The sequence below is a fragment of the Marmota flaviventris genome, chromosome 6, assembly GCF_047511675.1.
Source record: "Marmota flaviventris isolate mMarFla1 chromosome 6, mMarFla1.hap1, whole genome shotgun sequence".
Lineage (NCBI taxonomy): Eukaryota > Metazoa > Chordata > Mammalia > Rodentia > Sciuridae > Marmota > Marmota flaviventris.
The window spans coordinates 20,118,268-20,262,446 of record NC_092503.1 but is presented as its reverse complement, the minus strand read 5'-3'; the positions used below and the strand labels follow the sequence as shown (position 1 = coordinate 20,262,446).

General features: G+C 36.6%; 1 protein-coding gene across 5 annotated transcripts; it reads right to left on the bottom strand.

Moving 5' to 3' along the window:
- Window positions 1-45,988: 45,988 nt before the first annotated feature.
- On the bottom strand, window positions 45,989-129,183 carry Epm2a (EPM2A glucan phosphatase, laforin). Of its 5 annotated transcripts, none has more exons than XM_027938525.2 (4): window positions 128,657-129,183; window positions 93,678-93,852; window positions 55,646-55,887; window positions 45,989-48,419 (listed from the first exon to the last, which is right to left on the bottom strand). In XM_027938525.2, the coding sequence occupies exons 1-4, from the start codon at window positions 128,961-128,963 to the stop codon at window positions 48,142-48,144; spliced, it is 1,002 nt and encodes a 333-aa protein (XP_027794326.2). In that variant the 5' UTR covers window positions 128,964-129,183; the 3' UTR covers window positions 45,989-48,141. The 5 variants fall into 5 exon arrangements, with proteins under 5 accessions (XP_027794326.2, XP_071469045.1, XP_071469044.1 ...); XM_071612944.1 differs by lacking the exon at window positions 128,657-129,183 and adding an exon at window positions 115,780-115,832; XM_071612943.1 differs by lacking the exon at window positions 128,657-129,183 and adding an exon at window positions 111,266-111,320.
- Between the last annotated feature and the right edge of the window lie 14,996 nt (window positions 129,184-144,179).

Here is a 144,179-nt window from a genome sequence, read left to right as displayed (position 1 = left end):
CTCTAACTGGTATAATATAGGAAATTGTTAGCAACCACTATATGAAACTAGCATAACAGATTAGAACCAACCCCACAGAAAGGGTTTTTAGCAATGTGAACCCTGAAAAGGGGGTTTTAGCAATGAGGACACTGGACAGGTAAGTTTTAAGGAATAGATGGATTTGAAAGAATCTCAGTAGATAGAGTGGGACAGAGGTGGGTGCAGTCCCAAGGAAGGAGGAAGTCAACCAATCTCTGAAAAATCACACAAATTCTGACCAGTTTTTACTGTGTAGATAGATACACACACACACACACACACACACACATACTTTGATCTTTAGTAATTTAATTTGTTCACTTACCAAATTAATAACTTCAGCATTCATTAAAATTTTGTTTTAGCAGTGGCTCAAAGCAACAACATTAGAAATTATTTTTATGATTTACAATTAATTATTTTCTTACCTTAGAGTTGTTTAAACCTGTGATCTTTCTTCTCTCCACTAAGAATTCTTTAATGAACTTAAGAAATGAAAATATATAAAAATGTATATATAATTGAGCAGTAAATTAAGAGCATTTTATATATACTCATGTATAATATATAAACTATATAAATTCATAATATATACATACACATATACATAGATATGCATGTGTATGTATGTGTGCATATGCACATTAAAGATAAAACCTTATAAAGTAATATTTACAAAGTTTATTTGATCATTGAAAGATTCATGAATCAGGGAGCACCCTGAACCAAAAATGGTTCAGAGAGCTCCAAACAGCAGCACAAGTAGCAAATTTTTATAGATTGAACCCAGAAGCCAAGTGAAGAAATCATCTCATTGGTGATAGTGAGGTGTTTGTTTAATTTGGGCATGGAGTGTGATAATGTATCTGCCTTTTGCAGAGCATGCATGGTCTGATCAATTGGTTGCCGGTAACTATTTGAAGTTCCGCTGTAACATGGTTATTCGTTACAAAACATAGAAAGCTAAGTGGGTTTCAGATTGTTAATTTACTCAGTTAGATTGAAGTTTGTTAGTAAGAAACTCCAAATATGGAGACAGCCTCAGGCTAAAAGCCTCCTATTTATTTAATTTTATATATACATACATATGTAAATGCACACCCCCAAGCTGTGTGTGTGTGCCCACGCCCACGTGTGTGTGTTTGGAAGAGGTTTTGAGGGGACCTTAAAAGTTCTGTAGGAGACAAAAAAAAAAATATATCTAACAAAAGAATCAGGGCCTCCATCCACTTGGGAGGTGGCCCAGCTAACCTTAGCTCTTGGAAGCTCATTTCTGTATTTGCAACCCTGATCTGTACTATGGGCCTTAAGCAGCTTTCAGCCCTGTCCTCTGCCAGTGCGCACCTCTGTCTGGAGAGATGCTTATGCAGCACTGATGAAGGTGAAGCTTGCAGGTGACTTTGTTATCTTCTTCCTTCTCTGTCTAGTCTGAATTTTGTCCCACAGCCTCACACATACTTTGTGGATTGTGTCCTCTTTCTCAGCTTAGCATCCTCAGACTGACAATCATTTCCATAGAATGCTCATTTATGGTCCCCAAAAGTAAGGCCCAGGGTTTTTGCGCTTACCTGCTGTTTGACTCTGCCTTCAATATGTCACATTCCCAGCACTCAGCACTAACAACTGGTGCTCCTGGCAGCATGACTTCCTGTGGTGTGCAGGTGCAAATGAGAGATCACAGCAGGGCACACTAGCAGCTGCCACCTCATCTGTCCTCACAGATGAGGTAGCTATTTATGAAGCAATGGGAAGACAATCCCTTAGGTAAGAAAAAACATGAACTAAACTTTAGATTCCAAGTAGAACTCTGGAAAACCATAATCTTAAAACTTGTGCCTGGTCCTCCACTCTCACCTCTCCAGTCTACCTACCAACCTCCTTGCCAAGCCTAGACCAAGAGGATGCATGGGGCTCTATACTTTGTTCTCTAATCTGGATAGAAGCCAGGACCCAAGAAGAAACGTACTAGGTGAGAATGAGAGCACCACTTTCCCTGGAAAGATCTGGGTCCTCTGAGACTCACAAAGACCTGGAAGAAGGGTGGGATCACTGCACTTTTCATCTTCCTTGCCTCTGAGGAGCAGTGGAAGAACAGGACAGTGAGCTGAGCCCTCTGTTAGCAAGGAGAGCAGCATTAATCGTGGCACCTAAGGAAACAAATCAGGAAGAGAGACAAGACACAGATCATTGCTGCTGAAGATATGAGCCCCTTCAAACATCCATGTGCCTAACGAGGAAATGTACTCACCTAAGGAAATGTCTGAGTCAGTGAACTCTATTTCCAGGTAAGAATAGAAGTTCCTTAAAGTGATGAAAAACATGAATCAGCGAATGAATGAATGCTATAGTAATTCCAAAACCTGAGGCTATCCTCTCTTAAGTGGATGAGTTTTACAAATATCTGCATAGTCCATCACCAAGAAACACACTAGTAGTGCAATACAAAAGGCTATCATTAGAAATTAGGAGGCTCCAGTGTCAGTCCTAAATTTGCCTTAACTCAATCATATTAGGCAAACCTCTTCACATCTTTACCAATTTTCAAATTGAAAATTTTTGACTAAATAAGCTGTGAGCTTCTTCTGCTACTATCGTCCTGTGCCATTCCTTTCTGAAGAGTTATTTTGTTTAAAATTTAGAAAGCTGAGCACCTCTCTATACAGCTTATTCAGATGCATCATTTTCACAAACCACATATTAGCTGGAAATTCCTTTAATATGCTGCTCCCAGGCTGGTCTCTCATCCATATAATGCTCCTAACACTTTGTTTAGGGTGAGAGAAAAAGTCACGATTGTCTACTGAGTAGTGATCCCTCTGAGGACTATGCAACTTCTTTCTTGAGCATTAACCAGTGAAGTTTATTGAAGATGAGATGTTTTCCTGTAGCATGAGATTAAGAGAACAACAACAATAACAAAAAAAAAAAATTACCAATACCCTAAAGAGCAAAGAACATCTAAAAGAAACTGAAGGCCACTTCCAAATGTTACTAAATCTTTGTTTTAACAGGGGTCAAAAGAACTTTCTGAAGTTTTACTTTTTTAAAAGATAGGCTACCTTGAGGTTTCCACTAAAGGATTTAGGCTGTTGCCTGGCAACAACCCCAAAGGCAAGAGTAGCTTATGGCCTGGAGAAATCCAGTAAATTAGGAAAGAAAATTGCCTGGTGCTTGTGTCAAAGTCATTTCTGGTTTAGTAGTCCTATAAAAGGACAGTGAAAATCCAATACACTTATTGTATTTTCTTCTTTCGAAATCACAAAATAAGTTGACTTTGGTAAAGGAGAAATATGCTTGGTACTTTTCCCTTAAGCCCATCATTCATGAGTTAACTACAATTGTGCAGCATTTGGTCTCCCAGTAATCAGGCAAAGAAAGGGCAGGATGCAGAACCTCAGTGGCCCTTTCACAGTATCCCTTCCTTGCAAGTTCATTGAACACTGTGATGACCTCCAGAGCTCACTCTCTCAGGGGATGGATGGATTTTTTTTTTTTTTAACCATCCTATTTTTGAAGTTCTGTTAAAATGTTCTTCCTTAAGAACTGGAATTTTCTCTAGATAACTTTCAACACAGTTCCTCGCTCATTCATGAATTTTACCCTATCTTAACCGGGACAGCTAACATTCACATTGGCATAGACAAACCCCAAACTTTGTTTTAACAAAGTTTGGGTGCCCTAAACAACAAAGGTTTAGCTCTTGCTCAGGTGAAGTCCAGGGCAGGTTGAGCATCTTGGAATGACACCATCTGGAACCATGGCAAGATGGAAGAAACTTGGTGAGGCAGACTGGCTCTCATTGCCTCCATCCATGAGCAGCTCTAACACACCTGCTTCTAGCTCACTGGCGAGAACTAGCCACACAGTCCCAACTTAACTTCAGGGGATTCTGGGAAGTGTAGGGAAAGGCATTGAATTTAGGGGATGCTAGTTGTGACTGCCATATCCTAAGAAAACACACTGACTAAAGAATGGTACAAGTACTAAGATTTGATAGATCAGATTGATATTGAATACTGAAGCCAGATCATGCCAAAGGACTAAGGAACTTCTCTGATTATGCAGAGGCCACTGGTCAGTCTCCCAGCATCTGCCATCTGGCCTTGCTCTGTCTCTGAGTAGTGCCCAAAATATCATGGGCAGCAGAGCACCTGTATACCCCTTATCATTCCTTATTTCTTTTTCCAGTACAAACTGAGTGTTTGACGGATCTTATGGTACACAGTCCAGATATTATCCTTGTTGTTGTCTAGAAGCACAGCATCTTTACATCTCCAGACATAGAGATCAACAATTTGATAGCATGAAGGAAGGATGTCGTGAAGTTAATGTCACTTATGTTAATGAAAATTGAGTTAATTAAAGGTGTTATTATAGCTCTAAAATAAGTATACCTGTTCCATATTTCAGATATTCCCAAGAGGCTCAGCGATACCTTGGAAATGGATGTCAGATTTCTCCAACAGACAAAAACTCTTGTTTTGTTAACCACATTTCAAATGGAAAACTGAGACACAGAAAGACTGATATGTGTTTGCCTGACTTGTAAATGGCAAAGCCAGAACAAGAACCCAGAATCAGAGGCTTCCAATCCAGGGCAAAGTTCGTGGTGAAGAGAATGCCCAGAACCAGATCCCACTCTCCTCTGCACTCTTTTCAAATGTTAGAATGCCAACCTGACTCTGCAGGAAAGAAGAAGATAGGCAGTCACGCCTACTCTGATAAAGGCACCTGTGGTGTTAGCACCAGGCAAATAATAGGCAATGGCAAGGGCACATTTAAATCACGCAGAAATTAGGGGTACAATGAGGACCATGAGGACCCACTGATGGAATAATTGCTCCCCTACAGGGTGTGCAAGTGGCTCTGGTTTGCTGGTGCCCTGACTATGAATGAGTCAACACTGGAGGTGTCACTGCCGCTAATATAGAAGGGAAGGAGGCGGCCCCAGAATGGCATTTTCAAAACCAAATAAGAGATGAATTGTTGAAATGCTGTGCAGAAAAATTTACACCTCTTTAAAAGAGAAAGAAAAATTCAAAGTAGCACTACAGCATGAACTCTTCCCAGAATTCTGCAAGGTGGGAATAGTCCATGCACAGTTTTTGTAATAACAGACTAGACAGGTATTTTTTTAAAGTCCTTGTTAAGCCACCATGATTTTTGCAAACGTTTTACTCTTTGGTACTTGAATCCCTCTTGCTAGCCTCTGGGCAGTCTATGTTGTGGAGTACCATCATTGAGGGGCCAATGCATTCATGAGAGCACTTTCAGGGGACCTCACTGCCCCTGCCCCCAGTATACTATCCTGTGGCAGAATCAAACATCAAATTATGGAAAACTCTTGATGAAAATGGTAAATTCACAAGGCCTTATTGGGGATGGAAATGTTCTGTAGAAAAACACCAATGGCAATTGCCCGGAGCTCTTCAGTCTCAAAGTTTCAGGACCAGAAGGAAAAGCAGTCTCATTTATCCCGATTTGAAAGTATAATATTCAAATGCATTGTTTAAAAGCCCCCTTGGATTTACATCATCCATGTTTCTATGCAGAGTAATGACTGTTTATATTTGGTAGAGTTCTTACACTTATACAGCTGGTCCCTGGTTTATAATGGTTCAAAGCTCAATTTTTCAACTTTACAATGGTGTGAAAGTCATTCAGTAGAAACCATACTTACAGTTTTGATTTTTTGTCTTTTCCCAGGCTATCGGTATCTGGAATGTCTTTCAATGTCTGGCGGCAGCTCCCAGTCTACCAGGGGACCACAAGGGAAACAACCAAGACTCTACAGTGTACTGTATGGCTAAGTTTTGACCGTCCGTCAGTAGGTTAGATGTATTCAAAACACTTTCAGCTTATGATATTTTCTATTTATGATGGCTTTATCTGGATGCAATCTAATCATAAATTTAGGAACACTTGAGATAGGAATGTCCTAAAATAGTCTTTCTTAGTCTTTATAAACCTTTCTCTCTTTGATAATCATAAAAGTTCAGAGCCTTCTTTTAAAGTTATTTTAAAATCTAAAAAAAGTAATTATCATAACAAGAAAATAAATGAAAAGGAGGACATAGACCCACTTTATTTTTAAACCATAACCATCATCCCACATTGCAAAGAATTTCATACATTCCTACTCCACCCCTCCCTCTCTCTTTCACCCTACAATTCCAGTTCAGGAAGATGCCCCAGGCTGGTTAAAACTACAATTCTAGAACTCTCCAAGCAATGCTGGATTCATCCTGACGATCAAGGATTTCTGGGAAATGCTGCCCTCCGCTGTTCTGCAATTCCTTTGTTTCCTTGTCCAAACAAGGGAAATCTGGGATTGAGTCTCAGATCATATTTCAGGAACTCACAATTTCCTCATCAGGACCTAACAGCAACTGGGACCAGTTTACTTTGATGTAAGTAATATTCCAAAATACAGATTTTACTGTTTAAAAATTAATGAACAGGAATAAGTAACTCTAAAAAAAAAAAAAAAAAACCTCATTGAGTTATAATTAAAAGTGGTCAGACTGATAGGTTTTGATAATAGGTAAACTCCATGAAACCATCACCCCAATTAAGCTAGCAAATACATCCATTACCCCCACAAGCTTCCTCATTTCTCTTTATGCTCTCTCCCTCCTGCTCCTTGTCCCCAGCTTTAGGCAATAACTCCTCTGATTTCCATTTGCATTTTCTAGAGTTTAATACAAATGGAATACATCATGGATTACATACTTTGGGAAGGGTGTCTGGCTACATTCACTGAGCATGATTTTTCTAAGTTGTTAACCCATATTTTGTTCTATTGGTGAAGTAGAATTCCATTGTATGGATGTGCCATAGTTTATCCATTCACCTATTGATGGACATTTGGGTTATTTCCAGTTTGACACTATTTCTTTTCTTTTTTTAATTTTTTTTTTTTGTAGTTGTAGATGGAGAACATGGTGTATTGTATTTGTTTATTTTTATGGTGCTAAGGATCGAACCCACTGCCTCACCATGCTAGGCAAATGCTCTACCACTGAGCTACAGCCCCAGCCCTTATTACTGAGTGTTGAGTTTTCTCTATGTATTTTAGGTAAAAGTTCTTTCTCACATACATCGTATCTTATTCTGTGACTTGTCTTTTCATTCTCTTAATAGTGTGTTTCAAAGAGCATAGTTTTAAATTTTGATGAATTCTGACTTCTTTTTACGATGAATCATGCATTTAGTTTTGTATCTAAGCAATCTGTTTACATCAACATTACAAATATTTTCTCCTATATTTTCTTCTAGGAATTTTTACTTTTAGGATTTACTCTTTGGTCTATTACTTATTTAAAGTTAATTCCTTGGATAGTGTAAGATACAGATCATTGAAATTTTGGTTTTCCCTTTACCTACAGATAGCCAATTGTTCCATCACCACTTTTTGAAAAGATTAGATTTTCTCCACTGAATTTACATTTGTATCTTGTCGAAAATTGGTTGTCATTCTATGTCTATGTCTATAGTCTCTCTCTAGATTCACTAGTCCAATTTTTCTATGTAGTCCAAAACTACATTGTCTTGATAACTAACTTTAATAAACACTCATGTTGAGTTATCCTAGTTTTCCAAATTTGTTCTTGTTTTTCAAAACTATTCTGGCTCTTCTACACCTTTTGCATTTCCATATAAATTTTGGAACCACATTACCAATTTCTACAAACAAAAAATAAATGATATGATGAGACTTTTAAAGAGAATAGCTTGAGTCTATAAACCAATATGAAGAAAGTTGATATTTTGATGATCTTGACATTTCTAGTCACAAAATTCAGTGTATCACTGCATTATTGTACTTTCTCCCAACAGTTTTATAATTTTCAGGTACAGGTTTTTTATGTGTAGATACATTCATCATTATTTAATTTTTTGATGCTGTCAATGAGATATTTTCTAATTTTAATTTTCAATTGTTCAGTCTAGTGAAGACAAATATAATTTAGTTTTGTATATTGATTTTGTATACTATAATCTTGCTATATTTACTTTGTTACTTCTTGAGACACCTTTTGGTAGAAACCATCAGATAGTCCACAGAGATGACCATGTTGTCTACAAATATCAAACTTTTACTTCTTCCTTTCCAGTCTATATTTTCCTCAAGTGTTTTATTTTAAATATTTACTTTATTGCACTAAAACTTTCAGCACAATGATAATAAAAATGATGAAAGTAGATATTCTTTTTTTGTTCCTTAGTACAGATGGAAAGCATTCCATTATTCAGCAGAAGGTATGAAGGCCTAGGTTTTTGTAATTGCCCTATCTCAGATTGAGGGGTTCTTTTCTATGCCAAATGTGCTGAGAGTTTTTATCAGAAATGGATGTCAGATTTTGTTAAATACATATTCCTCATCATTGAAATAATCATATCAGTTTACTTTTTGTTTGCTAATATGAAATTGCCTTGCCTTCTGAATGTTGAATGAAACTGGAATAAACCCTACCTGGTCATGATTTTTTATTTATTTTATATATTGTTTTATGCAATTTGTTAAAATTTTGATTAGAAATTTTGCATCTATGTTCATGAGGAATACTGGACAATAGTTTTATTTTTTCTTGTTTTGTGTCTGGTTTGTTATCCAGCATTTGGCAATGGTGGCTTTCATAGAATGAATTGAAAAGTATTCTTTCCTTTATCTTTTGCAAAATATCCCAGGAATGAGAATTATTTCTTAAATTTTTTTTGTAGAAAACAATGCTAAAGTCATCTGGTCCTGGAACTTTCTTCCTAGGAAAATTTTTACCTGTTAAAATTAACTTTGTTAATTGAGAACTCTTCAAATTCTTTTTGTATGAGCTTTGTTAGTCTGCTTCTTTTAAGTTCTCTCCATTTTATTTAGGTTGTCAACTGTGTTGCCATAAGTTGTTCATATAGTTCTTTCTTATCTTTGTAAGGTGCGTAGAATTCCTAGCTGTGGCATTACTCTCATGCAAGCTCTGGATTATTTGTTTCCTCCTTTTTTGTTGATTCCATTGATCTCTAAGAAACAATTTTTATTTCATTGATTTTTTGCTTTGAATTTCTGTTTTCTATTACATTGATTTCCACTCTGTTACAATTATTTCCTTTTTTCTGTTTAAGTTCAATTGCCTCTTATTTTTCTATTTTCTCAGGGTGGAAGTAAAGGATATACATAAATATATCTGTATATCATATATATGTGTGTGTGTATATATATATATATATATCTGTATATATGTATGTATGTAATATCTGACATATGATAGATTTTCTCTTATATATATTTTGTTATATTTATACCTAAGTGTCTCAGTCCTTTGCATGTTTATGGCATTGTATTTTAATTTCAAATTCTACCTGTGCATTATTGGAATATAGAAAAATGATTGACTTTTATATAGTAATCTTGTATTCTTCTACCTGACTATAATTGCTTATTGTTTCCATGAACTTTTGTTGATTTCTTCAGATTCTCTGCAAAGACAGTTGTTATCTGCAAGGAAAGGCAGTTTTATTTTTTCTTTCCAATTGTTATATTTTTATATCCTTTTCTTATTTTATCTCCTTAGCTAGGAGATAAATCCCAAAGCAGTGGTGAGGAGAACAACCTTGCCTTGTTTCTGATCATAGTGGGAAAACTTCCAATTTTTCATTATTAAGTATGATGTTAGCTATAGGTTTTTCTTTATTAAGTTGATGTTTCCTTCTATTTCTAGTTTACTGAGAGTTTTATCATAAATAAGTGTTAGTTTTGGGGGTTTTTGCATCTATTGATATAGTCATGTAACTTTTCTTCTTTAGTCAGTTAATAGTCTGTATTAATTGATTTTCAAATATCAAATCATTTTTACATACTATATATGCCTGGAATATGTCCATTTGGTCATGTTATATAATTCTTGTTATGCATTGTTAAATTTGATTTGCAAATATTTTTGAGGATTTTTGCGTCTATGTTCATGAGATAGCAAACAGTAGTTTTTTTGTTTTTCTTGCAACATCTTTATCTGATTTGGGTATCAAGGTAATACTGATAATCATAGAATAAGCTTAAATAAGCTTAAAATCATCCCCTGAGACTCTATATTCTAAAAATATTGTACAGAAGTGGTATAATTCTATGTGCATGCTTGGCATAATTCACCAGTTAATCTATGTGGGCCTCATGCCTTCTGTTTGAGGTTACTAATTATCTATTCCATTTCTTTAATAGACATAAGCTTAATCATATTGACAATTTCCTTTTTTGTGAGTTTTGACAGTTTGTGTCTTTCAAGAAATTGGTCCATTTCATCTAGGGTATTACATTTACGGGCTTAGAATTATATATAATATTCTTTTTTTATTCTTTTAATGTCTGTGAAATCCATAATAATCTTTCATTTCTGATATTAGCATTTTTTTGTCTTTACCCCTTTTATTAATTAATCTAACTAGAGATGTCTCAATTTTATTTATTTCTTTTTTAATCTTTTGATTTTGTTGGTTTTTTCACATTGATTTATATTTTCCATTTATTAATTTATGCTATTATTATTATTTATTTCTTCTTTTAACTTTGAATTTCATGCTATTTTTCTTTCTAGTTTCCTAATCTGTAAACTTAGATTGTTGACTTTTGATGTTACTTCTTTTCTAATAAATGTGTGCAATGTTTTAAATTTCCATAGAACCACTGCTTTTGCTACATTCCACATATTTCTGTAAGTTCTGTTTTTATTTTCATTTAGTTCAAATTATTTTTAAATTCCTCCTGAGATTTCCTTGTTGATTCATGTTATTTAGAAACATGTTTAGTCTCCAAGTATCTTTCTGATATTGATTTCTAGTTTCATTCCATTATAGTCTGACAATAATAGACTTATACGATTCTTATTCTTTTAAATTTGCTAAGGCATACTTTATTGTCCAGAATGTAAACTGTCTTGGTGAATATTCCTTATGAGCTCAAGAATAATGTGTATACTGCTATTCTTGGATAAAATAGTCTACAGTTGTCAACCAATTCCAATTAATTGGTGATGCTGTCGAGTTCAGCTCTGTCATAACTGATTTTCTGCCTACTGGATCTATCCATTTCTGATAGAGGAGTGTTAAAGTCTCCAAATATAATAGTGATTTATTTGTTTGTTTGTTTGTTTGTTTGCAATTCTATCAGCTTTGGCCTCATGTATTTTGATGCTGTGTTTTTAGCTGGGTATTAGTCAAGGTTTTCAAAGAGATAAACTGGAGATAGATGGATAGGAGGTGATTTATTGGGAGATTGGCCCATATTATTATAGAGGCTGAGGAGTCTCACAGTAGGTTGTATCTGTAGGCTGAGGAAACAGGGAAGCTGATAGCACACCTCAGATTGCTTTATTTCTCTCTGCATTTCATTTTAGATTGTTCTATTGATACATATTCAAGTATATTCACATTCACTAGTCTTTTCTTTTGCATGTATAATCCCATTAATGGTATTTTTCATCTCACACATTATAATTTTCATCTCTAGAAGCCCAGCTTGAGTCTTTTTGTCTTCCTTCCCCCTATTTACATTTTTAAATAAGTGAAACACATCTATAATAAGCCTTTCAAAAGTTTTTGTTTCCTAAATATAATATTAATGGGTCCTTTTTGGTTAATTGGTTTTTTCTACTCATCATGGGCTAGATTTTCCTGTTTCTTTGATAATTTTCAATTTCAAGATCTGATGGTTTTCAATTTTCTCCAAGATATTTTAAATTTTATCTTGTTGAGTGGTGATATTTTTATATTTGGTATCTATGAGTATTTTTGAGTTTTGTTTTGGTACACAAAGTTTCTTGGAAGTAGTATGATGTTTTAATGTGTTGTGTTTAAATATATCAAGCAGGTTCAGAGCAGCCTTTAGTCTAATTTTGCCTTGCTGCTGATGCAAGGTCCTTCTATGTACTGACTCAATTTTCCATGAATTATTAGGTTTTCCAGTCTGATTAGTAGGAACAAGCTCTAATTCATGATTGGAAATTTTCACATTTAGCCTTTTAAGTCTCTGTGCAGCTGTTGCCCCTCCAGTCCTCCATTCCATAACCTCTAGTCACTTTGGCCAACCTCAGCTCCATCTCTCCAACCCTTCTGGGCTTCCCCTGGGTTCTGTTTCCTGGCCCACAGCCTGGAAACTCTGGGGCAATCACTAGGGCTCAAGTCATTTGTTTCTCATCACCCAGGGATCATTGTCCTCCACTGTCTTATGTATAGTGTTTTGAAACCATTTTTTCATATATTTGTCTAGCGTTTTGCTTATGTAATACAGGAGGGTAAATCTTTCTCATCTTCACAGTTCTATTTTTAAAATAATGTTAAAGTCCTTTATGATCATTACATCAGCAGCCTTATTTTTTCTATTTGTCTGAGATATGCTTTGGTGCTAAAATGTGGCCTTGCCCTCAGGAAGAGGCAAGTAAGCAGCATGCAGGTGTAACAGCAGGGTGCTGCCAATATCACAATATCCTTTAGAACTGCTTGGGCTTTGATGTCATATTATCTCCCTGCATCACTGAGTCCATAGCAGAGGTGTCTACGTTTTGAGCTCCATCAAGATGAAAGAAAGAACAGCAAACGCCACTATATTTGAAGGAAAAGTGATAAAGTAAGTTAGACAAGATGCATACTTAAACTATATGTTTTATTTAGATCTTTATATAACATGTATATATTTACGTCTGCCCCAGAAAGATCTTTCCTATTTAGTTAGTAGTAATAATTTCTGAGCACCCTCTAAAATCCTAACTTAATCTCCAAAAAGGTAACTTTGAAAATTACCATAATATGTATTGTTCCAGATACTCCCAATCCAAAGAAATGCATACTGCTTACTGTACTCAAAACTACAAAGGAATTCTGTCGGTCCTTACTGCTAATCTTCTTGCAGGAATAATGGATAATCAATCCTCATCTTCTACAGTGTAGTTCCTAACCAGATAGTAGTGCTACCAAAAACCTCCTGACTGCCAAATCTGATTACACTTATTGGTTCTTTTTTGTTTGTTTGTTTGCTCATTTCCTTTTATGTATGACCTCTGTGAAGTATTTGAAATCCTTGAAAACTCTCATCTTCTTGAAATGCTCTTATTCCAATTATTGCCTCTCTGGTTCACTCTTCTATCTCACCTAGACCACTGCAATAGCCAGGTAACTATGGAAGGCATGTGGCAACTGGTAATAGCATAATACAGCAGAACACAGACATGGGCAAATCAGAAATGATTCATTAGAGAGAAATATTCCTATCTTGATATGTTATTCTTATGATTAATGAGAAAAGTAAACCCGAACCATGTTCCCATTTTGTACTCATTCTACTCAATAAAGAACTGTGTTGCACATTGCTCAGAATATATGAATTACTAATATGCCTTGAAGTGTTATTGCTCATGCAGGGAGAGGAAGAGTGATTGCCTGATGTTTACTCTCACACGCACACTTTATAATCCACAACAGAGGACAAAATATTGAGAAACAAGTTGCACAAGAGTGAAAAATATCCCAGGCCCAGACTGCTGTGTTTATTCTCCTGCTGTGATCCATTAGTAAACAGCTGTTCCTTGGCTTCTGAAGATAAGAATTCTCTGAGTACAGCAAGTTGGAGAGAGAAGAGACTCATTTTTTTTTTTTTCTGAACAGGTGAAGCTACAGCCAGAACATGATTTATGATTCCTTTCAATGTTTCACACAAATTTGACACCCAATTCGTGTATAATTTTCATTACTGAACAGAATTCTCACTTAATACAACTTTTTTTTAAATCAAACCCAGGAGGGGAAAAAAGTAAGAAGCTGAGTAAAAGGATCCTTTAGTGAGTTACAAAATATTTTAGATAACAAAATATATAAAACTTTGAAGTGCATACCACTTTTCTTTTATAAATCCATCCTATTCTCTAGAACACAATTTCTCAAGAGATTTGGAAATGAAAATTTCATGTTGGTGAAAATTTCATGTTGGTAAAAATCTCATGAACAAAATGTCTGAATCCATTTGTTGTACATGCAGCAAGTCAGAGGGCACAGTGCTCGGAAAACCACCCACAAGTTCAGCAGTTATGTATTGTCTTGCAATACTAAGGACATGCTTACCAGTGGTTGACAATGAATACCAAAACCCTCGGTATAGGTTTCTTGATAAGCCATAATGAATTACACAGATGACTGGGATGCTTTATAATGTTTTTTCATTGCCAAAGACAATTTTTAGACCTAAATGAGTATGATATTGATATGTTTATCTTCTGGGAAAAATATAATCTCATAGTTTATTATTCTTAAATATTAGAAAGAATCTAATAGAAGCCATGAGTATTGTGGGGAAATAAATTAGTTTTACGTTAGAGGACTATTTATTCTTCACTTAACAAGAATGGACAAATCATGCCATTCGTGGATTCATTACTTGGAGAACAGAATTAAAAAGTCTTCATGTGGAACATGTTTAACTTGGAGAATTGAGGCATTATTTTTAGCAATGTCCTTCAGGAGACTTCATTCCAATTTTCATTGCTAATCCTAAAGTTAACGCTAAATTGATTGAAATTTGAGAAAAGTGTTAAGGAGCATTGAAAAGTATGAACATTTCCAAAAAAGCACATTAATTAGCACTGATTGTTCTATGCTGTTTTTTGTTTGTTTTATACAAGCACATAAACACTTCCATTTTTTAAATTTTAAAAAATTACCATTCTTCACTCATTTGTTCAAACAATTTTTTTTTGCCAATTCAAAAAATATTTATAGATATATACCATGAGTTATCTTAGATTCCCTGTTGTAGTTCCAATAATTTTGGCATGTTTTACAAGTAATATATTGACAGTAATATTAAAAGGACAAATTTCTGTGTTTTCCTTCTTCAGTAAGTGAGAGCACATGTATTTTAATCACAGTGACTCACAATTTAGCATATTCACTTGAGTAAGAGGAAAACAGTGTAATTATGTCTACTACTCATTAATTTCCAACGACACCTGAGTGTTCCTTTACCTGTCTCAATGTATCAAGTAGGAAGAGAAGCATTGCTTGGAAAGATATGAAGATAGTAACTCTTCCTGAGAGGATTCTGCCCCTCTGCCTTCTTCCAGAACTCTGAACTCTCTTTTTTTTATTTGTTATTTTTAGATATACATGACAGTAAAATTTATTTTGATATATTATACATACATGGAGTATAACTTATTCTAATTAGGATCCCATTCTTATGGTTGTACATGATGTGGAGTTTCAATAGTCATGTATTCATATGTGAACACTGGAAAGTTATATCTGATTCATTCCACTGTCTTTCCTATTCCCATTCCCTCTTCCTTCTCTTCATTCCCCTTTGTCTAATCCAATGAACTTCTTTTCTTCTGTTTCTCCCCCAACACATACTTATTGTGTGTTAGCATCCACATATCCGAGAAAACATCCAGCCTTTGTTTTTTTAGGATTGGCTTGTTTCACTTAGCATGATAGACTCCAGTTCCGTCTGTTTATCAGCAAATGCCATAATTTCATTCTTCTATATGGCTGAGTAATATTCCATTGTGTATATATACCACATTTTCTTTATCCATTCATCTGTTGAAGGGCATCTAGGTTGGTTCCATAGCTTAGCTATTGTGAATTAAGCTGCTATAAATATTGATGTGGCTGCATCAGTATAATATACTGATTTTAAGTTCTTGGGTATATGCTGAGGAGTGGGATAACTGGGTCAAATGGTTCCATTCCAAGTTTTCTGAGGAATCTCTTTACTTTTTTCCATAGTGGTTGCACCAATTTTTAGTCCCACCAGCAATGGATGAGTGTACCTTTTCTCCCACATCCTCACCAACATTTATTGTTATGTTTTTCTTGATAATAGCCATTCTGACTGGAGTGAGATGAAATCTCAGTGTAGTTTTAATTTGCATTTATCTAATTGCTAGAGATGTGGAACATTATTTCACATATTTGTTGACCATTCATATTTCTTTATCTGTGAAGTGATATTCAAACTATTTTTGAGCTCTTTTTACATGCCAGGAATAGTGTAAGATATTAAAAATTAAATGATGACTACAATATAGCCTATGACTTAGACCTGGTAGTCTACAAGCTTCAGTTATCAATAAAAAAGGGAAAAACAGAGATGAAGGAAGACTGAAGAAAAACATGCAGTGACAAAGGAATCATATCCATCAAGATACAGAAATTTGACTCCATGTTTCCATTTGCTGTTAGTTAAGTACTAAAGGGATGGAAGAGTATTCTAAGAGGTCCAGAATTGGCACAAGATCAAAAGAAGCTGGTATCTTTAGGCTGAAAAACAGCAGAAAATAAGAGACCTAATGATCAGAGAGACCCTATTCTCAACCAAGTCTGGGATCTAGACCTCCTCAAATAGATTTGTCTATGACAGGCTTTGCCCTAAGGCTGTGTCTATACATTTTAAATTTGACTTAAGAGTTTCTCCATTCTTAGCAAACTTTAACCTAACTCGATGCATAAACAGATTGTAACCTACTTTTGTACCAAGTAACTGAGTCTCAGCCTGCCATGAGCAACCAAATGTTCAAACCATGATCAACGAAGAAGTCAAACTGAGCTGTAACCTACCCAACTACCTCTGTTCCTGGCCTCACTTTTCTGTATGCCACTTCTGTTCCTCTGACTATAAAGTTTATGTGATGGAGTGGTGCATTCTGAATGATTTGAGTTCTGGACTGCCACCCAAGTCTAGAACTGCACGTGAAGACAGTTAAGAGATGAAAAAGTAGGATGGTTGTAATTTTGTCTTTAGCCATAGAAAAAGCCAAAGGTGCTGGATACCCGGGTAGTCTAGGATTGGTTCACAGAAGCAGTCAAAGGGGGTACATTGATTATAGCTACTTGGAAGTGGTTGATGGTGAGGAAAGTATGACCTGGGGTACACATGGACAGAGCATTTCATTATTTCACTTTTCCCTTACAAATGTGCTGATCCTTGAAAAATAATGGGGACATTATTTATAAAATGCAACTTTTATTGGAGAAATGGGAGCTGAGCACCCTTGCAGGGGAGATGTGCACAGTGCACAGAAGACAGTGAAGGGGTATCTGAAGTGGCAATTGGAGGACTTTATAAAAGATGTGTCTGATGGGGATTTACTAAGGACAAGACAATGCCCTTATAAATCTTAAATAAGGAATAAAAATAAAAGAAGGATGATGTAACAGGAATGATGGTACAAGTAGAACTGGATTGCAAGCAAAAGCTAGGGAAGGGTAAGAATGCCGCCTAATGATTGACCAAAAGAGGATCACCTGTGTGGATAAAATCACTAACATCTGGGTTACTCAGCACATACATGGTCACAACACATTTCAAATTTTGTTCCAGATAGCCATGTCCTGAGCAGTTTTCCTCTTCTACACCCTTCTGCCATGTTGTTCTGCCTCACCTCGGACCCAGAGCAATGAAACTGGCCCACCATGAACTAAACCTCTGACACTATGAGTCAAAGTAAAGTTTACTGTTAAATTAACAATTGAACAACTTATTTGTTCAAAATTATATTGTTCTTGTTGGGGATTTTGGTCACAGTGAGAAAAAGCTGACTAATATACATGCCTTCAGATTTCTTTATCCTTTTAGATTAAATGCAAAAATCATTTAATTAAGCCCTCAGAAAAGAGTTTTATATTGATTTCTTTTAAATTGGATTTCAATTTAGAGAGAATCAATGTCTTTAAATATGTACTCTTGACAGCCTACAGAAGAAGAGAAAAATCTCTGCCAGCTACTCCTCCAACATAGAATTAATAGCCAGAATATATAAAAAGACTCAAAAAAGCTTAACACACACACACTCAAAAAAACACACACACACAAAAAAAAACCCCAACCTCCAAACAACCTAATCAATAAGTGGGCAAGCAGTTGAATAGATGCTTCTCAAGAAGTACAAATGGTCAAGAATTATATGAAAAAAAAAAAATGTTCAACATCTTTCACCAGTGGGGCAATGCAAATCAAAACTACACTGAGACTTACCTCATCCCAGTCAGAAAGGGTATCACCAATATCACAAATAACAATAAATGCTGATGAAAGTGTGGAAAAAACATGACCTTTATACATTGTTGGTGGGAAAGTAAAATAGTACAGCCACTATGGAAATCAGAATGTTTCCTCAAAAGACTGAAAATAGCTCTACCATATAATTTAGCAATCTCACTCCTATGTACATATACCAAGAAAGCAAAGGCCGCATACTATCGAGACACCTACACACCCATGCTTATTATGGCCTAATTCACAATAGTCAAGTCATGGAATCAACGTAGGTACCTGTCAATAGATGAATAGATAAAGAAACTGAAGTATATATACAGAATGGAGTACGTTTTGGTCATAAAGAAGAATAAAACCACCACTTCGACAGGGTTCTAAAATAATGGTAATAAATGCAAAATATCTCAAAGAGCTGCAAGGCACAGACTCAATTTGAGGAGATAATCTTGGGGAATAACACCAAAGACAACACAGGAGAGCAGACCAATGACACTGAAAGAATTTGAAGCCACTGTCATATGCAGGAAAATATATGGTACTAGGGATAATAATATTAAGCAAAATTAGACCCAGAAAGACAAGTATCACATTTTTTTCCCTAATATGTGAAACCTAGGAGAAAATTAAGGACAGTATGAAAATAACAGGAAAACTATTAGAGAAAAGGAAGGGGATTTGAAAAGGGGGAGTGGGGACTAAATGAGGAAGATAGATATAATCAAAAATGTTATTTGCATGCACAAATATGCCACAATAAAACCATTTTTATATCATTAAAATTCACTAATAAAATACATTCTTTCCACAGACTATGTCTCTTTATTTGTTCAAATATACAAAATGTAATATGTGCATCTTAGGTAATTTTATTTCACAGTTTTCTTGCTTTTTAAAATAATAAACATTTAAATTTTTACTTGCTAGTCACTTATTATTCTCAGTAGAAAATGAATCTATTTGTTGATTCATATTGATTTTAAAACCAGTCACGTTTCAACTCATTATTTTCCAGAGATTTGTTTAAATTAGCTATATTATGGGATATAAAAATGATTTTTACAGAGGTTTCTATACCTTTTCTTCTTGTTTTCTTATCTTTAATGCCTGGACTAGCACTCCCAGAACAACGTGGCGATAACAGTTATAATCCTGTCCATCCTCTGCAGCATTCTAAGCTCACACTGTGAATAGCAACACTGGCTGCTGTTACCTGTTTTTTCCTGGATAATATAAAACTAGACATTAACAAGAAAAAACTAACCCAAATAATAACAACACTGAAAACTGAAAATTACCGGACAACTAATAATTTTGTTTAAAAGTCAAAGAAATAATTTTCCCAGACTCTGTAAATATCATATTGGTAATAGATGTTGTGATTCATGAAATATGTTTTTTATTAATGTTTATAGATATTGACAAATAAGGTTTCTCCTTTGATGATTGCATATTCTGGCATGATTGGGGATTATGCAATTTGTGATTTAATAGCCCTTTTATATATTGCTAAATAAAATTTGCTGATCTTTTTTTAGAATCTGAATCTACATCCACAAGTAAAACAAAATTGGTCCACATGATTTGCATATGTGTGTATGTGTGCCCACACTTTCCATTTTAGTATTATTGCTTTATAGAAAACTTTCCAATTCTTTTTATAAAATAGTTCCAATGATGCAAAAATATCCATCTCTTCAAAGTTCCTAGAACTCCATGTAATGTAAATCTATAGTGTATTTTAAAAATGTGTGTGTTGGAGGATTAGTTTTGAACACATTTCTTTCTTTTCAAGGTTACTTTTTTCTTCACCAATTTTTTATAATTTCAATTTTACTAAGAAAATCATATTTCCTTAAAATTTTCAAATGTATTCGCATAATATGTGTACAATCTTATCACTTCTTAAAAAATTCTCTTCTTGCTCTGTGCCCTACATGTTCTGTTTATTTTTATAATTGTTTTTATTAGAGTAATATAACAATAGTTCTTTGCTTCAGGTAGTGCTATTTCCTTTCAGAGAGCTTTAGCAAAAGTATAGGAGCATTTAGATTTCTCACAATGATCAGGAGGTACTATTAGCATTAGATTTTCAGTCATTTGTTGTGCATGTATGTGTCCCACCTCCCAACATGCCAATAGTGACCCTGTGGGGAAACACTGCACTACATGCAGTATACCACAAACGCAACCATGACCTCCAAACCTCACCCATCACCTCTCCCACAAGCAATCACTCTCTACTGTTTTGGCCATTGCTTTTAAGACTTCTTCTTTCCATATCTATATTTCTAAACAATATACACTTAATGCACAGTCAATAATGTTAGTCTTCTTATTGATCATTCCCTTAGATGAAAGCTTCTTAGATTTCCTTGTCCCATTTTCCTAATATTTATATAACAAGTTTTGTAATGTATTTGAATATTTGTGTTATTATAACTAGGTGGATATATTTATACTAAAGTATATATTACAATTTTATTTCCCTGCTAGTACACCATTTGGTTCTTTTGCAGTTATTTTGAAGACCCTCTTTCATTGCTTTCTTTTATTTAAATCTATGGATGGGACCCTTTGCTCTCTAATTTTGTAAAAGAATATCTCATAACATAATTTTCTAAATGTCACACTGATAATTTATTCTGTTGCTGGGCCAGAGACACATACCCCCACTCTCCTGTATCTGTCTGACCTCCTGATACCCTTTGCACTTGATTCTCTCACTTCAACAAGCTGTCACCTCTGAGCTTCTCTTGGTTTCTTCTTTGTTGTGTCTCTGTCTCTGGAATCTATGTCTTCCTCATTCTTGGTTTATTCACCTGTTTTGATGAAGAATATTCTTCAATAGGTTCCCAAGAAATATTTCTCAAATTTACAGAGCCTGAAAATGTCTTATTCTACACTTGCATTGATTATTAATTTAGCTGGGCATAGAATTATTTTCCCAGTAGAAGACTGGCTGCCCATTGTTTTCCAGATTCCACTGTTGATTTGAAGATATGATTCTTAGTTTAGAACCTTCGTATGTGACCTGTTTATTTTGTTCTTTGATAGATTTTAAGTTCTCCTAAAATGTCAAAATATTAAAATATCATGATTAAATCTCAATATGGTTCTTTTTAATTTCTTATGCTGTATGCCCAATAGATTTGTTTCAATCTATAAATTTGTATCTCTCTGTTTGGGAGATTTTCCCAGGACAATACCCCAGCATATGCCTTCTCAAGAAGACCAAGCATCTTTCCATGGAAGGTTTCCCTTATCCCCAGGAGGTGGAGTACTCTGACAGCAGTCTATCAATACCACCTAGACCTTTGTGGCTGCATGCTCTCCAGTAGGCTCTGAATCTCATCCATGGCTGGGAGCAAGGATGATGGGATTTGTTCCTTTCTTGGATGCTGTGCCTCAGAGATAGAAGTAGGAGCTATTTTCCATGTCTGTTATTCCTATATTCCTTAGAATTTTCTTTATTCCTTATTGTAACTAATGCTTCTGTATATGGAACTTCCCCTGTTTGTATTGCTGCACAGGATTTCTGTCTTATGATTGACCTCTGATTAAAGACGTGATATGACTTTATATCCCATATCTGTGAATCTATGTTGACCACATCTCTCAAAATAGACCACACCTGTTTTTCTCCTTTTTATGTATGTCTTTTTGGTCAGGTGTTCTGTAGGACTCTTCTAAATATATAAATAAGGTGACAGTGATAATGGTAGTGCAGTGGGATTTTAATGTTCAAACAGAATTGAATGAATTCAATCAAGGAACAATATTGGGAATCTACTCCTATGGAAGAGCTAACATTATGTCTTAAAAGATGGCCAGATGATCTAAGTGAGTGAGTGAGTTTGTGGTGTGTGTGGGGGGGGGTGGAGAGAGAGAGAGAGAGAGAGAGAGAGAGAGAGAAAGCAAAATGCTTTAGAATACTTCCTGTTCCCCTGGCCTCCATTAATTGGCAATCTTTAAAGCATAATATCAACTTACGGGCACCCTTTTTAAGAAAAATAATACAACATTTAAAATAAAAATAATTTACAAAAAATATATTTATTTAGAATGGGAAAAGAAATCACCATAAATTTCAAATTTGCAAAAATTGACAAATTTCTAATAACAAAGTCTAGAAAAATAACACGATTTTTTGGTTAAATGATTTTTAGTCACATACATATAATGTTTCCTTTTCCACATGTTAGATGAATTCTCTTTGTTTCTTCATATGAACATAATTATTTTATAATATTTATTAGGAACATAAAAAGGTTTTAGTTTTAACACTGATAGAATTCATTAATATTTCTTATTTCTTTATAATAAGGATATGTAGATTATGTCATATCACCTATAAATGTGCTTGCTATTTGTAGTTCTACTATAGATTTGTGCCTTCTTATGAAATAATCTTAATAAATTCTAGTATATAGTGTCCATCAAAATATAAAGATATTTGGTACATTGATAATTATATATACCACATTATAAAATATGCACCTAACTAGGGAGAACTTTCCTTTTGGTTTGCTATCAATGACAACCAAATCATTTGTCTACAATATTACAGATGGGTAACTGGAAGGATATAACCCAGAATAGTCTCTGATTGTGCATTTGAAACTTGTTTCTCCTTTGAACACACACATATGGTGTTGGTCACTGCAAGATATTCATACTATAAGGCAACATCTGGCCCTGTACCTTTGCATCATAATGCCAGATGATACAGCATAGTGGGCAACAGGAGTATTTCTGGAAGTTTATCTCTGCCCCTAGTATCTTGTAAAGTACATATCCCATTGATGCAAATTAAATACCCCAATTACATTTTCTCTTAGATGGATCCCCAAACTTCCTGGAACCACTATGTGACACAGGAAGGAGTGTATTGAGAGAGGAAATACTAGTGAAAAAAGAAAAAAAGAAAAGTCTTAACTTACCAAAACCAAAATACTGACTTTTACAAATTTTACAAAATTATATCTTAATAAAATAAATACCCAGCTCCATACCCAGGATTTTGGAAAAGACCCATTCAATTGAGGGTTCCTAAGCTTAAGCTTCTGTGGCTTCATGCCAATTCTGACATTGTTCATGAGATTTCAATTTTGCTTTTGGCAGCTGTGTGAAGAAGTGGGCTCCTCCCAGTTTCATTCCAGTGGAGTGGCCAGAGGCATCCCAGGACCCGAATCAGAAGGACAAGTGTCTTCATGCTGGCAGCAGCACTTGTGCCAGCAGGACACTGTCCATGGTCTTTAATTGGCAGTGGGGATCACAGCCTCTTATGAAGTACCCTAGAGGTGCAATTTGGGTGTAATTTCCAGCTGTGAAACCCAAATCTATGAAATTGTTTCTGCACTAACTAGATTATCTAGAAAAGACTATTATTTCTTTCTCTCTCTTTTTTTTTTTTTTTTTTTTTTGCTTTCATCTCTCTTTTTTTTAAATTTTTATTGTTGGTTGTTCAAAACATTACATAGTTCTTGATATATCATATTTCACACTTTGATTCAAGTGGGTTATGAACTCCCATTTTTACCCCGTATATATTATTTCTAAACTTAAAAAAGAAGTACTTAGCCATTTAGTTAGTGAGCCTGATCCCTTCAACCCAAGGGTTGTCAAAGTAATTAGCCAAGCAAGAAGATTTTCCTGAACTTGGATCCCACAAGATATTTTTTTTGTGCCATTTATCTGCATTCTTTTTGGGGGGGTGGCAGGGGGAAGAGGTACCGGGGATTAAACTCAGAGCCATCTGACCACTGAGCCACATCCCCAGCTCTATTTTGTATTTTATTTAGAGATAAGAGTCTCACTGAGTTACTACTCAGAGGTTGGCTTTGAACTCATGAACCTCTTACCTCATCCTCTGAAGCCACTGGGATTACAAGCATGAGCCACTGTGCCCAGCCTTGATCTGCACTCTTCCTTTCAAAATACTTATTTCATTTGTAACTGTACATTTTATTTGATTAATTAATTGACATCTATTTCCCAAAAGACTAACAATCCTGTGTTCAAGAATTATGTCTATTTTAGTTACCAGTACTTACCACCTGGCAAGTAGTAGGTGCACAATAAATGTTATTTGAAGAAAAATAAAAGCATTTATTAAATGAATCTTTTCTCTTTTATATTTTTATCTCATCATTATTATCATATTTAATACATTCTATTGAAATTTTCTGGGTATCCATCCATAAGCCTTATTAGATCATAAGCTCCTAAAAGGCTGGCATTCTTTCTCAATTATCTGAATAATCAGCAAATGTTTGTTGAATTTATCTATAGCATGAACTTGGAATTGGTACATCTAACATGCATCTCAGATGGTTTACTTCACTTCTGTGAGTTTTTTGGTTTGGTTTTTTTTTAATCTATCAAGTGAAAGATAACTAGAGATAACTTTGGTAAGGATACCTTCCAGGAAAAAAAAAAAAAAAAAAAACATTGAAAGTTATGTGATTCTAAACACAAAATACATTTTCCTACCTCAAAACACTTAACACTATTTTCTACAGTTTAAATGGCAATGAGAACCTTCAGGGTAAATTTAAACATGTAGGGAGACATTTCATTAAAATACATAGGAAGGAAATTTGTTGACTATTTTATTTTTACCCGATAGAATTAGAAGCAATAAAATTGTCTATTCATGGAAGCCAAATTGGATAACCATAAAAAGTTTATGCTCTTTTGGGGCCATAATAAAAATCCCAAAAATGCATGTGTGCATTTTTTAAAAAGTATTATGTTAAGAAATAAAATAGTCTGTATATCCTGGGAATTTGACATTGTTGTTATGCCTACTGAATAATATTACCCAATACAAAGATTTGGTGGCTTCCTGTAGAAATTTACTATCATACTGAAGAAAAATATTTTAGACAGTTGGGCACAATGGACCATTTAAGATAACTCATTTTGACCAACTTTGATTTCTGGTAAAGAATCTGTACATATTTGAATGAGTCTGTCTTAACTTTCACCTAACTCTTATGGATGTAAATTTTATATTGAATCTGCAAGATACAATTACCAGAAGTTCTAATCCAGACACAAGAGATTATCTTCAAATACTCTAATACAGTTTTTCTCATGAAGAAGCCTTCCCTCATTCGGTTGTATTGTAATTTTCAAATTAAATAATTAACGAACATAGTTCACTGAAAATTGTACAGCATTCAGTGCTCTAGAGCCCAAGAATAATTTTACAAGTCAAATAATTTATAAGGACATTTCAAAGGAACAGAAGAGAAAAAGAATATAATTTGAGTAGATGTTATATTTCTCCTCATACCCTCATGCATAAAACTGTCCCTTAGCTATCGAAGTTGTCAGAATCAACATTAAGTCTCTTGTGTCAAACCCTAACAAAAGTCAATCAAGCCAGAGGAAAGAAGGAGAGACTCTCATGCGCAGGTGCCTACGATAAGAACTATTGCAAAGACACAAGGGCTGTAACCCAACCTTTTGCTGAGGACTTTTCAAACTGCAGCAGGCCACATGAGTCACAAGGACAGTGAGAAGAAGCACAAGGTCACTTCCCTGATACACTGCCTCCACTAATGAACTGATATTGACTCCCTAAAACCAATGTCCTCTTTGTTTCAAAACAAATTACAGGTACTTCTCTCTCTCTTTTTTTTTTTCCCTTAACAGTCTCCCATGACCCCAGCCTTACTGGGTATGTCCTGAGTCCCCCAAGGCACTATGTCACACATTGAAGTGCTTCTGCGTATTTCTGAATACTCTCATTATCAGGAAAAATGAGATCAGAGAACTCTGTTGTTAAAGACATTGACATGTCAACATTATTTCTTTTTGGAAAAACAGAATAAAGTATATTACCTCTACCTCCTTGCAATTTCATCTTCAGGGATACAGCAATTGTTAAACATAAGTACATAAATGGTTTGAGGAAAAGATCTAAGTTTGAAAAACACTAACGAGGAAAACTGGCATCTAAAGATCGACTCACCTGTACTAAGGGAGGACTGAACATTTCTCCACTTGAAATTCGTTCTTCAGAGCTTTTCTTGGTATGGAAGCAGTTCTCTCTTTTGGTTTCTAACTTTGGGGAGAGCATTAATAGAGCAAACTCTTATAATCCAATCCTGTTTCACCTAGAACTCACAATATGGTCAATTGTCCAATCATGAAAATAAGTCACAAGCAAGAAGAAACATCAGTTAGATTAAGAGGAGTGGACAGAGGATCTGTAACTTAGAAGAGCAGGCCTGAGGGTCTAAGGGTTAGAGGGTGGGAATTACCTCTTACATTCAGGTTTGGTTGGTTACCATCACTGGAGGTGGAGAGAGTACAGGAAAAAATAAAGAAGTATAATAGTTGCTAAATGGGACAGCAAGATAGTGGCACAAATTTAATTTATGATTTTAATAGAAAAAGATTGTATATTTTATAGTCTACTTATTTTAGAAAAGTTATTCCCAAAAGTCAGAAAATGGTTTTCAGTGCCAATTTGTACTTTACTTACTTCTGAGAAACAGCTCAGAATGTCCACAAACAGCAGCAAAACATATGAATACATAATGTTCTGCTAAGTACTATATAAATGCATCCATTGATGAGTCCTCTCAAAATCTGTGAACTCTGAACACACACACACACACACAAAAAAAAAAAAAAAAACCCAAAAAACAAAAAACAAACCACCTCAACAGAGTGCCCTGTACAGAATTCTTTGGTAAACTGATACAAACATGGATATGCTATCAAACAGACACAGAGACACAGAGGGTTTTAAAGATGGCAGAATAGAAAAGTTCCCTTTCCTGGCTGCTACATGACATGAAACCAAGAAAGCAGACAGACAGCTTCTCAGCAAAGTAGGTGAACAAAAAAAGGGGGAAGACTTTACTGGAATTTAATACTGGACATTCAAAGCAGAAAGGGGACTTGGGAATTTGGATATAATAAAATAAGGAAGAAATCCCCAGCACCACAGATGCTTCTGCAGCCAGAAACACCAGAGTGGTCAGCTTCCACAAAAGTGGAAGGATAAGGGAATTTTTAAAAATCTGCATTTTTAGGAGGACTGAAGCATGTCTGGGTATGAAGAGTTTAGAGATCAAAGACACTGCCCTTCTAAACTGAAAGGTGTGCTGTACAATATCCTTGTGCAGGATGAGTCCCATCTTTCCTGGCTGCATGCAGAGGACAGAGGAAGGAACCATTTTGCAGTTGTAGTGGGGGTGGGGGGCAGCAGCTGAGAAGCTAATTCCTGGAACACTTGAGTTTGGCCTGAAATAAAGGCCTGAAAAACCTACACTGTACAACATAGAGTGTACCTAAGTGACCAGGAGAAAATAAAAAATGGAGAGAGTTTTAGGTAGGGAACAACTAGTCATGGAAACCAACCTGGGTTTCTACCATCCAATCTGGCTGCTTGAAGGATCAGCTGGGAGAGAGGTATCTAGCTGGGAATTTGAAAGGGTGGGGGCAGGAGAGATTGAGTTTGGAGACTGAATCTGAGATCAGGAAATGTGGGGTCTGCAGATTATGTATGGGACTAAGAATTGGCTCCTCTACCAAGATTTATTGGGATAGAGGAAGGCTTAAACATATCAAAAAAATGCAAAATATTTTCAATGAAATAACATCAGAAAATTTCCCAAAACTAAAAAATGAAATGGAAAATCAAATACAGGAGGCTTACAGGGCCTCAAATATACAAAATTAAAACAGACTCACACCCAAGGCACATTATGTAAAAGTGCTTAACATAAAGAACAAGGATAAAATTTTAAAGGCTGCCAGAGAAAAATGACAGGTCACATTAAGATAAAAAACAATCTAGATCTACACTGATTTCTCAGTCCAGACCCTCAAAGCTAGAATGTCTTGAAATAATATATACCAATCTCTGAAATAAAATGGATGCCAGCCAAAAATACTGTGCCCAGCAAAATTAAGCTTCAGAATTGACAATGAAATAAAAAATTTGCATGATAAATAAAATAATTCACAACTAGATCAACAAAATATTTCATGAAGAATAAATGAAAAATAAAAATAAAAACCAGCAAAGAGAGGAACTATAATCGAAAAATAGTCAATCAAAGGAGAAACTAATTCAAAATAAAAACCAGAAATAAATCAAAAATGATAAGAAATAAAAATCATATCTCAATAACTAAATTAAATGTAAATGGCCTAAACTCGTCAATCAAAAGACACAGACTGGCAAATTGGTTTTTTTTTATTTTTTAAAAAAGACCCCCCCCCCAAAAAAAAATGCTGTTTCTAAGAGTCTCGCCTCATAAACAAAGACATCTACAGATTCAAGGCAAAGGATGGGAAAAAAAAAAAAAAACATTCATATGGAGCTCATAAATAAGTAAGGGTTTCTCTCCTCAGATCAAGTGGACTTCAAGCCACAGTGAATCAGAAGTGACAAAAAAGGACACTTCATACTGCTTAAGGGAAACATACATCAACAAGATAATATAATCATAAATCTTTATGCCCAAAACAGTGGAGCATCTACGAACATCAAACAAACCCTCTTAATTTCAAGAATCAAATAGAACACAACACAATAATACTGGGTGATCTTAACATAACTCTGTCACCACTGGATAGATCCTCCAAAGAAAAATGAAAGAAAGTAGCTATAGAACTAAAAAGTACAATTAATAATTTAGATTTAACAGACATTTATAGAATATTTCATCTATTGATGATTGAATACACACCTTCTTCTCAGCAACACATGGATCCTTCTCTAAAATAGAAAATATTTTCGGCCACAAAGCAACTCTTAGTAAATACAAAAAATAGAGATAATACCTTGCATTCTATCAGATCATAATTGAATGAAGTTAGAAATTAAAAAATAAAATGAAAGATAGAAGTTACTCTAACACCTGGAGACTAAATGAATATGCTATTAAATGACCAATGAACAGCAGACAAAATCAGGGACAAAAATTAGAAATTACTTAGAGATAAAAGAGAATAGTGATACAACAAATCAAAAATCTCTGGAACACTCTGAAGTCAGTTCTAAAAGGAAAGTTCATTGCATTGAGCTCATTCATTAAAAGAATAGAAAGTAAACAAATAAATAACCTATATATCAAAACACTAGAAAAAGAAGAATAAAACAACACCAAAAGCAGTAGAAAATAGAAAATAATTAAAGTCAGAACTGAAATCAATGAAATTGAAACAAAAAACTTTGAAAAAATTGATGAAATGAAAAAGTTAGTTCTTTGAAAATATATAGATAATTGATAAACCCTTAGCCAAGCTAATGAAGAGAAAGAGAGAAAAAAACTCAAATTACTAAAATTTGCAATGAAAAAGCAAATGTCACAATGAAAACTTCTGAAATACAGACAATAATCAGAAACTATTTAAAAATTTATATTCTAGTGAAATAGAAAACCTTGAAGATATCAGCAAATTTGTAGACACATATGATGTACCCAAATTGAATCAGGAGGACATAAAAAATCTATACAGATCAATTTTAAACAATGAAATTGAAGACACCATCAAAACCTACCAACCAAGAAAAGCCCAGGACCAGACGGATACACAGCTGAGTTCTGTAAGACCTTCAAAGAAGAACTAATACCAATACTCCTTAAATTATTCCATGAAATAGAAAAAGAGGGTACACTTCCAAACTCATTATATGAAGCTAGTATCACCATGACATCCAAACCAGACAAAGACGCATCAAGGAAAGAAAACTTCGGACAATATCAAACATAGATGCAAAAATTCTTAATAAAATGCTGGCAAATCACATTCAAAAACATATTAAAAATATAGTGCACCACAATCAAGTGGGGTTCATCCCAGTGATGTAAGTTTGGTTCAACATATGGATATCAATAAATATAATTCATCACATCAATAGATTTAAAGATAAGAATTGCATGATTATCTTTATAGATGCAGAAAAAAAGCATTAGGCAAAATACAGTATCCATTCTTGTTCAAAAAAAAAAAAAACTAGGGATAGTAGGAAGATACCTCAACATTGTAAAAGTTATGTATGCTAAACCCAAGGCAAACATTATTCTAAATGGGAAAAAATTAAAAGCATTCCCTCTAAAGTCTGGAACAAGACAGAGATGCCCTCTTTCACCACTTCTAATCAACATAGTCATGGAATCTCTAGCCAGATAAATTAGGAAGAAGAAAGAAATTAAAGGGATATGAATAGGAAAAGGAGAAATCAAACTATTCCTATTTGGCAATGACATGATTCTATATTTAGAAAACCAAAAAAGCTCCACCAGAAAACTTCAAGAAGTCATAAATGAATTCAGCAAAGTATCAAGATATAAAATTAACACCCATAAATCAACTGCATTCCTATACATTAGTGATGAATTACCTGAAAGAGAAACTTTTTTAAAAAAACTAACCCATTCACAATAGTATCAAAGAAAATAAAATATTTTGGAATCAATCTAACAAAAAAAGGTGAAAACCTTCTATATTGAAAACTACAGAATACTGAAGAAAAAAATTAAAGAAGACCTTAGAAGATGGAAATATCTCCTATGCTCTTGCAGAGACAGAATTAATATTGTCAAAATGGCCATATTACAAAAAGTGTTATGTTGTTTAAAGCAATTCCTATTAAAACTCCAATGATGTTCTTCATAGAAATAGATAAAGCAGTCATGAAATTCATTTGGAAAAATAAGAGGTCCAGAATAGCCAAAGCAATCCTAAGTGACAAAAGTGAAGCCTGCGACATCACAATACCAGACCTTAAATTATACTATACAGCTATAATTACAAAAAGCAGCATGGTATTGGCAACAAAACAGACAAGATCAATGGTACAGAATCAAAGACACAGAGACAAACCCACATAAATAGTTACTTTATACTAGACAAAGGCAATTATCAAGAATACAACTAACAATAAATGTTGGTGAGGATGTGGGGGAAAGATAGCCTCTTCAAAAATGGAGCTGGGAAAACTGTAAATCCATATATACCAAAATGAAATTAAACTTCTATCTCTCACCCTGCACAAAACTCAACTCAAAGTGGATAAAGAACCAAGGTATTAGGCCTTGCACCTACTAGAAGAAAAAGTAAGCCTAAATCTCCATCATGTCATCTTAGTAACCAAATTCCTCAATAAGACCTCTAAAGCACAAGAAGTAAAATCAAGAATAGTAAATTGGATGGTACCAAGATAAAAAGGTTTTTCTCAGCAAAGGAAACAATCAAGAATGTGAAGAGAGCTTACAGAATGGGAGAAAATATTTGCCATCTGCACTTCAAATAGAGCATTAATCTCCAGGACATATAAAGAACTCAAAAAAAACTTAACACCAAAAAAACAAATAACCCAATCAATAAATGGGCAAAGTAACTGAGGAGACACTTCATAGAAGAAGAAATACAATTGGTTACCAAATACATTTTTAAAAATTCAACATCTCTAGCAATTAGACAAATTCAAATTAAAACCACACTAAGATTTCATCTCACTCCAGTCAGAATGGCAATTATCAAAAATACACCTAACAATAAATGTTGGTGAGGATGTGGGGGAAAAGTACACTCATACATTGCTGGTGGGACTGCAAATTGGTACAACAGCTGTGGAAAGCAATATAGAGATTCCTCAGAAAACTGAGGATGGAACCACCATTTGACCCAGTTATCCCACTCCTCCCATATACCCAGAGAACTCAAAACCAGCATACTATAGTGACATGGCCACATCAATATTTATAGTGGCTCAATTCACAATAGCTAAGCTATGGAACAAACCTAGGTGCCCTTCAACAGATGAATGGATAAAGAAAATGTGGTACATATACACCAATGTAATATTACTCAGCCATAAAGAAGAATGAAATTATTTCATTTGCCAGTAAAGGGGTGGAACTGGAGACTATCATGCTAAATGAAATAACAGTCCCCCAAAAAACAAAGGCCTAATGTTTTCTCTGACATGCAGATGCTAACACACAATGGAAGGGAGGAAGAATAGAAGTTCATTAGATTAGACAAAAGGAAATGAAGGGAAGGGAAGGGGTGGGAATAGGAAAGACAATAGAATGAATTGGACATAACTTTCCTATATTCATGTATATATGAACACATGACCAGTCATACACAACCACAGGAATGGGAAGTTATACTCCATGTATGTATAATATAAAGTCAAAATACATCCTACTGTCATGTATAAATAAAAAGAACAAATAAAAGTTTATTTAAATCCCAATAGGATATTTTGCTGGAATAGCGGTAGGAGTGTCTGGGAATCCCATATGCACTCAGTTAAGTTCAGGTCCCCTCTGGTTACCCCAGAAAGGCTTCTTGAAAGAGCAAAGGCTTTGGTGACAGTTTAATGACAGGAGTTTTGTTGATTGATTTTGTTAAAATCAATTAAAATGGCACCCATTCCTGGACAATCCCTGAGCAGCAAGCCAGTTAGCCTTAATCTGCTTGATTTATACACGTAAGTGAAGGTTAACTTGAACTAATTCTTGTAAATGCTGACGTTAGAGAAAAATGAAACGTAAGGCTAACAAACTGGAAGCCATCAGCTAACCTGTAGTCACATAACTAGACACTTTCTAGCAACATAGACAAATAAGACAGTATATAACTATAACCAGATATCGTCTTTTGTTTTACTTCTGGTTTTACCCTCACAATATCCTTCCCTTTGTGCTACCTCAATGGAGCCTATGAAGCTGTTGGTTTGGAGCTACCCAAATAAAGTCCTAAAAAAGTTATTATGCCTCAGTTTACCTTTCAGTGGCTTTTAGAGAAATAAATCGAGGCTCATCGGGCTGTTTTCTTAAAGGCTTGACATGTGGACACAAGTGACCATCATTTGTATTTGGGACAGGTTTCTCTAACATGACTGAAGATCAAGAACCAAAAAAGCAGAAACCAAGGACAGAGCTCAGGGCTTGTTCCTTCAGGCTCTGAGGTACGGGACGTGGCTCTCGGGTTCTGGAGAACAGTTAGCCATGAGGCACTGGACAGCTTTGAGGGCAAATAGTAACAAAGGCGCTGGGAAGAACTTTAAGGAACAAAAAGGTGGTGGAGTAAATAATATGGAGTCCAGTAAAACTGGGAGAGATATGAGGGGAAAAGAGGAAGTTTAGTGGAAAAAAATCCATGTATAGAATGAAGATTACAGAGGAGGTAAAAATGACACTCACTAGGGGTTTAAAGTGGCTGTAGGAAGATGACAGGGCAGCTCTGGTTGACAGGAGAGCAGGGCAGAGGACCTGGATCAGAGGTATACCACCGTTCCTCTCATCCTCAGTGCCCTGGGGTCTCCATCCCAGCTAGTTCTATAAACAGGGTTATGTCGTACACCAACTGGGAGAGTATAAAAGGAATAGTACACTTGTACCTTGAAACCCTGCTCTCAGGGGAGGTCAGCACTCACAGCACTGGCCCTCTGCTGCTCCCTTTTGTCCTTTATATTTGGTCCCTCCTGATTGCCCAGAGGTGAGTCACCTGGACAGTTGTTTCTAAGTGCAGAGGGAGTCCATACATAGGACTCAAACACAGTGTGCTGTGTACACACATTCGAGTATAGCATGGCATAAACACCTTCACAAGCTAGAAATTAAACTTTATGAACTCTTTCCTTCAGGCCCTTTTCATGCATGTTATTTTGTTTTTGTAAAATACACTTTTCTTTCTGCACTTCATCGTATGGAAAAGTTCTTACATCTGTTTTACACATATTATCTCATAAACTGTCCAAGATCTTGATAAATGGGAAGAAATGTTCATATTTCCTTCTTCGTTCCCTCTTCTCAGAACAATCGTTTCAACACATCTTTACACAACAGACAGTGAAAATAAGTGCTGCTTTGGGGGCCCATTTAAGTTTGATGTACTCTCAGAGAGCCATAAGGAGTACTGAGTAGACAGAATTGCAAGTGTGTAGTGTGGAAAATAATAAAGCCAAGAGTTAATCTCAGAATGAGCACCTAAGAGCAAGCTCCCAACATTGAATTTTGTGCATCCACTTTTGTACAGACAATAAATATGTAATTAACACAGATATATAATTGCCATAATCTGACAGGCTCCAAATTACTTAAAGGGGAAGACATTAAATATAAGTGGAAATGGGGAGAAAAATATTCAGGAGATCATTTTATAAATGTGATCATAAGCACAAATGTAATTTTCTTTAATGTACTTGGTTAGGACATTATCTTAGCAAATGGTAAAAGGAATCAAATTTTTCCATGAGAGAGAATTAGTAAAATCTTGGCACATCTAATAGGCTTGCCTTACTTACATAGTGCTCTGGATCAATTCATTTGATCTGATTCCATGCTTAGCTCAAAGTTAAAATAAAAAATAAACAAGGGAACAAGTGGTAACTAGCCAATATACCTACTATAACTTGGTCCATAGAATTAAGTCAGACAGTGAACCAGAATCAGTCTAGGGATGATCAAATTTAAATTTGTTTTATTATCACCAGATTGGATTTTCATCAGATTTGTTTTTTAAGGAATTATTTTCACGTAGAATTCTGAATGAAAATGTTACATGGAAACACCCTGAAGATAATGATTTGTCCTCAATCAACACAGTTATGTCGACAGCAAATGGTTTTGGGGACTGATCATTGTGACTGTCTCTTGGGTTCTATAGGTGGTGACCCTCTTTCTCTTAAAGTTCTTATTGGGCAAGATATGACTCGTTCCATTTGGCTCCAGATAAATTACTTCACAATTCCCTACACATGCAATATAAACCCCTGCACAGATAGAGAAGGACTGCCCTATTCTGACTGTACATCTTCTTTACCTTCTCCAACATGATCAAGAGCCATCAGAGCATTCTGTTTTCTCTTAGAACACTGCAGACTTTTGTACTCTTTTTCAATGTGCCTTAGATGGGTTGGTAAATGCTAATACGAAGTTTTAATGTTCAGGCCAGTGAAGAGGGAGGAAGTTGATATTAATCAATAATTTTTAAAGTTGATATTAATCAATAACTAGAAGCATAGACTGTTAACTGTGGAAGAGATCTAGTAAGTCACGTGAAGAAATCTTTCATTCACTAATCGATCTTTAGTATATTTTCTGAAGAGAAAACTTTCAACTTCAGATTTAAATATATTTACTGGTAGGAATCTTTTTATATCACAATGCAATGTATTTTATTATTTTCCATTTCTACCTAGAAAGTTCCTTTTTTAAAAAATAGTTTACAGCTACTAACTCATAGCCACAAATCTTAATTCTGTTCTCTGGTGCAAGGTAATTGCCTTATTTATATACCAGTCCATCAAAATATTTAAAGAGTATTATTGCTTTCATAGTCTTATTTTCTCCATGCCATTCTATGTATTTTGATACTTGCACCCACTTAACAAAGCCTATAGTGAGTACCTAGTAAAAGCCTTCCACAGTACATGGAAGGTACTAGGTATTTTCACAATTGGTCAGAAGATGAAATTACTAGGACAGAAAGAGCTCTGGGTTTTGATTTCTCTACCTATATTTCTGAAAATATCAGAAATATCTTTGGAGCACTAATTTAATATCAATATTCTCCTCAAACTTGTTGAACAGATTGAATGTGATTTATTGGATAGTACCCAGAACTGAAGTTCTGTGCTGTATTTTTTGTGATCAAATTATGTGTGTAATAAATGAGTTTATCATTTTACTAGTCTTTTTAGCAGCAACAGCAAGTGGCTTGCTCATTTAAATGCCCTAGATTTTTCTCACTTGAGCTATTACTAAGCCCAGTTTCCTCCTTTTTTATTTTTGCAAAATATTTTATAACATTTCTATAATGAGCTGTGAATGGGAAAATTGATTCATAATGAAAATGTAGATTTAGTTTATATATCCTCCATTGCTGTACTTAAAAGCAATTGGTAATTGAAAATTATGTCATAAGTCAAAGAGTTCTCTTTGGTTTGAAAAAATCAGGCCACTGAGGGATAAAATATATTTTAGTGAGAACATTTATTTTTGTGAAAGTAATTGCTGGGAAAAAAAATTGGCAAACACCTCAAAGTAAACTAAGACATTTGCTTATTAAGACTTTAAAATCATCATGCAAATAGACTTATTTTGATTCATGTCAGTTATTATTCTTCATGTAGATCCAAAGTATTAAATACCTAAATAGTTAAATAATTTTTCTTCACACAGCTCCAATAACTACTGGCCCTTAATTTTACACATGGATCTTTTACCCAGTTGCTTTGCATATATAATGACCTAACAACTTCCAAAGAGTGCCTCTTCCATTTTGTAATTGTTTTAATCAGCTTTTTCACTGCTGCAACTAAAAGACCCAACCAGCACAATTGTAAAGGAGGAAGTTTGTTTGAGGGCTCTGTTTCAGAGGTCTTAGTCCCTAGAAGCCTGGCTCCATTCCTCGAAGCTTGAGTTGAGGCAGAACATCAGGGCGTATGAATGTGGCAGAGGGAAGCAGCTCCCGTGATAATCAGAAAGCAGGGAGACAGCTCCACTTGCCAGTGCCACAATGCCACACCTCCTCCAGCCATACCCCACCTGCCTTCAGGTACCACTCAGTTAATCCCTATCAGGGGATTAATTCACTAATTGGGTTAAGGCTCTCACAACCCAATCATTTCTCCTTTGAACCTTCTTGTTTTGTCCCACAGTGAGCTTTTGGGGGACACCTCACATGCAAACCACAACAGTAATCATCAACCTAATGTAGTAATAATACTCCAAAATTTCCTACATGTTCAGGAATAGAAATCTTTTCAAGTAATGAATTACCAAATTTCTTTACCTTGGAGGAAACAATATAATATTAAATCTTGGTGTTAACTTCAAGAAGGAGTTCTGCCAAGATAGTCATAATTAATACTATCAAGTCTGCAATTTTCTCTGTTAGAAATGATTCCATTCTTCACACATCAAAAATGTCACTAGGTTTGCTGACTCTTTTGGCTGAGTTTTATTTATGACTTTCCAAAACCTGCCAATGTTTATGTATCACAACAGAATCAATAGAGGGAGATCTGGTTATTTGTTCTTTTGATTTTAAGATAAATTATGGAGAAAGTATGATGAGGTAAACTGAGTTAGTCAGAAGAAAAGGGATACACATTCCTCTACCTGTAAAGTCTCTAGTCAGGATGAAACTTGGGACGATGGCCTGAATTCTAGCTCTTCCTTGCTAATTGCATCTTTCAATCAAATCAACACACAGGTCTGAGGCAATTCTGCACCTCTGAAACAGGTTACTGATATTTGTGTCTATACAGCAAAGGATAAAGAACAATTCTATTTTTAGACCATCTGCATGAAAATATGGAATTTTATCCTAAAACATATACGACATCCCATGACATTCCATTTTTTCAACATTTATCCCAATAATATGTTATGTCAGCCTCTATTGTACAAGTTCTTCAACATGGCAATATTTTAGGCACATAATTATTTATATCTTTTTATTTCAAATTGGTCAAATATAATATTTTATATCTAGACACATGACAGAATGGAAATAAAATTTAAAATAAGTAAGAAATATGAGTTAAAGGGGTAAAATGAGTCAAAATATAAGGGAGAACAAGAAGTAAAGTCAGTTCAAGAAATATGTACTCAAAATCTTAATTATTATGAAGAGCAGGAAAACAATTATTTCTAAGCTTTATAATCACATAAAGTATTCCTTTATAGCTCAAGAATTACAGCTGTGCTTTATTCTTAGCCAAAAGGAAATATCATCCATGAAATCACTCACTGAGAGAATACTGTTTGATATAATATAATCCACAATATATTTATAACACATTGACCATTCTTTTCTAAAGGACATCAGTATTAGCCTGTGATGGCAAGCTAAAAAGGGATTAAGTAAACGCAATTTTCAGGGAGAAGATCTGTTGAAAATGTAATGAAACAGTTTATAGGGACCATGGTTATGTTGACATCTGATTCTTGCCATGAAAATATCATTAAATGCAGATTGTATATTTCAAAAGAAATAGTTATTAAAAGGCTTTAAACAAAAAGAGAATAAACAGAAGGGATTTGATAGTACTTCCATTGAATAAATTACTCCAAATATGGAAAAAACACCCACTAGGTCTGAGCACAGAATCCAAAAAACATACTTGGCCTAAACACCAGAGAATATGCCAAAGTCTGTGTTTACTAAGCATTCTTAAAATTCCTTCCTATTGGGGTCACATGTAGTGTATCAGAGTGCAGCACCTTAAGATGGATCTTGTGAAAATGCCTGGAGGGATCAACTCTCCAGTAAGTGTCAACATGAGGCATTGCCTGGTAGACCAGGTCATAAAGTGCCCGCTATGTCCCATTAAGGACTTCTTACTTTTTGCTGAGAACAAGGAGGAGTCATTGAGGAGTACTGAGCAAGAAAGAGATAGTAGCATGTTTGAAATTCAGGAAGGTTTCTCTGTAGCAGTATAACCAGTGGTCCAGAGAGGGGAAAAAAGAGCAATAGGAAGATAAGTCAGGAAGCTTTTTCAAAATCTCTCTTTATTGAAGTGGTATTTTACTTCCTGTATTTTCTCTCTGATTTCACTCCTTACATCGTCCCTTTCCTTGCTGATCAGGTTAGCCATGAACATTCTAAACTCCTTCTCTGACATTTCTCCCACTGTGGTGTCTGTCAATGGATTCTGTTATTGGAGTATCCTGGTTTGTTTGGGGTGATTTGTTCCCTTGCTTTTTCATGTTGTTTGTGCGTCTACCCATCTAACACTATGGATCTGAAGCAGCAGACTCTATAGACTTATATTGTCCCTGAAGGTGTCTAGTGCCTCACCAAATTTGGGGGAGACAAATAATAACAACCAATGCAAATAATATACAGCATTAAAACAAATAGTTCTCACTATGACGTCTACAATGTTAATTGTCACAATAAACAGAAATTATATGATCAATTGCCTATAATAAACAGGGTTTACTAAATGAACAGGGAGAGAACAGAAGTGATATAGGGTGAGATGATTATGAGGGAGGAGGAGGGAAGACAGACGTAAAAACTTAAAGGAAGAATGAATGAGAGAACAGTAATGATTGGCTATTAGTGGAAGAAAAGAGAAAGAGAAGGGAAACAGATGAGAGAAAAAATTTAGATATAAAGTAAATATTTTAAAAATTAAAAATAAAAGAATAAAAAACAAAACTGAAATATACTATTCAAATATCCAATTCCCCAAAAAATGGATCCATGAGAAAACAACTGGCTTCCAAAATGTTAGAAATGACAAAAACAATCCCCACAAATACGAATATGTATAAGTGTCCATGAGCCATTAAGATCATAATTGAACAGAAAATAGAAAAAGAGAGAAAAAAGTCTCAATGAAAAGTTAGAGAATTGTTTCCATTGGAGGTCAAAAGATTCTCAGCTTCTCTTCTGAGCATTGCTAGGTGAGCTGTCTGGAGCGTGTTGTTTGCTCCACTCTCAGGGTGGGGTTGCTGTAGGAGTGAGAGAGATAATCCTGCAGGGAGAATGCCTGAGGTGGGGTTGAAGCATAGGTAGGCTCCAGGGAGTTCCCTGGTGTGGAAATTTTAAATCAGCACCTCCAGGTCCCAGCAATTCCTGGTCCATGCTAGAAGACTGCACCCCAGCATCTCCCCTGGGTTCCACTCTTTTGAAGGAGAAACCAATTCTTAGTCCACTGTGTCACCTGCAGACCCCACATTTCCTGGTCTCAGGTTCAGTCTCCAAACTTAATCTCTCCTTCTCCCACCCTTTCAAACTCCCAGCCAGGTATCTCTCTCCCAGCAGGTCCTACCAGCGGCCAGATTGGAGGGGGGAGGGTAGAGCCAGGTGGGTTTCCAAAGCAAGTTCTCCCCTGTGTAAACATCTTTCTGTTTGATTTTCTCCTGGTCACTGAGGCACACTCTATGTCATGCAGTGTGGGTTTGCCAAACCTGTATTTTGGGCCAGACTCAGCTTTGCCAGGAATTAGCTCCCTCAGCTGCTGGCCCCCACACACTGGCTGCAAAATGGTTCCTTTCTCTGTCCTCTGCAAGCAGCAGGGAGAGATTCAGCTTCTTTCCTGCACAAGGATATTGTGCAGCGTGCCTTTTGGTTTAGTAGGGCAGTGTCTTTGATTTCTAAACTCTCCATACCCAAACACGCCTCAGGCCTAGTCAGGAAACTTTAGTAGAGGAGAGACAACATAGGTAAGAGGTATTTAGGTGTAATTGAAAGGACTTACAGAGGAGTGAGGAGGATGATAAACACAAGGCAGGTGGCAAAAATAACATTCAAGTTTCATTCAGGTTTCCAGCTGGGGAAACTAGGGAGGGAGAAAGGTTGCCGCTGCGTGACCAACAGAAAAAGTATGAGAGGTTTGACCAAAGGAAGAGAACTTTAGTTTGTGGAATATTGAGGTTGAGAGATGGTCTGAGAGCTGTTCAGGGGGGAAAATTTTTTTTTCTTTTGATATATGAGCCTGGCACTCAGAAAAGAAATTAGAATGAGGATTGAGATTTGGATGTCATTGGTATAGATGATGATTGAGAAAATTCTGGTTTAAAATGGCAACCACACCATTCCTCCTGACATATGAATAAAAATGATGATATAAAATTTGAAGATAGAAATTCACCTGCAACGATGAAGAGACGGTAAAGAAGGATTACCAGAAGATAAGATATTTCAGCATGATTGTGTTTTGGGAAATGTGTTGATAGATGAACACTATCATATATGGCTCAGCATATCTCACCAGAGATACAGGACTGCAGGGGAGCTGGGCATTAATGCACTCACTGAAACCTTGAGAAATACCAGGTTAAATTTCTCAGTAATGATGGAAACTGAGAGAGAGAAGAAAGTGAGAAATGGGGCAGGGTGGTAATTGTAGGTCCAGCAATGAGGATTTGGTCCCTACCAACATTTTCTTCGCCTTCCCTAACAACTTTAGAAAAAAGATCCTGAGCACAGTGGCGCATACCTGTGATCCCACTCATTCTAAAGGCTGAGGCAGGAGGATTACAAGCTCTAGGCCAGCCTGAGCTAAGAGCAACACCCTGTGTCAGAAATAAACAAAATAAAAAATGCTGGGGATGTAGCTCAGTGGTACAGTACCTGCCTAGCATGCACAAGACCCTCGGTTTGATCCCAAGTATTTAAAAAAATAGGATCACAAAAAGAAAAAGAGAAAATAAATGACAAATGTGAAAAACTAAGTCATGCAATAATATCAGTATGAAGAAGGTGTAAAAGCCAGTGGACATACAGTCACTATTATTTTTGTTATGAGGGAGAAGCTATAATAATCAAAAATAAAAGCAAGAAACCAAGAAATCAAAATAGTTTTTTCTAAATAAAAACTAAATAAATGCAAACAAGTCGAAATGTAACAGAAGTTACTTCTATTTTTTTTTGTAATAGCCATCTATTACATGGGGTGATCTATTACTGTGATTTTAATTTGCACTTCCTTGGTGATTAATAGTGTGGAGCACCTTCTTGTATACCTGTTGGCTATTCATACGTCTTTAGAGATGTCTTTTCAGGTTGTTTGTCCATTTTTAATTGAGTTATTTGTCTTTTTGCTTCTGATTTGAGTTCCTTATATATTTTGGATATTAATCCCTTATTAGACATAGTCTTCACAAATATTTTTTTCTACTCTGCAAGTTGACTTTTTTCTTTTAGCTGTGAAAACGCTTTTTAGTTTGATGCTTGTTTCTGTCTGTGTTGTTTGTAATTTCAGTATCCAAAAAAATCGTAACTGAAACCAATGTCAGGGAGCTTTTTCTTATGCTTTCTTCTCGTTTTATGGTTTCAGACTTTATGCTTCAGTCCTTAATCCACTTTGGTTTTCAAGGAAAGCAATATTTTTCACTGACCTAAGTCTTTCCTTTAATAATATTGGTATATTACCTAATATAATTACAGTACAGGAATTCATCTTCTTTTATTTGAACAGTTCCAATTTTCCATCTCTCTTTGACTACTTTTCAGTAGTACTCTTTTACAAAATAAACCTATGAAAATTGGAAATATCCCATTCTACTTGCTTCTTTCTTTCAAATTTCCACTCCTTCCAATCTGCCTGGTTTTCTTTCCCAGTGTCCATGACTTTAAGTAGTTTTCTATAACATATGTTGAAGTCATAACCTCATTACTTCAGAATGGGACCATGCTTGAACATAAGTCATTGCAGATGTAATCAGTTAAGATGATGTCATATTGGAAAAGAGAAACCCTAATCAGGTGTGACTTGTCAGTATCATTATAAAAACCAGAAAAGGACACAGACTCCTACACCGGGAGAACTCTGAAGACGAAGACCACAGTGATGTTTCTGCAGATCAAGAAATGCCAAAGATGGCTGGAAATGAAAGAGGCAAGAAACAGATTCCCTCCCATAGTTCTCAGAAGGAACCAGCCCTGCTGACACTTTGAACTTCTAGACTCTAGAACTATCAGAGGATAAATTCTGTTTTTTAAGCCATTATGTCTGTAGTGCACTATTACTCCTGACCTAGAGAACTAATATATTTAAAATGCTCAGTGTTTATAAAAAGTGGTTGATTAGAAACTTAAACTACCAAACCAGGAATGAAACTGTCTTATTTGCCTGGGAATAATTTCACATTCTCTCTATATCTCTAGTTTTCTTATCTATAAAATAAAAATAATAATATCTCACAACATTGTTGGAGGGGTTAAATAAGCTTACATATGTAAAATCATATATAAATGTATATATAAGCACATATATACACACATATGTATATAGATTGAGAGAGAAAGAGATGAAGAACAATACCTTTAACATTGTATGTTAACAGTAGCTATTAGCTATTCTTGTGCTTCACTCATTTAACTACATGCTATATACCAGGCTCTTCTACAGACACTACAGGTACATCACCAATCAAAACATAAATACCCAACTCTATGAGGTTCACATTGTAGTGACAGGATGCAGACAATGAAATGAATAAGCAAAATATGTAATACTTTGGCCAGTGTTAAGTCCTGTGAAGAGAAATAAAGCAGAGACTATGGATAGGAAGGAACAGTATAGGGTCAGACAGTTTTTAATAGGGTAAATTAGGGAAGTATCATTGAGGGAATAAGCTTTGAGCTTCCTAAGAAAAGAGCATTACAGGTTTTACCAACAAATTGCCTGACACTAGACACTTTATAAATAAAAGGGATTTAATTAGCTCTCAGTGTGAGAAGCTGAAAGTTCAAGATCAAACAGTTCCCCAGGTTTAGCCTCTGGTGAGGACACCTTTGATTGTGTCACAACATGGTAGAAAAGAAGTAGAGAAATGCCTATGTGCCAAAGAGGCCAAGTGCATGGGTTGGACCCACCTTAGAGCACACTTCCATGAAAACTAACCAGGGTCCCACAAGAGCTTCATTAGTCCTTTCTGAAGAGATGCCTCAATGACCTAACTTCCTCCCGCTAGGCTCCGCCTCTTCAAGTTCCACTCGACAGCTCCATATCAGGGACCAGGCTTCCAACACATGAACAAAAGCACAGTACAGGCAGAAATAACCGCAAGCACAACTGCCCTGAGATCAAAGCCTGCAATGTTCAAAGGACATCAAGAAGCCCTGCATGGGTGGAGAAGAATGGATGACATGGAAGGCAATAGATGAAGCCCAAGGAGTAATATGGTAGCAGACTGTTTATGTCCTTGAAAGGCTTTGACCTCTGCCCTGAGTGACATGGGAGGTCTCTGGAAGTTTTGAGCACAAGAGTGACATGGTCTGGGGTACATTTTTATAGGACCATCCCTGCCATTATGTGGTTTTAGATTTGATAGTGGTAGGAACTAGAAAAGAAGGAAGAACAAGAACAGAAATCCTAGGCTGGAATCTACTTCTAAAATTCAGTTTTGTGATCATGATGACTCTAACTAGTTATTTGATACAGGAGGAAAAGCATAGAGACTATACATATAAAAGGCTTTCCTGATGGATCAAATGTGGTATTTGAAAGAAGGAGAGGAGTCATGGATGACTCTAAGGATTAAGACCTGCTATGGTTTGAGTGTGAAAGTTCATGTGTTGTGACCTTAATTCCTCAATGCATCAGAATTGGGGTGGTGGTGGTGCGGTGGGGTTTGGTAAGAGATGTTTGGGTCATGGGGATAAAGCCCTCATGGGTGGGGTAATGCCTCTCTTGTAGGAATTGGTTAAGCTGTCATGGAAGTTTGGCCCCCTTCCCCCTCTTTCACATGTTCTGCTTGCCCTTCTGCTTTCTGCCATGTATTGAAGCAGCCTGAGGCCTCACTAGAAGCCAACCCAATTCTAGAACCATAGTTTTAAACTTCCCAGTCTACACAATTATGATTCAAAATGAACTTCCTTTCTTTATGGATTACCAAGTCTAATCTCAGGTGTTCTGTTATAGCAACAACAACAACAACAAAAATAGACTAAGACAATAACTGAGCAAACTGGAAGTACATTTCCATCAACTATATTGGGGAAGACTTTTGGAATAATGGCTTAGGGAAGGAAACAACAAAGTTGTACTATTGTTGCTCCCCTTTCTTTTACTGTATTATAGTCATTATTGCTACAAGGAGAGGTAGCATCCTCAGTTGGTTTTTTTTCCTTTATTCTTAGCTCTGTCACCCATCAGATTTTCCTTCATCTCCTGCAAAGTAATAAACCTCCATACACCCACACTCCATGGCCAGCACTACATCTAGTCGGTCCTTCTTTCGAATGTAATCTAGTCCCTCAGAGAAATAGGAGTATGCTCAGCATGCCTACCAAGAACAAATCACCCAATGCTCCCCTTCTGCCTTCATAGTCAGGCCTCTCTCTCAAACTCCCCAGAAGCCATATTTGTTCTCTTTTTTGGAAATGTTCTTTGCTTTTTCTCATTTTAGTCATTTTTCTTCTACTTACCCCAATTTCCACCTATCAATTCTTCCCCACGAATACTATCTGACCTCATTCCCACCACTTCTAGGATTCCTCAATACCACAATAAATCTCCTGACCTATCCCTGGGGTACCCTCTACTTCTGAATTGTGTACCTGGGTACCCTCTTCCTCTGACTTGTGTACCTGGGGTATCCTCTTTCTCTGGAGTACAATTCTTTGCTACAGAAAACTGAGTTAATATCTCTGGGCCTTTGGCTCTTCTGTAAAATAATTACATTATCCAGTGATAGTTTATAAATCTTTAAGATAATTTCAGTTTTAACTTCTAATCTGACTCCATGTTTAGCTATTCAGTGTTTTTCTTTTCACCTGTGGCAAGTTTTCATTTCTTTTCTAACACATTTGCAAATCTCTCTTTCCATTACCTCCTTATATTTTCAAAATCCTAACCACATTTTAAAATCATTATTTCTTAGGCCCAACCCAGTGGTTTTCACCTACACCTTAATGTTGGCCGGAAGAGAGTGTGTATTCTTTCAGATTTCTTTGTCTATAAAATAAAAGAAGGATAATGTTAAAAGTCTGAAAGCAGACAACCCTACTTGGATATTTCTTTACCATAATACAATTTTCTTTGAGAAGTCTGTGATTGAAGTTTGTTGGGCTGGGGTGTAACTCAGTGGTAGGATGAGTGCTTAATATGTGGAAGGCCCTCGGTTCAATCCCCAGCACCCTCCCCCACAAAATTTAGTTAATACCAATGACAAGCAGCTAAGGACACCATATGTGATATGATTTTTGTCAGACCCATTCTAACAAGTTTTCATCACTTCTTTGTGGTGGCCCTGCTGTTGACTTCCTCTATCATTTAACTGCCAATTTTCCTAGGTTAATGACAGAGTAAGGACAACAAAGAAAGAACAATTTAGCTCAGCTCACTGCCCCCTTTAAAAAAAAAAAAAAAAAAACCCAGTTGATTTCTCTAGATTCCAGACTAAGTTGATAACATTAAAACAATTCCAGAGACAAAGGTCTTTTTCTAATGCTTTTATTTAACCAAAAATCCTGGTGATTTCAAAATATATTAGACATTCCATTCACTGAGGACAAAAGAGGTTATTCTAAAACATTCTGTAATAGTCTTAAACTGGTTTTATCAGAGCAAAAAAAGGAAAAAAGGGAGAAATCTATCCCAAAAGGCCATTATAAAGTAGAAATTATACAGCTGGATTTCTTGGGCATTAAGGAAATTTACACACACACACACACACACACACATACACACACACCACTTATGTATATTAGTTTAAAATATTCCATTTTTAAGATTAAATTTTATATAACACACATGACTATAAATGGGTTCCTGAATACAATGACTATTTCTAATTATTTTTAGCAAGAGAACTGAACTTCCCACCATCCAGTGCTGGTTTATAAATTGAATTTTGTAAACCTGTTAGAAAAAAAAAATGTTTCCTATCTAGCCTCCTCTGCCCAAAGCAAATATCAAAATGTCACCTCTCCCGCAGTGTCATGGTTATAAGACATCTCCCTCTCTTCTAAGGTCTACTGGAACTCACCCTGGGTCCTTCTTATCCCCTTTTATACCTCCTGAATGAGAATCTCTCTTATCTATCAATACATGTTTGTGGAAGAAAGAAGAAACAGAAAAATAAATAAGCATTATAGTTTAAGTTTTTAAAGCGTGAACTGTGAGTCAAACAAATCTAGTTTTGTTTCTCACTGCATTTACTCAGCATGTGGCAACTGACACTGATTTAACCTCTCTTAGCTTTTGCTTCTTCATTTAAATAATAGAGAAAATGAAGCCTCTCTCATGGTGTACTATGAAGGTGCAACTGAATAAAACGGTAGACACACCACATCCAGGCACTCAATTGAAAGGTATTTCTCTTCCTGTATTCTTACCTCGCGAGCACAACTCAATTTTGTATTATGGTTGGTTGAACACAGGTCAAGGTCTAGGGTATTGAACGCAGGTCTATTTCCAAGGTGAACACTTTTGAAGGCAACATCTTGCTCATCTTTTTTTTCCTGTAGAACTTAGTGGAATGAATTGAGTGTTCTGGAGGCACAGTAACTGTGTGTTGCACTAAACTGGTGGTTGAGCCAGAATCAGACTCAAGCTTTGAAACAATGACCTATAGATTTTGGCTCTTTGGGCTTTTTTGGTAATACAGTTCCTCTCATATAGTTCTTTTTTGTGATACAGTTCCTGAGCTAAGGCTCAAGCCTTGAGACAGTCCACCATGTCTTAAATTAGGTTGTACAAAATAGAAATACTTACCTAAATTCTGTGGTAATTGATTAGAACACTGTTGCATTTCTCACTATAGAAATTTCTGCAGGGGATCAACCTTATTCTGAGAGGAACAAAACTGAAGTCACTACTCTATGATGGAAAACAAATTGGATGGAAAATAGCACTGAGTCACATAAACATGAGCTACAAACTCCAGCTCCTCCCTGACTGGTTGTGAGACTTTAGGAAAACGCATTAAAACTCAACTAAAACAAATAGAGAGCTTAGTCTACCTTGGTTATCACATGGGGTCTTCGGGTACATAGGGAAGGAGATGCCTATGGGTACACTATACCACTACAAAACAGGACACAAAAACCAAGAAAATCACTGCTTTCCATCTATATGAGCTCTTCTTTTGTCATAGTTCAGTTTCTACCCTTATTCCCTCCTTTGGCAAATGACCATAATGTTAGTTCAGTTCAGTAGAAAAGCTGTGTGTGTGTACGCATGTGCAAACACACGCATATAATAGTCTAGTGATGAGATCCACATAACCTGCGATCTTTAATTTTGCATGTCAAAGAATCACAATGCAAGGAGAAACTGCCCTTACGAATCTATGCTACAGCCCACGCAGTACCTGTGAAGCAAAGGACTCTTCTGCCCCGAGGCAGCTGCGACTGCATGCACTCTTTTCGTGTCTGATGCTAGAACAACATTGCACAACCCAGCTGCTTTCGGCCTTTCTCCGGTGTCAATCACAGCTTCCTTTGTAAAGTACAGCCCAAGGCCTGATGGAAAACCACTCCCAGCAGCACAGGAGCAGCTTGGAGGAGGAGCACACACCACAGTCCTCCCAGTTCGAGTGGGGCTTTTGTTTCTAGGTCATTTTACTAACATCACTCCAGGATCCTTAAAAAAAAAAACTGGGAGGAAGGGGAGGCAGCTTGGCCAGCTACAGACTACACACTGAAGAATGAATCTTCCCAAATTTCTGGAAAAAGTCCTCTTGTGCCCGGGCCAAGGCGTCTTCATCAATGAACACAGCTGGCCTCTTGGCCATGACAAAGTACTGCACCTTCCTCAGATTCCAGCCCAGCACGTACTGGAGCCAGCCGCAGACCGCAGCGGTGGAGCGGCCCACCCCCGCGTTGCAGTGAACGTACACGGTGTGTCCATTCTCCAGAAGCGCGTGCAGGAGACACACTGCCTGCGGGAGCATCTGCACTCGGCCTGATGGAGAGAGCACAGCACACACAAGTGAACATGAGACCTCCTCCGGCACACCGCCACATCACAGGGCCAGGCAGAGTGAGGCAGGGCCATGAGCACTGGCTCTGCTTCGAAGGCAGAGGTGAGGCGAGCTTAGAAAAAAGTGGAAAGAGCATTCCAGAGACAACGGCTGGGTCCCTCTGAACCTTCACTGAATGTCGCTGCTCCTCTGAGTGGCTTTACCATCAATGCAAATTTCCCTCCAAAGTAAACTGTCATCCGTAGTGGAAATAGATATTTACATCTCTTACAAGGGCTCACAGAGATTGGTCAGTGGTTTTGGAAGATTTCAAAGAAAGCATGTTATATTCTGTCACCTGAATTTCATTTAACATAAAATGTTCTTCCATATAAATGTAAAACACTGAACTGGTCCACATTGGTTAAAGAATCAATCTTTTTCATTAATTAGATAGATGAAACCTGAACTAGAATTTAATGTTAATTTTCACTTGTCAAACGGAATGGCTAACTTATAATTGATATATGTGGAACAACCAATCATTTACTTCACCATGATGCAGTGAATACTAAAACTGATTCAATTTCTATGTTATTGGGCAATTATGATTATAGCTATTACCACTTTATGCTGCTATTTCAATTATTAGGTTATCCAAATGTCTTCTCCTTCTGAGAGAAGATGTTCTATGCCCTGCTGAGTGCTGAGAGACTCCCTCCTCTTATCCTGCAAAGCAGAGGCGCCCCCTACAACCATCCTAGAGTTCCTGGATGCTTTCTGCTCACAGCTTCTCACTAGAGAGATTTTAACAGTGAGTTGAAGTTTTTTAGTAAATGAAATCAAGAAGAAATAAAACAGAGAAACCATACAGAGCCCGGATTATAGATGGATAATTATACCTCAGTGTTCTCTAGGTGCTCTCTGTCCTCCACAGAAGGACATAATGGCCCCAGAAGGATCCTCTCAGGATCACACGGAGGAGCTCTGCCCGCCTACATTTTGCCATCCCACTGAATGACTGAAGTAGTGGTAAGCCCCTCCCTCACCTGCTGACCTGCCCCAAGGTCTAAAATCCCCAGGAAATGCAGTCAAGTCTCCCTCTTTAGATGCCCTCTTGAAACACAAGTGCCCTGAAGAAGCTAACACAACACAATGAAATTGGACACACACACACACACACCCCATCTTGAAGGTCCTCTCAGTCACCTGTCTACCTCAGCTTCACACCCACCACACTGAGACAGGAGTGGGAGACTGCAGAGAAGCCAGGATAACAGTCTAGCCTAGCCACCGTGTTCTGTGAGTCTCCCTAATGAAGAGATTCAAAGCTACAGGCACCAGCCAGCAGTTTAGAACGTGTCAGAAAGGAATGTGTTGGTGCCTTAGGCCACATCACTCTCTCCCTAGGGCCTGTTGCCCTGACTCATGCTCTATCTTGATCCCTGTGTCCAAACTGAGCCATGAATTTTAACTCATGAAATGCTGCAGGCCTGATTTCAGGTGTTCTGAGGTGGAGCTGGGCGGGGCTGCCATAGTTCCTTGTGGTCCCCTCCCAGAGGTACTAAATGTCCTGGAGATGCAGCAAGGTGTGGAGAGCATCTGATGAGCCAGTGAGGCGCCTCACTGCGGTCTTAGGAAAAGCACTGTGTGGTGGATTCACCATCTGAGTCAGGGGATCAGAGGTGGCAAAGCCTCCTAGGTTAGTTTGGTTGATCTTGCTGAGACGTGTGTCCTGCTTAACTGCAGGGCTTGTGTCCTACTCAGGGTTGGAAGGAGGTTTGCTCTAAGAAACTCTGGGTGGGTGGGAATGGAATCCCACTTGTAGTTCCTACCCCCATTCCACTAGCATCAGGTGACAAGTTCTTTGCTATGGCTGCTTCTCCAGACACTATGTTCTTTGGCAGGAAATAAAAAAGAATGTTGTTAATTTAGTTTTTGTTTTTGTTTTTGTTTTGCTTTGTCAATTGCCCAATCTATAAATAGACTACAGTGGCCATTTGCAGTAGAAGGTGCTGAACCCAAGAGTCCAGCCCCAGTGCTGGCCAGTGTGGCCAGCCTGCCAAACCAAGTCTTCAACAGACCCAGTCAGGATCTCTTCCCTCGGTCTACTCAGAGGTTCCCCAAGGACAGGTCTGCTCCAAAGAGCCCAACTGATGTAATACCGTCCCCTTCCTTTTTATCTGTAAAAAGCATGTGCTTTTTATTAAGAAGCATGTGCTCTGTTCAGAAGTTAAAAAGGGATACTGTTAGTTTGAGGCTCTCTCATTTCAGACCCATCCTTCTGAGGGGTGTGTGTCAGCTGCCATGTGCACCAAAGGTGCCCAGCTTCACAGGGGCTTCACCAACATGGGGTAACGGTCACCGGAAGCCTTCTTCCAGAATCACTGAAAAATCCCGCTTAAGATCTATCAAATATTTAAGTAACAAACATAAATCACTGGAAGCGGCTCAGAGAAGTAGCCAGTTCAGAGTGCTCTCCCATCCTAACCTGGCCTCAGCCAGAGCCCTACTTCAGTTTGATCTTTAGAGACTGCACCCTGCCCTGACTAATTATAGATAATATATACTGAGCCCTTTTTACCTGGCAAGCATTCTGCACTAAATATTCTGTGTGATACTGCTCATTTATAACCACCTCTTACCAACTATGAGGCCACTTCCATTTCTATCCTTAATTTTTAGATGAAGGAACAGAGTCACAGAAGGTTGCCCTAAGTTATTCCCTAAGTGGCTACTCCAGCCAAGACAGTTCAAAGCCTCTGATCTTAACAACTGAGGTCCTTCTCTAACTGACCTGGTTTCTGATACTTTCCTCCCCGCATCTTGTGAGTCTGAATTCCCACCCTACTTACCCAGTCATGATGCTGTCTTTACCCCGTTGAAGAGCAGCCTCCTCCGTGGGCTGTAACAACTCTGCCCCACCCTAGAGAAACTCTCAGCACCCAACAGGTCCATCTCCCTTCTTGAAAACCCATCCAAGGGAGCCCAGAGTAATACAAAACCCACCATGGAACAAAAAGAAGATGGATAAGATCAGGGCTCACCGTAATATACCCTAAACAATTTAGAGTTGATATCAATCAGAGTCGATAAATTTTAAGTTTCCTATATATAATCTCCATGCAGAACTTAATCTGATAAGGAGTTTCCATTCTTAAAGACAGTAATACCTCGTGATAAGGCAAAATTCCAGATCTTTTCATTTAAAATGTTCCATATTTTAAGTGTTGGCAACAAAGTTGAAAAACTGTAAACCCTGTGTAGGTCAAACAAAACACACTACCATCTGTGTTTCTCACTTTGGAATTTAAAACAAGCCTTGGGTCTCAGTAGATGCTCAATAAACATTCATTAAATCATGAACAAAAATGAAACAACAGAAGAAGACAGAAGTACCTATTTGATCTGAGACAGAGCTAGATCCTTCTCTCCCAACTGTAACCTACACCTGCTCCAGACTAACCCAATCCTAAAATGATTAAAATAGCATCCTGAGAGCACCACTGAGTGAGGCAAGGTTGTGAGAATGAGGAGAGAGAGGGAATTTGGGCAGGTAATGTGGGGCATTAGGGTCTGAGATAAGGGAGGGTCTCGAACCCCAAAGGCATGCTTTACCTGAGGTTGACCTGAAGAGTTTATTCATGGCACACTGTTCAGCCTTCCTCAATCACACAAACACTTTTTTTTTGTCTTAGAGTTTCTACTGTTTCCTTTCTTACTCCAGAGACAGACACATAAAATTTCATTATTTTATTGTGCACATCTTCTCTTCCACCTTTGGATTATAAGGTTCAGCTCGTCTAGAACATTCTTTGGTAGAAACTTACAACTATGCACTAATCATATGATCACAACTTGTTGACTTTCAAAGCCCTTTCATATCACTCATCTTATTCTATTGTTACCCTCCAGTAAGGCAGAAATTACTATTCCCCTTTCCCAATGCAGGAACTAACCTGCCAGCATCACAAGCCACACAGAGGTCTGAGGCTGGCCGCCAGATGTTCTGGCTCCAAAGTCAGCATCTTCCCACAATGGCAGAGCCGAATGCAGTCTGCTGAGTGAAAAGAACTCAGGCTGTAAGAAATAACAGGGGGGTTGCTGAGGACTCCGGGGAGCACATTAACTCATCTGGGAGGCAAGGGGAGACCATTTGTCATTCGCAGAACTGAAGGAACAGAGGTCAAGACTCAACCTGAATTCTTTCTATATGGGGGACATTTTAATGAGTAGATTTGGTTTGTTTTGTACAAGTGGGTGTTGGATGCGGGGCGGGGGGGCTTTTCATTTCTCAAGTGAAAGACGCAAACTACATTTTAAAAAATATGAAAAAGAAATCTAAACGACCCCTCCACATGTGACAAAGCATGCCAGAGTAAGATCAATAGCGCAATTGATTGTAACAGGTGTGTGACAACCAGTAGTGACAGGACAGCCTAACAGCCTGTCTCCCTTCTCAGACTTTATCTGACAGCATTGTGCTGTGGCGCAAAGTGCTTCCAAATGGATCTTTTCTCTAGAGTTCTAAAAATATTCAGCTGGACTAATCTATACTTTCATTGTGCTAATATTGTGAAGCCACATAGATTAATCTACTGGTAAAACGTTTCCTGGGGCTCAGGAATGGTTGTTAACTCTTTGATTTACTCCTCCAGGTTTAGTGAACCAAAGAAACTCTTTTTTTTTTTTTTTTAGTCTTAGAGTTTCACCTGTTTCTGGTGGGAGGTCTCATTTTGCTGCCACCCACTGCCTCTGTGTGAAAGATGGTCACGGCTGCACCAAACCTAGTGACCCAATGACCCCCAAAAAGATTTGAGTACAACAAAAATGTGTGCTTATGGGTTGTTTTCCCTCAGGCTTCTGCAGACCTCCAAAATATCAAGCAAATTACCTCCTAGCAGCATGGCCTTCACATGATCAGTGCATAGGAGGGAACGGAGGCTCTGCATAGTGTTAGCTCAACTTTTCTCAGTCTGTCCCCCGCTGTGTTGCTCAGCAGGTAACAATATTATCAGGTCAGAATCAAAGAAACTTAAATTAAAATGCTCTGTGGGAACTAGTCATACTACCCGAACAATTTTCTCTGTTTTGAAATCAGAGAAACAAATTGGGCAGGGCAAGGATCACCTATATTCAACCAACGCTCTTCTATGTAAATGAAGTTTCTTTTTTGATATGTTTTTCTTCCTTGAGAAAGGGCCAAACTTTCAAGACTAAATCAGGCTCCCTTGGATCAGATTACCAAGGGGAAAAAAACAAACTGTCAATAATGCTCCACACTTTCAGAAACAAAAATCAAACTCCAACTTCAGTGATAGTTCAGTTCAGACACAGACCCACAAGGAGGCCCAGTTTGGCCACATGCACCACCTGAGGTAGATACAGGATCAAGGTGGCCTGAGAGAGAGGTTTTCCCACCTTGCATACCACTGACATTGGGGGAGATAAGCTACCTTCCCTACAAGTCATGGCTGTGCATAACAACAGTTGGTCATGAGTATCAGAGACTAAACTAGTTGGTCCATAGAATCTGCAAGAGTATTTGTGAGAACACAGAGAGAAGCTTTGTAGTCTGGTTTTTTGGAGCAATGTTCTGAGTCAGGTTGCCAGCCTTGAAATCCAGGCTGTGCCTCTTTCTAGTTCTATGGCCTGACCAGGTTACTTAACTTTTTGTACCTGTCTCTTCCTCTGCAAAATGGAGATAACAACATCTAACCAGAGTCCTGTTAGAGCATTAAATGAGTTAATGTATGCAAATTTCTCAGTATTGTGTTTGATGCCTAATGTGCATTGTAGGGAAAAGGGCTGATGATGGAAACACTTCCTGATTTCCTGTCTAGGCAGCCCTGCCTTCCTTCTTTCCTTCAGAACAACGGGTCCCTAAATTCCCTTAACCCATGCCATCTCCACAGCTCTCTGCTGCCCCCTGCTGACAGGATGCTGATACTATCAGCATCTTTGTTCTCTCTACAGGTGCCTCCACTTCTTTGCAACAATTACTTCATTCTCCAACCAGGCTGAGAGATATAGATCATTCCTTTAAAATCCCTTGCTTATGAACCTTAGTCTATGTTGCTTATCTCCCCTAGCCTGCCCTTTCTCCAGCCACACCTTCCTGTCTAGGTCATGCCTACGCCAAATGCCATGGCATTCACAAAGCCTCCCTGTGCTCCTCCACAGAATGGGCTGCTGCAAAGCCATAGTCCTCCAGAGCATGTACCTCATTCCTCTCACATCCACCTCCGTCTGCACTACACTCTGAACTCGTCTTACTGCCTCTTGCCATTCAGTCCAAATCACCCCTTATTTGTCTCTGGTTCTCACACAATTCCTTTTTCACAAAGACCTGCTCAGCAAGCACCTGTATGATCAATAAAGACTCCTATCAACACCCTGGCTCCGCTGTATTCTCTCTAACACTCTCTCCATTTCACTCACCCCCTCATGGACCCCCCAGCTTCACCTTCAATCCATTCTCCCAACTATAATCAAAGAGCACTTCTGGAGGAAAAAAAAAAAAAAAGAATCTTGGCATTTCCCAGCTTCCCAATCATTCATCTGCTTGTCACTGCTTTAGAACAGTATAAAGTCCTTACTGTGGCCCAAATCCTGGTAGAGGTCTTCCCTCCTTCTCACATTTGCAGCCCCGTTGGTCTTCCAGTTCCAGCAACACTCCACGCCCTCTCCTGCCACAGGGATTCTAATTGGCCTCTCTGCCTGGGAGTCTCTGGACCATTCACTCTTCCCCCAGTCCACCCTCAGACCTTAGCTCAGACATCACTTCCTGAGAAACCTTCCTGGATTATCTGTCGCTCTCACAGTATTATCTATGTATCTTCCTAACAAAGGAATTCATATTTTTCATTTTTTATTTTTACTTACTAATGTGCAACATCCCTATAGGACTGTAACCTTCACAAAGACAGGAGTTGCACCTGCCTTTCTTTTTATGTCATGTTCCCAGCAACCAGCATAACGTCACACACATAGTAGATACACAATGAATATATATTTAATAAATAAGCAAATTTAAAAAGCCAAGTTAAACAGAATCTTAGCCAAAGCACCAAAAGATACACATTAAATATATTAAATCTGAAACCTTATATTTATACCATTCATATTTAAGACATTCAATTATAGATACAAGGACAGACAGACTGCAAGGTCTTCCCTGCGACACATTCAGCAAGAAGCTAGAGCAGCTCTTCTGATCCTTACTTACCTTCAGTGCTCATGTCTGGTGTTGGCATCCAGATGTAAACCAAACCTTCTTCCTTATACAGCTTGATCATAGTGTCTGGACTCATGGGTTCGGGGTAGCGGTTACAGCCGGAGGAATTCTGGACAATATCCCATTCCGTCTGGAAATTCATGACAGCCGTTATGCCCAACTCATGCTTCAGTTTGATGGTTACGTGTTCCACTTGGCGAGGACAACTACCCAGCCAGATATTTGGTAAAATTCTAATGAGAACATATGAGATCAACTGTCACTATTGTTCTGATTTGAGTTCTAAGTAACTGCATAAAACACATAATATTAAAAAGCAACTAACCCCTTAATCTGGCACAAGAGAAACTGGATTTTTAAGGATTTGAGAATATTATTATTATTATTATTATTATTATTATTATTATAAGGTAAGGAGTACTGATATTACTGTAGGGGAAAAACAAATAATTCAATTAACTAGAATGTCAGGAAATGGGCATTAGAAAACCAAATCTAACAACATATTAAAATAAGGTCATCAAGTTGTATTTGTTCCATGAATGCATAAAGTGCACAAATCCATTGATACATTTCAAATGACAGCAAATTAAAGGTGAAAACTTCTATAATTGCCTCAATAAATTCTGAAAAACATTTGCTAAAAGTATTCATTCCTGTTTAAATCCCAATATTAAATTCTTTCTTTCTCTTTATTTATTTTTTACTTATATATCACAGCAAAATGCATTACAATTCTTATTACACATATAGAGCACAATTTTTCATATCTCTAGTTGTATACAAAGTATATTCACACCAATTTGTGTCTCCACACATGTACTTTGGATAATAATGTCCTTCATATTCCACCATCATTTCTAACCCCGTGCCCTCTGCCTTCCCCTCCAACCCCTCTGCCCTATCTAGAGTTCGTCTAACTCGAAATCCATATGTAACAAAATGAAATTAATCCCCTTTCACCATGCACAAAACTCAACTCAAAATGAATCAAGGACCTAGGAATAAAACCAGAGACCCTGCATCTAATAGAAGAAAAAGTAGATAGACCCTAATCTCCATCGTATGGGATTAGGCCCCAACTTCCTTAATAAGACTCCTTTGGTGCAAGAATTAAAATCAAGAATCAATAAATGGGATGGACTCAAACTAAAAAGTTTCTTCTCAGCAAAGGAAACCATCTGTGAAGTAAATAAAGAGCCTACATCTTGGGAGCAAATCTTTACCCCTCACACATCAGATAGAGTATTAATCTCTAGGGAATATAAAGAACTCAAAAAGCTAAGCACCAAAAAAAAAAAAAAAAAAAAAACCCAATCAATAAATGAGCCAAGGACCTGAACAGACACTTCTCAGAAGATGATGTACAATCAATCAACAAATATATGAAAAAATGTTCATGATTGCTAGCAATTAGAGAAATGCAAATCAAAACCACTCTAAGATTTCATTTCACCCCAGTAAACCCCTATATAAAATTCTTATAGTTTAGGACATTTCAAATATGCTAAACACCAGAAACTAACAAAAGACAAATTTCTTTCAAATAAAATCAAAATCAAAATTAACTCTATTAGCACCCAACATTGGACTATTTCATCAAATGCTAAGAAAAGGTAGTATTACCATGAGCAAAAACAAGAAGATAATATCATCTTTTCAAGTATTATCCTATACCTGAAAATCCTTAAGGCTGGATGCCACACTCAGTTTCTGAATTGGTAGGTCTGATTTGAGACTCCAAGACTCCAAGGTTTCTAACAAGTTCCCAGGTGATGCTAACACTGCCAGTTCAGGAGCTACACCTGGAGAACCACCTCCCTAGGTGATGCAACTACAAAAGATATGAGGTATTTAACTTATTCAGATTAAAACACCTGGGAGAGGGAAAATGTACAAAAATCAAGTAGCTTTTCTTTGTATGAGCAATAGCCAGGAAGAAATGGGGGTAGGGGCAGTTCTGATTTAAAAATAATAACAATGCATTTAACCAAAAAGAACAATGAAATCTATTGAAGAACATTTAGAAAACACAAAATAGGGGCTGGGGTTGTGGCTCAGTGGTAGAGCACTCGCTTATCATGTGTGAGGCCCTGAATTTGATCCTCAGCACCACATAAAAATAAATAAACAAAATAAAGGAACCGTGTACAACTAAAAAAATACATATTAAAAAAATAAGTAAAAAACACAAAGTAGAGAATTACTATACTCTTTAATTGAAAGATTTAATATCATAAAGTAAAAAAAATCACAAAAATGTATTTTAATAAATTAATTCATAAATTTAATGCTATCATTTATTGCATGTAATACATATCATCTTGTTTATTCATTGTTTCACATGTACACATTCTGTCCAGAACCAATGGTTAGGTCCTGTATATCAAATTTTACTTGAATCATGTTGTCAGGAACTCAAGGCAATCAGATAATAGTTATCAGATAACAAGGTACATATTATGATGCTCACCAGATTTCCCAGACATTCCTTTTCAAGTATTGAGGGCCAAACTTCCTCTCTGCCTCAAGTTACACACAAACATGTGACTTGCTCTTTTCAATAAAATGTGAGCTGAAGTGATGTGCCACTTCCTGTGTAAGACAGTTGGGATGGTTCTCCACACTCTTTCACTGCTGTAATGATATGTGAGTGTGTGTGGACACTGAGCTATTAAAAGTCTGAAGCTGCCTGGACTGTCAAACTACTGCAGGAGGATAGCTGCCCTAAAGAGCTAATGGCATCTTATGTTAAGCCATTTAACCTTGTTTGTTACTCAGCATGATTTGTCTTGTTCTGACAAACACAATGCCTAAATAATTTATTTCTTGAAATTCTTAATATGCAGGAAAGAAACTGAGCAGAAGGATTACTCGGATAGTTCCTTCATAATGACTTTAGAGTTGTGGTTCTTCACTGGGGCAAAATTTTGCTCTATCAATATTTGGTGATAGGGCTGGGGATATTGCTTAGTTGATACAGTGCTTGCCTTGCATGCACAAGCCCCTGGGTTCAATCCCTAGTACCACCAAAAAAAAAAAAAGTCATGACAGATGACAAATATATATATAAACATTTGGTGATAATTATGGAGACAGTTTAGATCATCACACTGGGTGATGCTATATGTATCTACTAGATTAAGACCTGGGATGTTGATAAAATCCTACAATATGTGGGACAGGCCCCCACAATAACAAACTATCTAATCCAAAATGTCAGAAAACCAAAGTATGTAAACTTGATATGGGAAAATAAGATGGTGTAGAGCCCCCAACCATTTCTAAAGAGAGAAGGAATCTGACCTGAGAGTCTGTGACTCATCAGTTGTGCTGTTCTGACAGTAATATGACAGCTCATGTCATATTTAAAAATATGTATACAATGTATATAAGGTAGGGTCTAGAGAGTAAAACAAAAGCCTAATATTAGATACTAAACAGCACTGTAATGTTTTTATAAACACTGTCGGAAAAACAGTTCCAATGCTGATTCTCACATGACATTTTGAATGGAAAAAACTGTCTGATGTCAAGCCAAGGTATTTGTCATCTCTAAGCTTTTGGTGTGCTTATCTTTAGAAAGAGTCTAAGAATAACTAATACCTAGGAGTTTCATAAAAAATAAATATAATTATATATGCATATATAATTATAATATATAAATATAATATATTTGGATACAACTGACCATCATAAATGCACAAGCAACACAATTGGAGTTTATGTCAGTTTACAATAATCTACTGGTTTGGGTCATTTACCTTGTATTGTATTAAACTGACCCTTTGGTTAATTTTCCATTGTTGTCTATATTCTCCATTTGAAGGCTACAAGATATAGAACACTCCCTACTTTTTTAAAGTATGGAATCTAACTTGTTTTGGTTTTTCACCCTTTTCCTTTGGGCTGTAGTTGTTGTTGATGATGTCAACATGAGAAGCCACCTGGCTAAGCTTCCAATGTGGGTATTACTCATCCTCAGAGAAATTATCTCATAAGATCTAGCACTACTTTCCAAAGCCTCATCCTTATTGACCTACAGGAGAAGATAATTTCCTTTTTTTTTTTCTTTTTTAAATTTCCTTGTGAAAATCCTTATTGCAGATTACTGTGGTAAAAATAAAGGAATAAAAAGAAAAAGAAACACAGGAAAGACATAATGGTGTTGGAAAGAGGACATGGGATCCCAAGGCCTTTTCACCTTATTACTGACCCCTAAGAATTCTCAGATACTCCCTTGGACCCAGTGAACTGAAAGCCCACAAGCAAGAACTTTTGTAGAGTGTCCAAGATCTGTCACTGACCAGGACATTGTTATCTGAGTATTTAGTCTTCTCCGAGTAGAATCTTCGAGTGAAAATAGGACTTGCCTCTATCTAGATAGTCTGTCTCTCCTTCCATTATCCCTTAAAGTAACATTCCCCAGGAATCTGCTGAATGCCAGTGGGGTGGGGATTTTGGGCTCCAGATGTATACTTTGAGGTTTAACTGAGCGTACTAAAGTCTCCTATGCTGGAATATAGAAAAATGGGCGCCTCAGACAGCCAAGCAATATAACCTATTGAGCAGTAATGGGTGTTTTGCTGGAAAAATCTTAAAGGGAATTGGTAAGATGTTAAAAGTGAATGTTCATGACAGGCAAGCTCAATTCCAAATGTTATTCAAGGGGTCTCTTGAATGTTGTACTCTTGGAGTGGGTGCCCTTAATATTTAACTAGTCAGTGAATGTAAAAATAAAGTGGCTGGGTGATTTATCACATAAGATTTACATAAAAGCTAAAGAATAATTTATAGAGATACACAAAGGATAAATTGAAACAGGCGAGTCTTCAAAGTAAGAAACCATAATCCCAAATCAGAGTCAGCACATAGAATCAGTACAAGTTGTTGCTAAAAGAGGTATTATTCTGCCACCTTGTTCTACCCTAGTCTTGAAATGGGTTTTTTTTTTTTGCTTATTTGTTTGTTTGTTGTTTGTTTGTTTAATGATAGAAAAACTTAGAACAAGTCAAAGTTGGTGCCTTAACACATGAACTTCCCACATGCCATTTCTCAGGGAAATAGAGCCTGGGAATATACAACCACATATTCTCGTCACATAAAATCTCCAGTTTCTGTGTCAGGTCTTTCCAGACTTTTCGTAACATAGTTGACTTTTCCTCCACATTTACTAGAATTCAGACCATACTTAACAAATATAAAGTGATTTTCTAAAATAAAATGCAATGAACCTAGGAGACAGATAACTAAAGACAGACCCAAGAAACACTCAAGAAAGGAGAGTTAAGTTAATAAAGGGAATTGTACTGAGCTACTACACGGAACATGGAGATAACAACGGAGCTTGTGGGAAACTCACAAATCAGTGGATTCTGCTTAACAGACAATTGAAGTGCCCTTTCTGTGCATCCTATTTCAGTTTGTTCTTTACTGGAAGGGACTATATTTCTAGTTGTATGATACGCTAGAGGTAACAGGATGTATGATGTACTTTCTAAACAGTAATTAAATTTTTACTTATCCATTCAAAAGAGAAAAAACACCACTAAAAAGCCATTTTTACTTATCTCATCTTCTTCTGGATGTCAGTGGTACTTTAAACAATTTTTAATATCAGGATTTTTAAGGTGAAAAAAAAAGCTTGTTGAAATATGAGATTTAGGGAATAAAAATTCTGTTAAAGTAGTTTTAATGCAAGACATACCAAAATTCAAAGATGTAATAAAGGAATAAAAGTTATAGCTTACAATTTTATTGCAAATTATATTATAAAACCTCCAGAGAATAATTTTATGGATAATTTACCATAGATTATGAGTTATATCAGAGATTTCTGGCTGCTCTACTATAGATTATTTGGAAAAGTCTGAGAACCACTGCACCAAATGGAAAATGACACTGTCAACCCAGACACAAGTTTCCAAACCTGGCTTTACATTCAGGTCACATGAGGTACTTGTATAAAAGCATCTATTAACAGGATCCATCCCAGAGATATTGTTAAAGGAGCTCTGTAGTGAGTCTGTGATTCTATGGATTGATTGTCTTTTAGGTTTATTTGTTTGTTTGTTGTTTTTAGAAATAAACCAGATTACCTATAGAGACAGATTTCAGGACCATTAGTCTGGCAGGTCCCAAAAAGCCTGTTAGAGAAGCTTAGTATATAGACATCAGTACCTTTTAAAAGCAGTAAAGATCTGGAGATGAGAGGAAATGGACTTGCTTAGCTCTACACATGTGCATATGAAGTGAGGGGTCCTCTCCTTTCTCCAAAAATAGTTTCAAGGCTGCAAATGATTCCTAGACAGAGAGTAAGGAATGGGAACCTGTTTTGAAAAAGTTCTAAGAGAGAAAATGTGTATCCATGTGTTGAACTCATCATGTCTTCTAAAAAGTCAACACTAAATCTACCTGTGAACCATGAGAAATATTTAATGTAGTTACATGTATTCAGAATAAACTTCTGGGGTGCTGGAGTTGTAGCTCAGTGGTAGAGCACTTGCCTGGCATATGTGAGGCACTGGATTTGATCCTCAGCACCACATAAAAATAATTAAATAAAAGGAAGGTATTGTGTCCATCTACAAAAAAAAGAAAGAATAAACTTTTGGCCATGCGCCGTGGTGCACGCCTGTCATCCCAGCAGCTTGGCAGGCTGAGGCAGAAGGATTGCGAGTTCAAAGCCAGCCTCTGCAAAAGTGAAGTGCTAAGGAACTCAGTAAGACCCCAAAATAGGGCTGGGGATGTGGCTCAGTGGTAGAGTGTCCCTGAGTTCAATCCCCAATACCAAAACAAAGCATAAACTTTTGTAGAACAAAAATATAAGCTTGAATTTTTACTATGTCTGCTATGATTCAACCAGACTAGACTGAAGTAAAAATCCATCTTAGTGATATTAAAACTAAGCTAAGGACCAGGGGAAAGAAATGGATGGCTGACATTGCAGAACCTTACTTTCCTGAACTGCAAATCAAAATCAATTTAATTCATTTGAGTGAATCCTGATTTGTGGTTGCAGGTAGTCACATCACAATACTACACCGTTTGCCTCGCCTGTCAGGCAGAGGCCTGTGGTACCACAGCTACTGAGGCATATGAATCAGAGCTGCTTGCTCCGGCTCAGCCGTCAGTCAAAGGAGGACTCACTGGCAATAATGAGGACATCAGACAGAATGAGCAACCAAGCACTTTGCAAAAAACACTGCAGGGTATTGACAGGAGGAGCTGGTGTGGAAACGACAAGAGATACCAGGAGACAAGTCCATTACATGGACTCTGCATCAGAGGTGCCATCACTAATGACCATGAGAAGTGGCAGAATAACCTTTTCCTAAAGGTGAAAATTAGCATTCTCATGTGTCCATAGGAGAAAAAAGATTAGGAAACCCACAGGACTGATGAAACCAATGCATGAACATAGGCTTTTGTTTACTTATCACACCAAGGGACCACGATTTTTTAAAAGGGATAAATTTAAAGCACATTTCCTAATTTGGATCATTGTGCTACATTTACCTTATTTAATATTTTATTATAGGCAATTAAATATAAAGTTAAAATGTGAACTGGCTGTTAAATAATGAATAAAGAAAAAGTCTATCAGTCCTATAATTTAGATCCCATTAGTAGGAAAGCAAAAGAAACATTAAAATCAACCTCTAGTAAAGTCCAAGCTTCATTAGCACACATTAGATAGCTCCTTCTGCTAAAAATGTGTCCTCTTAACATCAAGGGTTAAGTTGTTAATGTTAAATGGCTTTACCCCAAAAGGGTGCTTCTACCAGGCTATGGTTAAGGCTGATTAACTGCTCCAAGACAAATTCCAATTTAGAGAGTTATACTAATTAGCTTCTTTATTAAAACATAGTTCTATTATGGTTTGCTGTGGTGGTAGACTACGGTGTATATGAAGCACACGCTAATTTCTATAAATGCAGTTACTTTATATAGTTTTTGGATATGCTATGTAGTTTATAGCCAAATGAAGTAAACAATTTTTGACATACTGTTCTTTTACTTTCTATATTATTAAATATCATGTAATTAAATTAATAATGAAGTCCTCTTATGGTTTGCATCCCCCAAAATTCATGTGTTGAAAACTAACTCCCAGCTCTGCAGAGTATAAACTTATTTAAAGGTAGGGTCTCTATGGAAGTAATCAAGTTAAACTGAGGTCATCAGGACATCCTAAGATGACAATTGCCCTTTTGGATAAAGACACTGAGGGAGGATAATGTGAAGACAACAGGGAGAAGACAACTGTAAGGAGAGGGGCCTGGAACAGATTCTTCTCTCACAGCCTCAGAAACCTCAGCCCTGCAGAAACCTGGGTCTTCCAGAATCCAGAAAGGTGAAACAAAAAATTTCTACCATGTGGGCCACCGAGTTTATGCCACTTTGTTATGGCAGTCCAAGCAGACTAGTAAAGGTTTAAACATCCAGGCTTAAAATGCACCCAACCAGACTCTTTCAGGATGAGTAGATCAGGTGTACTGGAAGCATTTTAACAGATATTCTTCACCATTTATCTTGATGCCTGTAATTCTACAAATACCACTACCATTTGATTGTGGTGCCCCAACTGTTCTCTTAGTCACAATGGTACCCTCCTTCTGTCCTTCATTCATGTCCTTCAACCTGTCCCCGATCACCTCCCATGTGGTTGAAGCCCTAACCCATTCAGGCTTCCTTCTTGATCTCATGACTCAGTTCTCAAGTCCCTTGGTTTTTAGTTTTAATAAATGGACTACAGTGTTGATTGAGCCCCTTACATGGATTTCAGAGAATGAGCCTCAATTGAGAATCCTCTGAAATGTAAATAAAAGGAGTTTCCCTTTCCAAATTCATAGCTGAGAGTTAGGCTCATAACTTTGTAAGCCTCTTGAGTCCAAAAGAGTTCAGCCTTCTTATTTTTGAGTAGTTGTTGCCCTGGAATTTTATTTATATGCCACACTAAGAGGTTATGATGGTAAAGAGGGCAACTAGCACACTTTGCTTCCTAAAGGTCAATCACAGGTAATACAAATATTGAGACAAATAACTAGGCCTGCAGCCTCAACTGGTAACCTTGATACATTTTTTAATCCAATTAACATATCCTTTTGGTATGTTATTTTGTTTCTAGAACTGAGCATTCCTTAAAAGAGTAAAATGCCATCTTTTAAAATTTTTTCACATAATGAACTTGGAAGGGTTTGTTTAAAATTAATCACTTGCGTAATGAATTTGGAACCACAAGAGATCCAAAAAGTAATAAAAGATTCAACTTATGAATTTTCATATTTGTCCTAAAATCATCCTGCCCGTTCAACAAATATGGAGTGATGCCTGCTTCTTGCCAGTTGCTCAGCCACTGGTGGTGAGCAAGACAATCCTCCCTCAAGCCCACATCATTTGAGGAGGATGAGGAAAAAAACACAAATACACAAAATGTACAAAATCTATAGAGTTCATTGGTAACATGTTCTTGAGGGTAACAGCAGGAAGGTAAAGAAGAGACCATGTGGAAGCAAGATTTCAATTAGAAAGGTCCTCTCTGTGGTGCTAGGGTTGTGGCTCAGTGGTAGAGCGCTCGCCTAGCACATGTGAGGCCCTGGGTTCGAACCTCAGCACCACATGAAAAGAGATAAATAAAATAAAGGTAGTGTGTCCAACTACAACTAAAAAAATAAATACTTAAAAAAAAATAGAAAGGTCCTCTCTGAAAAGGTGACATTAAAACTAAGACTGGACATAGGAAAAGGAGCAAGATAGACAAAGTCCTTATGATGAGAGAGTCAGGTATACTTTAGGAACTGTAAAAAAAATCTAGAGACATGGAGCAAAACAAATGAGGAAGAATGTGGGATCAGACAGATTAAAATGTCTACCACCTTAGGGATATGCTAGGAAATCCGCATACTAATATAAAAGTGCTGAAAAATTTTAAGAAGACAGTGACATGGACTCTAAAATTTAGAGTTTTAAAACGAGACTCAAGTATTATGGGGAAAATGGATTGGGCAGGAGATGCAGTAGAAATTACAGAGAAAGAGGTACAAAGTTTGGATGGGATGAATACAGTGAGGGTGCAAATACAGAGGAGTGGACACTTTCAAGGTGGCCACCATGGGTAGTGTCCACTCCTCTCTATTTGCACCCTCACTGTATTCATCCCCTCCAAACCTTGTACCTGCACATTAACTGTGCAATGTTCAAAGGACAGGGAAAAGTGAAAAGCAATTCCACATCTACTGATGTGACACTATAATCTACATTTTCTAGCCAGGTTCACATTCAAGGAAGGCAAAATCTATTTCTCTACTACGTATCTTTACAAAATTTAGACTCATTCAACATTGTATTTACTGGGCATCTTGCTAATGGCATCCATATGCCCCAAAGCAGGATGATATCAAGGTATTTTTAAACTTCCTTTCCTTTCCATCAGTCTTTATTTCTATTAGTGAAATATTAATAAGGTGGAATTTTATTAATGTAAGAGCTTTGTATGCAGGATGTGTAGCTCATCGATTAAATTTAACTCATATCAAGGAAATACCTACTATAGACAAAATGGTACACAATTAAAGAGATTTATTTACTTAATCAAGTCACTAAAGAGATATTTTAAAAATTAATTCTTTAGATCTATGGATTTTTACATCAACTGTAGAACAAAAATGAACTTAGAAACTGAAACAGTTGGAAAATAGGGGAAAAAATCACGATTTTTCATCTCTGTAAAAAAAAGCTAATGTCTTCTTCATTGCAGCTAATTATCTGATTCAATGAAATATAAGAAATGCCTGGTGTAAAGATTCTATTAAATATTTTGAGCAATAGACTTTTTCATTATAATTTTCTAGAAATAAATATGATTATTGTTCATTTAGACCACTGCTTCTCAAATATTAATGTGCAGACAAATTGGGGAACACATTAACATGCAGATACTGATTTGGCAAACCTAAGTGGAAGCCTGAGATTCTGCATTTTCACAAGTTTCTATGTAATAGAAGTGCTGCTGGCCTGTGAACCACATTTTGAAGAGCAACAACTATTCTAATAATTTACTCTAGATTAGGCTATTAATATGTGTCATAGTGGTTTGATACCATTCAAAATGCTCAGGTACAGTGGGGAAGTCAATGAAACAGGATCCTGCTTCTACAGCAAACAAAGAGACAAGCATCACATCTCCATTGTTGATACTAATATTACAGGTCTAACATTAACCATGCAGAGGCTGTTTTTAAAAATTCTACAATTGCAGGAAAATTTTTAAATTCTTTAGTCCTCTTTCTTGATTTCTTAGTGAAGAATCTGCTAGAAACAAAATGGTTGTGTTTATATAATGACTTTCCTTGGTTGTAAAATATTTCTCTTTTCTCCTTATTTATGGTACACACTGGCATTGTGATATGGACCTAAAATTCCCTTTTGTGTTGTATAAAAAATTCAGTTTAAGATTTTTTTATACGTGGATGTTGAAAATTGGGGAAACTACACATAATGCTTGAAATTTATGGGGCACCAAGGATTGTATATGGTTGGGAACTCTGATGCAATTAGTGGTGCTGTGGTCAGGGATGTCAGAAAGTGGGTAAGTTTCCAGAAAAACAAACAATAATGTGTCCTCCCCCCTATGAAATGTGAATAGTTATGATGGCAGAAACAGAGGAGAGATAACTAAGAATACTATAATCCTGGGACTGACAAAGTCCTCCAGGGAGCTTTGCTTCTGCCCTTCAGCCTGGAGTCAGGGTACACAGGGTACCTCCATGGTGTCCAGAGAGAAGTCACAGTGTGACTACAGCTTTCAAGGACGTACAAAATCAAAAGGTTACCCAGCAAGCTAAGGATCCACAGATAAGGCAAAAAAGATCAAGCTATCAGTGAAACTTGATTTATGTTATTCCTAACAAGAAAAGGTCTTTAAGAAGCAGTCAAACATAGAGTCTAATAAAATTCCCTTTGGAAAATTAAGCACTAACCATACCCAAACTAAAATCATCATTTTTAAATTGGTAAGCCTCAAATAACCCTACTCGCCCTGAGGGTGCATTCAGTTACATGGTGCTCCTATCAGCAGTTAATTCATCCTAGCAAGAACTTCAGGATAGTTTCATTTAAGATCATACATTCTGCTGAGCACACTTAGTTTCTGTTCAGTGAAGTGCTTAATTGATAAAAAGTAGCCTCAAATTTTTGTCAGCTAAAATCATCTCTTCCATGTTTCTTAGCCTGGGACATTGTCATTTTCACCTCATTTTATCCAAGTGCTTGTTTTCAAGATTTTTGAGGAAATTCATTCTGCATTCACAACTGGATTCAAGTGTGTAAAGATAACATGTAAGTTAGAAGAGTTTGGATCTCAAATTTTGAAATACATCTGATATCTAAATCTGTCCACTGAACCATATAAACTATTTTAGGTCTCTATTAAGAAATTTCTCAGCAAGACACGGTGGCTCACGCCTGTAATTCCAAGTACTTGGAAGGCTGAGGCAGGAGGATTGTGTGTTCAAGGGTAGCCTCAGCAACAAAGAGAGACCTTGTCTCAAAATTAAATAAAAAGCGCTGAGGATGTAGCTCAGTGGCAGATTGCTTGTCCTACATGTTCAGAGCTGTAAGTTCAATTCCCAGCATCACCAGGAAAAAAATAAAATAAACGGAAAAGAAAAGAATGAAAGAAAATCAGAACCTACCAGCCAGAGACCCATCACCTTACCAAGTCCCTCCTGGCATGATTGCCATTTCACAGGGACAGTTTAATGCACACTTTCTTTCTATTTCTATTACAAATTACATTAGGAGGTGGTTTAGATACATCCTATTACCATTTCTATTACCCCCGCATACTCCTAGTTTATTTTTACTTTCATAAACTCTGTATTCCTCTAGGCCTTCTAAGTGTGAGTGTTCCTCAGAGTTCCAAGCTCTCTTTCTTTACATATCACTAGATGATCACTGATGTACATGGCTTTAGCTGCCATCTACATGCTGGTGAATTCCAAATCTATTGCCTTCTGCTCAGATCTCAACTGTATGGGAATTCTTCACTGCATGTCCCATAAGGATCAACTAAATTCATCTCACCACCTTCCACTCTTTGCTCCCTACCCACAAATGGGATTCTCCTCTATTGTTCCTGATCTCCATGAATTTGTGCCACCAGCAACCCAGGCACCAGAGCCAGGAAACTTGACTTGGCTCCTCCCTCCTCCCTCCCCATAGTCATGAACCTAGTCAAACAAGCCAATCACCAAACTAGTTGTAGGCTCTTTCCCTAATCTCCTGCTTTCCTACAGGTCCTTAACACGGAAGCGGTGAATCACACCCACAGCCTTCTAAGTGACTCCAGTCTGTTTTCCTTCCACACTTAACTACAGTGATCTTTCTAAAACACAAATCATGGGATTCCACTACATAAATACTGAAGTGATTTTTCCCATTTTTTGACCTAACCCTTGGACCCTTTGGAATCTCTAACACCACATTACCAAATAAACCCCACCATTCAGTTTGGGGGGGGGGGATATTTTTAATTTTCCAAAAGTTCCACACACTCTCTGTTTTCCTACTTCTTCTGCTTCTGACTCTTGGCAAGCATTTGCACTGCTTATGTATCCGATTAAGTCTGTGATCTTTCCTGATCCCCCAGTGGCTCCTTCTTTGTTTTCCCATGGCATCTCATATCAACTGTACCTATCTTTGTTAAACTTAGCGAGTTTAAACTTAGCACCTACCTTTGACAAAAGTATGTTCAAACAATCATACATCTTTAGTTCAGGCTCCTGCCTCTGCTCTGAACTGCTGGTTTTCCTGAGCATTTCTGCCTTTAAAGTGCTCCCTGAAAAGAAGAGCCCCTTATTCACCACCATCTCCCCAGAACTTAACATTGTACCAACTATACAGTTAAAAGCAAATAAGTGATTAAAGGAATAAAAGAATGAGTGATCCACTGCAGAAATGGCTTTACTAGCTCATGATATTTTAGCTCATCCTTCAACTGCCATCTACTGACTTCACTTCTATGACTTCAGCAAATTATGGTGAAGACAATTTCAACTGTGTTATCTCAAGGATATTTGTGTTAAATTATTGGTTGAGTTAGCTTTAAAAAAATAACAATTTTATCTGCAGACAAATGTGGAAGCTGTTTTTAAACTCAATATGTTTCCTTTTTTGCCTTAACTGCCAGAAAACTTACAGATGAATCTAGTGTGCAATACTAGTAATTAGACTGTCTCAAGTCCCTGGTAATTTTTATTCTATTTGTTCTCATAGGTAGATGATCTCTTTCTATCCTAAGTTATTCTACACATGATTGCTTTTCCAAAATCTTCTATTTTAAATAATTACATATTTGTAAGTAGGTGGAGAATGGTGGCAAACCTAATTCTTCAAAATACTTGTTTCTTCCATCTTCATCCCTCCCATCATGACAGCTACATAAAAGGAAGAAAACCGCCTCTATCTGAGCCATACAGATTCATAGAATCCTGGACTCTTGGTCAGTTTGGTTCTGCAGCTCTGCAGGTCAATCCAAAGGTCTCACTCGTGTGAAACTGATTGAATATTATAGCTGTTAGTACAGTTTGTCTGCAATTATCAAGTTCTGTTCGTAGTTGAAATGTGATCCCATCTTTATTGATTATATCCTGTGTATCATAAACATCAGTTAGGTTTCCTGCCAGGTGTATTTTAAATCTGAGCTGTTAATGCAGGTAGACACTCTAGGCAGACAAAATGAAATGACATTGCAAAGCAGTGCTTCACAGTCCTGGCCACACAGTAGGATCTTGGAGTTTCCTTTTGAAATCTTCTACCAGATCCTCAATGAATAAGAATTTCTGAGATAGTGGGGTGGTGGCAGCATCACTTATTCTAAGTACATTGAGGCTTAAGAATTACTGATTTAGAGCCTGGGAAAAAGGTCAGAGCTGAAGATAGAAAGGCAGCTTGATAGGGGATTGCCTAACAGAATGTTAAAATTCTACCTTTTAAAAATCAAACTCTATATTTGTTCCATTAAAATGAAATTGGTTATAGAAATATACATTTAAAAGGGAGAAATTAGAGGTGATTATTCATTTTTAAAAGAATTTTATGTGTTTGTGAAGGATAAATTGAAGCATTTCATTAAGTCCTCGGTAGCGGCAGTGATTAAGTGATCTGTAGAATAATCTCAGGTGTCAATGATGCCCATTACCTTAGCAAAGTCACTTGAATCTCCCTGGGTTCTTATTTCTAATGTGCATACAGAGATAACTGGACTGAAATAGTAACCTTCCCAGCTCTTGCAGAATGACATGCAGATGGTATGTGGAGGTGGGAGGTGACTGAGAGCAACAACTTGGAGCCAGGATGCCTAAATTGGAATCCCAGCTCCACTGGCTCTGTCACCTTGGGCAGGCTACTTAACCTCTCAGTGCCCAGGATTCCTCTACCAGAAAATGGAATCAGTATGCTGTGTGCCTCAGAGAGTTGAAAAAATATGTCACCTTCGAGGCCTCTTTTATGAATGGGCTTTTCTATTTCATCTGGTTAGTTTCCTGTAGGAAGAAAGGGAACAATCACTAAATACAGGGTGCAAAGAGCAAGACACTGTCGGGGTGGAGGGCTCTTGATGATACAGGACCAACAGTGATCACTGCAGAAGAGCCACTGGTGGGGAAGAAATAGAGATCAACAAGAGAAACAGCTGAGCTGAAGGTCTTAACCCTGGTTAAAAAATGTTTTCATGTGAGGGGAATAATCTATGTACCCTCTCAAAAACATTTGCTTTCCTTTATGATTACTATTATTAATCAAGCATGATCCTTGAAAATGTTCTTGCTAAGCTATTTGATCCTTATAGGATTGGTGTTCTCCTAATTTTACAGATGGATAAACCAAGGCATGCAGAGTTTAAGCATGTTCCCCATATCTAATGAGTGGTTGCACTTGTAGTCAAACCTCAATTTATCAGTCTCAGACGTACCACTGTGCCTCAACTGAAATTATCCAGTTCTAGAATTTCTCCCAAATTCTAAATACAGAGAAGTGTTGCATAAAATTCTGTTGATGAGAATTTCATAGGCTGGACAGTGGCTTATCATCAGGCAAATCTTTACTATTTCTACCCATACTAATCATCTATTGCTCTCTGCAAGTCTAGCTCTTAGGTGGGGTGGAGGGAATGCAGGAGAGAGAGATAAGGTGAAGTAAGGAATCAGCCAGCATCCTGCAAAGACAGAAGCCCCATGAAATTTATCTCACCAAGAAAGATAAAGAAGGGGATTCATTCAATGTGAATAGAAACACAGGAAGCTATTGAAGAATAGACAGAAATGCACTATTTGAAAATGGCAGCTGCAAACCTTATCTCTTATATTCCATTGTGAGTCAGCTTTTCTTAGCCAAATGTAAATTAGAAGAAATATAATTTAGTGTTTGGAAAATATGCCTAATTTACCACCAAAGCTATACAATTTGTCTTGAAGTAAGGAATTCTACATCAGCTCTTTAAAATGATGGTGATTAAGTAGACTACAATGTACTCCCAGTGTTCCTTTCCTTTCATTATTTGTGGCACCCTGATGAAAAGTAATTATGCTGTGGCGAATTTTCCTTAGATGTAATTTGGACCACTTATCTGAGATTCTCAGAAGGGAGCTGACTTGACGACTGAAAGAGAACACCTGCTTCGATCAATGTAAAGGAAGCTCTTCCTGAGAGCCTCTTCCTCTGCAGGCAGTGCACAGCATTTTTGCAACCTGAAATACTGAATGAGCTACCAGTGAACTGCCTTCTCCAGCCAACATTTTCACGCAATAGAAATCTGGAATTATTGGGCTGGGGATGTGGCTCAAGCGGTAGCGCGCTCGCCTGGCATGCGTGCGGCCCGGGTTCGATCCTCAGCACCACATACAAACAAAGATGTTGTGTCCACCGAGAACTAAAAAAATAAATAAATATTAAAAAAAAAAGTATTTAAAAAAAAAGAAATCTGGAATTAAATGGTGTATTTCTTTATATTTGCAAAAAGAAAGTAGAAAAAAAAGTAGGAATATGAAATGGCCAAAAAAGAATACTGAGATATACTGATATCCAGCCCTAGTGACCAACACATCTTCAATATAAAGGCCCCTCAGCAACTTGGGTACTTAAAAAAAAAAAACTTCATTAATTTGGGACTTGGCTCTTTTGTTAAACAGTTGGTCAAAGGGGATCTGCAGGACATGTTGTATGTTTTATTGTTTCCAATACCTGTTTATGTATGTGAAACTCTATCCTTTTCTTCTTGATATTAAAAGTAGGCAAGTGGCATGATCTGTAAAGAGAGGGAAGTCCCAATGCCTCATTAAAACACTAAATGATTCCATCTTCTGACTGGGACTTGGGAAGCTGCACTTTGAAGACATTATTTGTTCCTTTTATGATCTATAAAAAGGCAGGACAGCTATTACATGACTTTTTCATCAAGTTTTTACAAATATCAAAAGGCACTTTCACAAATAGAACCATTCCACCTCACTACAGTCCTGAGATAAGCATTAGCATCAAAGTTCTAAAATACAATTTAGGTAGATGTACTGAAAATCAGTTAATGCACCTCCAAAAAGCTTGTCTTTCTTTTGCTTATCTTTGCCACCTTTTCTGTTTTCCTTTAATGGGAATCTAATTTTCTCATGGAAACTAGTGAAGGGAACTGCTCACAACAAGTCGTTTTGGTTATTTATTCTTAGGACACAGCAAGACTTTAGCATCCTACCGAAAAAAAATATATTAATATTTATAACACTGAGTATATGCACTTTCAAGACATACTTTATTGAAATGTAATGTCCAGCTACTCTAAGATTTCATCTCATTCCAGTCAGAATGTCAATTATCAAGAATACAAGCAATAATAAATGTTGGCAAGGATTTGGGGGAAAAAAGTACACTCATACATTGCTGGTAACCATTATGGAAAGCAGTATGAAGATTCCTCGGAAAACTTGGAATGGAACCACCATTTGACCCAGCTATCCCACTGTTCTATTTATACCCAAAGGACTTAAAATCAGCATACTACAGTGACACAGCCACATCAATGTTTATAGCAGCTCAACTCACAGTAGCTAAACTGTGGAACCAACCTCAGTGTTCTTCAACAGGTGAATGGATAAAGAAAATGTGGTATATATACACAATGGAATATTATTCAGCTTTAAAGAAGAAAGAAATTATGGCATTTGCCAGTAAATGGATGGAGCTGGAAGAATGTGCTAAATGAAATAAGTCAATCCCAAAAAACCAAAGGCCTAATGTTTTCTCTGAGGGGGAGGGGCTAGGGTAGACTAGAGTTACTTTGGACTAGATAGAGGGAAGTGAAGAGAGGGAAGGAGGCATAGGAGTAGGAAGGCTAGTAGAATGAATCTGACATTATTACCCTATGTACCTATATGACTACACGAGTGGTGGGACTCGATATCATGTACAACCAGAAGAATGAGAAATTATACTCCATTTATATATGATATGCTAAAATGCATTCTACTGCCTTCTGTAACTAATTAGAACAAATTTTAAAAACTTTTTTAAAGTGCCCATATGCATACTGCCCAAGAATTTTTTTTTACACAGTCCCAGAAGTAGAACTTTCACTAACCCTAAACTTCTCCTCTCATGCCCCTTTCTCATTATTTCAGATTACCACTCTCCTGACTTACAATGGCACAGATTAGCTTTGCCAAGTTTCCTAGGCACAGGAAATTCTATTATCTTGATTAATCAACAAGTAGAAACTGAGGCATGGAGAAACGGGAAAACCCATGTAATGTCATGCACCTCCTGAAGAGCAAAGTCTAGACTTTCCATCTAGTGTGCTTCCATGGGATGTCTGCGGCCTCTAAGTGCCTTTCTAATAACCAGTGGAGATGGGAATCCATATGACAAGGAGACCTCTTTTGCATTCAAGTTCCTTCTGTCTGCTTTAATCATAAGGATTAAAAGATCTTCTCCTTCAAAGTCATTATTCATACCAGACCTTTGATATTGTTCCCACTGACCTCTAGCAGCTCGCCATTTAGGAAAGAAGATTAAGCACAGGAAAAGAAAGTAAGAGGAGAGATATATGATAATCACGTCATTAGTCAATGTTCTCTGCTTAGGCCATCACACTCAGCTGCCATTGGCTCTGTGTTAATCAGCTTTCTCCAGAGAAAAAGAATTAATAGGGTGTGTGTGTGTGTGTGTGTGTGTGTGTGTGTGTGTGTGTGCGTGTGTGTTAGGAAAAGAGACATTTTTAAGGAATTGGCTCATTGATTAGAGAGACTGGCAAGTCCAAATCTGCAGGGTAGACCAGCTGGCTAAAGACTCAGGGAGGAGCTGACAATGCAGTCAGGTCTAAAGGCAGTTAGGGGGCAGAATTCCCTCTAATTCCAGAGAGGTCAATGAAATTTAATCTCCTTTCTTACTAATGAAGTAGTTGTTTTCTTCTGTTCTCCTGCTATTTGTGAACTCAGAAAAAAAATGAATATCGGCATCTTGTAGTTCTATTTATAACAAATTTTAACATCTTAAGGTAAATTTACTTATAGGAAAAATGACAGTATAGACAGAGGCTTGAAAAAATCTTCCTCTCCAAACTAGACACAAAGTCAAAATAGTCAACAATATATCCCCAAGTCTGCAAATAATAATGTTACACTACTAATTTCAAGAAATGGTCAAAATGTAAAACCATTTGAGCCAAACTAAAAGAATCAGCACAATACTTCTGATCCTGAAGTTGTCCATTTCATAGGATCAAAGCCGGGTGCAATAAATTCTATAAATACTTATTGATTGACCACTAACCCAGATTGGTCAGACGGGGATGGGACCTGTATATAGCACAGAGGAGGGAGGACAAACATTAATTAAAAACAGAAAGCATATCCTGGAAAAAATTAAGCGAACTTTCAAGATTTTAGGAGAAATTATTAAGTCACCTATTAAGGACAAAATAACCGTCAGCCTGACCATAGCAATAATTAAACAGGAGCTCAAAAAGCAATAGCTAAAGATACTTGAAGTCAACTCAAAAATTCAGTATAAAACCAAATTGTCATTCCTGAATGAGGATAATATAAAGGCATATCAAATATGTGGAAAATTTAGAAAATATTACCTCATGAATCCTTCTTTAAAAACTCTTATTTAGCTAATTAATCCAGTCAAAATAATAAGGGGGCTAGGATGGGTTATGTCATTGTATGAAATACACATGACTAACAAGCAACTTTAAAACATGATTAAGTCCAAATAATTGGTTAATATTATAAAACAATTCATTGCTTATAAAACTATATAGTAAAAAAATAAAAATAAGGAACAGAGGAAAATCCCAGCTAATAATAAAATTGGAATTGCCAAAAAGGCTAGGAGTTGTGTTATAATATCTATGGTCTTTGAAGCACTAACATGCTATCACCTAAAAGAGGACCTTTAGTAGAACAAGAAGCATTCTATATACCTTATCAGAAAGATAATCATATATAAAAGAAAAAGAAAAGGAAATAATTTAAACTGGGTGGCAGTGGCAAACACCTGTAACCCCAGGAGACTGAGTCAGGAGGATCCCAAATTCATAAGCCAGCCTCAGCTACTTAGTGAGGCCCTAAGCAACTCAGCAAGACCCTGTCTCAAATAGGGGCTGGGGTTGTGGCTTAGTGGTAGAGTGCTCACCTACCATGTGTGAGGCACTGGGTTTGATCCTCAGCACCACATAAAAAATAAATAAATAAACAAATAAAGGTACTGTGTCCATCTAACAACTAAAAAAAATCTTTTAATGAAAAAATATATAAAAATATAAAAATAAAAAGGGCTGGGGATGTGGCTCATTGGCTAAGCACACCTGGGTTCAATCCCTGGTACCAAAACAAACAAACAAACGAAAAGAAAACACTTTAAAAGCACTAAAAATAGGAAAGTTAAATGGTATAATTTAGACCAAGAATTTTATAACATTGAATATCAATGGATTTGCCCAAACAACAACAATAAATTAAAAACAACTAATTTCTCAGTGATTCAAGAAACAAAACAAACTGCATGTTAAGTATAAAAGGCATACTATAAGCAAAGTAATTGACCTGGAAATTTCAAAATGTGTAAAACAAGTGGCTACATAAAAATTTATCATTAATTTATTTACCTTTAAATTATTTATAAAATAAATCAAAGCTTAATGTTTTAATACAACATAAATAATAATGAATTCAAAGAAAAAAAATTTTATTTTAAATAAAATTGAAACTTAGACTATTCCACAATAGTGATTCTTCTGAGAAGAAAATAAAGATTTCATTTTACAACTGAGTATACAGATTTTATTATTTACCCATTCAGATTTTCATCCTCAGGGAGAAAACCTCCCTGCTAAGTTCTGAAAGATAAAATAATAAAAAATTATTGTTGCTTATTTATAAAACCTATTATGATAATAATTAAACATGTTTCAGGTACTTCATAAGTGTGATAATGTTTTATTAATTTAATCCTAGCATCAAGCTCATAAGGTAAGTTTTATTGTTATTATCCAACAAATGATAGACAGCAGTTAACTATTTTACCCAAAATCTTACTGCTAGAGGTGGCAAAGCTGTGATTCAAACCCTGGTAATCCAACTCAGAGCACAGAATTTTTAGAAAACTACATTATACAAGCAGAAATTGGTGGGAAAAAAAATCCACTCATAGAGAATAGGCACACAGATACTCTGGATTCACATGGCCTGACCAGATATGGGGCTAGAGTAAAATAGTTACCTACAGCCCCATTCCCTGGTGTTGATGAGCTTTTTGAGCCTGTCTATCCTGGTCAGAATTGACTTTGGACATTAGCTGGACTGGGTCCTACAAAGTGAATGTGCCAAGGTTCCCCAAGACTACCCCCGCTTCTATGGTCTGAATGCTTGTGTCCCCCTAAAAAATTCATAGGACATTGTAGCCTTCAGGGTTTCTTACAAGACTTGGAATGGAATCACCAATGATCTAGCTATACCACTCCTTAGTATTTATCCTAAAGAATTAAATTCAGCATACTTTACAATACATGCATACCCATGTTTACAGCAGCACAATTCATAATAGCCAAACTATGGGACCAGACTAGGTGTTCTTCAATGGATGGATGGATAAAGAAAATGTGAAATATCCCAACAGAGTTTTATTCAGCCATAAAGAAGAATGAAATTATGTAACTTGCAGAAAACTGGATGGAACTTGAGAGCATTATGTTGAACTAAATAAGCCAAACTCAGAAAGTCAAGGGTTGTATTTTTCTCTCATATGAAGAAGCTACAGGGGAAAACGGGGAGAGGAGATATCTGAAAATAGAAGGGAAACCAGTAGTATGGAAGGGGACCAGGGGAAGAAAGGAGGAGATGGAATGGGGAAGAACTCGGGGAAGAAATGGACCAAATTATATTATATATTGTGCGCATGTATTGTGAACATGTAACAACAAATCTCACTACTATATATGACTATAGTATATAATAGGATATATAGTATAGTATATATAGTATACCAATTAAAAATTCGAAGAAAAGAAATCCTAACTTGCAAGGTGGTAGTGTTAAGAGGGAAGGTTTTCGGAAGTTGTCTCGAACTGAGAAATAAATTTCTGTTGTTCACAAACTTCAGTATTTATGGTATTTCATTGTAGCATCCCAGATGGACTGACAGGTTCTGCAATTTGCTAGATCTCACTGGGCCCAGCATAATGTTGTACTCACAACAAAGATTCATTACAAAGAAAAGATACACAGCAAAATCAACAAAGGAGAAAAGGACACAGGGAGAGGTCTGGAAGAAACCTGGTGCAAGGTTCCTGGAGTCCCATCCCAGGGGAACTGCCCAAAGCGCTTTCAACTCCTCCAAGTGTGGCAACACGGGGTAAGTGCTTCTACCAGAGAAGCTCCCTGGAGGCTCTCTGCCAATGGTTTTCGCTGGTCGCAAGTAGGTAGGCACCCTCACCTAGCAGGTGCCAAAGTTCTAGACTCCTGAAAAGCAGGCAGGTGTTAGACACCAACACATTCTTTGAACAGTGTAGGTACACAGAGCCACCTTTGTCATTTAGGGAATGTGCTTCGTTTTGTGTAGGGAGCTATTAACCAAATACCAGGGACCAGAAAAAGGCCACCGTTTTATGCAGGCCTTTCTAATAGGCAGTTTCAGGACTGCCCTTTTCTTCAGAGTGAACATGAAGCACTCAACCACTTTCATCTCTTGAGTTTCCCTTATGATCTGAGATTGATTGACTATAAGAGTCTATAATTCTGTTTCTAATTTTCTTATAATTTAGATTTCTTGTTCTTCTCCATTCCCTACTGTCCAATTACCCACACACAAAAAAATTATACTGTTCATAATTAGTTACACCTGGAAACATCACTGCCTTTGAGTTTCCAACAATATGTAGTAGATTCTGACAGCCCAGAGACTCAAAAGGGAAGAGGGCATTGTGCCTGATGGTGGCCAAACTACAATTCTGTAGCAATTCAGTTGTCATCTCCTCCACTCCACCCTGTGACACCACACATGACCTACTGATGAATTTCAAAAGCTTTGAATAAGTTCCAGGGTGGCAAAGAATAATAAAACATTAAACTTCACAAAGTTCACCACTCTATCTACACCCGTAAGCATTTTTTATATACAAATAGCATGCTAAAAGCAGTAAACAGATATGAAGCTAAATTCAGATGTATATCCTTCCCTGTAGCAGTAGATACTCTTCTTTTAAGGGAAAATTAAGATGTATCACTGAACTTTAAAATCAAGTAAGCAATGTGTAGGTACCGAGGCTGGGAATTTAACAGTTAATGAAACGGGAAAGGTCTCTACCCCCACTCCCAGAAAAGGACTCACAGAGATGATGGCATTAGAGATGGAGCCGGTCAATATCAGAACAGAGCAACATGGTGACATGATAGCAACAGGTAAGAATAGGAGACAAGGTTCTAAGGTCAAAGGATCTATATGCAGCTGGATAGGTTGGTTCCCCAATCCAATGTGTCTATTTATGCTATTAAAGTCATAATGCCATGCACAGTATTTGAGGTTTAAAAAAATCTCTGAACTACATGACTCTTTTAAAGTTGTTTGATAGTCTGGCAGCATGGAATTTGCCCAGCCTTATAAATAAAAATAGGCAGAACTCAATATTTCACTGCTCAAGGTAAAACATTCTCTTTATTCTTATTTATGTTTATCAACTTATTTTTAGGAAAAGCTAGATTTTTTTTCCTTTTTGCCTACTAATAAAATAAGAAAGGATTTGTGGTAGAGAATTTCAATAATAAGTTTATAATCAACAAAAAAATTGAAGATAAATCACAATAAACAAGAGAATGTACCCATGGAGGTATATACCTCTCCCCCCCCCCTCTCCCTCTCTCTCTCTCTTTGGATTTTGAGAATTTAATCCTTCTGATTTCTTCTCTTTCCAGAAAGGACTTGTAAAGTTTTTTACAGATGCCCTCCTTCCTACGAAATGGACAGGATTTATTCTCACCATTAGGGTGTACTTAGCTTTTCTTGGGGGCTCTAGCCTTTTTTTCATTTATACTCTTCTCTATTCCTGTTCTTTAATTTGCTCCTTTTTCTTCTATACTCTCTCTCTCTTAAAAATTTGATCCATGTTAACGGATCTGACTTTTACTCTAAGCAGCATTTTTGTAACAACCTGTTTGGTCAATTGGGATCTGAGGCTATCACAGGCCAGATTTTTACTAGAATTTTAGGAGCAGAGTGCAGCCTTTAAAGATTTTCAAGTTCACCCTAAGGACCAATTCTTTCTCTAATCAGAAGACTGTCATTTAGCTCTTAAAACAGTAGAAGATTTACAATCTCTGTCCCCAGAGTCTGCCAGACTCAGGCATCCAGCACTCAGGTGATACATCTCTTTGGACTGCCCTTCAACTTTGTCCTAAACTAAGAAGACTGAATTCCCATCAGCTTAGTACATCATAATACGTGTTCACTTCCTACATGTCTGGAATAAAACTTCTTTATTTTCTCTGAGTTACACTAGGTATGTTTATGTGCACTCCATATTTACCATTTTGATTTTTTAAAACCTATTTACATTAGCCAGAAAGCAGCCAGACAAATATCTTTAAATAAGTTGAAGAAATTAGTTAAGTCAATGAGATAAAATACATGATGCCCAAGCTGGAGAGCAAATATGGTCTGCATCTATCCAAGCATGCAGTCATATTTTACCCTCTCTTTATTTTGCATTTTAATTATAGATATGTTCCATTAAATGACTGACCTGTTCTGTACTCTATAACATTTTTAAAATTTATGGGCTTCTTATTTTTAATGAGGAGCTGTAGTTTAGATTCACCATTTACAACACAATAGCTGACTTTTGCTCCTAAACTCATTATTTTTCCTTCTCATTACTATTACTACAACTTTGAGATGATTTCAGCCTGAAAGTTATTATTGCTTTTTATTTCTAAAAGCAAAAATCCTAGCAGATGTCGTTCCTATTCTTTTCATTTAAAATACTACCAAAAAGCCTTTATTTCAGTTTTATTTTGTAATGGCATAATGTACTGAATTCTAGATGAACATTAAGTTGTTTTCATTAAAATTGAATTCATAATTAAGCAATTTTTAGAAACCTAGTTTGCATGCACATGCCTTATTAGGCTATTCCACAAACTTAAATATGTATAAAAGGCTATTTTGCCTTTTATAAGTTAAAGTAGTAAAAAGCCACAATAGTTTTCTGATTTCATAATTCAAAAGTGGCTTTGATTTTAACTGAATTAGTTAACTGTTATTTTAAATTATTATTTTAATTGTGGTAGTTTACAGAGTGCAGTGTGTTAATTCAAAACGTGTATATAATTAATTATAGAATGTAGTTAACATTTCCATCTCCTTAGCTTTTTAATAACATATAACAGCTGTTCCTATTTTGGGGGGTTCAGTGTGATATTCCATCACATGTACAAAACACGAACTGAGCATGTCAGTGTGATTTGACATTTCCATGTCCTTCCCATTGCTTTTTGTTTGGAGCCCCTAAGCTGCTCTCTTGAGGTTATTCATAAAATATATTCTAATTCAATACGAACCATAGCCCTCCATTCTTCTGCAGAACACAAAAACTTACTATAAGAACTTCTACCCATTTGTCCCCATTATCTAACCTCCCACTATTCCTCCTCCCCACCCTTCCCAGCCTCTAATAGTCACTATTACACAATCTGATCATCTTTTTCTTAAAACACCCACATATGAAGGAGAACATGTGGAATTTGTCTTTCTGCATCCAACTTATTTCATTTAACATGATGTCCTCTGCTTCTCTACATTTTGCTGCATCTGACAGGACTTCATTACTTTTATAGCTAAATAAACTCCTTTATGAGAAAACACACTCCCTGTGGGGCTCAGACTCCCAGCCTTGGCCTCACCTGCACATGCATTGCTGAGTGCCACATGATCATGCCACTGGAATATGCAATGTCACTTATTGATCTTGCCAATGGATTAGGTGCCTTCATATAAAGGCCTGTATTTGACCTCTATTTTCCTGTAATGTTCAGAATTATTTGTTTCTGAGCTTCCTTTTCCCTATATAAATTCCAGAAAGATTTTTCAAATCATAAAGTTGGATATCTTTGAAAATTAAATACCATAAGAGACCTTTTTACTAACTTGAACACTTCCAATGGAGATGTGATAGAATATCAGCCACTTGACTTACAAACCTAAAAAGATTAATACAAGTAATTTCTTAGGAACTATTACTATGTCTTGGGTCAAAAAAGTCTACTACAAAATTTTTAAGGCTATGTTGATCCAAAGATCATAATGCCCATCAATTAGGTTTCTGTATGGTACCTGAGATTATTATCCAACCAGCCTTCCAACACTCAGCAAGACAGGCTTTTCACTGCACAGAGGATGGGGTTGGCAGGGGAGGGTTCAAGTAAACCTCCACACAAATCATGCTCTGGTGTCATGCAAGGTAACACTCCTATACTATTCAACAATCAGTGAGATTTTATGTTTTTTAATAATAACGAAATTCTAAAACACAATTTTCAGATAGTGTTATTCTTTACCTGGAAACCTTTTTCTGTACTTCAGTAGAATAATTATGGAAAAGATCTTATTAGGATGAAAAAATAAGAAGGTGAGATAAATAAAACTTTTATTAACTTCCTATTTCATGAAATTTTTCAGTACCATGATCTTCTATTCCTTAAATAAAGTTGTTTCTGGCAATTAAATCTTCACTAAATTTTTAAAAGCCAAGTCATATTTTAAATGTAGTGAGATTTAAACAAGAATGCAAGAACTTGATTAATTCAAGACCACTTTTTTTAAAAAAGTTGGAAAATCACAGAGGTTTTTTTTTTTTTTTTTTTTAAGTTACGTTTACAGGTAACTTAACTGCATTAAGATTTCCATAGTAATGCTTATTTTATTTTCTTCTACCACAGGACTGTTAGTTTCTGAAAGCAACTAGGTCTTGCTTAATTCTGAATCCCTCCTATCTAGTTCCTGGCAGAAAACAGGCAGTAGGCACTCCAAACATATTTGATGAATGAACGAAGGAATGGAATAAAACCAGGTCAGTCACCTCATTACCATATTAAGAAGAGAAAGTACAAAATGTTTCACATGTTTTAGATAAGTACTTCAATGCTATATTGAATCCAGTTAACAAAGTATTAAGAAGACAATGAGAAAAAAAGGGGGGGGGGGCGGGAAGAGTCATACAATAGAGAAAAAGGGACAGGAAGAAATGGAGGGAGTTATCAGAGATTGGGAGACAGGGCACAGACACAGAGGGAGAAGGAAAGATGGGGTGGGAGCCAGAGAGAGAGTAGACTAGAAGTACAGAAAATGGCAAAGAAATAGAAAAATAAGGTTGGTATCAAGTATGCACAAATTAGATGGATAGGAGTGCATTGCTAGGTAGAGTTGTTATATGAGCCACCCAACAATCTACGGTTCACAGGCTGTTTAAACTTCTCATTATTCACTGTTTTGAGATTATTTCTTTCTCCTACCCTTTTTTTTTCCAAGTCATAGCAGCAATGACCAGCAGGGACCAAAAACATTCCTCAGGTATCACTCATCCAGGGGAGAGAGAGATCCTGTCCTGCAGCTCCTTCCTGACTGTGTCTACTTGCCCAAAGGGGAGGGAGTCCTTTCACAAACTGAAGAATGCCTTTGTGATATAAATAAATACCATACTACTGCCTCATTATGTAAGTTGAAAATTTTGAACAATACTTAACACAATATTGGGCACATGATATATAATAAAAATATCACTTCCAAGTTTTCTTTTTTTCAGTAGGGAATACTGTTAAACAATCTCATGAAATTTTGAAAGGACATTTTGAAATGTGATGCTGTAATGTTCACATCTATTTCTATAATCAATTAACTACACAACACTTGATTTTATGACACCATTTGTATCCTCCCTTTTCCTCCTCCATGATTTAATTTAAAATATTTGATTTGATTATCTTGAATTATAAGACAGCTCTGGAAACCTCATCAACTATAAACAGCGATTATTCTGGTCGAAGACCACTGATGGATGAATGTGATCACTGACCTCTATCAGAATGGTTCTTTCACATTCGCTGCATCCTGGGCTTTATTTTCTTTGGAAACATACGAAGTAATAAAAACTCATTGCTATGGTTATAAACAATGAGACACACAAAAGGTCATACTTTCAAACTTCTGCTTACATCAGAAACCACAGATTATTCAGAGGGAACTTTTAAGGAACAAAGCATACTTCAGAAGGAAATGGGTTTTTAAAAATTGTTCATTCTACTTTCACAAAAGAGTTGACTAAAAAGCAGCCACATCCAGACAAGAAGTCTGTTCCTTCCTTCTGCAGCATGTTGTTTCTTTCTTCTGTCCTTGGTCCTTTTTACTTCCTAAAAATCAACTGTAAATATACAAGTCACTTTATAGGTAAAAATGTGCTTTGCTTAGTCCAAAATTGATTTCTGATCATTTGTATAAACCTATTTTTTGCAACAAATCATCATGTTTTCAATCAATTTATCATTTATGAGCTGTTTAATTTTCTTTCCTGATTTTAGCATGAGGTTTCTCTTCATTCCTAAAATTAGACCAAAGAATAGTCTAAAAATTGTTAAAGAAAAACAAGCCATTCAATATTTTTTTGAATACAGTACGGAAACATTACTGAGGACCATTGTAAAAGGTATAGGGATCACAGCAATGAGACCTTGCAGTGGGGTACAGAGATTGGGCTCAACTCCAAACACAGCATGGGCAAAAGGGGATTTATAGCCAAGAAGCAGAAAAAGGGTGAGTGGAAGGAAAATTGACTAAAAAGGGAATTTCAGGGGTCAGGGGATTCTGGCTAACTGACCTAACAGGATTCTTGCTAAAGACAGGCCAGGGTGATCAGACATTACCCAGAGGTGAAGAAGGACAAGGAACCTGATCATATATGGTGATCAATTAACTAGGATAAGAGGTTTTTGCTAAATTGATTTAGGGTTCTTTGTTACAACTGGATTTTATAAGGATACTCACAGATAGGCCTAATCCTTAGTGAGGTCACCATTTAAATAAACTCTCCTATTAGAGCAAATACATCTCTGAACTTTGAACTACATGAGCTTTAAAATTGACTAGTGAAAGTAACCAGAATTTTTATGTCAGTTATTTATAGTCAGATTTGTATTTTGAACAGAAGTTGATGGTTAAATGCTCTAGAAGAAAATGGAGGTAAAGAGTTAAGAGGCAAGAGGAATCTGGAAAGCGTAGCTCTGCCGCTTCTCAGCTTTTCTGACCTCAGAGCAAATCCTCTGCACTCTTGGTCTCTACTTTGCCCATCCGTATATGGAGGGGATGCTGAGCAATGTTCTCTGTCTCTCAGAGGCAGAACTACTCAAAGGTTCTAACACACTGTTATGACTTTACTTAGGGCCCTGATATAATTCTTGTATTAAAATCTAATCTACTCCCTGCTTTCAAGACTCTGGATCCTAGGGTCCTTCCTCAGCATCCTGTAACACATATCATGTTACCAGGGGTAGAAAAAAACTATTTCATGATGGAATGGAGAGCCTGTGCAAGTTGTGTGTGTGTGTGTGTGTGTGTGTGTGTTTTGATACACTTGATACTTTTTCAGGGTGATGTTCACACATGCTAATCAATTAAACTAACATGTCATCACTATTGATTCACTTATCAAGAACAAGAAGTCTATGTGACATTCAAAAATAAAAATAAAAAGGATTTAGGAAAAGAAGGATGTAAAAGGCATTTTAAAACTTATCAAAACACAAAAATAAAGATCTTCCATTAAAAAAAAAACAGGTTGTGAATAGAAAAGTAATAAGGCCTTTATGATACAGAAATAGCCAACTTCAAAACTGATTCTCACATCTAGGAAGTATCATACGCATTTTGAGTAATTTATAAAATTGATCCTTCCACCCTAAGTTTGATGATCCTTGTACTCTGTTCAAAGAGGAGACTGTAATCTAAGAAACTATTAATTTTAAGACAATTTAAATAGCTATAATCAATAACTAGCAATGTTTCCTAACTATACCAACCCTCAGAAAATAAGATAAAAGCATCCTCTGATGTGTTCATGGACTCTTAACACAAAAAAGACAGACAGGGCTTCCTGAAGTGGATCTTCCGTAATTGTTGGCATAATATATTTAATTCTAGCTACAAAAAAACATAGGATACAAAATCCCAACCTTTCATAATTCCATTTTAGCATGTTACTTAGACTTCGTAATGATCTGACTACGGTGACATAGAAAACTCTAGATAAAGGCTATGTGAGTTTACCATACCAAAAAAACAAAGAAACAAACAACAACAACAACAAAAAAAAAAACCCTGTCCACCTTCTGTATTCATTTCATGTGAGAAAATAACTTTTTTGGTTGTCATGGCAACTATAATATAATATTGTAATAAATACTGGAATTGGGACAATCTTATAAAAATTGAAATTCATGATCAATACATTTCCATTCCATTAGTCACACTATCTAGACCTCTCATTCAAACCTAAAACTCTCTTCTCACTCTCCTTGAGACCTTGCTTCCTACTTCACAGAGGCAATCACAAAATGAACTTCCATGTGCTCTCACTACCACAGGGACCTAGTGCATCCCCACCTGACTTCTCCTCCACCCTCCCATGCCCAGGGGAGAATCTGCTTGTTCTCCTGGATTCGGTTCACTGTTGATAAATTTTGCACATATAGTTCTCCACTTTCTCCTCTTAATCATTGTTTTTTCCCATTCTATGTCCACAATAGCACTCTTTTTATAAATGACTTTTCCCTAGCTTACATACCCTCATTTCTCTGCTTTGTTCTCTTTTGTAGTAAAATTCCATATTTTATAGTGATCTTTTTACCTACATAATGACTTATGAATCTAATTGCCTTAATTTAGTGATAAAATAGTCCTTCTTCTTGCTATCAAGCCTATAGGCACACCTGAGGTCTGACAATCAGACTCTCCCATCTCCCTCTTATTCACCAGTGATCAAGACATTTCAATCACAATTTAAATAACAATGCTGCTGAAAATGCATGAGGCAGCACAGAATCCAGCTGCTTCCTTTATAATTGTACTGGTTCCATAACAGCACTATTAGCAAAACCAATGTCTTCTTATGCTTTAGCAAAGAGGTCCTAAGAAACAAGAATGAGACTATGTTTACATTAGGCCATGTTGTCATTTGAATACTAATATCTATCACTAACATTTTTCCTTGGATTTATTGTTGAAAATAAATCATCCCTAATAATTATATGCATAATATATTTACTTAAAATATTTAAAAGTTTTATGTAAAATATATTTTTAAAGAATAAGAAGAAAATCTACCAACTAAATTGACCTTATAAAATATGGACAGCATTCTTTAGATAGGGAAAAGAAACTCTCACACACCAGTTAATATTCAATAAAAAATAAATGTGGCCTCATCAGAGAAACTCAACAAGAAAGAGGAGCCTGTCGTTTACCTCCCCTGCTAGCATGGACAATTACAATCTTTTAAGGTTTAAAAGAATTTCAAATCATTCCGTCAGATGCAAATATCAATCAAAACTACATTTCTCCCTTGTATATGTATGACTACACTACTGGTGTGACACTGCACAGAGAAATAAGTTGTGCTCCTTTTGTGTACAATCTGTCAAAATGCATTCTACTGTCATGTATAACTAATTAGAACAAGTTTAAAATTTTTTTTAAATGTAAAAACTTTCTTTCTCCTTTGATCAATAATATCCTAATTTTGAACTATAGAATTAGGAAAATATAAAATTATATTATATAAAATTAGTAAATAGGTTCTGTTTCGAATTTTGTGGCTATTTTCTATGTAGCCCCAAAAGGAATTCTTGTCAAAGTTTGATTATAAATGTAATGTAAAAATCATAAATAGAATGTTAAAAAAGTCATTATATAAGAAGCTTATACAATCTTATTAAAGATTATTGTATACTGACTTAAAAATATATGTATTTCTAAATATAATATCCCATAGAATTGGACTGACAATAAAACTGAAGGAAATCAGCACATAGAAGCAGCACTAGCATTTGGTCCCTGGATCTGAAACCAGAGAAGCTGACACAGAGTGTAGTCATTTTTAGGTCAATATAACATGTTGGCAAATGTCACATAAGCCTAAGCTTTCGAAATTAGCATTAACCTTTAATCGTTTCCAGAACTGCCTTCAGTAGTCATCTAGCTCAACCAGCTCACTTCGCAAATTAGGGACTAAATTTCCAGCACTATTAACAGGTTTGTCCCAAGGTTACCCAGGAGGAAATAAGAGAACTGGGGCTAGAACCCAAGTTCCTTATTCTGTCTCCAAAGCAATTAATTTCATTCACTTCAGAAGATGTGCCAGATAAAACAGTATTTTAAAATGTGCAAAACTACTGTTCTGCAGAGTTCAAGGTGATTTGGAATTTCAAAAATCACTGTACATCTTTTCATTATCAGCTAAAGGGGCTATGAAATATAAGCAAGCTTTTACAATTCATTTTCTAAATTGTAACATTTTTGAAGAATCTAAAATGCAATGTTCATTAAGTCTAATTTATGTCTCTTGAAGTTGTTCAATAGGTAATAAACCTTTTCAAGAAATAGAAATTGCAGTCCTTTACCACTAATGTCTCATTAAACTTAGTTATCTGTGTCTTTAATGCAAATTCATTTTTTAGTATGACAAAAGTTCTGTTGATGAGAGAAGTCTAGTTTGGTACTATGCATAGCCTGAATACGGAAGTGTACATTGATTGTCAAAATCCCTGAATCTGAACATTGAGGGGTAGTGAAATGTTCTCTTGTAAATGACACATTTTCTGGCAGCCCTGGTGTGCTTGGAATATTCCAATGGTACACCTGTTGTCCAGGCCAAGTACTGAAAATACCTCTGTTTACTCTCAAAAGTATCTTATTTGACAAAATTGCTTGATCACCCTAATGATGCTCTTTCACACCTCTGTACATTCACACTTGATAGTTTGACCTTGATTTCTCATTCCCAAATGTTCTCCCGAAAAAAAAAAAAAAATCATTCACATTTGCAATCAAGTTCGACTTCCTCATAAAGATTTCCTTGTACTAATGACTTCTGTCTTTCATTACACTGCATATAAAATTCCATTACAGCCACTATTTCATTGTATTACAGTGTATATGCCTGTCTTCCATGAGGGCATGGGTCCCTTGTGAGCAGGGATTAGTGTCTCTCTATCTTTGTCCAGCACTCAACACAGGCCACAGAGAATCATGCACACAATTCCCACTGAATGAATGAATTTATCATATACTCTATTATACAAAATTTAAGTGTTAGATATTTATATTCTTGAAAGTCTTGGCATGTTGAAGGATGATTCAATTCTGGTATGATTTATATCATAAAAGATATAACCATAAAAGAATTCTAGGCATAATTCCCTGCCTAAATGTATACAAAAAAAGTGTTAGTTTGCATTTATAAATTCTTAGGTGAGCTTTAGTAACTATTATTACATATGCTCAAACATGTGTGTATCAGTAGCTAAGAAAAATTCACACAGATGAAAATGGCAGGGAGCTAGCAATTAGGTGTTTTCAATTTAATAGTAAAATGCACGAATGTCTTCTCAGTTCTTGTCTTTTAAACTGAATGAACAGTTTTATCTTGTTCAGTTTCAACTGAGGGTGAACTGTGGAGGGAATATTTAAGGGGAGCTAGAATAAAATGACTGATGGGGGCGCTGGGGTTGTGGCTCAGCAGTAGAGCGCTTGCCTAGCATGTGCAGGATGCTGGGTTCATTCCTCAGCACCACATAAAAAATAAAATAAAGGTACTGTGTCTAACTACAACTAAAAACAAAATATTTTTTAAATGACTGATGGTACAAACAAATATTCCTTTTCCATTTTAAACTTCTGTCTTTGTTGGACTAATTACAGTGCCCTCAAGCATTTGTGTATATAAGAATTACGATATGTTGAAAATTAAGATTCCCAAGACTTGGCGGGACCCAAAATTCTATCCTTAAAAATCAATCATTCCACCCAATTGATTTCTATATATGTGATTTCAAGATTGAACTGCGAAACACACTGAAATGTAATGGGACTCCTTAAAGTAAACACATGGCACAGGTCCACTATAAAGAATCGTTATTTAATTACCAAGTTCCTGGTTGTTTCCACTACAGAGCTAAATAGAGGAACAAAGAATATTTGTGAGATCTAAAACTGTTAAGTTTGATATCTTGTCCGTTCATATGTACATAGGCATGTGTGTATAAGATGTATTACATATACATTAAACTCCAGATATAAATACTTATATACCAATCCCTCCATGTCTGTGAATGAACCATTCCAGGACCTCCATTAGATATCAAAATGTGCAGATGCTCAAGTCTCTTATGTACAGTATTTGCACATAACATCTTCTGCAATCCTCTAGATTACTTACTCTATTAAAACAGGTGTTATATTATTGAGGAGAAAATGGCAAAAAAAAAAAAAAAAAGCCTGTAAATATTCAGTACTAACCCAACTTTTTCTAAACATTTTTGATGCACAGTTGTTTGAATCCATAGATGTGGATACTATATATATGGAGGATTGACAGCATACATATTATATATTACACATACTTTGTTACAAATTGTGAATACATTTTACACGTTATTATATAAAACAGGTTGAATTATCTGAGAAGTCAGTAGGATAGAGACTTAAATGTAAAACCAAGTTGCTTTAAAGAAAGTAAAGGAACACAAACTTTCTTTCATAGTTGAACTAGTATGAACTATGATTCTTTCTAACCTCACACATAGCTTTCATACTATCCATGGAAGCTGAAAATAAATCTCCTTTAATAAAAAGTTGAAATATCTATTCAAAGGGGCACACTCTACAATGGATCCTCTTTGTCCTTTCATTCAGGGTGGAAGGAGGAGTGCCCAGGCAGACTGTCTGGAGCTGGGTGTTATGGAAGACAAGATCTGCTCGTACACCACCGCTTGCAGGCACTACTCTCAGAGGCAGAGAAACCAACAATAGTAGAGAAATTCACAGCAGCCACCTGTAATAATCCACTTATCTTTTCATACAATAAATATGAACAACTAAGAATTACCAGCTATTTATAAACTAACAATACAAAAGAAAAAGCTCAAAATAAAGAAAAACTGATTCAGGAGGAAACAAGATTGCTCCAGTGAGAGAAGAGATCTTTAGCCAGTGGCACATTCCTGTCATCTGGGCCTCTTGGGAAGCTGAGGCAGGAGGATGGCAAGTTCAAACCCAGCCTCAGCCACTTAGCAAGGCCCTACGCAACTTAGTGAGACCCTGTCTCAAAATTAAAGAGAGAGAGAGAGAGAGAGAGAGAGAGACAGAGAGAGAGGAGATCTCTAATTCTTGTAAGTATTCTAAGAAAGATGCATGAATATATCCATTCATAAACAGGAACATACCAGCATTCCAAAATGGAATGACACTAAGTAAGAGTCCATGAAAATTAAGAAATAATTACCAAAATGAAGAAAAATATTCTGTATTTTCCAGTTGGGGAAAAAATGAAGAAAGCCCCCAAAATGTAAAGTAATAAAATAATATTCTTCAATATAAAAGTTGAAGAATAAAAAATAAATCCAACAGGTCCAATACCAATCTAAGAAACATCAGTAATAACAAAGAACAAAGATAATGAAAGGACAAAAAATAATCATATAGCAGAAGTTTCTAGAGTCTAAGACATGACTCTCCCAGATAAAAGGATTCAGTAAATGCATTCAGGAAAAATGAAAAACATCCTGTACACACATGCTCATTAATGTCAGCGTGTCTTAACAGGTGCTCCTCATTCTTCTCTTGGACCCTCTGCTTCTGCTTGACTCCTACACTGTGTGGACCCAGAGCTCAGTACTTTCACTGCTTCTCTTTAACTCTTCTATATTTCCCTCTTTTGATCTCATGTAGACTTTTAATATTATCTATATAGTGAAAACTTTGTGTTTTTTATCTCCATTTCCAACTTCTCCCTCAAATTCCTGATATCAAACTGATTTTCTTTCTGTCATCTAACAGACTAAAATATATGACTAAAATAGAATTTTCATACCAGTGTCTATTCCAAATCTCTACCATAAAGTCTTCCACATCTCAATAGGCAGCAACACCATTAATTCTGTTCCTTACCCCATAAAATCACAGTCACCTTTAACTCCTCTCTTCCTCATACTATGCAAGGTTAGCAAAAAACATGAATTTGTAGAAAAGTTGTGTTCAAGAAGAATAGGAACTCCTTAACACTGTGATGAAGTTGCATTTTCTCTCTCTACCTCTTATGCTCTGTATTGATTATATCTCTCATTCAAAGCAAAACATTTTTTAAAAATGAGAATTCATTTCCTTGCTGATGGTATAGACATTGCATATTCTATTATAAATAAACTTACATAATGTTTTAAATTTTGGATATTGTTTTATGTTTCAAATCATCAAAGTATAAAAGACATCTCTATTTGCTAAATTAAATGTATAGTCTATTAATTTTAAAAACATAAAAGTAAAGAAAGCAGGAGTTAGCTGAAAGTAGAGATAAAAACAATCTAGGATGAAAAAAAATCTCTGCAATTAAAAAGTAGAAAATCACAAGGCACAGTCAAAAATTGATGGGTCACAAAATAGAAATTTTATGAAGGTATGTAACAATGGAATTACTTTATTATGTCAATAGAAATTAGAATGAGAAGGGAGGGTAAAGCATAAAAGACAGAAACTTCTCACATGTAATAAAGGGAAATCAATCACTATTTTAAATTAATATATCAAAATAAAGTATATGCATCTTATTTAAGACGCCAGAACAATCATAAAGAGGTTAAAAATAATCACTTCTGATGAGTAGGGAGAGAGGAAAGTGCAATGAGCCTTACTTTTCATTTAGCATCCTCTTTAGTGTTTGAATTTTTACTACGGTATATATTGCCATTATAGTAATTAAATGAACAATACATAAATATTAATAAATAATAAAGCAAATAATCACATTCAATCTAGTTTTTATGTCTTGCTTACCACAAACACTCACTTGAATACACTTTTATGAGACAGCAATTTGTATTTCACTGTTAGTCAATGGCATAAAGGATACAAGTACTGATCTGGGCTATTTTAGTGTCGTTTTCCTTTTTCTCCTCACTATCTCAAGGCAGAAATTGGCTAACTACTGTCCTGTCCAAATATGATACCAGCATATATATCTAGTAAAATAATAGTATAAAAACTCGTTTACATCTAGAATAAAAAGAGCTCACACACTGATTCACTGTAACTCCTGAAGGCACCGCAGGCCTATAGACCCCTCCAAAGACACTGCGGTTTCAGGACAGCAAATGTTCCCATAGTCCTGGTGCCACCTCTTGTCCTACTTTCATGCTTACAAACATGGCAGTATTTTTACCTTGAATAATGCATAGCTTGGTGGCCTGCAATATTAAAATAGAAGTCTGTGGTGTGCTTCATCTCATTGGTGTGTCCAGTGGCCTCAATCCAGTGTCCTATGGGGAGACAATAAATGCCATCCACCAAATTGTTTTCATTGTAAGTACAGCAACGGTCATGGTGAGGTCCATTGCCTAGAATAAGAACAAATGACAAATGGAGCAATTAAATCAGTGTTTTGCTTAAACAACCTCCAATGGCTGATGCAAGATTAATAGAAAGGTGAAAATAAACACAAAGCTGCAAATAGAGTGGACTAAAAGAGCAACTGGAATTTGTAAGGAGTTACTTATGAAAATCACAGGACTTTAAGCTTCTTTTGAGTACATGAGTTTAAACAAATAATACATATTAACTCTTTCAGAACTTCATGGTACCTTTCAGTGCCCTAAGAGTCCAACTGTCAATTATTTTGCAGCCTAGTAACCTGCTGAAAAGGGTTTTTAAAGCCATTTATGCTCCCATGTTATATAATTTTGTCTTCATGGTAAACAAATTTATGACTAAAATCATAATAAAGTTCAAATAATAAATGGATAAATATAAATAAATACATTTAAAACAATTTTTTAAATGAGCACATCCAATCTAATTTGCAGGTAAAATAGGGGTTGATAAGGTAACTAAGTCTCACAGAAATTAACAAGCTTACCCAAAGTCATGGAACTACCAGTAGAAGAGTGAGTAGCAACCTGATTCCCCTAATACTCCCTGTGAAGGCAATTCATACCTTCATGTATTCTCTACCCATATCATACACACAGATGCACCATCTTCCTTCTAAGGCCATGAACCATAAGAGATAGAGACAGAAGAACATGACTCTGACAACCTCATTTGCCTGCTTCACAATGCTGTCCCATGTCAACTACACTAGATGCTGTTGTCTGAAGGTTTGAATTCCTCCCAAATCCATGTTGAAATCAGAACCTGTAAGGTGAAAATATTAGGATCTGGGGCCTTTAGGAGAAGATTAGGTCATGAGGACAGAGTCCTCATGAATTGTTAGTGCCCTTATAAAGAGGCCCAGAAAGATTCCTCACTCCTTCTACCATATGAGAACACGGGAAGTATGTACCATCTGTGAACCCAACAGTGATTCCTCAACAGACACTGAAACTGTTGGTGCCTTGATCTTAGACTTTCCACATCCAGAATTATGAGAAATAAATTTCTGTTGTTTTGAAGCCCTTTATTTGTGGTATTTTGTTATATAGCATCCCAAATGATCTAGATAGCCTTAATTACTACGAAAATTCCAAAATTTATACATTGTTTATTAAATCTTATGTGACCATCCCATTTCCAATCATTCCTTTCTTCATTACTGCCATAGATTATAATAAGAACTTATAAACAGAATAAATGTCTGAGTGGTTTACAGGAAAAAAGTCACATTTTCTATGAATATAAGAATTTAATTGATTTACTACTTTGTTCCATCTTACAAAATACTTAACCTCAACTTTCTGGAACACAAAATCTAAGTAAAATCCTTTAAGTGACTGGGCAATTCTCTGAAATATAACTCTTTTTCATCAGCTAGAAGTCATAACATGACTCCCTTAATAAATAATTACTGATCTTCCTAGATCTGAATCCTCTTTTTTCTCTTAATAGCTACAAGGCACTACAACACTTCTCCATTAACCCTGATATTTAATAGATGATAGTCAAACCACACTAGTAACCCCACTTGTACAAGTATATCCAAAAAAATTAGTAGCAAGAGTAAAAATACACAGGGAGATACATGTTTATACCAATACTATTTTAAAAGCAAATACTTTATGTAAATACTTTTCACTCTTCCATACATTTAGTAAGAGATACTATGCTAGGTCATGGTAAGGATTTAAGTATGTACAGTAAGAGCTATTTTAAAATTCTGAAAATTTTATCAAGCATGTGTGTGACCAGATTTTTATTTTGAAAAGAACTTTCTGGTTACAGAATAAAAAACTGGCTCAAGAACAATGAGACAGAAGTAAAGAGAGAATTTAGGAAACTACTACATTAGTCGTAGGAGGGGATAATGAAAGCTTGTTAGTAGAAATAGAAAGAATTAGGTAGATTCACACAGGAAAGGCCATAGGACTTGATGAATAATGAGACATGGGAAAGTGGAGAAGAAAAGGAATCAATAACAAGTCCTGAACTTGTAATGAATATAAATCAATAGACAGTAGGTAGTACCATATGCTGAGACACAAATTCTGGAAGAAACTGGTTTTAGAATGTTGAGTTGTGACATGTCCAAGAGGAGATGTTAAATAGAGATGGAATTACTAGCTTGACACTCAGACCATATCTGAGCTAAAAAATAAAGTTATAAGCCATCTGAGTATAAATGGGAATTGAGTTAAGGATATAAATGAGTCATAAAGGAAATATATATATTGACTGAAAAGAACACAAAACAAGGTCCAAAAGAATTTCTACATTTAAGAGTTGGACAGATAAGGATAACCTTACAAAAGTTGAAGTTGGAGAGGAAAAGTAGGAGTAAATGAAAGGTAGAGCATGACTGAAAATGTAAACATTGACTAAAAACCAGATTGTTGCATATCTGGCATTAACAATGGTTACATCTGGAAATAGAACTGGACAGAGGGGGACTATTTTACTCAAAACTATTCTAAATTGATTGGATTTGTGAAAAAGAGTTGGTAATTAAAAGAATATTTTAATATTTAATATTTTATTATTTTAATGAAAGAATATCTATGTTCCCTTCTGATCAATAAAATAAACTAAGGACAATTTAAATGATATCTCTTAAATAAATATAATTATTAAGGAGTTCATGGGTTGGGAACATAGCTCAGTTAGTAGAGTGCTTGCCTCACATGCACAAGGCCATGGGTTCAATCCCCAGCACCACAAAAAAAAAAAAAAGGAACTCAAATATACATAAATTAAAATGTTCAAGAGAAATATTTTGTGTATCATTGTTTTCCAAAGACTTCTTGATTGCTAGAACTAGTTTTTGAGTTGAATTGGTGTGAACATACTCTGTATACAAAGATATGAAAAATTGATTGTACTCTATATGTGTAATAAGAATTGTAATGCATCCACTGTCGTGTATTTAAAAAAATAAGATCAATAAAACTAAAAAAAAAGAATTAGTTTTTGAATACTAACTTTTACACATACATATTTTACGCAATGTTCAACAGATGTCTTTCATATATAGTAACCTAGAATATAGAAACTATTTTGTAAAGTGTCTTTTAGAGGATGAATCATTGTCTTCTTTTTCCCAAGTCTAAAGAAATATCAAAAATAAATAATAAAATATATCTTGTTTAGGGGATTTCTGTACTCATCACTATAGAGTAAATATAATTTTCTCTATTCCTTCCAGAACAGCTAAAAACAGTAGACAGTAAATAAAAAATAAGACAACTTTGAAAAACAAAGAGAAGTCAAATCACCTAGGGACATTGTAACCTAAGGAACAAGATAATAGTAAGTTCACTAAAGTGTTTTCTGTTGCCTTATGTACCCAGAATTAGATCTGAAAAGCCAGCAACCTGGTAACATGTATAGAGACAAACAAAAGAAAATGCAAAGAGAACTTTATTCTCTCTAGCCAAAGGAAAAGTAAAGGAGAAGCCCAACAAAATTAAAATATTTTCAATAACTTTCTGCATCAGTTAGATACCATCAGTACAATGTGGCCTTAACACCCACCCACACCAGCAAAAGCCATGTGTGGAGCCTAGACTTTCACTCTCACCAGTCTAACTCTTTCACTTGGGCAATGACAAAGAAAACCAAGTAGGGAATCAAGATTTCCAAAACTCTCCTTAGCATCAGTGGAGTCCAGGTCGGAAGGTGAACTACCACCTTCACTTAGCAACATCAAGGAGCACCTCCCCTCCCCACTGAAGAGATGTCAGAGGAACCTAGTGGAGAGTTGGGACATTCACCACCCTCCAATTCCCACCAACAATGGAGGCCAGGTAAGAAGCAGTAACAAACATTTCTCCACCTCTCAGCCAGGGAGGTATTAGTGAGAGCTTATTGGAAACTTAGAATTTCCACCCTATTCAGTAGTAATGAGAAGTCCAATTCCTTTGATTATTGGTGGACACTGGGTGAGGAATCTCGGCACAGAAATAGCACCCTTGGATTTCAGATGAACAGTGTCAGAAGAACCAAGTCAAAAACTCAAGGTTTATACACAAAATGTCACTTTATACACAAAATGTCCAGGTTTCAATTGAAAGTCACGAATGATGAAGATCTCAAACTGAATGAATAAAAGATGCTTGGAAGATGTCCATACCAAGATGATAGAGATGTTAAAACTATCTGGAAAAGATTTTTTTTTTTTTAAAGAGAGAGTGAGAGACGGAGAGAGAGAGAATTTTAACATTTATTTTTTAGTTTTTGGCGGACACAACATCTTTGTATGTGGTGCTCAGGATCGAACCCCGGCCGCACGCATGCCAGTTGAGCGCGCTACCGCTTGAGCCACATCCCCAGCCCTGGAAAAGATTTTTGAAAGCCTCAACAACCCATCCATTATGATGCATTTCAAATAAATGAAAACCCAGAAAGCCTCAGCAAAGAAATAAAAGTGGAGAGAAGAAACAAATGGAGATTTTAGAAGCAAAAAGTATAATAATTAAAAATTTTTAAAAAATTAATGGATGCACTCAAGAGCAAACTGGAAGGGTTCACAAGTAAGAATCAGCAAATTTCAAGATAGAATCATACAAGCTACCCAATCAAACCCAGAAAAAAATCAAAGAGAAAATAGACTAAAAAAGAAAAGAAAGAAGCCTGAGGGCACTGTGATTCTATAATGAAAGATTTAACATGTATGTAATTGGAGTCCTAGAAGGAGCAGAATAGATGATAGGGCAGAAAAATACTTGAGAAAATAACCCCTTAAAACTTTTCAAATTTGGCAAGAAGAATAAATCTAAAAATGCTGACCAAAAATCTAAACAGGATAAATCCAAAGAAATACATACAAACACGTATTATAATCAAATTTCTAAAGATGAAAAACAAAAAAATCCTGAAAATAGAGTAATTTAAGAGAAAAACAATTTCAATGTTAGCAGATTTATCATCAGAAGCCATTCGAGCCAAAGGAAGTATCATATTTTTTTAAATAATAAAAGAAAAGAACTATAAACTAAGAATTGTATTATAGCAAGTGAGTATGTCCTTCAGGAAGAAAAAAATAATAACATGTTCAATAAAAAAAAAAAAAACTAAGAGAATTTTTGCCAGGTGATCTATGGCAAATTGAATACATGTGAAAGAAATCTTTGACCACTAGGGAAAAAACATACAGAGGAAATATGTAAGGCAATGACAATGTAAGAGGGGAAAAACAAAGGGATAAAAAAGGAAATAATTGTTCTACAATTCACACAAACTGGCAAAAAGATGACTCCAGTCAAATTTGATGTAATGTTAATATAAGTAATAAAAATGAAATTCTAATTAACTGTTCAAGTATGAATCATACATGCCATATATGAAGGTAAAAAAAAAGGAAACAGAAAACAACCAGAAACAAAGAAATAAAATGGCAAACTTAAGTCTCAATAATTACATTAAATATAATTAATTATATTAATTTGAAAACATGAACCAACTATATGCTGTTTGGAAGAAATTCACTTTATATAGGCAGGTGAAAAGGAAGCACTACATCATACAAACATTAATCAAAAGGAAGCATAAGTGATTAAATTAATATCATGTAAAACAAAATTCAAAGCAAAGAAAATTAATAGGAAAATTATATGATTTAAAAGTATCAATTTCCCAAAAAGATAAAGCTATTTTAAATGTATATAGATTAAATAATAGAGTCCCAATATATGTAAAGCAAATAACAGAGAACTGAAAAGAGAAAGACAAATCCAGAATTATTGTTTGAGATCTCAAAAGCCTCACTCCATATAACTGATAGAACAAATAGAAAATCAATTGTGGTGTAAAAGAAATCAACACCACCATCAACCAACAGTATCTAATTAACATTTATAGAACATTCACCACCAACAATAGCAGAATGCACATGTTCAAGTGTACATGGAACGTGTCTGGACCAAAAGAGAACCTCAACATTTAGAATAATTAAATTATACAGAGTATGTTTTCTGACCTCAGTAGAATTAAACTAGAAATAAATGATAAAGAGATAATAGGGAAATATTCAAATGCGAGAAAACTAAACAACATACTTCTAAATAATCTACAGGTCAAAGAGAAGGTTTCAAAGGCAATAAAAATACATCAAAACGAGTTAGAATTAGCCAGGCGCAATGGCAAGGGCCTGTAATCCCAGTGGCTCAGGAGGCTGAGGCAGGAGGATGGCAAGTTCAAAGCCAGCCTCAGCAAAAGCAAGCAACTCAGTGAGACCCTGTCTCTGAATAAAATACAAAATAGGACTGGGGATGCGGCTCAGTGGTTGAGTGCCCCTGAGTTCAATCTTTGATACCTCCAAAAAAGGAGTGAGAATTAAAACATAACATTTCCAAGTTTGTGGGACACAGTTACACTGATGTTGACAGGAAAATTTATACCAATAAATGAATTTAGTAGAAAAGAAGAAAAGTTTCAAATTGATAACTAGTTTAGTTAGGAGCTTCCCACCTCAGAAATTAGAAAAAGAAGAGCAAAATAAACCCAAATCAAACAGGAAGGAGGAAATAATAAAGATAAGAATGGAAATAATGGAGTTGGAAATAAACTGTTGATTCATTAGAACAATCAATGAAATTTAAAAACTTCTAACAAGAGTGACAATGAAAGGAGAGAGTGGGCAAAAGCTACAAGAAATATAATGAAAACAGACCCCGCAGAGCTAGAGATTTCTTCCTGGGGGAGTTTTAATATTATGTACTAAATATCCTTAACAATTATAAGGATATTCAAATTATGTATTTCTTATTAGACAAATTGTGTTAATTTTTGTTGTTTTCATTGAATTGGTACATTTCACCTAATTTGTCAAATTTGCATGTGTCATTATTTTTATTAAAAAATGATACACCTTATGCAAAAATTAACTCAAAATGGAATATGAACTTAAATGTAAGATAAAACTTGTAGGAAAAAAATAGAAGAACATCTTCAGTATTTAAAGCTAGTTAGAATTGACACTAAAAGACAATCCATGAAAGTGAAGTTTATTAATTGACTTTTGTCACAACTGAAAACTTTGACTTTGCATTAAACCTTGTTCAGGGAAGAAAGACAAGCTATAGACTAGGATGAAATATTTGCAAACCACATATCTAACAAATGTATAGTATCTTAAGTACATAAAGAATTCTCAAAACAACAGCAGTAATAAAACAAACAACTCAGAATATGGGGAAAATACAAGCAGATGAAATGATGTTCGATATCACAAGCCTGTAGGGATATGTGAGCTAAAACTGCAATGAGATATTACCACACACCTATGAGAATGGCTGAAATAAAAATATACAACACCAAATGCTGGATGTGAGGATACAAACAAACTGGATCACTCAATACTTTTAAGAGAATGTAAAATGGCCAAGTCATCCTGGAAAAATGTCTGGTAGTTTCTTGAAAAAAATAACTAAACTTGTAAGTACCATACAGCTCAGTTGTATTCTTGGCATTTTTCCCAGATAAATGAAACATATTCATGCACACACACATACAAACTGTTCATGAATGTTTATAAAAGAATTATGCATGTCAGCCAAAATACAGAAACAACGCTGAGAGCCTTCAACTGGTGAGTAGATGAACACACTGTGGTACATCTATATCATGAAGTATTATTAGACCCTAAAAAGAAATAAACTATTAATACATGCAACCAAAAATGTCATTTCCAAAATGTTACAAACTGTATTATTCAATTTATATAACATTCTTGAAATGAAAATTGATAGAGATGAACTAATTAGAGGTTGCCCAGCATTAAGGGGGAGGAAGGAGGAAAGAGGGTCTCACTGTAGAAGGACAAAATGAAGGATCCTTGTGGTGGTGAAAATATTCTCTTGATTGGATCAATAGACATATCTGGCTGTAATAACATACTATAGTTCTTCAAGATGTCCCTTTACCCAGAAGGAGGAAACGGGGTAAAGGGACACAGCATTCATATCATTTCTTCCAGCTGCATGTGAACCCTCAGTTCATCAGAATAAAAAGTTTAATTAAAAAATAAACCTTGGCTTGGGCTGGACACATAGCTCAGTTGGTAGAGTGCTTGTCTTCTGTGCACAAGGCCCTAGGTTCAATCCCCAGCACCACAAAAATAAATAATTAAATAAATCTTGGCTTTTTTTTCCTCATACAGACTAGCAGATGTTTAGGTTTCTGTCCCAGAGCACTGGTCTTAAAGGACAATATGTAGCACTCTGTTTATTTAAAAAAAAAAAAAAAAAGAGTCACTTGTATTTATTGTGACAGTATTTAAACAAGTAAATTTTTAGCAGAGAGGGAGGGGAGAGAATTTTCAATCCAAATTGCACCTAAGCATTGTCAGTTATTTATTAGCATTCATTTAAAATAAAAATGAACATACAAGCATCTTACTAAGTTGAAATAAACCAATTTGCATTATTGGTTAAAAAGCAGAAAAGAATTAGTTAAGCAAAAATAATCATTTCCTCAGAGCAGCTTTGACCATGGTGTTATCTGTTCATCAAGACGAAGTGGTTGAGTTAAAACAAAAATAGAATATATGAAGAAGTAAGAAGCATGTTTTCTAGCACTCCAATTAAAGCCACAAAAAAAAAAAGAAATCCAGAATTTTTAAAAACTCAGAACGCATTAAATAGTTCTTTGAATTTGAAGATTCAGGTTAAAATAAGTTTATTTTTATAGTCAGAAATTTTGTAATTATATTGAATAAGTAATATCTATTGGATAAGTATACTTTCCTTAAGCAAAATAAAATGTCTAATTATAATTCATGTTATTTTATTTGAATATATCCTCTTCAGAGTTTAATTACTTTACAGTTTTTATTTCTAGCATATGAATATAAGTTCTAAACCTAACACATTAATCTCTAATTTTAGCTACCAATTCACTCAAATCTGATCTCTCTCGTGCTGCCCCATCTGTTACTGCCCCAGAAACTGTTAGTACATAAAGTTTCAGGAAACTGAGGCAGCATTACAAACTCTTGGGCATTTTGATATTCTGCTCTAATGGCAAAACAAAACACAAAACAAAGTCACACACACACACACACACAAAGATTTTATTTAGCAACTGTCTCTCTGAAAAAGTGGACCCTGTTCCAGCTTAAAAATTTGATAAACTATAAATGCAAAAGCAAAAAACAACTGAGTGTGGTTGTAGAGTTGGATTCAGTCTAATTATCTTGTATAATGGAATAGAAATCTGAGGTACAATTAAGCAAATAGATGACAATGAAAGGGATATAGATATTAGAGAGGGGAAGAAAAGGTGAGATGCAGAAAGAAATGAAAGAGGAGAGGATCCAGCTAGCAAACTATGTAATAGCACAGTTAAGGGCAGGCATTTTAGTATTTAATTAGAAGTTGTCTGCACTTTTATAATATTCTGCTCCTCTCTTCTCCAACTTTTAATATAACCTACTACATTTACACACAGAATTCTAATGTAAAAGGAGAGTTATGTCTATGTAATGGTTTGGAAATGAAGTATCTCCCCAAAGCTCCTTTGCTAATGCAGGAATGTTCAGAGGTGAAATGATTGGATTATGAGAGCTAGAAACTAGTCTGTCACCTAGTTTGAATGACTGGGTGGTAACTGTAGGCAGGTGAGGCACTGGAGGAAGTGAGTCACTGGGGATATGTCCTGGAAGGATGAAATTTCCCTGTGATCCCTTTCCCTCTCTCTGCTTCCTGGCCACCATGAAAGGAGCAGCACTTCTCTTCCACAATCTTCTGCCGTGATGTTCTGCCTCACCATGGGCCCAAAGCAATGGAGTTAGCTGGTCATGTACTGACCTCTGAAACTGTGAGTCAAAATAAATATTTCCTCCTCTTAGCTGTTCTTGTCAGGTGTTTTGTTCACAAAGACAAAAAGCTAACTAATGTTGTCCACTAATGAAAATGTTACTTGAAATGAAAGTTCTTGACTTGATGTTGAACAAAGAACATAGGCAGAGCCACAAAAACACACATCTGCCAAGTTGAGCAAAATCAGGAAACTAAAGTCAAGAATTACCATGAAGATGCAACTCCTTCCAGCTACACAGGTATCCAGAGAAAGTTTCCATCATTCCTAATCTGTAGGATTAGAGATTTAATCCATCTTTATATATACTGTGAAGAGGAAGATCATAGTTAAAACATATCCGATTCAATTATAGAACCATTTACAAGCTTTCTAAATCTGCACACAAAGATTTGAATAGAGTGTTAAGAAATAAAACAATGATGTCTAGTAAGAAAATCATAATAAGAATTTCATAAAATATTATTTAAAGATTTTTTAAAATATCTTTTGGTTTACTGAACCATTTTGATGAATTAATCTCAAATGCAAAATGTAAATAGACAACAGTTCCTGCTAATGCAAGAAACAAATTTGGTTAATAAAAATTAGAAATCAAGGACTACCTAGGAAGATTTTAAAAAACAAGTTATGGCTCAACCAAAGAAACTAATAAAACCTCAGTAATTGAAACTAAAGAAATGGAGATCTATTACATGACTGGCACAGGATTCAGAATAATTTTCTGAAAGAAGTTCAGGGAACTATAGAAAAATACAAGTACAAAATTAAATAAAATTTGGGAAAAAATTCAAGAACAAAATGAGAAGTTCAGTCAAGAAACAGAAATTTTAAATTATATAAGTTTTGGAGAAAAAGCATAATAATTAAAATGAATTCAACAGGAAGCTTCAACAGCTTACCAGTGATCATGAAGATAGAAATTTTTCAATTAGAGAAGAAAGAAAGTCCTATAGGAATTATTGGGACATCATCAGGAGAACTAACATTCACATATTAGGAGGATTTGTTCTCATTTTTGCACTTTTTTGTCTTGTTTTTAAGTACCAGGAATTGAACCCATGGTCTCACACATGCTGGGAAAGTGCTCTACCACTGAGCTACAGCCCCAGCCCACACATAATAGGAAAAACAAGAGAGTGAAATGAGCATAGGAAACACATTTAAGAAAATAATGACTAAAAATTTCCCAAATCTTAGGGATAATTATCAACCTCCAGGTACAGGAAACACAAAATACTTCAATAAAATGCAACCCAAAGAGACATTCATCAAGGCAGATTGTAATGAAACTATCAAAAATCAAAGGCAAAAAATAATAATTCTGAAAGCAGCAAGAGATAAGTAACATATCATATATAACTGAATGACAACATGGCTGTCAGCAGATTTATCATCAGAAATTTTGCCAGCTACAAGAGTGTGGGCTGATATATCCAAAGTGCAGGGGGAAAAAAAGCTGCCAACCATAAATACTTTACTAATTAAAATTGTTCTTCATAAATGAAGTGGAAATAAGACTTTAACAGACAAACAAAAGGTAAGGGAGTTCAACACCACTAGGCCTACCTTAATCATTTCTAATCAGAATTTCTGAAGCTTATGCAAAATATTGCTAGTTAATAAGATAAAACTTATGAAGGTATAATGTTCTATCACATAAGTAACACATAATCAAATTCAGAATAGTCTAATACTCTAAGGGTTGTATATTAACCATTTTTATCTCAAGCATAAGAGTTAAAAGAGGAAACTATTATAAACAACTATAGCTTCAATAAATTGTTAAGGTCTACCACTCACAAAGATATGCAAATTTTGATACTAAGATGATAAATTGTGAGGAAGGAGTAAAAGTGTAGAGTTTCTGTACATAATTAAAGTTGTTTTCAGCTTAGAATAGCCTCGTGTAAGTATGTTATATATGAGCCCCATGGTAAGTGTTATGGTTTAGCTATGAGGTGTTCCCCAAAGGTTCATGTGTGAGACAATGTAAGAAAGTTTAGAGGTGAAATGATAGGTTATGAGACTTAACCTAACCAGTGCATTAATCCCCTGATAAGGATTAACTGAGTGGTAACTGGAGGCAGGTAAGGTGTGGCTAGAGTAGGTAGATCACTGAAAGTGTGCATTTGAGGTACGTATGTTGTCCCTGGTGAGAGGAGAAGTCTCTCTCTCTGCTTCCAGGTGCCATTTTATGAGCTGCTTTCCTCTACCACACTCTTCTGCCATGATGTTCCACCTCACCTAGGACCCAGAGCATTGGGGCTGGCTGGCTATGGACTGAAACTTCTGAAAACATAAACACCAAATAAACCTCCTCTAAAATTATTCTTGCTAGTTCTTTTGTTCGCAGCAGTGAAAAATATGAGTAAAACAGAAATTGGTACCAAGAGTGTGGCCATCATGGTGACTAAACTGACGATGTGATTCAGAAGCTTTGGGAGCTTTTTGTAATTTGTAGGAGGAATTTTGAAAAGTTGGAAAAGCTTAATGGGTGATTCTTATGGGAGCTCAGAAGACCAGAATGCTAATAAGACTGTGGACAATAAAGACTGGGCTTATGAGGTTTCAGAGGAAAAGAAGGACTCTATTGGGAATAGGACTAGAAGCCGTTCATGTTTTGTTCTGGCCAAGAAGTTGTCTGCATATTGTTCTAAGACTTTCTGTGAGGCTGAATTTAAAGGTGACAGACCAAAAAATCTGACAGAAGAAATTTCTAGGCAGCATAAATATTCAGATGGTGGCATGGATATTGATAGCAGTTTTTAGTCAAGTTTATTGTGATAATCTGGAGTAGTAAGATTCAAAAAAATTTGCAGTTTGGCAAAAAAACTGCAAGTAAAACTGGGACTAAGGAAGTTGTGGTAGTTAAAGAGATTACAGCCACTAAAGAGATGCTCCTAAGTATTTTGCCCAGAAATAATAGAAAAGATGGCTTGAAGGTATTTATTTCAGTATTGGCAAGACCACACCCATTTCAGGCTCAAAGATATAAAAGTAAAAATTCCTTTGAGAAGTGACCAGTGGGGCACCCTGCTTGCAGAGAGGGTCCTAGAAAGGTGTTTCACCATGCTCAGCCACTCAGATACTCAGAGACTGCTGCAACTGTGGTCCTTGGAGGCTTGGCAACTGCTCAAACAGACCTTCGAGGCAACCGTGTGGTGTTGGTTCTGCAGGAATGCAGGATGCTAGAATTAGGGAGTCACAGAGGTTTCCACCAAGATTTGAAAGGAAGGCCTAGGAGGCCAGGCAAAGTGCGGCAAGGTTTGAGTCCCTGCAGGCCATCTCTGAGTAGGCAATGTGTGGAGATGTGGGAAGGAAGGCAAAGCAGCAGTGAAGAGTTCCAAGACTAAAAGATGCCAGTAATGTGGAACATCTGCTGGGGAAGTCTAAGAAATTGGGCAGAAGCAAACCAACAGAGAGGCCACGTAGGCTGCAACCAGCAAAGCCATAGGGGCAGAGCTACACAAGCCCTTTGGAGAAAACATCATGATGCCATGTGCTTCAGATGCAGGACATAGAACTCCAGGATTTGTTTTCCCATCTGGATTTCCGTCTTGCTTTGGTCCCATCCCTTCTTTCTATGCCCCTATTTCTTCCATGCAAATGGAAAGATTTACTTATGTTGAATGTATGTGACTTGTTTTTTATTTTTACAGGGGCTCATGCTGAGGGTTTGCCTTGAGTCTCAGAGATTTTAGACTTGGACTTTTAAAATGCTGGAACTGTCAACACTATTGGGACTCTTGGAAATGGACTAAATATATTTCACATTGTGAGCTAAGCATGAGCTTTTGGGGTCCAGGAGCCGAACACCATGGTTTAGATAGGAGTTAACTAGCAAAAACGTATGTGTGAGACAATGTAAGAAAGTTTAGAGGTGAAATGATGGAGTTACGAGAGACTTAACCTAATCAGTGCATTAATCCCCTGAGTGGTAACTGGAGGCAGGTAAGGTGTGGCTGGAGGAGGTAAATCACTGACAGTGTGCATTTGAGGTATGTATTTTGTCCCTGGTGAGAGAAGTCTCTCTCTGCTTCCAGGTGCCATTTTCTGAGCTGCTTTCCTTTTATCACACTCTTCGGCCAGGTTGTTCTGCCTCACTTCGGGCCCAGAGCAATGAAGAGGGATTCTGTGGAATGAGACCTCTGAAACTGTGAACGCCAAATAAACTTTTCCTCCTCTAAAATTGTTCTTGCCAGGTCTTTTGGCCACAGCAGCATAAAGACTTACTAAAACAGTAATATAGTAGCTGCACAAAACAAAAAGAAAGGATTCAGAGAATACCACCACAGAAAATGATTAGAAGATAACAAAAGAAGAAAAAAGAAACAAAAGACTTACAAAACAACCAGAAAAAAAAAAAAACGTAAAATTGCATTAGCAAGTTCTTACCTATCAATAATTATCTCGAATAAAAATAGACTAAATTCTCCTATCAAAAACATGAATTAAATGAATGAATTTTAAAACTTAGATACAACTCCATGCTGCCTACAAGAGCCTCACTTTATCTGTAGGGACACTTATAGAGTGAAAGTGAAGGAATAGAAAAAAGTATGCCACAAAAATGAAACCCAAGAGAGCAGGGTAGCTGTCTTTACATTAGACAAAAAAGAGGTAAGTCAAAGTTTGCAAAAAGGAACAAGGTCCTTTATAATGATAAAGAAAACAACTCATCAAGAGGATATCATAATTATAAATATATATGCACCCAACACTGGAGCATATAAAAATATAAAGCAGTTATTAAGTGATCTGAAAAGACAGCCTGCAACTCAGTAATAGTAGGGGATTTGAATACCCCCACTTAAAACAACAGGCAGATTGTATACAGACAGAAAATCAATATGGAAAGCATTTGAATTAACTTTAAACAAAGTGGACATAATAGACATACACAGACTATTCCATACAGTGGTGGCAAAATCACATTCTTTTCAAATGCACACAGAACTTTTCCCAGGATAGAGTCATAAGACCAGTCTTAACAAATTTCAGAAGACTGAAATCATATCAAGTATATTTTCTGATCATAATAACATAAAACTAGAACTCAATAACAGGAGAAATCTTGGGAGATTCACAGGTATGTGGAAATTAAGCAACACAAATAAATCAAAAAGAAATTAAAGCAAATGAGTCAAAAGAAATTAAAAGAAAAATATTTAAACTACCTGAGACAAACAAAAATGGAAATAACACCATACCAAAACTTCAGGGATGCAGTAAAAAGCAGTTCTATGAGGAAAATTTATTTCAATTAATGCCTACATCAAAAGGAAGTAATATCTCAAGTAACAAAAGTAATATAACATTTCAAAGAACTAGAAAAAGTGAAAAAGCCCAAAGTTAGGAGAAGGCCAACAAAAATTAGAGCAGCAATCAATGAAATAGAGACTATAAAATCAATTGAAAAACCAAGAGTTTGTTTTTTTGAAAGAATAAACAAAATTGGCAAACACTTAGCTGGACTTAAGAAAAATGTGAGATGACTCAAATAAATAAAATCAGAAATGAAAGAAGAGAAATTACACCAGATCCCACAGAAATACAAAGAATCATGAGAAACTACTATAAATAACTATTTGACAACAAAGAACCCAGAGGAATGAGTGAACTTCCATACACAAACAACCCACCATCGCTGACTCACAACTCAACAGACGCTCTGATCAGAACAATGAAGAAGAAACTGTATCAGCAGTAACACATCTCCCACCAGTGCTGAGGGGGTAGTGATGGCACAGCCCCTTGCCCAGCATGTGCAAGATTCTGGGTTCATTCTCCAGTACCACAGAAAATAAAGTAATAAAAATAAAATCTCTCCCCAAAAAAGCCCAGGACTTGAAGACTTCACTCATGGAATCCACCAACATTTAAAGAGGAATAACAGTACTTCTGAAACACTCACAAAATGCTAAAATTGAGAGAATACTTCCAAATTCATTGTAGGAGGCTAGCATTACCTGGATATGAAAGATAGACATGGATACTACAGGCAAATAAAATCACAAACCAATATCCTTGATGAACATACATTCAAAAAAAATGCTCTACAACAGGCTAGAATTCAAATTAAATAACACATTAAGACAATCATTCACCACAATCAAGTAAAATGTATCCCTGGGATGGCTCAACATATGCATATCAATAAATGTAATATATACTGCATTAACAGAATGAAGGGTTAAAAATGTATAATCATTTCACTAGATGCAGAAAGAGCATTTGATGAAATTCAACACCTTTCATGATAAGGTCTTTCCATGAGGACTATATCTCAGTACCCTAAAGCTCTCAACAAGCATTGATTTCAATGGTAAAATATTGCAAGTTTTAATCTCTAATATCAGGAACAAAGCACAGATTCTCATTGTCATCACTTCTTTTCAACATAGTACCAGAAGTCCTAAGCAAAGAAGTTGAGCAACAGAATGAAATAAAAGGCATTCTAATAGTAAAAGACAAAGTGAAATTGTCTTTACTTGTTGACAACTTGATTTTATATATAGAAAACCCTAAAGATCCCACAGCAAAAACTATTAGAACTGATAAATGACTTCATCACTGACTACAAAATCCACATGGAAAAATTGGTAGCATTTCTATACACTATTAATAAATTAACCAAAGAAGAAATTAAGAAAATAATTTTATTTATAATATCAACAAAAAATAAATAAGATACCTAGGTAAAAGTTTAATAAAGGAGGCACAAGATATGTATAATGAAAAGTAAAAATGATGATGAAAGTGAAGAAGACAAAATAAATGGAAAGATATCCTAATTTATTCATATTTTTAAATATCCATCCTACACATAACAAAGATTCAATATAATCTCTATCAAAATTCCAATGTGGTTACCAGAGGCTGGGGCAGTAAAGGTAGAGGAGGTAGTGAAGGTGATCATTGGGCAAAAGCTACAGCTAGACAGGAGCAAGGAGCTCTTGGGTGCTATTACACAGTATGGTGGCTCTAGATAACAATAATGTACTATACGTTTCAAAAAGCTAGAGGAGAGGTTTTTGAAAATTTTCATCACAAAGAAATGATAAATGTTTGAGGACATGAATATGTTCAGCTGTATTTAAACATTCTACAAGGTATACATGTATCAAACAGTACATGGTATCCCATTAATATGCATAATTTTTATGTTTTTAGGTTAGGTTTTTAAAAACAAGATTTAAGACCTGAAACTATAAAACTACTAGAAGAAAACATATGGTAAAACCTCCATTACAATAGTCTGAGCAATGATTGTTTTTTTATTATTTTAACTCCAAAACCACATGCAACAAAAGCAAAAACAGACAAATGGGATTTCAACAAACTAAAAAGCTTCTGCATAGCAAAGAAACAATTAGCAAAGTCAAGATACAACCTATAGACTTTAGCAAAAACAAATAATCTGACTAAAATTGGGCAAATGTTTCAGAGACACAAATGGCCAACAAAGTTCATGAAAAAAGTTCAACATCCTTAATCATTATGGAAATTCAAATTAAAAACACAATGGGGGCAGATATTGTGATACAGTGGTGGTGCACTTACCTAGCACAAGCAGGGCACTGGGTTCGATCCTCAGCACCACATAAAAATAAAATAAAGGTATTGTGTCCAGCTAGAACTAAAAAAAAAAAAAAAAAAATGTCTAAATTGTAAATAAAACACACACACACAATGAAGCACCTGTGGTGGCACACACCTGTAATCCCATGTGCTGGGGAAGCTGAGGCAGGAGGATTGCGAGTTCAAAGCAAGCCTCAGTAAAAATAAGGTGCTAAGTAATTCAGTGAGACCTTGTCTCTAAATAAAATACAAAATAGGGCTGTGGATATGGTCGAGTGCCCCTGGGTTCAATCCCCGGTCCTGCCCACCCCATCCCACTCGCGCCCCCCGCAAAAAAGGTAGAAAACTTATCATTGATGATTGTTGTTTTTGTGGTAAATTGTAAGTTGAAATATGAGATGCATGAGCATTGGCCTTTCTGTGCATCTGAACATGAAAACTTCAACCCTTTTAGTCAAAAATGAGCCACACAGCCTACGACAATTACTTGATTTTAAAGTTGGTGGGCTTATACCTCTGTACATGATAGGTTCCCACCAATCAGACTTAAGGCTACTTATTATTCACTTACGCTCCAAATTTTGTGGAAAAAAAAAAAATCAACGAAAGTCCTTGAGGCAGTTGTTTAGCAGCCTGGTGTGACGTGCTGGCCTCTCAAAGGTAAGCCCAAGGTGTGCCGAAGAGGGGAGCAGGGGGCTATTAATAAAGCTTGGCCTTGGAGCACTTACTGCCTCCAAAGGAAATCTCCACAGGAAGACCCTCAGAAGAGCCTTAAGCCGTTCCAGTTAGGAATTTTAAGAAAATACTTAATTGTTAGCACCCGCCGAGACATATAGAGCAGAAAATATTAGAAGAGGAAAGTTCCATAATTCAAGAAAGAAATGAGTAAAAGCTGAGTTGAAAAAATATGGTAGGGTAAAAACTTAGGGGGGAAGCTCTTTCCTTGAGAAAGCTTCTCCCAAAACCCATATGTTGAAACCCTAACTCCCAACATCCTGTATTTGGGGATAGGGCCTTGGTGGAGATAATTAAGGTAAAATGTCCTAATCCATCTGGACTGGTGTTCTTTCAAGAGGAAATGAGTAAGAGGCAAAAAATCTCTGTCTCTCTTCCCTTCTCCCCTCACCCTCCTCCTCACCTCTCCCTCTTCCTCTCCCCACACTGAGAGAGGTACAGTATGTGAGGACACAGCAAGAAGACAGCCATCTGCAAGCCAGGAAGAGACATCCCACCCAAAACCAAACCTGCCAGTACCTTGATCTAGGATTTCCAGTCATCAGAATTGTCTGATGTTTAAGCTAAAACCTGTGGTCTTTTGTTATGTCTAGCAGACCAAAACAATTTTATGTGCAAAATATTCCAAAATTTAATGCAGTCAGTAGCTAAGTATTACGGTGAGTTTTTTATGTGGCAGGTCCTGTAGTAACACAGGAATTTTAAAACATGACCCCTACCATGAACAAACCTTTGTTGATTAGACAAATGTTACACAAAACAATTAGTGAAGTAAGCAAAACTAAATTATAAAAATAATTTTAAAACTATATAATTGATGCATGAGCAGGATATTCAAGGTTTGCAAATAATAGGCTCCAGCTTCAATGCCAGTTTCAATATACCCCCTCTGAAATGCTATGACAAGATACATTCTAAGGAGCAGCTGGCTCCCTGGGAAGGAAAACCATGATACTCTTCTGTGAATGTATAAGACTGAAAATGATGTTCATTAGAGAAGACTATGTCAGTGAGTTAATTTAAAAAAAAAGAGTGAATGACAGAGGGGACAGGCCTTAAGCTATGATTGTCAACAAGGTATGCTTTAAACATGACAAATAGTACAATCACCTATGAGTGAGTGTGATTCAAAGCAGCCAATGGACAACAACAAATATGATTTCAGTAGGTCGATGACAATCTAATGACCCACAGATTGTCCATAGTACTCACCAAATTATAAAACAAACACTACGAAGCAACTAAATTTCATGACTTTGAAAAGCAGAGAACAGAATCACACACATCTTTAACCATTATTTAAGAAGCACATGGGTCAGTTAGCTTTCTGTCACTCCACAAAATACCTAAGAAATTAACTTATAAATAGAAAAGCTTCATTTTGGTTCATGGTTTTAGAGGTTCCCGTCCAGGATCAGGCAGGCCCACTGCCTTGAGCCTCGGAAAAAGGGGATGGAGTAGATGTGGCAGTGGTGTAAAGCATGTGTCAGAAATCATGAAGTGAAAAGCAGGAGAAAGAGGCCAGAATCCCACACCCCCTTCTAGGGCACACCCCTAACCACCTAAAGAGCTCTCATAGGGTCTTGCTTCCTGAAGGTCCAGAGCAGTCCTAGTGGAGCCACCCCAGGGACCAAGGCTTTAACACACAGACCACAACATCCACACCACAATAGCATATCTATATATGCCAAAACTTCCATTGATTAGTGCTTCATGATGATAGACACACCTCAAAGTGGAATGTACCTCAAATATTACAAATTCTCCTGAAAAATATTCCAAACAATGGCATTGGCATTGATGGTATAGTGGTGGGCAAAGATGCCTTCCAAACAATGGCACTAGTAGGCAATTTTGCATCCACTTGAAATTAAACCCAATAACCAAGCTCTCCTTATATAATTTCTAATAGAAGTCTGAAACTTAAATCCTTCTTAATAAGTTGGACTCAAAGTACAACATTTAATTATTAATACTTCATTCAATGTTACGATAAACTAAAGAGAGGCCAAAAAATTTGACCAGCTGATCTGAAATGATTGAATCTTTTAGTAGTTAATTAAGCCATGACTCAAGGGATGAAACAAAAAGATCAGCTATTAAAATGCTCCATCTCCACATAACTGGAGATATTTGCGAGATGCTGTGTTTACTTTCTGTGTTGCATGCAGAGATGTTTATTCATGTGCTTGATAAGTTTTGATTTAATTGTTCCAATAACTTTAATGTTGTTTTTCCTATTGTCATTAAGGTGATTTTTATAGTAGTGTCTAGACTTTTATTGTTGGTGGCGGTGTTTAATTGGCATTTTTTTCTCTCCACAGCACTCTCAGAATTGACTAGAAATTTCCTTGCATATCATAACCTGCATATCATAAACACGCAAATCAAAATAATACTGTAAAAATAGATAAAACCTCTGCATTAGCATTTATCTCACTGTATAAAGCAAACGCTTCTAACCAGATTTTGCTACTTCATTTGACATACTTTAAAATCTATGAGAGAAATCCTGCACTACCTTCTTGTGTACGTAAGTACACAAATAACGCTGGGGCAGAGGACACCTACCCAGTACTCATGTCTCAGTTATGTCCAATATCTGTATGCTGAGAACACAGAATAATCATGCTCATTCCAGAAACCCTTCAGAATAGTGAGGTTTATTTTTTATTTAACTCCATCCTAACCCAGCTAGCCCAGCAAATGTGCATTTTGGCAGTTTCATAATTAGTAAACACTTTGGCATAAAATATCTCTTCAATTAAGATTTTCTAGAATGTAGACTAAATAGCTTATTTAATAAAATACTCTCTTGAGCTGATGTAGTCCTGCTGTGAAAACTGTCTCTGATGGCTTTGTGTTTCAATTTCTTCCACAGCAAAATGTTTTATGAATCCTGTGGACATGGAGCTGACATGGATATCATAAGATGCTGCTCTAGTTACTGGGAAGAAACTAGAAATGCATTCCTCACTGAAATAGAAGATGAAGTGATCCAATATGATATCTAAAGACTAAATTGTTTTTGGAATTTGAAATTGTTCCAAGTCATTTTAGATCCTTTTGATGAGCTATGGAATGCTGCAAAAGTAAAAGAGGGCACACTTAACGCTAATAATTAAGGACATACACTCACACCAACACTTTTCTCACCATGTACTACATTTACAAAGGTGGTCCCATAAGATGACATCCCCTTCATGTCACTGAAGCCATCTCAGCTTCTTTAGGTACACCTCCAGATGTTTGCACAAAATCGCCCAACAACACATTTCTCAAAAGGTATTCCCATCATTAAACAATGTGCTTCTCTACCTTAAAATCTGCCATGAAGTGCACATGTATAAGAAACAGCTGAGAAAGGACTTGTTCCTGTAAGCAACAACAACAACAACCGACCCCCCCCCCCCCACACACACACACACACAAAAATCCCACCTGACTTGCAGTAACTTAAACTGATATAAGCCTGTCTCCTGTAATAAGAGATGGAAAGCCAGGTGCCCAGAGCAGGTGAACACCAAGTGCTTTCTAAAGGTGCCCTCTGCCTTCCTTCACACACAGACTTTGTGGTCAGGCTTATTGCCTCACATTCAGAGGATGACCTCTGGTCATCATGTCCAGAGTCCTGGCCGTGAGCAGGGTGAAGGGCCATACCAACTAAATTTTGGTTTCTTTTGATGAGAAAAGTGAAAGCTTTCCGGGGAGCCTCACACAAAGACTCCCTTTCTCATTATCCAAAACAAGGTGACACTAACCTCTGCAGATCAATTGCCATCCAAGGGGGATGAGATAACTGTACTGGAACAACGGCGACTCATCTGCGCACTGCCTGAGCAAATCAAGGTCTGGCCAGCTGAGGGGAAAGGTGAGAAACAAAAGCCAGCCAGGCACTGATGGTGACACAGATGGGCTGGAACATCATCTTTCTCCAGCAAATAATTTTGGAGAATAAACCAGATCTCCTTGGGGATCACAAGTCCCCACCAAACTTGATTCCAAAGTATTCACTGTATTATATTTTTAATTGTACGTGATTTCTAGTTAAGTAAATCATTAAGTAACAACATTTTTAACATACTTTAAAAAACATTTTAAATGCAGAGAGGAAAGGAGGAGGAACAGGTTATTTGTCTATTTCTTGATTGTGTTTGGCTTTTATAACTTCCTTGTTATAACACAGAAACTCCACCTTCTAATCCAAACCTTAAATCTCCCCCAAATCCCTCCTCTTCCAATCCTCCCATTGTTTCTGCCCACGATCATCTCTTATTAGCTTATCCTCCCTCTTCAGGCCTCTCCTCACTGAGCACCCTCACTTCCCTATTCTCTCTTCAGTGTGCCATGACATCTACCCTCAACACCCCACCAAAAGGACTTTAAATGAAATCACCTGCTGCCGTATTAAATTTTTATCTCTCCTTACCTGCCTGAAGCACTGAATAATGGCTACTCTCTGTGGAGACCTTCCTCTGTCCTAGAACCCTATCGTCCTGGAAGCAATGTATTCTAACAGGCAAGCACATGGCCTCAGGATTCTGACTCAGATTCCATTTCAAGTTAAATAGTCGTCCCTTAATGTCAGTGCAGGATGGGTTCCAGTATCACCTTAGACACCAAAATCCACAGATGCGTGTGCCCTCGTATAAAATGACAAGACTACCTATAGCTAATCTACCTACATCCTCCCATAGACTTTCAGTCATCTCTGGATTACTAATTATACCTAATATGATGCAAAGGCTACGTGTTTTAGTTAGTCTGTCATCGCTGTGACCAAAATACATGACAAGAACAACCTAGAGGACATGGTTTCGGTGGTCTCAGTCCGTAGAAGGCCAACTCCGTTGCTCTGGGTAGGGCCGAGGTGAGAGAGAACAGCATGGGGAAAGGGCCCAGGGAAAGAAAGCTGCTCAGCTCCTGGCCAGCCAGGTCAGGAAACAGAGAGAAGAGGAAGGGGCCACAGAGAAGCCACTCCCTTCCAGGGCACACTCCAGAGACCCACCTCGTTCAGTCATGCCCTACCTACCTACAGTTACCACCCAGTTAGTCCATTCAAACTAAGATGGACTGATCAGGTCACAGAGCCCATAATCCAACAATGTTGCCTCTGAATATTCCTGAATTATCAGGAACTTTTGGGGGATACCTCATATCCCAGCCATAACACTACATAAATAATTGTTAGACTATATTATTTATGGAATAATAATGATAAAATATCTGTACGTGTTCAGTACAGACACAATTATTTTTTCAAAAAATTTTTTTAATCCAAGGTAGATTGAATCTACAGACAGATGTGGAACCCAAAGGTATAGAAAGTCAACTGTATTATTTACTGTTTGTACATGGTAATGAGAAGATCATTTAAACCTGTTTTCTCATTTGCAAAAAGAAAAAAAAAAAGGGGGACTAATGGTACTATCTAACTCATAGGATGTTGTAAGGGAATTCAATTAGGTAATCCATTAAAAGGATTTAACACAGGAACTATCACAGCTGGTGTTCAATAACTCAGTAACAGCTCTTAACTACTACTCTTCTCTTACTTTTCCTCAGTGCTCAAATAGTTTTAACAGCTTTGTTCAGAGGAATACATTTCAAGACAAGACCATAATGACAGTAATTTCACATCATGGGTTCATGTGTCTCCAAGACCAGATCAGCAATCTTTTCAATAACTCTCCTCATTTACAGATTCTGACAAATCCCTGCACGAACCATGCAAACTTCCCCTAAAACTGAACTTTCTCTTCAAATTGCTTTTAAGGAAAACAATTACCTTATTTTCTACTTTTATAACATAACTTACTAATGCAAATATGAGTGCTGATTTTTATCAGTTTGTTCTTATCTATTTATTCCACTTTGGGACAACATATTTTGAAAACTGTTCCTCTTTAACAAAAAAACAACTCTCCCAATTTTCTCTTATCAACAAATTTGTTAAGCAGAATTCCTAAGTCAGCAGTGAAAAGACACAGGAGGGAAGATTCTGGAACAGGGAGCCTGGGCATGCTGCCGGCTCTCGCCACACATTCTCGCAGGTTTATTCATCACAACACTTAGGTCCACTTGCTCAACTTGCAGTGAACCTGCCTAACTGATCCATTAGCCAGCCAGTGTCACTCTCTAATTTGTGTAAATAAAATTGTGGGATTTCTCTAAAATCCTTTGTTGAAACTAAGATACAAAGTTCTTCCATTTTCCCCTGTGCAAATGGGGATATCTGACCAGATAAAATTTCTAAAGCAATTTTTAAACTTGATCAGAAATATATAATGATGATCAAACATCAAAAGTTTTTCACTTCATGTGGTAGTTAAGTTCCTTTGCAAAAGACAGGGACAAGCTAAATATCATCTTCCTCAAAAAAAAAAAGCTTTAAATACTTATGCACACAGTGCCCACAACTCACCATTATACTATAAAAGAGAAAAAAACATGAAATTTCATAATTACAATCATAAGTGAAAGATGTTAAACTTTCCAGTGACATATCAATTTAATTTCAGACATTTAAAGCAAAATAAAAAAATAAATGTTTTTCTCCCTGAAAACAGCAAGATTTATTTGACACAAAGCAATTAAATTTTACTGTCAAATTTTAACCAACTATATCTCCTCTATTTACATCAAGTTTTACAAACAAGTTTAAGTAGCCTAATTTTTCAGAGTAGCTACTTTCTCTTATACAGAATATAGTGAATACGGCAGCTTAAAAATTGCATTGGTGGCCCCTGAACAAGTGAATGCGTTGTGTTGCTGAGTAATTCTGATTTTTTCCCTTGCGATAGGGCAAGACTACTCTAATATACCTCTGACATCACTTACATTGAATCCTCAATATAAACAGAAGTCAGAAAGGAATAATTTATCAAGCTTCACAAGGACCTTTTCTTATTTAATTAATCGTCTAGAATTAATTCTTTAAGAACTCCTGAAACAAAGTAAACTGATATGGAACCATGATAAAGTGTTTCTCAAACATGTCATAAACATCAAAGGATTTTGCATAACAATTACCTGATGATCCTCTGATATATAGAAAAAGCAGGCATCACAGTCAAAAATGTCTGCATACATTTATTGTAAAAAAAAAAAAAAATTTAAGCATTCATAGAGAGCAAGTGCCAGGCCTGGTGGCGCACATACTTGAGAGGCTGAGGCAGGAGGATCCCAAGTACAAGACCAGCCTGGAAAACTTAGTAAGATCTTATCTCAAAATTAAGTAAATAAAAAGGAGTGGGGATATGGCTCTGGGATAGAACACCCCTGAGCTCAATGCCCAGTACAGCAAAATAAAGAAAGAAAAAAAGAAAAGAGCAAGATTTCTGTAAGTAATCGTTAATGATTTTAATTACTTTAAATATCAAAAATTACATTAAAGCAATTTGCTTACATCAGAACAAAATTAAGCTATCTAATAATTCCTCCCAAATGAAGTAGAAGTCCTAGAATAATGCTTAGTTTTAGGGAGATTGGATTCACTTTTACTTCATTCATCTTTTTAAATGAACAAGAATGTTTTTTCAAAATTGTTTAGGAGGAAAGAGGGCATATGGAACAAGAAAGGAGAAAGGGAAAGTTTTAAAATGAGGTTCAATTACTTTCTAAGATTACACACAAACTGTAAAAATGATAGTAGAAAACAAGTGACATGCTGCCACCTAGTGGAAATATAATGTAGATAAAATCTTATTTTAAAAAATTGCAAGGTTTCATATCATTGTTCAGTTAGAAAAATAGAGCTTAATAATTTTCAAAGTAATTTCACCTGTATTACTCCTCAAAAATATCCAGTGGTACATATAGCAGAATTATTAGTTGCCTTCTGAATCTGAGATTCTAGATGAAATAATCTGACAGAGTCCTGTGCTTATTTATTAGCAAAAAGAGGGCTGGGGTCCAGGGCTTCTGGCTCCTGGTCTGCTGCTGTTCACACTATAGGACCCCTTCTAAACACTGCAGGCATTTCACAGAGTACAAAGCTGAGACAGAGATTATCAAGGCATCTCAAACATGTCCAGAGGGTCTTAGGAATGTAGCCAGAAGCAGTACTCTACTGACATGAAAACTCTTGGAAGACTTGTATTTTTCCTTTAAAATTCACATGAGATTTGTATTCTGTTCCATTCTGTTCCATAGGATCCACCTGTCTTAATTTTTAAATATTTGGGTTTTTTTCAAGCACCTTTCAAAACCCTGATTCTTTAAGACAATGGCTGTTCTGCAAACTCACCAAAACTGGGAGCATGAATTTCCAGTTTGAGATCCCTGGAAAGTGACTTACTCAAGCTCATTCATCTATCGAATACTTAACAAACACCTACTAGATACCAGGCATTCTTTTAGGTCACAGGACAAAACTGTGATAACAAAGAACCCCAAGTTATCAGCAGTACAAAAGAGCAAAGATTTTCTTTTCTCCCATAGTAGAGTTCATCTTAGAATGACTAAAGGCTGGGCACCATATTTACAAAGGAACATCAGACAGAGCCTGTAATCCCAGCAGCTCAGGAGGCTGAGATAGGAGGATCACAAGTTCAAAGCCAGCCTCAACAACTCAGTAAGACCCTGTCTCTAAATAAAATACAAAAATAGGGCTGGGGATATGGCTCAGTGGTGGAGTGCCCTTGAGTTCAATCCCTGGTACCAAAAAAAGAAAAAAGTAATCACTATTTGGAACAACAAAAGTAATATCTTGGCAGAGAGAAAAGAGAATGAGGTAAAGCAACAGGCAGTGACATGGTACTTTCTCTCAAAGTACCAAAGCTAGCTCTATGGTAAAAAATATACTCCCTCAACAAAGCAAAGAATAGTCTTCCTGTGGGGAGAGGCTCTAGGTATTGGTGAACAGTAATGATCTGCCACTTTCCAAGATGTACTTAGGAAAGACAGCTCTGGGTAACATAGAGGAAAGAGATCATATTTCTCAGTATAAGGAAAATAAAGTCATTTTATTTAGGTGTTTTAAAATTTTAATTTAAATGTTAAAATAGGCTATCATCGAAGCCTAGCGGACTTGAAATACAAATGAGTAAGTATTAGACAAGAAGACAGAGAGAAGGTTTTTGAATGAGAGTATGAAGCATGACTTGAAATCCCAGATCTGGATACAGGGGAGCTGCTGTGTCAAGTGAAGGATACAAATCATTTCAGAACACAGCAGGGAGGTTCACTGTACCTATGCACAAAACTAGCCAGACAGCTGCAGGTATCAGAACTTGACTATTCAAATTCTAACTAGAATTAACACATTACGCTTACCTAATTTATATATACGTAAAACCTACAAAGAGTTGAGCACAAGGAAACCCAGTCAGCCAGTGCAGTAACCATACAAGTGATGAAAAATGTGAGTTCCCTAAACTGTAGGCCTGATGTTCTCAAGCTCAATACCATTGGCTCCAACTGCAACCATGTTATTCCTTCCCTCTGCTAATGCTGGAAGGTTAAGTCTCAGACCAGAAGCACCCATGAAAACTTCCACACTGAATCCAGCAACTGGAGAAAAGAAGAGCAAAGTCCTGCAATGCCACAAATACATATCACACGGAGACTAAGATGCTGTGCCCAAACCCAAGAGAATATATACCCAAGAGAATATATGTATGAGTGTTAGGTATTAATAAAAAGTTTTGTTTAAATACATTTACCAGTCTTATGTTGTATAATTTTATCATTAATAAATAAATAATAAATATAAGTTATTTGAAGAGGCTGCCTGCTATAGTTTCAATGTTTGTGCCCCTCCAAAATTCATGTTGAAATTTAATCCTGAAACAACAGGATTAAGAAGTAGGTAGGCCTTTGGGGCAAGTGATGAAGTCATGAGATTAAAGCCCTCACAAATGGGACTGATGCCCTCATAAAAGGGTTTGAGAAAACAAGTTCATCCCTTTCTACATTCTGTCCTGTGAAGACACAGTGTTCATTTTTTCCTCCATGGGAGGATTATCTTGGGAGCAGACAGCAAGCCCTTACCAAACAAATCCTCCAGGCAGCATGAGCTTGGACTTCCGGCTGCCAGAAGTGGGAGAATTAAATTTCAATTATTTACAGATTACTCAGCCTCAGGTTCTTTTGTAATAGCAGCCCAAAGACACAGATACTACCTCTGATTGGTTTTCACATTATTATACCAAAGCCAGTGAATGAATATAGGATGGTTCTTTGTAGAAATAAGACTCCTAGCTCAGACAGCAATCCAAGGAAAGGGTAGAGCAAAGAAAGAGTTGCATAAGTATCGACAAAAACAACAATCTAAGTAGCTGAATATAGACCGCTTTTAGGACGTGGATGGAGAACAGCAGGAGAAAGGAAATAACTGCCAGACTGTGAGGAATAAGAAAGGCCAGCCCAAGAGGTTTAGACATATTTTCTAAGGAATGGGAAATCATCAGAAAGTTGATTATCCCATCTGTATTTTAGGGAGATAATTCTGGTAGCAGTGTGAAGGAAGGACTGAATAGGGAAGAGACACAGAGGAGTCAGAGCAGGTTGAAGGCCACTGTAATGATAAGAAACCCACCAAGGGCAAAGGCAGCAGAATGGTAAAAAAAAAAAAAGTCTGTGTGGAGGGATTGAAACATTTCAATGGCAGAACCTCCAACATGACCTTTCAAACCAGTTCATTTTCAAAAGTATCTAGGAAAATTATAAAATTCCTATTCCCTGATCAACACCAGAAATATTAAATCAAGATCTCTAAAAAATGTGACCTAGGAAACACTTATATCCCCCAGGGTTTAGAATGCAAGCAACCCTGCCTCAAAAGTTCTTATGCTTCATATGCTTGAGTGACTTAGCCACAGGGTCTTTAAATTAAAACCACAGGAAAAGAAGCATTGCAAAGGATGAAGGGGTATAGACATGCTGACTTTAAAGTACTTACAGGACAGGAAACTCAGGTGCAAAAGCCTTGTAGACAATAAGATATATTGAACTGAAAGTTCAGAGATTAGAACTAGAGATACATCTCCTAAGCTTGGAAGAGAGCTTCCAGAGACTTAACTTAACATGAGAGGTTATCAGAGGACAGAAGCTCAAAAAAGTACTTACACTTCTGGGCAGGACACAGAAAGATGACAATTTAAGATTGGAAAAGGAAGGATAGTGGGTTCAGCAGATAATTCCATTAGATTAGCATTCAGCCACATCAGCTTGCATATTCACAATAAAGTGGAACACTATGCAAAGCTAATCAGAGTGAAAGTGTTAATGTTTAGCCCAAGGTGGGTGTATCAACAGCTGAATGCAGGATTCCTGTTGCCATTTCAAGGATGGTCTGCTTCAACATCACCTGAGGTGGACATTTTTAAATCATGGACTCTTGCAACAGAACAATTAAAAGCAAATAATCCCATTAAAAAACGGGCAAAGGGGTTGGGGTTGTGGCTCAGTGGTAGAGCGCTCGCCTAGCATGTGTGAGGCACTGGGTTCAATTCTCAGCATCACGTGTAAATAAATAAAATAAAGATACATTGACAACTAGAAAAATATTCTTTTAAAAAAACAGGCAAAGGATTTGGATAGATTTTTCTAAATTGATATATGGTCAATAAGCAAATAAAAAACATTCAACATTATCAGTCTTTAAAGAAAACGCAAATCAAGGTCACAGTAAGAAGTCACTTCACATCCTCCAGAATGGTTAAAACAAAATATGCACACAGTAGCTGTGGACAAGGATGCAGAGAGACAGACTCCCAGACAGACTGGTGAGAATGTAGAATGGTACTGTCGCTTTAGAAAACAAGAAGCTTTTCAGAAAGTTGAACATGCAGTCCCCATGTGACTCAGCAATTCCCTTTCTGGGTACATACCCAAATGAAGGAAAAATATGTCTACACAAAAACTTGAACACAAACATTCTAAGCACCATTATTCCAAAAGTGAAAATGACCCACAGTCTATCAACAGATCAATGAACAAAATGTGTTAATCCAGACAAAAGAATATTATAGTAAAAGTGAAGGAAGTTCTGAGAAATGCTCCATGTATGATCCACGGAAACACTCGAAGTGAAGGAAGCCTGTTACAAAGGGCACATGTTACATGACTCCATCTCTATGAAATATCCAGAATTAGCAAATCCATAGACCCAGGAAGTGCTAAACTGCTGTCTGCCCAATGATGGGGGAGGAGAGGACAGGGACTGCCTATTAATACGCACAGGATTTCCTTTTGTCATGTCAAAAATGTTACAGAATTTTCGTGTTGATGATTATACACCTGTTGAATGTACTAAAAACCGCAGAACTATATGCTTTGAAAGGGTGAATTTTATGCTATGCAAATCATGTCAATGAAAACTTTTACATATTGATGTTAAAAATGAATAAATAGATAGAGACCAATCCCCCATGCAAGTGAATCATCATTTATGTAGACATTCTGCCTGCAAAGAGGTAGAGCATAACTCCCCACTCCTTAAGTGGGGACTGGTATACAGTATGTAAACCAATAAAAATGAGTAATTTTGCACAGAGAAAATTAACCATCATTCCCTCAGTGGTATGGTCAGGGTTAACATCAACAGAGGTCCATCCTGTCATGCCCCATACCCTCGATAGGATGTGGTAAGAAAGGCATTCCACTTCTATGATCTTCTTCCCCAAAACCCATAACCCCAGTCTAATCATGAAAAAAAAAAAATAACAGGAACAGTCTACAACATACCTGAGAAGTGCTCTTCAAAACTGTGAAAGTCCCCTCAGAAACAAGGCAGGTATGAGAGACCACTGTAGTCATAAGGACTAAATGCATTGTGGTCGTATGGATGAAATTATAAGTGAAAAAAAAAGTAGGTCAGATTTTAAAAAAATGAAATCTGTGAAGTACAGACCCTAGTTTATAGTGATGTACTAAACCTCCATTCCTTTCTGCTCTGTGCTCCATTCATTCAACCAATGCTTACTGAGCAGCTGCTAGGCACCAACTAAGAGCAGGAATTTTTTTTTTTTTTTAAATGAACAAATTACACACAGTCCCTATCCTCACAGAGTTCACCGTCTGGTGGGATGTCACACATTAAACAAACGAATACCGTATTTGATATCTTGTTTTAAGATGTAGCATACATTTTTTAATTGCCTACCTAAAATTCACTCCCCTCATTTTTGTTAGTGAAAAAAATCCTAATTTTCTTCAGCTTAGTAATGTGTTAGGCTAAATTCTGCAATAGACAGTCAAGAACGACAATTCTGGCCAATTCTAAATATAAAAGAAAAGGAGGAGTGTTTTGGTAACAGTTTTGCTTTCTAGATGAACGGGATGCCCAGGGCTGTCTCTTGCACACTGCCGCATTTATTCCACTGAATGCACTAGAGTTGTGGGTCTTGGGGAAAACCAAGAGAATGCAGTGTGGTAGCTCACCTGACATCCAGCATGTTTTTCTTCTCTGGATTGAAGCATGTAAGTGTGAATCTAGCCTGGTGGAAATGAAGGCAAGGTCTGAAGAAAGCAAGCCCCAGGGGAAGAAAGAACTAAGTTAGAAAACAAGTGAGGAGAGACAGGCTGCACTCCACGCTTCTCTTCATGTGGTTACATGAATTAATATTTTTTTTCTTGTTTTTTTTTTTATTTTATTTTTTTAGGCTGGTTCACATTCTGTTTTTATCACTTGCAACTAAAGATTACAAATCAAAATAACCAATGCTATTTTCAACTGGAAAAAGAGGGGTGAGACCCTGCACAAAAGTCAAATCAAAATGGATCCAAGGCTTAGGAATTAGAGCAGAAACTTTGCAACTGCTGGAGGAAAACACAGGGTGAACACAGGTCAACATTCCATCATATTGGTTATATCGATACAGGCACCGCTTTTTTTTTTAACAGAACCCCTAAAACTCAAGAAATAAAACCAAGAATCAATGTGTGAAATGGCAACCAATTAAAAAACTTCCGCACAGCAAAGGAAACAACTGAGAGCATCAAGAGACAGCCTGCAGAATGGGAGAGAAAATCTTTGCCAGCTACTCTTCTGACAGGGATTGATATCCAGAATATATAAAGAACTCAAAAAGTTTAATACCAGGAGCTGGAGTTGTGGCTCAGTGGTAGAGCACTTGCCTAGCATGTGTGAGGCACTGGGTTTGATTCTCAGCACCACATATAAGCAATTAAATAAATAAAGGTCCATCAATAACTAATAAAAATATTTTTTTAAAAAGTTTAATACCAAAAATAACCTAATCAGGGGCTGGGATGTGGCTCAAGCGGTAGCGCGCTCTCCTGGCATGCATGCGGCCCGGGGTTCGATCCTCAGCACCACATACAAACAAAGATGTTGTGTCTGCCGAAAACTAAAAATAACTCTCTCTCTCTTAAAAATAAATAAATAAATAAATAACCTAATCAATAAATGAGAAAAAGAACTCAGCAGACAGTTCTCAAAAGAAGAAACACAAATGGCCAAAAAAAATACATGAAGCAAATATTTAACATCCCTAGCAATCAGGAAAATGCAGATCAAAACTCCACTAAGATTTCATCTCAATCCAGTGAGAATGTCAACTATCAAGAATACAAATAATAATAAATGCTGGCAAAGATCTGGGGGGAAGGTATAAACATACATTGTGGGTGGGACCGCAGACTAGTACAACCACTCTAGAAAGCAGTATGGAGAAAGCAGTTTCCCAAGTCAGAAAACTTGGAATGGAACCACCATAAGATCCAGCTATCCCACTTCTCAGTATATATCCAATAAATCTAAATTCAGCATACTATAGGGACACAGCCACATCATGTTTATAGCAGCACAATTCACAATAGCCAGACTGTGGAGCCAACCTACGTGCCCTTCAACAGATGAATGAGTAAATAAAATGTGATATACACACATGTACATACACACAGAATAAAGTATTGCTCAGCCATGAAAAAGAATGAAATTATGTCATTTGCTAGTAAATGGATTGATCTGGAGACTATAATGCTAAGTGAAATAACCCAGATTCAGAAAGTCAAAGGCCAAGTGTGTTCTCTGATATGTGGAAGCTAGTCTAATGGAGGACAAAAAAGAGAAAAGAAATCAAGGGGATTCTATCAAAGAAAGATGGGGTGAGTAGAAGAAGGCGGTTGGGAGGAGGGAGACGGGGCAGAATAAAGGGAAAACAGTGGAATGAATCTGACCAAACTTTCCAATGTACATGTATGAATATAGTACAGTGAATTTCACCATTATGTATATCCACAGGAAACTAACTTTTTTTGAGAGAAAGAGAATTTTTTAATATCAGTAGAGGAAAGGGAACAGGGAGAAGGAGGAAGAAAAGGGTAAGTGTAAGTACTGGGGACTTAGTTGGAGCAAATTATGCTCCATACATTTATAATTATGTCAAAATAAATCCTAATTAATGCATAAGTATTATGAATCAATAAAAAGTTTTAAAAAATTAAATGATACTTTATATGCAAAGATATGAAAAATTGTGCTCTATATGTGTAATAAGAATTGTAATGCATTCCAGTGTCTGCATTTAAAAAAATAAAATCAATTAAATAAAAAAGTTAAACGATAATGAAATTTAAAAATAAATAAAATTATAAAATTTGCACCAACTGGAAGAATAAGGAGGAGGAGGAGGGTTGTTGTCTCAGTTCAGACACTGTTGGGGGTGGGGGGAGAAGCCCATGGAATCTCCTTTTTGGAGTATAATTTGGCAACCCTTATTGAAATGTAAAACATGGCTACATTCTCATCAATATTTTCACTTCTTTAAATCCACCCTATGGAAATACTCCAAAATACTCAAAGATAACTTTGCATAGGGACTTCCAATCAAACCATTATTGTTTGTAACAGAGGAAACCTGAAAACTAGAAATAACTTTAATACACATTGGAGGATGCAGAATTCTTTTTCCACTTAAAAAATAAAATACATTTGTATGCAGTAACACTGAAAGGTATGCACAACATGGTTAAACAAAAAAGGCAGATTCAGAATTACATATATACAATTACATATATACAATATATGTATGTGCTAAATAAATATTATACGTGTGTATGTATATGTATATATACATATATAGTGTGTGCGTGCAGGCAATTTATTTACATATATAGAAGACACTGTACATTTAAATTCGTACTTTTTATTGTTTTATTTTTACAACCAATGTGTATTTTTATATTTCAAGAAATCCGGTCACGCCTCAACTGTCATGTATCTGAGATCTTTTCTGAAAACTGAAAATGGTACATACTCCATGTTTTTGCATTAGTTCACTCTCCAACTCCCCAACTCCAGGGAGCAAATTCTACAAAGTAGGACATTGTAGCCTCGGATTAGCGAAAAAGATAATTGTCACTGGTTGGATATCTTTTTTTTTTTTAGGAACTGGGACGGGAAAGGAGGGCGCGGAAGCCAGGCGGAGCTGGGCGCTGACACCCACGGCGGCCGGCCCGGGGACCGCGCAGCGGGGCCACGGAAGGCGAAGAGGCCGGGCCCTGGTGACGAAGGCCCGCGACACTGGCGCGATAGGAAAGCGACGTCTTGTGGGCTGGGAGAGGGAGCGGGGTCGGAGGGTCGAGAGACCACAGGGGACGGGAGGCGGGCGGGGACGGGGACGGCGCCCTCCCGGGCAGCGCGGGAGGCGGGCGCGCGGGCGGCCGTACCTTCCCAGCTGAGCGCTCCTCCTGGCTCGCGCTTCAGGAACTTGTACCAGAAGGTGTCCACGTGGCCCGGCTCCGCCCCGTCGCGCGCCGCCTCCTCGGGCGCCAGCTCCACCTCCCCGAGCCACAAGCCGGGCTCCGGCAGCGGCAGCGCCAGCGCCCCCGCGCCCGCCGCCGCGCCCGCCGGCCTCAAGCGCACCGCGCCGCGCGGCTCCCAGCGCCCCAGCTCTGGCCGCGACCCCACGACCAGCAGCTCCGGCCGGGCGCCGGCCACGGCGGGCGGCACCACCACCCCGAAGCGGAACCGCATGGCGGCGGCGGCGCGGCTCCGGGTACCCGGGCTCCCCGCGCGGGCGGCCTCGGCGATTGGACGGCGGCGCGGGCGGCCCGGGGCGGCGGGGACACGTGCGGGGCAGCGCCTTTTTTGGGCTACATCACGCGGCCCGGCAGCGCTGGCCCCATGCAGGCCGGGGCTGGCGACTGCGGGAAGTTGACAGCGGAGCCACCAGAGGCCTCTTGCTGCACTGCAGCCGGCGGGCACCGGGGACGCAGCGAACGGAGGCGAAAAACGTCTAAACTTAGTGACTGTTCTGACGTCTTTCCAAGAGACTCGAAATCACCTTTGTGAAGGTCAAAAAGGATCGGCATCTAGATGGGGCCCCAAATAGTGCAGTTGGAGGAGGGTCCTGGACCCAGCGGCAGGGCTCAGCCACTCTGAGCCTCTGGGTTTTTGTAAAATGAGGGTGTAAATCAGTGATCTTACAAGATCCACCCGGTTTAAAGGGTCTGGGGTTGGTGCAGGACGCCCTACTCGGCCTAGAGCTGACCCAAACACATCTCATACATTTCCCCTGCCTACTCCCGTTAGATGCCTGGCAAAACACAGGATCCTGTTTTTGAAAACACTCTATTTTTAGAATGTGGAAATGGGTTTCGAGTACATATTTTCAAGACCAAAACTTTTATGACTTTCATGATTTTTCTTTTAAAAGTGGTATAAAAATAAAACCCTTTATTTAAAATTTACTTATAATAAAAATCACTACTTTTAACCTCAAAACATTTGAAGTCAAAAACCAGAGGCTTGAAGATATTTGGCCAAGAGAAAAGTATTTAAATCTTGGCGGGGAGTGGGGGTGGCACTTCAATTTGTCCTTGTCATAGGTGAAGAATGTTCTGTTTATGTTTGTTCCTTTTTGATTTTTCCACTCTATTAGTCTCATGCCTTACTGTTCTATATTCACCAACATTTAACATAATAACACATCCTTTAAGTGAATTAAAGTCACACAATGTACTTACTTGTCAGTTTTTGGAAACTCGTCAATAGTGAGGAGGAGGGGAAAAACAAAATTTTATGCATGCAGAAAATCATAAGAAAAAATAATAAAATATTGCAAATTACACAAACGCTCTCTATAGAACAATTAGTACACTAATAATACATTTCATTCTTAAATGTTGATATTCCACTCAAGGTTTGGTTGGTTGCTAAGCCTAAGGGTAAACACCAAGAAAAAATGTGAGACAGCAAGGCTGGCCAAACATGGCTGATTTCGGTAGCAAAACAGACATGAACTCACAGTCGCATGTGAGTTGGTTTATTCAAGTTGCTGTTACAAAATATTCTTGGAGTAATTTTAGGAAAATAAGAGTCATTTGGCCATGCAGCGACGGAATTCTGATTTCAATGACTTCTCATTTCTTCAGGAGTCAACAGTTCAGTACTCCCTTGTGTTCCACTGTGCTGTCTGAATCCTATACTTTCCAACTGTCATTTGTTTTTTTCCCATCAGTTCTTCCAAAGTGAGTCTGCACATCCCGTAGATGAAGCAATAACAGAAAAGGAAAACAATGTTCTTGTTAAACATTACTTCCTTTCTTCTGCTCTTATCATAAAGAAGGTGAATAATTTTAACCACTGGAAGAAGTATCCCTTTAAGTCCCTAAACAAGCTTTTTTTATGTTGTGGATTTCAATATGGTGCAGATATGGTGGTTACATTGTGTTGTAAGCAAAATAGAACTGGAAGGGAAACTGATACAAAATATGAGTCAAATGATATATTTCAAAGATAAATTTTCAATGATATATTTCATATTGTTGTGGTATTCTGACCCAAAGACCAGGAGTGCAGTGGGGCTGTCTTCTATGCAACATTACTTGTTAGTTCTTTTGTCTTCCCTATATGGTAACATACATGTTAATTAGATATTCTATACCATCAAATTTTAACAGAATTAAACAGTGTTACGCATGACAGTTGCAGCAGTTGTGCATGCGCACTGGGTGTGCCCTGTCGGTCTTCGTTCATGAGCACATAGCTGCTTTGTGACGTGTCCTTCTCTCCTGGTTCCCGGAGATCCCTTACCACAGTATTTTGACTGCCAATCATTTGGTTACACAGCCATTGAACCCTTATTGTATGTTGGACGTGTGGTTTTCATACTCATATCACCTCATTTGATTTAGGATTCCTATTGAAAAGATTAAAAACTGCTGAAGGGAATTCTTCAAAATATTAAGGACAACTTCCCTATACTGAATTAAAGCTATAAAGAATTAAAGCTCCAAATTATTTTAACTTCTAGAGCTGTGGATACAGCTCAAGAATTTGTTTTAACTTGTAAACTTGCTGTTAACAGTCTTTTTTTGCACTTCCTTATACTGAAAGTAAAAACACCCTCCTGGCCTGAAAGATGGAGGCCAAGGAAGGTAAGATCGGCACATTTCTGATTAACACAGCCTAGCTAAAGCCTTTTATGTTTGTGTTTGTTTGTTTGTTTATGATGACCTTGTGCCTCCTCACCACTTCTGGTATAAATGCTTTCCTGGCCATTCAGTTTTCTGAAGATGGAAATTTGAAACATAAAAATTTCTTCTATCTTCTTTCAAAGCTGGCTTTGAATAAAACCTATTTTCCTGCCAATCTGTGAGTATTTGTGGAGTACTAGGAGTGGGTAGAAACTACCCTTTTCCCCTCACCTGGTAATGGTTCAGCAAGGTAACATAATTGAGGTAACTATAATTGTTATGCTCATTTTCAGATGAGAAAACTGAAGTAGAGAAGGGACTAGTATATAGCCCACAGCAAGGAAGGGGCCAGGTTACATGCTAAAAAGACATCATTCGACTCATAGTTCAAGATATGTAGATAAATGTGTATTTTGATAAGGAAAAACTTTTATAAAATATTTAAATGTTATTCTTCATAGGCTCTTAATTTTTAAAAATGACCTTCTTGTAATTATTTTCTATAACTTTGTCCTTAGAAATGATGGAATAGAGACTCATGAGTGCAGTATGAACCAATCAATGAGTCTATAAAGATTTTTTTTTTTCAAAATCCCCTCAGGGGAAGCTATGACTTGGTGTTATAGTTTGGAAGTTCCCCCCAGGGCTCATGTGTTGAAGACTTGGTCCCCAGCTAGTTGCACTACTGGGAGGGAGGTGACAGAAACTTTAGGAGGTTGAGCCTTCATGAAGGAGGCAGGTCACGGAGGGTGTGATCTTTAAGGGAATGTTGGGACTCCAGCCTCCCCCCACACACAACACACACACACTCTTTCTCTTACCATGCCCATCCTCCTTATCACAAGCTCAGAAACAGAAGAAACAGGTGACCATTGACTGAAACTTCTGTTGCCATGAGCCGAAATAAATCTTTCCTCTTTTAAGTTGATTTTCTCAAGGTATTTTGCCACAGTGAAAGAAAATTAACACATCTGGATCAGTAGCTAATTATTTTCTAAGGCAATCTTTCACTAGTCAGTGAGTTATATTTCCTTATAATGTTGTATATGTAGATACATGCTCACTGATATAAAGCACATTTCATCCACGTAGTTCAAGGGCTGTTAAAAGTATTAGTTTATGCTGGGTGTGGTAGTGCATGCCTGTAATCCCAGTGGCTTGGGAGAGTAAGACAGGAGGATGGTGAGTTCAAAGCCAGCCTCAGCAACTCAGTGAGAGCCTGTCTAAATAAAATACAAAATAGGGCTGGGATGTGGCTTAGTGGTCAAGTGTCCCTGAGTTCAATCCCTGTCCCCACCTTCAATAAAGTTTATTACTAGACAGAACATATCTAAAAGTTAAATGTATCCCACACTTTGTTTTTATTTTGTAGCTTAAAAAAAATACTCCAAAGAAAGTTTAAATACGACTTAGAGACTTTGGCATGTTATAGCTAACTTGGGGGGGGGGGGGCGGTAGAAAATTGTGGATTTAGCTCCTTGAAACCCATTTGGGAATGTGGAACAATAGAAAAATAAAAGGTATACCAAGACTTTGTCTAAAAATCTCAAAACATTTCTCAACTATTTTTAAAGTTCATGTCCTTTTTTGATACGTGCAAATTCTCCTGTCTGGAGTAGATTCCAATAATCGCACTTTCTACCCATCCCAGAACAGAGAAGTAGACTTCTCAGTACACCACCACCTGCCTATTTTGTCTTCAATTTGTACTATAAAAATATTACTTTTAAAATGTCCCAAGTGTGACATTCCAATGGAGCATGTATCCTTCCAAAAAGTTTGACCTGCCCCTTCACGAGCACTTCCCTTAACACCATTTTTTGTTTTAAAACCCACACTTTTTCTCACCTCTCAGTTGAGAGCCCCTATTCAGCAAGTCATTCAAGCCAGGGTTCTGTTGGGCAATGACCTAAATTGACTTCCTGTGGCCAGCAGAGGACCAAGCCAGGTGGCTGGACCTCAAGGTTAGAGACACCCATTTAGGCTTCCTTCAGATGTAAAAAGATCCCCTAGGTCTGGGGTAACTTGAATGACCGGCTAGTTAACACCTTTCTTTAAAAGGCTAGAGCGTTAGCTGGAAGGGATGACTTGAAACTCCTGAGGGAACTTCCAAAGAGTGAGAAAAAGGAAAGAAGGTGGCTGAAAGCTGAGCTAGTTCTTTTTCACTTAAATACATAATGAGGACCATGGGCAGGATGTGGTGGGGGACAAATCACTTTTTAAGAATGTGAACTGTCTGTAACTCATTCTTCACTTGTGTTTTCTAACTTTTGTCTGCATGTTATATTAAGAGTGAACATGTTTGAAACATGAAGCTGTTTGTGGTGCTGGCAAAACATGAATTGAAAAACATTCTTTTACTTTACCATCACCTGGAGACAATCCAGAAGGAAGGTGAGTGTTGGTGGTAACCAGAAATGAGAAGTCTTCAGTGAAACCCTACTGACCTTCAGTACCAAAAAAAACAAAAAGGATTGACTACTAGTCAATTATGGATGCAGTGCTTTCCCCCAAACTGTAGTTTTTTCTAGGAATTCAATGATTCTCTGAAATGCAAAAATTATGTATGGGGAGGTAATGTGCACATATTTAATTGTGAAACCAGCCACATATTCAGAGATATATACTTTTCCAAAAAGAACTAAGGAAATTGTTAAAGTATACTTTTCCTAAATGAATCTCATGTAAATTAAAGAGAGAATGAGCCAGTTGGTGAATTAGTTTGAAGAGAATTCAAGAAGTACTGAAAGAATGCTGAATGAAAATCCCTAGGTTAAATGCAAAACTGATTAACTTTCTACTGAGCAATCAAGCTTGTAACCTTTGGACTTCTTATCCTACTAGAGAGAAATTGTTAGGTAGTGGTTAGTAATGCACAGTGGAATGAAAACCAATAGTGTAGCAGGATCATGGGGTTTCTTTAAATTGCCTTTGATGAATAATCCAGTAACTTGTAGGAAAACTACAGTTGTACTAACCCTAAGAATAAACAGATAGAAATAAAGGGAGCCAATTTAGAAAAACATCATAAGGAAAGATCAATGGGGTCAACTCTTCACAGGGTCTACTGGGATCATAGTAAAGTTAGGATTTATGGTCATAGGTTTCTCGATGTATTTGGAAGGGGAATTCCTTTTTTTTTTTTTTTTTTTTTTTTTTTTTTTTTTTGTAGTTGTACATGGACAGAATGCCTCCATTTTATTTGTCTATTTTTATGTGGTGGTAAGGACCAAACCCAGTGCTTCATACATGCAAGGCAAGTCTTCTGCTTCTAAGCTACAGCCCCAGTCCTCAGAAGGGAAATTTCTTCCACAACACCCACACACTAAGATAAAGTTTGCCCAGTCGTTGACCCCAGCAACTTCATTAACATAGAATTGACTTATAGATGAAGTCCCCCTGAATAATATGGTCACCATGACAGTTTCCAAAAGGACCAACTAGGATCAAGACTCCCCTGGCTGACATGAAGGAGAAGTTAAACATCAGATTGATGAAGACTGCAGAATGTGGAGCCCAGTGCTTAAGGCAACATCAAACAGCAATAAATTTGTAAGCAGTACTACATTTCCTTTGTCAATCTCTGCTTAGAGATGACCCCTCTTTCTCTCTTGAGAGTGTTCTTTGCTTTAGCCTTACTATCACATAGAATCAAATTCTCTTGCTTGGATGTTCATGACTTTAAATTCTCTTTAGCCAGGACACAAGAACCAAGGTTTGGAGTTTTGGGTCCCCATTTACCTGTGACACAATCACTTGCATGTTTAACATGTAAACATCTACAAAATTTCATTTATAACTTTGGAGATTGGCCTTAATCAATAGTAAATAGTAAAATAAATCAAGACACCAAAAAATCTTGCAAAAGATGAAATGATTCTCAAGTGAGTCTCTTAGTATCAGTATATAAGACTTGCAAACAATCTGGAACCTGTGTTTAAGGTTGAATACTTTTTCTTAACAATGTGTAATAACAAAGATTTTCCATTTATGGAGCTCCTACGTTAGTATGGGCTGGTACTGTGCTACCTTATCTTATTTGATCCTCTCAACATTTCTATAACAGTTATTATCTCTATTATATAGAAGAGGACACCCAAGTTTTTGAGACATTAACTGATTCGTTGAAGACCATATAGCTAATAAGACAGCTAGGATTTGTAGTCAGGATGTCAGAGACGATAGCCTGTCCAGACAAGGACTCAGCTATGGGGAAGACACAGATAAGTACTCAGGAGGCTGAAGTAGGAGGATCACAAGGACAGCCTGGACAACTTAACAAGACTCATGTCTCAAAATTAAAATTGAAAAAGCCTGGGAATATAGTTCAGTTGACTATTTGCCTAACATGTATGAAGTCCTAAGTTCAATCTCCAGTATTATCAGAGGGGTGGGGGAGGGAGTGAGAATGGAACTATGGATCTTTCATGGCTTGGATATGAGTTGTCCCCCCAAAACTCCTGTGAAAATGTAGGAGGTGAAATGATTACATTATGAGAGCTGTGAGCTCATCAGTGGATTAATCCATCTGATGAATTAACAATTGGAAAGGGTTATTGTACTGAATGGTAACTGTAGGCAAGTGGGATGTGGCTGGAGAAAGTAGGTCACTGAAAACATGCCCTTGGGGATTATGTCTTGCTCCCTGCACCCCCTGCATTTTGGCTAGCTTTCTTCAACCTTGCCCTTTATCTATGTTGTTTCACCTTGAGCCCAGAGCAGTGGAGTTAGCTGATCATGGACAGAACTTCTAAAACCATGAGCCCAAAGTCAACTTTTCCTGGCTAACAAGAGGAGAGAATTCCACTGGATAGAAGCATTGTAACAGCAGCTGTTGGGTAACCTCAGAGGCTTTAACTTTAAGTTTGTGATCTTAGAAACTGGTATTCTCTATCGTAGACATAAAATATTAGGTCACACATAACAGGCAAACATGAACTTCTATTTAGTTAGATGTCTAAGTTAAAAATTGGAAAGTTTTATACAAATATACAAATTTTTACCTTTACTTAAAAAACTGAATTTGCCAAGAAAGAACCACAACCTTCAAGGCACACTGGGCTGGAGCTCAGGTGACTTGATTCTTGATGCTTTAGTCTCGAGTTACCTCCCTGAAAACAAAGCCAAATCGCTATTCATCCTTCTACTTTGAGAGTTTTGTCTTGGTTTGGTTTTTTTTTTCTTTTTTTGTTTCATTTTCTTTCTTTTTCTTTTTTCTATAATACATTTTAAAACGAAATATCATAATTTGAAAATGTTGGAACCCTCGTTTTCTTGTGGCAAGGATGTAAAAACAGCAGTCACTTTGGGAAACAATTTGATACATCTTCAGAAGGTTAAAGAGTTATCACATGACCCATCAGTACCACTCCTCTACAAGACATGAAAACATGTCTACATGAAGCTTGTATGTGAATGTTCACAGCAACATCATTCATAATAGCACCAACTAAAGATTGAATCAACAAAATGAAGTATATCCATGTGATGGAATGTTATTTGGCAATAAAAGGAATGATATATTACTACATGCCACAACACGGTTGAGCCTTGAAAACATTATGCTAGATGAAATAATTCAGACACAAAAGGCCACATATTTTATGATTCCATTTATATGAAATGTACAGAATAGGCAAATCTAAAGAAATAGAAAGCAAAAGTATTGCCTAGGACTGGGTGTGGGGATGGAGTGAGGATTGGAGGGAAAGGGGAGCAACTATACAGAGTACAGGGTTCTTTAGGGAAGTAGTGAAAGTGTTTTATACTTAATTGTTCTGATGAGTACACAACTCTGAATACACCAAAGTCAGTGAGTTATCTACTTTAAATGGATGATATGGATGGTATAACAACAATGTTTCAATAAAACTGTTGCCAGGAAAATAAAAAATCATGTGAACTATTGAACAAAACTGTACCCATTTAAGTTATTTTGAGTTTCAAGCCCTGCCTTTCAACAGAACATACCTATAAATCTGATTCCAAGAATTTAGAAGAGGACAATTTGTTCCCATTAACTTACAGTACGATAATGATTTGTACTTTGAAGAATAACTTTTTAATTTTCTCCAATTCTCCCAAAATGACAGCTATTTATCATAAAATAATTTACAAATATTTTTTGAAGGATGTGACACTGGGCTCAATGATTTGGAACACACAAATATAAGATGTGATTCTTGCCCTCCAGGAGTTAAGTGTAGTTGCTGGAGAGAAAAACACCTGAGGGCATGGTGGCACCTGCCCTGTAATCTGTAATAATTAATAATCTGTAATCCCAGAAACTCTGGAGGCTGAGGCAGGAGCCTCAGCAATTTAGCAAGCTAGGCTCAGCAACTTAGCAAGGCTCTAAGCAACATGGTAAGACCCTGACTCAAAAATAAATAAATAAATAGATAAATAGATAAATGGCTGAGGATGTGGATCAGAGATTAAGTGCCCCTGGATTCAATCCCCAGTACCAGAAAAAAAAAGTTTATCTTCCACCCCTAAAACAAACACACACACACACACACACACACACACACACAAAGTGGATAATTGTATAAATATCAATCTGTTAAATTTAACAATACTAAATTACTTCTCCTGGTGCAATGATGATCCCTAGTGTGACAAATGCCCTAAAGTTCAGAAGAAGATCAAAACAATAAGGACATGAATAAGTTGGGTCCACTATCGCAACCAGAACTAAGGATAGCCAGAAAACAAGATAGAGATCAGGTGGTGGGAGCTACTTTCTAAGTTGGGCATCAACAAAGGCAGGGAGGTGGAAAATCTTAGAGCACGTAATTTTAATTAACAAAGGATTAAGGATCCCAGAAATTGTTATACTGAGATAATTACATGGCAAACAGATATTTTGCCTTACTCAACCACATTTTAGACCAAGTGTGCACTTTCACTTTTATGTTTCACATTTCACAATGTATAATAAAGACAATGGATGAGGAGATAAACATGTTACAGTAGCTCTATAAAGAAGAAAACAGAAAAACAGAGAAATTTTTATCTTGGGTATGTGATATTAAAAGACAGAATCTCAAATTTATTAAAATCAAGAGTTTAACTATTTCACACATGTCAGTTGAATACAAAGACATGAGTTCAATCATGTAGTTTCACAACAGCAGAAATCAGCACTTTGTAAATTGTTATATTGTATTTGATATTACCTTCAGGATTAAATATGTGAGTAACACATGCACTCTCTTCCCAACAAACATTATCAATTGTGGTGAAGTTAATACACACTTAATAATCTCATGAAGTTATTAAACTTTTTGAAGTATTAAGGTAGCTACATGAGATTGCTTTTTATAAGTAAATATCTTTGCAATGCAGTAACATTCTTTTTGAAAGTGTAATTTATTCTTACTCTGGGGAGGGGATTGATCTTCTAGAAACTTTACCTTTCAGGAAATGTCTACTGCTGCCATAGTCACTACAGCGTCACTAAATTCACCTGAAAAAAAAAATATTCTGCAGTTTAATTAGGTTTGCATTTCCCAGGTGGAGTAACAACTGATTCCATGATTCAATTTAGAAATTCCTCTATAGAATAGATGGAAACACAATTTATTTTTACAGATTGATGCCTTTAAAATTTAGTCAATATAGTTAGTTGTATCACATTACCCTAGTCTAGGAAAGTCCAAGAAAGAATTACCATATTTAGTATGGCAGGTGTTTTTTTGTTGTTGTTGTTTTGTTTTGTTTTGTTTTTTTGTTTTTTTTGTTTTTTTAGATGTTGATGGACCTTTATTTTGTTCATTTATTTATATGTGGTGCTGAGAATCGAAACCAGTGCCTCACACATGCTAGGTAAGCGCTCTGCCACTGAGCCACAACCCAGCCCCTAGAATGGCAGGTCTTAAAGAGTCAGAGTTTTGTGTTGTGGCCTCTTTATCTGATATATGAAGAACCTGAGGTTATTATAGAAGTTTATTATTTACCTTTTTTTAATCATAAATTAAGATTCCTGAAATATGAAGAACTCTCAGGTACCTACTCCTTCTATTCTCATGAGTTTTCTCCTAACTCCTTCTTTTGAAGGACTATGTAGTCCCCTCAAGTGTCCATGAAACACCCACCAGAACATACATGGTCCTGAACTGAGAAGAGTGATTTGCTTCAAGAAAATAAATGTCTGTGATATTCTGATTTTGTGAACAGTACAATCATAGAGTTTTATCAGAATATCTTCCTCTACTCTTCGAAGATAATGGTTCCATGTATAAACAGCATTTTAAACTTTACTCTCCTCTTTGGGATCTTCCAAGACGTATTGTGCTAGGATACTGCTATGAATTTTGAGAGTAGGGGAATTGATTATGCTATCTTTTTTCCAAGTTACATACACCCGTAAAAGAAAGAGCATCCTAGACATTTTCCCCTAAAGAGTAAACAGTGTTTCACGTGTTCCGTAATGGACTTTCCTCATTACACGTTTATCTTTTAGGAGGACAGCCCCTCCTGACACCTACTAGTAGGTGGAGATTGACCTTCAAGTTGTCTCACCTTCCCCCTCAGGTTCAGCCAGTACAGCGCGTACCTCTTCACTAGAGAGGTGAATCTCCACCCACCTTCCAAACAGCAGAACACTCTTCACTGTGTTCTCTGTACTCTGTTCTCTTTCTCCCCAGTACCTTCTGGAAAAAGCTGAAATGCTAGCTAGGTCAGTAGGATATGGCTATGCTTTTCTAACAGATGTCTCCAAAATACCTGTGACTTACTACCGCAAGTGTTTTAAGTCTCAGTCAAACCATATGTTCATCTCAGATGGACTGTGTCTCTGCCTTCCATATTCTCTACCACATTCACAGAAGGATCCACGTGGGTAGAAACTTCTATCTGGAATTCTGTGGGTCTTCATGACAGAAGGGGAAGAGAGAAAATGGTTCTTAAAGATTTTGCCTTGAAGTGATGCAAGGCAATTTCACTCATATTTCATTGGCCAGAGTAAGTCACACAGCCAGTTGTCATTCAATGGTCAAGGAAAAACAGAGCTCTTTCAGAGAGGAGCAGCAAATGTTTGCTAATCATAATAATCATTCACATCAGGGAACCCAAAACAATGGGAGGTGGCTTCAGATGCACTAAGAACCATGATGAAAAGCATTTATTTACCTTTCTGAAGGAGGGAGGGGGGAAGGGCTTGAATCTAACCCTAGGTGGCCAGAGAAAGCTAAATGCAGAGTGCAAGAGGTGGCTTTTTCTAAGCGTAACATCTACTAATCACTCTGAGATTGACTCTAGGTAAGTAAATAGGTAGGTTGATGGCTAGAATGATGGAGGGGTGGGTAGAAAGAACATACCTACTAATTCAAAAACTCACTCTACATGTTATTTTAGATTCAAGTTTTTATTTCATTTTGAACCAGAAATTCACAGACATTAAGCTCTTAAATTGGTATTTGAAAGGAGATGTGTAGTATAAAAGTTACATTTTTATTATCCTCTTGAATTTAAAAGGTAAATGTAGATAATTTTCTTCTTCTTCTTTTTCTTCTTCTTCTTTTTTTTTTTTTTTTTGGTTCAGCTTCCTGCATTTCTTTAGACTTGATTTAGCTGCAAGTTCACAATAAAGTTTTTATACTGTTGTTTCTTCTTTGGTGTTCATATTTCTACCTTTTTTTCTTTTATCTTGAGTGATTTCATTCAGTTATTTAATTAACATAGATGCAGGCTCTGTTGAACTTCAGAGATTTAATTTATATGATCTTATCACCATTTGATCCTCTGAAAACTACAGCTAACTTCTCACCTTCGAGGGAATATAGAATTTTTTTTGGGGGGGTGTCTGTTTATAAAATATGCTCAATAATACAGATAGGAAATTTGATTGAGTTTCTTTGTCTCTGGGTGCCTCATGAGCCACCAGAGAAAATGGAAAGTGAAGTGGTAAAAAGCCATCTAGTTCTTGGCCAAAGAGATAGAAAGAAAGGATTTAATTCTTCTATTCCTTAGGGGAAACCACAGTCCTCTTTGTTTAACTGGGATGAGGTAAAAATGTGGAAACCAGACAATGTGGTCCTAATTTTTCTATAAAGTAATACATCTTTATACACACACTTGTGTGCATGCACACACACACACGCACACACACAGGCACAAAAATAGATCCAAAAAATGAATTCAGGAAATAGATTTCATTTATATACATTAACAATACTTAACCAAATAAGGGCAAGACTTGTACTCTAAAACCACAAAATAATATTGAAAAACTATTAAAAGAAATTGAAGAAGGTCTAAATAAATGACAAGACATCCCATGTTCAATGACTGAAAGATTTAATATTGTCAAGATGGCAACCCTCCCCACATTGCTTAACAGATATAACAATTCTTATCAAATCTCCAACTACCTATTTTGCAAAAATGAACAAACTGATCTGAAAATTCTTATGGAAATTAGGGGAGCTCAAAATAGCCAATACAATCTTGAAAAAGAACAAAGTTGTAGGCATAATTTAAAAGCAATACAAAGTTACAGTGATGGAGACAGCATGGGAATGGGAAAAAAGATAGATATTTGGACCAATAGTGTAGAACTGAGGATCCAAAATCATCTGCCTACAGTTCCCACCAGATAGTCCATTCAAACTAGGAAGAATGATCAGTTTACACCTCTCATAATCTAATCATTGCAGGTCTAAATATTCCTGCATTAACACAGAGACTTTTGGGGAATACCTCATATCTAGACCATAACAATAGTTAAATTAGACTTCATCAAAATGAAAAAAAGGACACTATCAAGAAAGTGAAAAGTTGCCAGGCGTGGTGACACAGGCCTGTAATCCCAGCTGCTTTGCAGACTGAGGCAGGAGGATCCCAAGTTCAAAGCTAGCCTTAACAAAAGTGAGGGGCTAAGCAACTCAGTGAGACCTTGTCTCTAAACTACAAAATAAAGCTGGGGATGTGGCTCAGTGGTCAAGTGCCCCTGAGTTCAATCCCCGGTACCCACCCACCCCCTCAAAAAAGAATATTCAAAACAAGGAACAATAACCTCTACTAGGCGTGCTTTGGGGCATGCCCACTGCTGTGTGTGAATTCTGACACTAAGCAGCCCTGGGTAAGAAAGATGGCAGGGGCTTTTGATTCCTCTTGGAACACCTTCTTCTGTATTTGTACCTTACTACACAGAAGAGTGTAGTCTTCTGTTTTCTCTTTTCTTCAACAAATAAATCCAATTCCTTTATTTATTTCTTCCTAGGAATTTCTCCAATGTCTCTAATTATTTCCACTGATCTTTTTTGAAGTACCTCTAAATTTTTCACATCTACACTCACCACGGAATTCATTGTCCAAACCAGGTCAGGTTGGGGAATGAAAAGAAGTGCTAAGAGAGTTAATAGTGTTAATTGATTATGGCAGATCCACCCCAGGTAAACCAGAACGGACTGTCTTCTTATTCATATCACACTTTATATGTGTATTCTCAACGCCAGTAAAGAATGCTTATGTAAGACTGGCTCAGTGTTAAAGATTAAAGGAAGTGGTTGGCCACAAAACACACTCCTACTTGGAGACTTCATTAGGAATTTGTTATCCATAAGTAACAGCAGATAATGACGTTACTAAACAGGAAGGGCAAATAAGTCTCTTAGTGACAATAGGTAACATTAGCTAGGTTTCACTTGTGTCCTTTAGGGAAATGATGACTGCCTATTTGCTCCTCAATTTAGCAAGAGGCAAAAATCTCCAGGGTAATTTAGCATTTAAAGGAGATTTTTTCAAAAGTATTAGCTGGTTGCTAAGTAACTATGGAAAAGAAGGTAAAATAAGGAAAACATTACTAACCTCCTTTGAATTTAGTAACTCCAGAAAACAACTCTCTTTGACATAGGACTTGTTCAACAATTTGTACTTGGAAAGTCAGAAGTGTGACATTTTTCTACAAGTAAAAATATGCAAAAACAAAACTATTTTAGGCAAAAAGAAATTTCACAGGGTTAGTGTTTGTTTTTTGTAGACCAGTTTATCATACATCTCATTGTTTACATAAGTGAAACATCTGAAGAAAAAAGAGAAATGGGAGAAAAAACTCTAATAGCCTCAAAGATACTTGAATTTTCTCAAGTAAGAAGCTTGGTAATAATAATAGAGTTGGGTATTTAATGAAAGCTATCTCGTGACAGTCACTGGGTTTCCTACTTTGGTTATGTTATCTAATAAAATCTCCTTAACAATTTTTTGAACTAGAAAATCATGATCTTATTTTACCAGTTAAGATAATGAAGCTCAAATGAGTACATAAATTCTTCCTCTTTCCGAGTCAGTTAGAGCCAATGTTTGAACTCAGGATGACTGGACTCTCCAAACCTTAGCGTTTTCATGAAATAGTGTGAGGCTTCAATTTTATTTACTACCTCATAACAAAAAAAAAAAATCTGTAGTTCAAATGACATTAATCTAGACAACAAAGATGTCAGATTACGAAAATAATAATTCAAAGTGAGTTAAATGGAGATTTGGGGATCCTCTTAAGAAACAGAAGGTATCTTTTCATTGAAAATTTATTACTAAACTAAAAATGATCATAATTTTAAATTCTTTAAAAACTCAAGTCTGACTTAATGTAAGAAATAGAAAAAAAATACTATTTTAAAGTAAATATTGAATTTCAGGTTCTTGAAAAGTCAAATTAAACAATGCTGATTTAGGATGAAATATGTTTCAATTAATATAATCACATTATCAAATAGCATAAATTGAACCCCCAAATTCTCACAGGTGAGTTGTTTTGTTTTGTTTTCTGGTG

Bases quoted from the DNA above. Each gene is read 5' to 3' on its own strand.
- Epm2a (XM_027938525.2), bottom strand. From the start codon at position 128,963: ATGCGGTTCCGCTTCGGGGTGGTGGTGCCGCCCGCCGTGGCCGGCGCC. The intron at 93,853-128,656 runs GTACGGCCGCCC...TTCTTATTCTAG, and splicing joins AGGAGCGCTCAGCTGGGAAG to GCAATGGACCTCACCATGAC. The intron at 48,420-55,645 runs GTAAGTAAGGAT...TCTCTCCATCAG, and splicing joins ACCAGACATGAGCACTGAAG to GCCGAGTGCAGATGCTCCCG.